We start from the raw sequence: 133,285 nt of genomic DNA on the forward strand, positions 1-133,285 counted from the left end.
CTCTCTCTCTCTCTCTCACTCACTCTATTTGGTTATACTCTACATCAGGTCTTGATATATTGGAGCCTATTTATATTGGGGTAAAACTAGATGACCAGTACCAAGCTCAATGTCTTCTTGACCTCATAGCCCATGTTATTCAGTTAAAAGCACCCATCAGTCTGCTATTAAATGCAGTAACTGATGCTATTTATAGCTTGGTCCATTCATTGAAATAAAATTAAAAGGGCAGAATTGGTGGAACCCTTGAAACGAATGGTACTACAGTGAACATGTTCAATATGTGTAACATTTTCAAAGTGCTGAAGCGAACCTTTGTTTCCTGCTTAGGACCTGTAATATTTAAGATTGGTTTTGGTGCCATTTAAAAGGTGTTTTTCCACAAGATGCACACACCTGGAATTTTTCCATTTTTCTAATCAGGATATTTGTATTTTTGGGTGGACGCCTTTTTGTGTAGGAGACACTTCTGCAGAAATATTATTCTGGAGTCTTAAAGAAGTAGAGGATGTGTTTTAATTTCTGTCCCATCCCTGGCTATGGGAGCACAAATGCAAAACAGCATTGGTAAATGGACTTCAGGAAGATCTGGTGGGAGGGGAGAACATGCTGCAGAGCTGACAAGCCACCCTTTGAGCCCCCCAGCCTGATTTCACTGGTGTTCTCTCTCCATAGTCACACAGCAGAGGTAAAAAGGGAGAGAGGTTAACGGGCAGCAATGCAATGTGGGGGGTTTGTCATGAGCTGTGCTTTCAGGAGGGATAAGAACAATGTTGGGGGTGGGGGGAAGGTACACTATGCAGATGCCCAAGGACTGAGACGGGAATTCCCCAGTATGAGTCTTCACTGAAGTCCCAAATGTCGTCAAGGAAACATGTTTGATAATTGACCTCCAAGGGCTTACTGTTGGGTGCCTCCTAGTGGCTAGATCCAGGATTTAGCTCCACTCAGGTCCGACGCCCCTCTTCCAACCATTGTTCACACCACCTCCCCCCTACCCCTTGCTCTTCAGGACTCGCAGCTCTCTCTCTTCAGGTCTCAGCCCTCTGGCCAGCTCCCTGTATAGTCTTCCCTTTCTGGGGTATCAAAGTCCCACTCAGTCAACTGCCCACATGCCATTCTAGACAGTCTTCTGCTCCAAGGACAGGTCCTACACTACTTTCTCAGTGGCTGAGATGCACACCACAAATAAAGACACTTCACTTTAAAAACAAATGCTGCACTTTGGAAGCAAGCAGCTCAATGCTCCTTTTGGATACATTTTATCCAGGAATACAACTTAATAACAGGTCTGGTCCAGTATTTCTTAAGTATCCCAAACTTGACTCCAGTTAGTCAGGAATACAGAATCAGGTCTCTAAAGCTCATTCAGATATCTTTAATCTTAACCTTTTATGGTCCAATTTGAAACTGACTTGAATCTAGATGGAATGATTCAGAAGCTCCCTGTAACAAATTCTGGTGTTTTAATGAAAATAAAGATGCAAGCTCTGTACTCAAATAAAAGTAGACTGGTTTGCCTATAGGATTTCATATATTGGTTTGACATGTGGATATAGAACAATTCATGGTAACACTTTGTGGAACTGAATTAAGTTACAATAATATTCTGTCGAATGCTGTGAAAGAAGCAAAACAAGAATTTGATCAAGTTAGATTCTTCTGTGCAAAAGAGGAGAGCAAACAGGTCTGAATTCCTTCAGTTAAGGTAAGTACTATATAACTCAATTTGAACATTTTAGGTGGCTCACAAATTTTAGAATTTTTGGCCAAGATTTTTTAAAAATAGGTGCCTAATTTTAGACATTTAAACAAGGGACTAGATTTTCAAAGATGCTCAACTCCCAACAGCTTCCCACCAACTCCCTATTTAGGTGCCTCAATATGGACTTAGGAGCTCATCTCTAGGCATCCATGTTTGAAAATCTTGTTCTATGTTTTTCTTTCACATTTATATAAGCACAACATACCACATAAAGCTGTCCAGTAGTGGGATATACCTTAAAGCAGGACTTCTCAACCTTTTCCACACCAGGATCCACTTTTCCATACTACGCCTGCTCCTCATCTAGCCGGAACCCCTGTCCCATTTGGCAATACTGAAAAGACACAGTGGTTGTGACCAGTGCTTAATCTCTAATGAAGGTCCTGGGGCTCAAGCAATTAGGTGCTGGAGCTCAAGCAATTTTTTTTTAACTTTCATAACTGATGTGCCAAGAACTGCCAAGCCTAGAGGTGCCGGGGCTATGAACTGCCAAGCCTAGAGGTGCCGGGGCTATGAACTGCCAAGCCTAGAGGTGTCAGGGCTCAGCCTGAAACAAATTGAGCACTGGGTGTGACTCCTTGACACCTCCTTGGGACCACAACCCCAGGTTAAGAACCCCCATCTTAAAAGTACCTCCTTGGAATTTGGGATCAGTAACCCAGCTTTCACTCTTACTGGATACATTCTTTTTGCCACACATTTCATCTCTTCTCTTCTCTTCTCTTCTCCAGCTTGGCTAATGATGAGCATTACCACTAATGATGAAGAGCATTACACTGCCATGTATGAAAGTGGCTTACATGTTAACACAAAATTGGGGCAGAGGAAGGAAAGTCATGGAGAGATCTTACAGCCTGAGAAGTGAGGCCACCAATTTTACCACGTATTTCCACTCTGTGGAGAAATAATGCCCTGGAATTGTAACCACTCTAGCCAATGAAAGAAGAGCATGCTATAAAAATATCAGTGTAGAAACTGCACCCAGTGGATACAGATCAAGAATGACAATGTTCCCATGGGGATTTCTTCCTTCATTTATGCACGGTTCTATTCCACATACCGAACAAAAAAAGCAACAAAGCAACAGCCTGTTAATGCCACAGCAGATGCACAAATCACAACCACGATTACACTGCCCGCAGCACTGACCAAGAACCCCAGGCCCACTCCAACAATGATCTGTGCCAGCTGCACCATGCAAGTGAGAGCCGCGCAGTCAATTCCCTTCCCTCTTCCAGTGGCCTCAGCTTCTCTTCCATTCTGCTCCTTTTGACTCTGCAAATAAGCATAAAATGAAACCCAATCAAATGAGACAACTGATTAATACATAATAATACCTAGCTCTTGTATAGAATTTTTCATCAGTAGATTTCAAAATGCTTTACAAAGGCAGTCACTGTCACTCTCCCCATTTTACAGGTGGGGAAACGGAGGCACAGAGCAGCAAAATGACTTGCCTAAGGTCACCCAGCAGCAGAATCAGGAATAGAACCTATGTCTTGAGTCTCACATCAGTGCTCTAACCACCAGACTACAGTGTTCTGAAGGGAAATTATTGTACTACATACAGCTATTGCCAGATCGTGAGATAGCTGCTGCCAGGAATGGATGCTGGCTTGCTTGCTCCCTCTTTAGTCTTCTGGTGTCTAAGATGTGCTAGTCCCATGCTCTGGATGCATGTGTAGTAGCTACAGAATGAAAACAATCATTCAGATACAGTCCTTACAAACAATGACAAACTCTCCAAATCCCCACACAACCCTCAACCGTCCCATTATGCTCTCCCAACACATCTTCCTCTATAGCCACGCTCAGCCTGAGGGGAAAATGGACATTGCAGCATGACTTGAAGGTCAGCAGATTCAGCCTCTGGCAAACCAAGCCAGGAAGAGAATTCCACCGTAGAAGACCATGCATAGGGTGACCAGATGTCCTGATTTTATAGGGACAGTCCCGATTTTTGGGTCTTTTTCTTATATAGGCTCCTATTACCCCTTACCCCCGTCCCAATTTTTCACATTTGCTGTCTGGTCACCCTAACCAAGCACCAAGACTACCCTGCTTACTGGGCTGATCACAGCAGTCACAGTAAAAATATGGGAGAGAGGGATATCTAGACTAGGCCCCAACCTATTTAAAAGTTTCAGTGTCAAAACAACAGCCTTACTTGCATCAGGTGAGGTATCCTAAGCAACAGGAATCCTACCCATACACACACACACACACCCCAGGATCTCTTGTAATGGGGTACCATGGTGAGGAGTGCACTTTGGTGGGTCTCTGAGCAGTCCATACCACAACCTCACCGTGCCACTAGTTGGTGCTTAATGCTGAACAGCAGCCATCCTACCTTCTCCTGCAGTACACCAGCATAGCACAAGGCTGGATTTAGCCCATCATATCTGAAAACTATCTATAGTCTAGAAATCTTCTGCATAACAAATACTGTTATCAACGCTGGGGGTCAAACAGCTGGTTCAAAACCATAAAATCCATTTATTTCTAAGTAGCAAAACACAAGATTTGTCTTAATTCTCATGTGTGGACTGCATCGTGACCGAATTGTTCTGCTTCTCTTTGTGAAACTAAAATTAAGTGATAATTTATAGATTCACTTTGCCCCTCTTGCAGACTCCCAAACACAAAGGATTTGTGGTAAGCACTCACTGCGAGATCAAAGAGCAAGAGATAAGGAGAGTTTCAGTGCTTTGTGGTGGGTAGGCAGCCAGCTCAGGGAACACAACGCCCTGTGCTGTTAAGTATGTTTGTTGATTTCTTTAAGTGCTGTTCATATTGTATTTCAAAATGCTACTCAGACTCAATTTAAAAAAAAAATGGTGGGAAATTGCTACATAACTCATCATCCTGGAGAGCCCTCTTGTGGGGAGGGTCAGACTCAGTTTCCCCACAACACTCTTCAGCCTATTCCCACTGTAGAGGTGACTTGGCCCTCCCACGAGGGCCGGCTCTAGGTTTTTTGCCGCCCCAAGCAAAAAAAATTTTGTCTGCCCCTCATCCCGGCCCTGGGCTTCCCCCTGCACCCCCCTGCTGCCCCACCCCTGGGCTCTCCTCCCCGCACCCACACCCCCTGCTGCCCCAGTGCTGGGCTTCCCCCTTTTCCCCCCACCAGGGTCCTCCCCACCCCTCTGCCGCCCCAGCCCTGGGCTCTCCCCTTCCCCACCAGGGCCCCCCGCACACCTCCTGCCACCCCAGCCCTGGGCTCTCCCCCCCACACTTGCACCCTCCTTCCGCCGCAGCCCTGGGTCACTGGTAACTTGCTCCCAGGGCAAGTCATTCAGCAGGAATTTTGGATGTGCACAAAACACAGACAGGATTGGTTCCCATATGGTTACAAAGCTGCAGTAAAGTGGAACAATTTTCAGCTTGTGTGATTGGAGGATATCTGGATACATATTATAAGACTGTCCTCCATAAATGAGGAAAAGTTGAGGTGCCTTTATTATTCTTTCGTTCCACTCTTTCTTTCTATGGGGAATTTGCCAATGCAATATCACTGTCTTCCTTTTAAACAAACAAACAAACAAACAAACAAACAAACAAACAAACAAACAAAAGGCAATGGCTGTTGAAAATAGCAGTTCCAGTCCTAATACCAATGGGAAGCATTTCTTGCTCAATTTTATCCTACTTTTTCAACAGCAAGTTACAGTGGATCAGTATATTTGATTTGGGAGAAATTAAGTAACAGCTGCCCAAACCGAACTTTAGCACTCCTGAATTTTGAGGTGTTCAAATCTGGAAGGCAGGTGCTGGGTGTGGGGGGGTGGGGGCTGTGGGCTCTGGCGGGGAGCACAGCAGCATGTATGCAGCAGTGTGTCTGGCGCTGCGCGGAGCCAGACTCGCTGGTCTGAGTGGCATGGTAAGGGGGCTGGGGGGTTGGAGAAGGGGTAGGGAGTTCCGGCGGGGGCAGTCAAGGGACAGGGAGGGTTGGATGGGGCGGAGGTTCAGGGGGGCAGTCAGGGGCTGGGAGAAGGGGGGGTTGGATGTCTCAGGGGTTCGGGGGGGCAGTCAGGGGACAGGCAGCAGTTGGATAGGCATGGGAGTCCCAGGGGTTTGTCAAGGGACAGGTAGGGGTGGGGTCCTGAGAGGAAGTTGGGGGTCTCAGGAGGGGCAGTGGGGGACAAGGAGAAGGGAGGCTCAGATCGGGGGGGGGGTCCTAAGGGGAAGTTAGGGGCAGGGGTCCTGGGAGGGGTGATCAGGGACGGGGGTTGGATGGGTTGGGGATTCTGTGGGGGGCAGTCAGAGGGAGTTGATGGTGGCAGGGTGGGGCTTCGTTCCCCGTGGAGTGTCCTGTTTTTGGAATGTTAAAATATGGTCTCCCTGCCATTCCCAGTGCAACTCTCCACTCACAGCACGCTGCCACATGAGGTCCCCCTCCTTCCATTCCAGTTGGTGGTGGCCAAAGGAATGCTGGGAAATGTAGTTCTTTCCTTGCTCCAGGGCTGGCTCTATAGGCAGGAAGCTAACCAAGGAACTACAGCTCCCAGAGCCCCCTCTTGGTTCTCAGCTCCCATTCTCGATCCCTGCCACCTCTGCAAATGGGCTGCCCCAAGCAGGTGCTTGCTTTGCTGGTGCCTAGAGCCGCCCCTGCCTCCCACTTGGTTGCCGCCTATCCCTGTAAGTGCCTACACTCATTTGGTGCCTAACTTTCCACTGCCAAAGTTCCCTAGATACTACATTTTGGACATGTGCGCTGCTGCCCCATGCTAAATGCCCAGATGCCTATCTCCCACCTACGCTCTAGAATAGGGGTCCCCAACGCGGTGCCTACGGGTGCCATGGCGCCCGCGGGGGCATCTTCATGCGCCCACGTCCTGGCCCCCAGGACAGCACCCGCCGAAATGCCGCAGCGGCATTTTGGCGGGGACGCCTCTCGATGATGCCGCTTGCCGTCAACAAGTGACGTCATCGATAGGCGTTGCTCCCGAATTTCAGCGGGGACGCCTCTCGATGACGCCGCTCGCCGTCGACAACTGATGTCATCGAGTAGCGTCGCTCCCGAATTTCGGCGGGGATGCCTCTCGATGACGTCGCTTGTCGACGGCAAGCAATGTCATCGAGAGACGTCGCTGCTGAAATGCCGCCGAAATTTGGCAGCATTTCGGCGGGTGCTCCACCGCCACAGTGGTCCTTCGGCTGGCGCCCGCCAGCCAAAAAGGTTGGGGGCCACTGCTCCAGAGCGATTCACAGACCAGGGGAAGAAAGGCACATTTGGCCATCTAAGTGAGGAGCAGGGCCCAATTCTGTCAGCGGCCTCTGAGCATGCCTACCAGATCAGATCCCATTCTAAATTGAGGGAGTGGGTGAAGGGGGGGCACCGTATAACTTTTAGCCCACTGGATAAAGCACTGGCCTGGAATGTGGAAGACCCAGTTCAATCCGCCACCTCTGTCAGAAGGGAAAAGGGGATTGGAGCACAGTGGGTCTCTCACCTCTCAGGAGCATGCTCAAACCAGTGAGTTCTGGGAGAGTCTAAAGTGCAACTGCCCCAGTCTCTCCTCTCCACTTTGGATTAAATAGTGATTGGAGCAGAGGGACTAGACCCAGGGTCTCCTACATAGGTGTCCTAACCACCAGGCTACAGAATCATTCCCTCAATTGCTTGCGCTCCAGCCCAATGACTGTGGATAAATACTTAAATAGTAATTGGGCCAGAGAGAATTATTCTCGAGTGCTCAAACCACTGGGTTATAGGGTGGGCATCACCACCTCTTCCTCCTCCTCATTCATTCCCATCTAAAGTTAGGGGCTGTGACTCTCAGCACTACACGTGTCTTCCATATCAGCTACAGATAACCGTACTCAAATAACAGGGAACAAGTGAGCTTTGTGCTCAATACGCAAGTGGAATTGAGAGGCCAATAGTTTACATCCTGGTGCAGTTCCGTTTTCACAGAAAGCCCATTGATTAAAAAGGTCTGAGCTTTGTTCTATGCCTTTCTTGAATAACATGATCCAACCACATTTATTTTTGACTACGTCATGCAAAAAGCAAGTCATCTGGGGGATTCTGGACTCAAATCATAGTTTTTATTGAAATGGTGAATGTTTTACTGGGCAGTGCTTATTCCCATGATGTGCCTACGGTTCCAAAGACAGGTACATCAGTTTTTGAACAAATACAGCCAACTATGAGATGCTTTTTCGTTACTCTATCTTGCATATTTTAGAAGGTTTGAGATTAAAACTAACTTTGTTAGTGTCAGAACTGGTGAAACCATACCATCCAACAGAGTTAATCAAGAAGCAGGCATCAAAGCAGAAGCAACTGGTTCTCTTCTGATTATCTCTCTGAGGACATTGGCTTATTAAATATGAACTACACATTTCCACTTACACAACTTTTAACTCAGCTACATCTAGTGACAGATGGGTCTGAATCCAGCATCCCTGAACCTGCCCAGAGCCAGATTTGCATTATGCATCTCATTCCTATCACCATAATGGACTAACCTGAAACTTTGGGTTCAGTTTCCCTTTCCTCTCCTCCCCCAAAATTTAGCTTTGTGATTCATCCCCATCCCTTATTAAGTCTTTCTAAAATACTTAGTGACAACTGATCTGCACTGCCAAGAACAGAGAAATTAACTGGCAAAATTAAAAGTCAATTCTGGGAAATGTTCCACCACATTAAAAATACCCTTCAAGGATTCATTGGAATAAGAGCTTTCTGTAAGTCATCTTTCAAGTGTCAGGTTGCAGTTTCACTTGCTCTTATAGCTCTTATAGTAGCTGTTCTCTCACTGACTCAATCTAGCTACGCACTGCTTGCAGCCATATATACTGTATAATGATTCGCTTTGCTCGCATTTCATTTATTCATCTCCCCAAAGTTTCCAGTTCCAGCCTATATTGAAAACTTTTCTAAAGATCAAGTCTTCCAAATTCTTATTCATCTTTCATGTTTCAGAGTCTCTCAATAACTTAAGACACTTGAGATAACTTTCCTTTAAAGAGCTTAAGACCTTATCTTACATGACATGAGGCACATGCTGTGCAGAGTAAGATGACATAATTGAGCATAAGAAATGAAGTCCTTTCAAGGTTTTCTTTTGGAATTGTATTTCCCACTGTGCAGGCTTGCATACAGATTCCAAACATTTGTATGGATAATGAGAAGCTTATACTATACAGAATAAAAGCAGTTTTTAAAGAGATGAGACACATGCTTCAAGGCATGAGCCTCTCACAGAGGTCAGGAAGAATTGTCACCCATGGCGGGGATGCCATAATTGTCCACTATGGGATTTCTTGTACCTTCCTCTAAATTATTTGGTGCTACCACTCTCAGAGCAGAATGCAAGGCTAAATTTGATCTGGCAGGACAATCATTATATCACTACAGGCTGGTTCATTTTCCTATAAATCTCTATTTTAGCATAACAAATACCTTATTTTTTTTATTCAGATAATTTAATGCTGAAGTGCATAAAATTCCACTTAACAAATCATTTGTATAATACTTTTAGTTAACTAAGCTACTTACATTTCCTTACATGTTTTGGTTATATACTGCAGGGACTCAGCTGCATCCTCAGCTAGTGTACACTGGCCCAGCTCCACTGAAGTAAATAGAGCTTCACTGATTTATACAAGATGAGGATCTGGCCCTCAGTCTTGCTTGCAGGAACAGAGCTGTGCACAGACCTAGCTTGTAAAACCGATTATGTATGTTGTATATGATTATTGATTGGTATGATAGCAGTTCTGGGAGCCCCAATCAGAGAGTGGAGCCCCTTTGTGCTAAACACTGTTCAAATATGTACCACACCTGGGTTTAAAAAACAACACGTGATGATAAACAAATGCCTTTCTCAGAATGCTGAATGTTTCCCCCTCCTGCTCATGAGGAAGCGTAGTCTAGTGGTTAAAGCACAAGATGGACCTACAGCTTGTAGGTTATATTTCCACTACCTATGTGGCCTCAGTTCTTTCCCTGCTCCAGGGCTGGCTCTATAGGCAGGGAGCTAACCAAGGAACTACAGCTCCCAGAGCCCCCTGTTGGTTCTCAGCTCCCATGCTGGATCCCTGCCGCCCCTGCAAATGGGCTGCCCCAAGCAGGTGCTTGCTTTGCTGGTGCCTAGAGCCGCCCCTGGCCGAGGGCAGCCTGCCTACCGCCCTCACGGCGCCGGCAGAGCACGCCCCGGGGCTTGCCGCCCCAAGCACGCGCTTGGCGTGCTGGGGCCTGGAGCCGCCCCTGCATGCTGCATTCAGCACAATAAACTGGATAGCCCCCACTCTGCTGCTGGGCTTCTGCCTGCATTGTCTCCTACAGCTACCTAGGTTAATGAGAGGGGTTTTGTTTAAATCAAGAAGTTTTGATTATAGTTTAGGTTAAAGGTTTTAAAGAATGGCAAGTGTACCACACTCCCTTCCCACTGCCTTTCCCAACTCCCTCTCGAAACTCACTGTTAGCGGCCCCTGTTTGCAAAGCTCCCTGGTTGCTTGCTCACTGCTTTATAAAGCCCCAGCCTTCCTGACAGCCCCACCCTCTGACTAAGGCTCAGCCAATGAACAGAGGCTTCTAGATTTCAAACCTTGGTTAGAAGCTCACAGCTTCCAACTGCTGGCCACAGCACAGCACTTTAGTTCATTTGTAACCCTTTCTAACTTTATTCCTTCTACTTGGTATCACTTAAAATCTTATCTCCTTTCGTTAATAAACTTGTTTTACTTGTAACCTAAGCCAACCCAGTGTTTTGTGTGAATCGAAGTGATTGTTAACTCCAGTTAAAGTGATAAGCTGGGCAGTTTGTCACTTTAGAGGAGCAAATGAACCTTAATATTTCTCGGAATGGTCCAGGAAAGGGCTGGACATTTCCCCGTGCTCTGCAAAGTCGGGACTGGGAGTGTGTTGGAGTCACTTGGCTAGTAGTGACCAAGGCTGGTGGAGACCAGAGGATAGTAGGCTACTGGAATTAGGGTTGCTGAACCGGAGCTGCTTAATACACAGACACTCAGTGCAATGCTTGTCTGCTGCCTATTGGTGACCATGCTGGGAGCCACGGCAGCAGACCATTTAAGGCACCCAGGATTACAGGGCCGGCAGTGACATAATCCCTCACTAGTCTGGATTGCACCCCACAACATGACAAACACCCTTTGCAGAAACCCACTGGCGTCAGTGGGGTTCCACGCAGACACATGGGTTTGCCTGAGTTGAGTGACTTGCAGGACTTAGCCTCTGTGCCACAGTTCCCTAAACTGATTCTGTCCTTACCTCTCTCACAAGGTTGGCACAAGCTTCATTTATGTTTCTCAAGTTCTTTGAGATCTCAGGTGAAAAGTGCTTTATAATGACAAATGATTTGCAATATTAGCATTGTTTATCACCACACTCTTGAAGCTCCGTACATTTGAAACTCCACCTCCCCCCATGGCACTGTGCTGCCACAAATACTCTGAAATGAAAATAAATCCCCTTCTCCAGTTAAAATGGACAAAACAAAACAAGGCAAATACCAATTCCTTCTTTACCTAGACATTAAACTCACCTCTTCCTCCCTGTGATATTCTGCAATGAGGTTGAACGGGACAGTGTACAGCGTGCTGGACATGACTCCAAAGAGCGAGCACAGAGCCAGAGTAGAATATACCTTGGGAAACAGTCCAATAAACCCAGTGCCTATCCCAAAAAGCAGGTATCCAATGAAATAAAGTCCCTTTAATCCGATATAAGGCAGAAGAGCTTTCTGCAAGTCTGTGAAAAGAAAGGGGGGGGGAGAAACTGTTGAGACTAAACATAACCCAACCTAGTAATTGCAATAGTATTTCTTTTGAGCATTCAATTATAAGAGAATCTCTTTGACAAGCTGGGATGAAGACAAATAGATCCACTGTTTGACATCCAGAGCATTTGACATCAGTTTTAGACATTCCTGTTGGAGTTGAAGGAGGTATTGCACAAATATCTGTGATTGAGAGCCAAAAGGAAAGGATCTACACAAGATTACAATAAGGCCTTTTTATTAGATGCATAGCTCAGCCCTCCAAAAGTCTACTCACTTTTCTGCCTACAGAGAAAGTGAAAGCTTTTTGAACGGCTTTTTATATATTATTCCCTTATCACCATGCCATGGGCTAATAAGCAGATTTTTGGCCCTGAGCTAACACATTTACACAATGATATTGCAAGGCAAGATTCATTTTTATCGCAAGGTCTTGCAATACACTGTGATGACTTTCTCTTGTGAGGAGCACAGGTGGGGAGAGGCCATGAAGAGATGGGCCACAGCTGCAGGACTGTTAGGTGAAACAGAACCTTAGAACTATCCCCAGCAAATCCATTCTACCTCCAGCATTCGCCTTTGGGGTCATTTTTAATACTTATGGGCCACCTCTCCTGTTAAATAGTACCTCACTTCCTGAGTAGTCCTGCTGCAATGGAACGAAAACTTGAGCTCAGAGCACAAAGGGTAGGCACAGCTTCAAACTTGAGAGAAAGAGGATGCCCCACATCAGAATAGCTCATAGCCCTGTAATTAGAGCGCTTCTCTTGAGAGGTCGGAGACCCCTGTTCAGATCCTTTCTCTGCCTTAGGCAGAAAAGGGGATTGAACCTGAGTCTTCCCCATCCCTAGGCTGAAAGTTATAAAGTGGGTAGCAACAGCACCACCCTCCCTCCTTCTGTGGAGTTAGGTGCATAAGCCACCTGACTTTAAGAGAGGAGGGTCCCAATCATGGACCAGGTGCCTATCTCTGAGAGAAAGGTGAGGACCCCTTCTTGTCAGCATCTCCCATTAGCTAGCTAAGGTGGCTCCCCACCTAGTGTGCTGGCTGTTTTGAACCACAATTTAAGGCACCTATCTCTCCCCATTCATTGTATAGGGAGTCTGCACATCAGGCTCAGGCTTTGTGGATCCCATTTTTGTTCCTGTGATTTGCTAGATGCCCAAAAGTTAGGCATTGCCACGCCAAGGTCCCTTTGTGGATCTGGTCCTTGTAACATCTCTGAAAGGTTTTTAATATTAAAAACCAGTAAATAGTCTCTCTCATCGACAGAAGTTGGTCCAATAAAAGATATCACCTCACCCACCTTGTCTCTCTAATGTCCTGGGAAGGGCCGGCTCCAAACCCCAGTGTGCCAAGCGCGCGCTTGGGGCGGCGTCCCGCGGGAGGGCAGCAGGCGGCTCCGGTGGACCTCCCGCAGGCGTGCCTGCGGAGGGTCCGCTGGTCCCGCGGCTCCAGTGGAGCATCCGCAGGCATGACAGCGGGAGGTCCATTGGAGCCGCGGGACCGGCGACCGCCAGAGCGCCCCCCACAGCGTGCCGCCCTGCTTGGGGCACCGCAAATCCTAGCGCCGCCCCTGGTCCTAGGACCAACACAGCTACAACAGCACTGCACACCGTAGATTTTTTTTGTTTTTTAAAACATGGGAAACGACATACAGTATCAAACCCATTCTAAAACACAGTGCCAGCGTACATTCCCGGGTACTTACAGGAATAGAGCGATGAAGAAATTGCATTGATGCACATGCCCCAACATCCAATCTCGACTCCTCTTTCATAGGTAAGGTAAGCTGTGGAGTTATGTGGCGCGTAAGGATTTCCGTGGTATACTATCTGAAACACACCACAAAGTGCAGGGGAGTGCTCTGCATTCACATAGAGTCTCACATCCACAGGAACCAGATTTCCCAGTGTAGGACCCAATATCCTTCCGGTGGGGAGAGAACTAGAGACCAATTACACAACTCTCTGTAACCCTCAAGCTGTGCACGACCATGGACTTCATTTTTCTTTTCTTCTCTCCCCTCTCACTTCCATTTTCTGTTTCCCTCCCTCTTTATTATTTTCTAACCTGTTCTTGCCTCTTCTCACCCACTGGGACTCTCCCTCCCTCCCTCCCTCCCAGATTCCCACCATCTCTCTCTCCCTCTTTTCAAGTTCCTTTCCCTTTTCCCTGTTTATCTCCCTCAGCTAGCTCCCCACAGTCCCTCTCACACTTGCCTTGCGTCCCACCCTTCTTGTTGCCCTTCTCTTCTCTCCAGATTATCCATTCTCTAGGGTTCTGTTTTCTCCTTTTTCTCACTTTGCCTTTTGCTTCCTTTCTTCCTTGTCCTCCTCCTCTCCTCTCATCCCAACCTATCCCTCCCTTTTTTCAACCACCTCTCCCCCGTCCCTTGCCTACTGTCAGTCATTCTCAGTCCCTCTCACTCTGCCGCAGTCATTCATTCTTTCTCTAAGGGCTTGGCTACACTTGAGAGTTGCAGCGCTGGTGGTGGCTTTACAGCGCTGTAACTTACTCCCCGTCCACACTGGCAAGGCACATACAGCGCTGTATCTCCCTGGCTACAGCGCTGGCTGTACTTCACCTGTGCCTGGGGAATAACGACTATAGCGCTGCTCTTGCAGCGCTGGGGTGCCAGTGTAAACAGTGATAAATCTTACTATGCTGTAACTGACCTCCGGAACCTTCCCATAATGCTTTTTAAGTAAAGATAACACTCTTTGTTTTGTTGTGATGCCTCTCTTTGTTTTGTTGTGAACTCGGGGCTCCCGGAGCTGCTTATCTAAAAAAACAAACACAGCTACTGTTTGCTCGAGCAGAGGCAGGGAGGGGGATCCCTTTGGAATGTTTGCTTGAGGAGAGAAGCAGCCCGGAGTGGGGGAGGGGAGGCCCATTTTGGAGCAGCAGCTTATCTGGTCTGAAGGCTATTTGCATTTAGTGAATAAGAGAGGGGTGGGGGAAGGGGTTGAAACTTTTAAAATGATTGAAGGTTGGTGCTGTGTATCTTCAAGTCCTTAGAAATTGCAAGGCAGGGAACTGACACTGTGTCAGCTCCAAAAATCCACTCTCTCTGTCTCCCCCACGCTCCCTGTCACACTCCACCCCACCCCCGTCTTTTGAAAAGCACATTGCAGCCACTTGTACGCTGGGATAGCTGCCCATAATGCACCACTCCCAGCACCGCTGCAAATGCTGCAAATGTGGCCACGACAGTGCGCTGGTAGCTGTCAGTGTGGCCACACACCAGCGCTTTCCCTACACAGCTGTACGAAGACAGCTTTAACTCCCAGCGCTGTACAGTGTAGCCAAACCCTCAGACTCATCCTTACACTCACGCATACACTCTTCCTTCCATTCATTCTCTGTCAGACTTATTCTCTCATGTCACCTCTCACCCATTCTCTCCCACACTGCCATATATTCCCATGCACACTCCCTGGGAAACACACACTCCCGCTCCCCTAGTGGCACCTAGCAAATGGTTGAGGGACAGAAGAAAGCAGGCTGCTGGGTGGGAGGTGTTGGGAAGGACAGCAGCTGCTGGGGATGTAGTCAGGAGCCTGACTGAAAAGAAGCAGCTGGGGCCAGAGAGGCAAGAAGACGGGAGAACCACACAGGTAGGGTAGAGCATGGGGAGCCCCTGGTTTGGAAGCTGCTTGGAGGAAGGGAGAGCTTCAGGGGCCCTGAAGGGAAGGAATCACTGATGGCAAGGAGCTGATGGCATGCTCCAGAGAAGGCACCACAGCACAGTCTAGAGGACATGGAAGGGGAAGCCTGTTCATAAAGGGGGCAAGAGGGCTGAGTTGCACAGGGTTGAATTGCCCTAGGGAAGCTTTTCTGTTATGCTTCCAGATGAAGGGTGCACATGGTGACTACTACTCCAGTGCGCCACAGCAGAGCCTATTCCAAAGCAGCAGCAGGTCTTTAATTAGTACACTTTCAATGAGCAGCCGTACAGCCAAAGCAGAGCACTGGTGTGTTTGCCGCAGATCTCTGTGCTTTGTTCTAAATAGTTAAATGGGGATAGATGTCCTTGAAAGTCCCAGGAAGCATGATTAAAATAATTATTTTATCTCTTTCAGCCAAATGTACATCAAAAGGCAGGAGGGCTTTCCCCGCCTCCGCTACCCAACAGATCTAGCTCGATAATGAGGACCTGAGGGCATTCATCTGTCCTTTACAAAACTCTCAGTCAGCTGTCCTAGCAGTTACTGACCCCAACATCATTGTCACAGCATTGGCAAGTGCTTAAAACAATCCCACGAGAAGATTACTTTTGGGGTACGTGAGGAGATGTGTGCATCTCTTACCTGTCCCATGAAGTCAGTGAAGAAGAGCATGTTGGAAAGGAAAGCTGTCCACCCGATGAGGTGGCTGATGCACAGACAGCGATAGTGGGAAGGCATACTTAAAAGTTCCTTCAGAAGGCATTTAAGTGTCATCCGTGTCTGAACCTGGAAGGAAGCAATTAACAACAAACAACAGCGTTGCTGCTTTGAAAACTAAGCAAACAGCTAACAGCGGGTCAGCAAGATTTCAGCTTTTTTTAGTTCTAGGCCTTTTCTGTTTATGTCACTAGGAAGAGTCACTGCAGTCTTGACAGTCCCTTTGTTAGGTTCAGTAACTACATATTTGTACCTTTCTTTTCTATTTGGTATCAGCAGAACTACTGCATTGGTTAGCTGGCATTTAATGAAGTCAGTGGATAGACTCACAATGACTTTGATGGGAGCTGGATCAGCTCAATACAGTGCAGATTTTCTTGATATTCATATTACTATTTATTTCCAAATTTTCTGTCAAACTGTTTTTTTCAGCAGAAGATTGGGTTTTCGACTAAATGGAATTTTTCACAAAGTGTCAGAATTCAATTGTTTCATAGAAAAAATGAATAGCAGAAAATGAAATGTTTAATCTGAAAATCAAAATATTTCTATTGTGAAATGCTATAGTGGTGCCTCATGGGAGTCGTAGTTCAGGTGCCTCATGTTCTCATTCTCCTCTGTGGGCTGGTCTCCCCACCCAGACTTCAGCTCCCATCACACATTGCTGCCACATTGCCTTTATATACCACCTCACTATGAGGTGACACCATGGTACCTCATGGGACATGCAGTATAGCCAGGGAGCTTGGCATATAGAAAACAATGAGAGCACAGGACACCTGAATTACAGTGCCCATGAGGCACCGTGGTGGCAGTTCAAAATTTAAATATTTTGGGTTTGGCCAAAATATTTTCCCCAAAACTCAAAATGTCCCATGGGGGAAAGGAACATTTTTCTGAACAGCTCTATTTATTTGTACTACAGTGGCACCTGGGGGCCTCAACTGAGATCAAGGATCTACGCACTGTACAAGTGCACAATGAGAACAAGTCCCTGCCCTGAAGAGCCTACAACACAAGGCCGGACTGTGTTATCCTTATTTGTGTTGAGTAGTGCCTTACATCAAAAATAATCCCATTGAAATCAATAGAACTACCCAAGGAGTAAGATACTACTCAGCATAGATGTCAAAATTTAGCTCCAAATAGACAAGAGGTGACAAATGGTGGGAGAAAGAAATACCATCATCCCCATTTGACAGACGGAGAATTGGGGCATAGAGAGATTAAATGACTGGCCCAAGCTCACACACAGTTTGTGGCAAAGCTTGAATTGACCCCAGACCTCCTGAGTCCCAGTCCAATGCCATAACTACAAGACCAGTTACAAAGAGGTTTTCTTACAGTCTACACACAAGAACTGTTTTATGTGAATCTGAAATAGACTTTATATTATTAGGCATTGGTACCATGGCTTATTTGTTTGTACAGTGCAGAGCACAGTATTGGTGGGCATTAAATAAAAAACCCCAGGAATTTACCAAACAGCCCGAGGTTAGGCAATTAGGTTTGGCTAAAATAAACTTTCTCTCACTTGTGCTTCTCCTGAAATCTTTGTAGCTAATTAAAAAACTTAAGTGGGCCAAAATCTGCCCTTTCATGTGAACGGGTGGGTGGGGAGGCAGGCAAGTGGGAGTTCTTGGGGAGGAGACATCTTCCCCTCTCCCCCACCTTGTGCAAAAGGGTCAGCAAAGCTGGATAACATTGTAAAATACAGTGGCCACAGTAGTATGTGAAAAGTGGTGGAGTAAAACACTAAATAAACTGCACGGGGGTATCTACAAGAGAGAAGGTCTCTGAGCAGTCTGTGCAAAGCAAAAAGGACAGGAGCCGTGGGGCCCCCATCACATGCACCTAAAAGTGACCTGTTTTCCAAGCACCCAGCAGCTCTCAATGAAATCAATTTGAAATCAATGGGATTATCATGGGGATAAGTGCTACTCAATATGGCTAAGGGGTACAGAATCAGGCCCTAAACGATCTGGCAACATGTTAGAGGACAAGCATTTAGTCCAGATATCTATTCATATTATAACAACTCAATCACAACAAAGAACCAAGAGTTTAGTCAAAAGATTTATAATACACACTGAAAATCTATGATTGCTTTTAAGGTATCTAATCTTGGAACAACACACTGGCATTAATTAGATTAGCTAATTCACTGGTAGCACTTAAAAAGCACAATCATATGTTTTTTTCAAAAATTATGTTAACAGAACCGCTTCTCTTTTAGTGAAAGGTCTTTCTAAAGCAATTTGCAAGTGCTTTTTTAGTTCATATAGTATTTCTGATTTTGTAAACGTAGGGTTTTTTTTAGTGTCGTTCAAGGGTCGGTGTTGAACTCTCTCAAATTTTCACAGAAGCTTTCAACAACGTCAATTTATACTTGATACAGGACAGAAATCAGTTTAAGAGGGAACTGCAAAAATAATTCAAGCCTGTCTCATTGAAGACAGACCAGCCTGGCTTCAGGTATACCTCTTGCCGAGACAATAAATATGCAAGAACGTAATCCTTAGACTAGAACAAATATGAGTTGAAGGGGTGCTTGTTTGGAAATAAAATATAAAAGGCAGACAGAACAATAGGAACCTAAGTGGTTTAGCAGTCGTAGTAAATGAATGTGGAAAACATTCAGTGGATATGGCATGAGACAGACAGAAGATGTGTCTCTAGGGAGGCACTGGAGTGGTACACACGTTTGTGGCAAGGCGAGGGTGTCTGGACTGATACTGCTAAGCCAGGCACATCAAAGAAACATGAGATGCATAAGAATGCTACAAGTCAGGTGGAGGAAAAAAAGATGACACTGAGAGACACAAGACCCTCAATACCAGTCTCTGGCAAGTTGCTCAACCAAAAGGTTAGAGAGGAAGCTAGTGGAACAGCAAGAAAAGACAGGCTGGGGTTTCTGAAGTATCATGTGTGATTGATTCAATGGCATTAGCTTGTTCAGTGAGAGGATAGTTGTATTATGCCACCTGCTTATCATGTTCTTATGTGACCTGCTTTCTCTGTTCTTAATAAATCTCCCTTTCTGAGAACTTCTGTGGCCAAAGGGAGTGGTGGGTGTTTGGCACCTTGAACAATCCGAGGAAGGGCACTCCTGGTGAGCAATGGTGGTGAAGGATGTTGGCTGCTGCAGCTGGGCTGAGGGGATGGCAGGGGGAAATTGTAATGTATAAGTTCCATAATTCTGACAAATTGTTGTTTGTCTCTTTCTTTTTGTCTTCCCTCTAAGCAGTGCCTATCATCCATTCTATGTTTGTACAGTTCCTAGCACAATGGGGCCTCTAGCAGAATACACACACACCCCTAAAATCAGCCACTCTTATCTAGGAACCTAAATGAGGATTTAGGTGCCTAACTTTAAGCACCCATATCTGAACATTTTGGCTACAGGGTTTAGATAGTTTCCAAAGATTTAAATCAGAGACACTTGCACATAAGGGAAACAAAACAAGCAACTCACTAGCTCATTACTCGTGGTTAGGAACCAAACACATAGATTAGCATTTCATTTTCCTAGGATACCACAACAATGCAATGAGGATTCTGAACACTTCTAGTCAACATAACAGCAAAAACAAAAGGCTGCCTATTTCACTTGGCTAGCATTATGCTAGAGATACAATGTTCCCATGTTTTTCAGAGAGAATCACCTCAGCGATTTTCCAAGTTGCCTTGGCTTGAAAAAAAATGCCTCAATGGAACGTACAAAATGCATGTGCCAATTTACAACGTTTCGCCCGCTCCCACCTGGGGAACACTGGAGAAATTATAGATATGAAGCCCTTAAATAACAAAACACAGCAGCCAGTCATTTATCACTGACTCACAGTTGGCGTATCTGATTAAGAAGCAATTAAAACAAAAACAGCATTGTCAGGATTTGCTTTTCCAAGATCTAAATACCATACTTAGAGCAGTGAACACTGATATTTTGCCTTTGGAGCTTACATGCGTATGTGCCACTGACTTCAACGAGAGCTGTTCATATGTATCGGAGGGCAGCTGGGTTTCTCATTCTTTCTACACAATATGGTGTTAAAGCTCATTACAAAGTGGTATGCTGCTAACCCCAACTGGGGAAATATTGGGAAACAGTGGCTAAGAAACTTGCCCGAGCTTATATAATGAATCTATGGAGGAGTCTAGAATAGAAAACCCAGATTTTCTGCTCCTCAGTTGCCTTCTATAAGCACTAAACAATGCTGCCTGTCCTGTAGTTTTCACCAATCTGGCCAATGACAAACTGAAGAAAAGTAACTATCCCTAGAAGAATGTTACTGCTTTCATGTTACTTTTCCAGAGAACTTGAGGGTCTAGCTGATCACATCACATCAGATGCAATTGCATCATAGGCTCCAGGACTGGAGCTATGACCTGCCCCAAATGGAATGTTACAGGCTACAAAACAATTACCTGTGTCTGTGGTGTTTCGGTGGATTTCCCCAACTCAGATAAAGTCTTTTTTTCAGCATATCCTGGTTTTAAATAACCATTGTTGACGCTCTCGATGGAACCATACTTGGAGGATCCATCCACTTTCAGCAAGAGCTTAGTTTCTGTATTGTCATCTCTGAGAGGGGCTTCGGGAATGCTGCACAAGTGTACAGTAAGACAGATTAGGAAAACCAAAGCCGCAATGATGAACATCACCTGGAATTCCGATCCCAAAAATCTTCCTAGTACAGAATTCCCCCAATCCATAGCACCTGTTAGGTAACCCAGGGCACCACCCAGACCTGGAGAGAGAAAGAAAGAAAACTCCACTGACATTTATTCAAAACAAAACAAAAACCCAACCCCCAGTAAGTTACTGAAGAATTATTAAGATGTCACAATATCTATGAGGGAATTCCCAGCGTCACAAGAAATTAGAGTTTTTAGTGAATCCCTGTGTGACTGGGTGTATAAACCCCTGATGGGACAGCAAAGGATTCAAGGGCAGTTCTGGGCTTAGGAAGCCCCACTCCTCCATCAGTGCCGAGCAGATTTAAAGGGGAGCCAGCCAACTCAGTTGGGGACAGAGAGGGCAGGGGGAAGGACCAGCTCTGGAGGATGACGCAGCCAGACCCAGACCAGAAGGAGGAGCGTCAGGGAGCAGTAGCTCTTATGGGCCGGAGATACGTGGGCAACCCAGGAGGTAGGACACGACGTTTGCCAGGACAAACTGCAGCCTGCTGCAGGGAAGGGGGAGCTAGGAAGTGACCTAGGAAGGCACCCCAGAGTGAGAGGCACAGGACAGGCCTCACAAGGCCCTGGATTGGAACCTGGTGGAGCAGGAGGATCCAGGTTCCCCTACTTCCCCCAGCATAACTGCTAGGTGGGGTGACCACCAGAGGCTACAACCATGAGGCGGGGTGACCGCCAGAGACCGCAACCACATGGCCACGGGCTCTGGACCTATTCATACCTTGGCATAGATAGTTATCAAGTCATGACATGAAACAGCTTCCTAAATTCTAATTCGTCTGGATATAAAAATCCAAGTGCTTACACACTAGCTGCTTGTTGTTTTTAATAATGAAATGATTGAATTTATTGTTCATAAGAGATGCTGGATTGACAGCCCTGGGGTACAAAGTCCTCCCATGAGCAGTGCAGCATGGACTACAGCAGTGCAGGCTCCGTCACACCCCACCCCAATGTTCTTCAAGCCTGATTTGGAGGGACCATTTCAAGAGGCTGAGGTGGGAGTTCATCCCCTATGGTCCACTCAGTGCCTGGCCTCTAGACTGAAAGTGCCATGATCTGAGTTAAATCTAATACTACCACAATGAGCATTGTATCCATCGCATTCCTAAACGGTGAGTTAGTTGCAGAAGTGCGAGGATATGTTTTTAATAATCAATTGTTGCTCCAGCAGCCGCTTCCTTCCACTGCATTTTGCTACCACACAGGCAGTCACACCACACAGCCACCAAAGGGGAAAACAAAAACCACCCATTAAAAGCTGCTACTCCATGCCCTGTGGCACGCAGGCACTTAGATCTACCTGTGCATTCAGTCTCCCTTTCAGTTTTTGATTTTTATTGAAATAAATAAGATGACGTAATTGGGACAGCAGCCGGGTTTGAAACCTAGATCTTCAGCGCTAAAATCAAGAACTGCCTCTTCTGGAGCTAATGTGGTAACACTAACAGAGATGGACACATTGAGTGAAATCCTGGCCCTGCTGAAGTCAGTGTGAGTTTTGCCATTGACTTCAGTGAGGCCAGAATTTCACCTGTAGAAGAACAACAAGAAATTAAACCAACTTCAAGCAATGGAGACTTATGTTAAGCACTGAAGGTGCTAGGTTCAAACCACAAGCAGATAAATTACATTTTCACTTCTCTAAGGACCTTCCTTCTGAGAATTTCAATGCATTCGTAAACATAAATGAATTTAGCCTTAACCCCTTAGGCTAGGGGTTAAGGTAGGTACACGTGAAGAAATTGAGGCACAGGCATGTCACCCAGGAACATGTGACAGTGCCAGGAATAGAATGCCTGCCTCCTGAGCCCCAGTTCCATTCCCTAATCTCCAACTTACCCTTCCTCCATGGTTGTAAAAAACAAGCCCTCCACTGCCTATGGAGTTCAAGTTCTTGCATTATTTGTCTTCAGTTATTTTCAGGATGGGGTCCTGAGACTCTGCTAGTCCCTTTTCACATATATAAATGTCTTTGATTGCTAAATGCACTACATGATTTAAATTTAGTTCTTTCCACTTTGGAAACCCGCCCCCCTCCCCTTCCTTTCTAATGTATCTACACTGGATTCTTCATCAGGATCCAGTCAGAGGCTCCTTTGCCCGTATGAGAGTCCTATTGAGCTTATTGGGACTCCACATAGGAGGAGTCAGATCGAAGCAGATCCCAATGCAGGCTTAGGGCTTTCATATCTATTTGTGTATCTACCCTTTTTTAAATGGATTCAGACCTGATACAGGGCATGTAACTGTGTGTCTAGAGATACAGTAACATTAGAGGAAAAAATGCTGGTCCAGAGATTATTCATACTAATCTTTGCCATATATACTGAGAGAGTAGAAGATGTTTTCATTCCATATCCACAGAAAAGTATGAAACAGCAGGGATGTTTAATGTTCTCTGATGCCTGTTCTGCTTTTCCATTCATTAATTAACACTCCTTCCTTTTTTTAGTCAGCAATTCCATGCACAGTTAAAAGGAATCAATGTTAGGCACATTGTGTTTACTTTACTAAGAACAAATGACCATTTTGAGTTAACTAATTCCCCCCCCCCACACACACTCCTGGTTGGGAGAAGGGAGACTGTATTTAGACTTGTGATCAATCTTATACTGTAATATCTCAACCTAATCATGATTGAGGAATTAGAAATCTGTCTGTCTCTAATACCAAAATTGAGTCCTGCAGATCTCATTCCTGTGAATAATTCTGACTAATATGAGTTAGTACATGTATATTAACTAATCTGAACCAGAGAGAGAAAAGACACCAATATGCACCAACTCAGGAACTGTTACAATATTCCGACATGCTAGATATTGTAATATATGGGGTTTCTCCTGCTCTACTCAAGTTAGAAAAAATAATCTAGAGATTTCACCAAAAATGAAAAAGCAGGAGTGCAAAGAAACTGTAAAATGAAAAAATAAATTTTTAAATTCGCATACTGTTACGTTAGTGTGCAATCCTTTGCGAGTAGTGTGATGGGAGTGTATTTTCTTTTGAGGCTGCTAAAATCCCAAGTAGAATTTTCTTTTCCTCTAGTTTTGTGTTAAACAATTTCAATTAAAAAAAAATAAAAAATGTTTTCCTGCGACAATACCTAGTAATGAGTGAGTCTCCATGAACCAGTTAATGTTTGTAGTGTGCTCTGAAGATGAGAAGCTTCACAGAATGTAATTATTTGATTTATATTAGTACTGTCTGCAGTTTAGATTTTTGTAAATCAAGCTTTCAGAAAAACCTAAGATCAGTAGGAATATTGCCTTGGGAAAAAATTCCTAAGGAAACTAGTTTTTAAACAGATAAACATTCTTTTGCAGGCCTCACATCCCAAACATGTTAGTGCTGATACCAAAAAGTAAAGGGACTATCAACAAAAAGTGAAAATGACTACAATGATTTTCATTGTCCCAGAAGAGAAAAAGGCTAAAGATAAATAAATAGCATAAGCAGTGTAAAGTACATTGAGAATGAAATCCTGTCTCCATTGAAGGCAACAGCAAAGCTACTGCTGACTTCAAGAGGATCAGGAGTTACCTTGAATTTTTAAAATTCTCTTATTTTTTAGTACTGTCCAGTGTTATCAGTAGCACAGGTAAATGCCTACATGGCACCCTATTAACTTCAGTGGGGCTCTGCATGGGTGCAAGGATCCACATACATGGAGCAAGTTGCAGAAGCAGGAACTATACCTGCCCTCTTGCCTAGGAGAAATGAGGAGGAGTAAGGCAATACCACTACCAACAACAAAAAGTTACAGAACCAACAGGATGTGCACATGCCTGGTACCATTGTCCTTCCTTTCCCGCCCTTGACTGATTATGACCCTTATTCATTGTATTATGTTGACTTTAGACTGCGTGCCTTTCGGCACAAGGGCTGCATCCTTGCTTGATCTGAGCCGAAAATACTTCTGGACACATGACATATCATGGACGATAATAATAATGATTACACTGAGAATGTCTTTTTGAGGAAAATGGTCCTTCCTCTTGTGCAGCATTGCATAAGATTAATATTTGGAGTCTGTTTCATCACAGATCAGTGACACTCACAAATGAGACTTGCAGCTGCTCAACTCAGCATTTGGCAATTAGGTCCTTATTGGGTCATCATATGAAAAAACAACCTCAAAGAGGGCGGGATGCATTTAGTGTACATGCTACAGAGACTCACATCTTCATTTGCACATAACTAACACTTGTGCTCTTTGTCAAACAGTTTCTATCTAGGTATGTGTAATGGATGAAATTAACTTAATTTGCAAAAAGCCTGAGTAATCAGGCTCTATGAGAATAAAATGTAGGTGGGCATGAAAGTCCCGCAAGTAGGGGCCAGGGCTCCAGGCACAGGATCTTTGCTAGTAGCCACTATTCCATCCTCAGGAATTGAACAACAATGATAGATGCCACAGACCATCTGGTCAGCTCCTATCATAGCCCTTCCATATTGGCCTAGCCAGGACTAGCTGGAGACCCTTTTAGTGCAGGCAACTTTCTGTGATCTCCTGTGTATCCTCAACATGAGACTTAAGGGAAACAGAGAGCCTTGCCCCGTCCTTCTGCAACATGAGTGAATTTCACACAGTATATAAAAATGTAACAAACTGAACCAAAACCCTGGAACCAAACACTCCCCAAATTTGTGGAAATTTGGAGTTGGCCTTAAAATGTATGGATCTACAGCATAGTGGTTTGTGCATTGGCCTGCTAAACCCAGGGTTGTGAGCTCAATCCTTGAGGGGGGTCTGGGGAATAGTCCTGCTTTGAGCAATAGTTGGACTAGATATTCTCCTGAGATCCCTTCCATGCCTGATATTCTATGATTCTAGTAACTTCATCCTGGCCTGTACATCTATATAACAAGTTGGCCCCAATCTGAATACCACTGAAATTTGGGTCCAATCTTTGCAGCTTAGGCATCTCTCCTTCTCTTTTTAATAAAGGAGTGTTATTCCTTTCAACAGTTGTTCTTTACTTCTCTCTTCTTTGGGCACTGAATCCAGATGATATTCACTAACTTTTGCCTTGGGGGGGGTGGGAGGGGCGGCAATTAAAACAGGCTGCAAAACTCAATATGTCTTTTTGAAAAGTGGGGAAGGGAGAATGTTGGGCAACTTTGTTCAACACCCTTAACCCTAGGTAGGAATTTTTGCAAATGTCATTTTCAGTCTATGCCTGGAGCTTTCGGCAGCAGAATCCCTGCAGCGGTAGTCACAAGCTGACCTTTTCCAGAATAAAAGCCCAGCAACAATCACTCGTGACTGAGGCATAGGATCAGATGATCAGTTCCTTCAAGAAGATTAGAAGTGCAGTGAGAGGAAAAAACCCTACTGCTCACTCCCTGCTCCCAGAGACAGTGAGTGAGAGAAGGGGGCCTGCTTACCTGTGAGGAGAGCATGGTAATGAAGACCCTTCTCTTTATCCTGATGAGAGCAAACATCAAATAAATATGCTTTGATGGGACCATCAATAAAGTCTGCGGCAAAATCAAAGAGCACGACGCCCAGCATGGTTATGACTATAGCCCAGGTCCGCTGCTTGCCTCGCTCAGGGATCAAAGCTGCAAAAAGAAAAATAAACTCACTCTGGCAACAGCCCTCTACTTTGCAGTAGTTTATAGACGAAATGCAACAGAGCGGTGACCCTGGTGGTGATACTTTATTTCTCCCTCAGTGCCTGCAAACAATGTCTTCATATGGGTACACACATCCCACTTAACCCAGCTCAAGGGAAAGCTAGCAGCACCGCAGACATTGGTTTAGAGAAATGTACTCTTTTCCTGAATAACCCATTATAATAGCAAAGGTAGCTTTCCACCTGGGCTGCTAAACTTCAATAACTTACAGCCTGAGCTGAAACGTAATGGTCTCTAGGATGTTATTCTTATGGGAGTTTTGCTCAAGATTTCCAAAGCAAAATAATCCCCAAGGAGTTGTTTTTATCTATTATTCACCAGCACTACATGTTCCCGAATTAAGCACATGCATGAATAATTAATTTCTTTGCTATGAACGCCATCCCTGGTTAGAGGTTTTGGAGCAGGGAGGTGGGGAAGGGCAATATTTATTCAGTTGCAGATACCAGATTTGAACCATATAAATAAAATCTACTGTCAAATTAAATGAGTCATGTGTTAAACCTGTCTGGGCCTAGACATTACTTAGATGAACTTTGAAACAACTGCACCAACATACAATAAATTGTACTCGCACATACAGAGTACAGAACAAGCTGGCAAATAACAGGCAGCATTAGGGTGGAATCTGGAAAAGATCATGTTGTTCCTCAGCTTTTTCAGTGAGACCAAGTAACGTGATGTCCCTGTTCTCACCTTTATTTACAGACAAAAAACCCTTCTTTTCTTTCTGGTTCAAGAAGCAGGATGAGCTCCCCATGTGCAGCTCACTCACCTGAGACCATCATGTCCCCATTGAGGTACAAAGCCATCCCCAGCAACATCAGAATGCCCAGAGCCAGGATGTAAGGGCGCCGCTTGCCCCAGCCAGAGGTGCAGTGGTCACTGGCTGATCCCACCACAGGCTGCAGCACAAAGCCCAGGATGGGGCTGATGAGCCAGACCAGGCTGTAGAGGCTCTCGGGCAACCCGACACTGAGCAGCACCGGTGTGACAAAGGCAGCCTCCACTGCATAGCAGAACTCCCGGCCGAGCATGGCCATGCTGTGCATAATCAGCCTTCCCGAGGGCTTTTTGACAGGCTCCACTGATCCAAAGGGGTCTCCCCCTGCCAAGGATTCCAGCACAGCCTTTTCCTTCCCTCTGCTGCTGTCCATGCCAGCAATGCCCAGCTCGGATGGTGGTGGAAGTCCCGCACTGAAATCCTGTTTCGTTAAAGTCATTGGACTAGCTAAGCCTGAAGTTCCTGGAAGTGGCTCAGAGAAGGTTTGTTCTAGCTCTGGATGACAGGGAGCCTGGCTCACATGCTGAGAGGGAAAGGTTTGGGATGGAGGAGGGGCTCACATACTTTCCTGCCTCTGAGATCACAAGTTAGGAAAGGAGGGAGGTGGGGAAATGGATATGAAGATTAGCAGAACTGAGCTCCTGGCTATCTGGAGAGCTTCCAACTATCCATGAATGAAGGATTATCTTTCCGGGGAAAGAAGAGAGAATGGGTGCCTGTGCCTCGTGGGCTGGGGCATAGGTTTGGCTTGAAAACAAAACTGCTCTTACTGCTATAAGGCAGTTATGATACTAAGCACGTAGGCCCACATCCTTCCATTCAGCAAACAGCCTGAATACTGGGTTGTGTGCTCATTCTCCAGGGTAGTGGGAAGCAAAAATGCTTCTCCCAGACTGCTGAATAGCTGTAAAGTCGTTTACGCTACTATGGGACGAACATGCCCCCTCCAGAGTTCCAGAGAAAAAGGATCCACAGAGCCATCTCCACTGATCCTTTGACAGAGAACTTCTACAGAACAGAGCTCCGTGTCAGATAGGTATTGGGCATGTCCTGCACAGCCCTCCCCAAAGCTTGCACTCCCCTGGCTTTAAATGATCCACACAGGTTCTGCTGCCTAGGGGACCTCAGCACCCACAGAGGAGGGGGAGGAGGGAGATTTGCTCCAGAAATCACCTTTTCTGGTATGATTTCAAAGCGCTTTTACAAAGATAAATGAATTAACCCTCCCAATACGCCAGTGCAGTATTATCACTGGCTCATAACTTGAAGTGCCAGAGCTGGGAAACAAAACCCAGATCCCTTGACTTCAAGTTCTGTGCTTTAACCACAAGGCCTTGCTCTCTAAAGGGAAAGAAAAGTCATTTCTAAAGTTTCCTTACCTGTTACTGATCAGAGATTATACACTGAAGGGATATTCCACCATTCATGTTTGCTTACATTTTGCATTTAAATGAACCATTTAGGGCAAAGACCATACTTTTTGGACCGAATACACAATAGGAACTCTGTCAACTGGAAAAAAAAATCACACTTCTGTCTGAATATTTTGTACTTATTATTGTTACAAGATCACTAGAAGTGAAAGAGCTACTTGAGCTACCAAATACAGGATAAATTAATCATAGAAATGTAGGACTGGAAGGGACCTCAAGAGATCATCAGGTTTAGCCCCCTGCACTGAGGCAGGACCAAATGAATCTAGACCAGTGGTTCTCAAACTTTTGTACTGGTGACCCCTTTCACATAGCAAGCCTCTGAGTGCAAACCCCCTCTATAAATTAAAAACACTTTTTAGTATATTTAACACCATTATAAACGCTGAAGGCAAAGCGGGGTTTAGGGTGGAGGCTGACAGCTCACGATCCCCCATGTAATAACCTCATGAGCCCCTGAGGGGTCCCGACCCCAAGTTTGAGAACCCCTAATCTAGACCATGCGTGACAGGGGTTTGTTCAACTTGTTCTTAAAAACCTCCAGTGATGGGGATTCCACAATCTCCCTGGAAAGCCTATTCCAGTGCTTAACTACTCCTAGTTGGAAACTTGTTGCTAGGAAAGTTTTTCTTAATCTCTAATCTAAATCTCCTTTGCTGCAAATTAAGCCCATTACTTCTTGTCCTACCGTCAGTGGACATGGAGAACAACTGATCACCATCCTCTTTGTAAAAGCCTTTAACATATTTGAAGATTTATCAGATTCCCCCCTCAGTCTTCTTTTCTCAAGTCTAAACATGCCCCTTTTAAAAAAAATTTCTCATAGGTCAGGTTTTCTAAACCTTTGATCATTTTTGTTGCTCTCCTCTGGATTCTAATTTGTTCAAATATTTCCTGAAGTGTGGCACCCAGAATTGGACACCGTATGCCAGTTGAGGCCTCAGCAGTGCCCAGTGGAGTGGGACAATTACATCCCAGGTCTTACATACAACACTCCTCTTAACACACCCCACAATCATATTAACCGTTTTTGCACCTTCATCACGTTGTTGATTCATATTCAATGTGATGCACTATAACCCGCAGACCCTTTTCAGCAGTACTTCCACCTAGCCAGTTACTCCCAATTTTTGTAGATATACATTTAATTTTACCTCCCTAAGTGCAGTACTTTGCATTTGTCTTTACTGAATTTCATCTTGCTGATTTCAGACCAAAATTCTCCAATTTGTCAAAGTTGTTTTGAATCCTGTCCTCCGAAGTGCTTGCAAGCCCTCCCATCTTGGTGGCATCCACAAATTGTATAAGCATATGCTCCACTCCATTATCTAAGTCATAATGAAACTATTCACTAATATCAGACCCAAGACTGACCACTGTGGGGCCTCCTAGATACCACCTCCCCATTTAACAGCAAACCACTGATAACTACTCTTTGAGTACAGTCTTGCAATAAGCTGTGCTCCCACTTTTAGAGTAATTAACTCTCCCACTTTTTCCCCCAATAAAAACACAGAAACCCACACCACTCAACTATAAACTAGGTCAGCACAGGTAACAAATAAATTGAACTGTGGGACAGGAAAGACCTGGAATATTTTGTCAGTGCAGCTCTTTATAGATAGTTAAGGTCTCAATGTTTTGTTTCTACTGTTTGTCTGTCTGTCTGTAATAGTATGATCATAGAATCATAGAAGATTAGAGTTGGAAGAGACCTCAGGAGGTCATCCAGTCCAAACCCCTGCTCAAAGCAGGACCAATCCCCAACTAAATCATCCCAGCCAGGGCTTTGTCAAGCTGGGCCTTAAAAACCGCTAAGGATGGAGATTCCATCACTAGGTAACCCATTCTAGTGCTTCACCACTCTCCTAGTGTAATAGTTTTTTTCTAATATCCAACCTAGACCTCCCCCACTGAAACTTGAGACCATTACTCTTTGTTGCTACAATGGTGGGAAAGTATAAGTGATACAAAGCCTAGCAAACATCTGCCAAAAGATGTCTGGGGCTTATTTTTGCATCCATTTCATGCAGAACTAAATCAAGGTAGATATTTTTGTTGGTGCTAAGAAATCAAAGGTGAAGTTGCTTCAGAATCTCTCAATTTATTGAAAGAGTCTAAAGAAAAACTTTTTACATGAAAAAGTAATAGGTCTGAAGTGAAAACTGAAAGTTTCAGTAGAAATCTGTACTTGATGTATCAAGACCACTAATCAGGTTATATACCTGAATTAGGGATCTGTTCCAAAATCCAGTGAAGCCAATGTGAGTCTTTTCATTGACTCCAGTGAGTTTGGATCAGGCCCTAAATATACACCATAGATTGTTTCCCTGACTTGATCACATTTATAATTCCCTGGCTTGACCAAAAGGATCTGAACTAGAGTAAATTATTATTTGATCACTGATGTGGCTTAGGACAATTTCAGACAAAAATATCTTCCAAAATGTGTTTAAAATTCCTTAGGATTGTTATCATCCAGGGACCCAATACATCTTTTGTCACATATTTGTCTAATTTTTTTGATCATAACTCTGTGTTTATAAAAGTTTTCCCAAGCCCATGCAGCCATTAAGTACCATAAGAAAAAAAAATTTCACAGCAGTAATGTTGACTACACAGAGGCCAGATGAGTTACAGTATACCTCAGTTTTAGTAAATACTGAATATAATCCAAAAAGAGCAAACACTCTCAGTGAGACCTTAATTGCTCTCACTAAAACATTCTGACATCTCCTATTCCAAGTATAAATAAAGAAAATGGTTACGACAATAATTACTCATAGATGCCACAGCCTTTTTTAAAGTTAAAGCAACCAGACCACATGATGTGCTGTCTGGCTTTAAAACAAACAAAGATTCAAAACCATTTGCATTCTAGGTGCAGAGGCATTAAAACAATGTATCTGCTCCTAGAATGCAAATGGTTTTGAATTGTGTTTTTTGGTTAGCTTTTTTAAAGTCAGACAATCAGTGCATCATGTGATCTAACTGCTTTTGAAAAAAATGCAGTTACCAATTTAAGAGAGGTTGTGGCATCTATGCAATATTTGCTTTATTTATACTGTACTTAGAATAAGACATGCCTGAACGTTTCAAGTGTCAGGAGGTTTCAAATGGCCACTTTAACTTTGAAAGAGACTATGGTCTATATGCAGTAACTTATTATTTATTACTCATATGGTTACACCTATTTTCCATTTTTTTCAGAATAGGGGGAAAGGGTTGCTTATTGGCAGACGCTTTAATATATCAAATTTCAACCCAGGGCAATTTTTCCAGACAAATTGAGACTCCAAATGTAATACAGTCATGGGACTAACAGTATGATAGAAAGGTAGTCAGGCTTTAAATATAGTTGCTTTGCAATATACCACTATGAGCAGATCATGCCAAAATAATGGTATTTTAATGTATATTTTGGGAGGATAATGCAAATGAATTTTATATCAATACTGTGAAAATATAGGCAAAAGAGCTCTCTCTCAAATTTATAAATGAACAACATGGCAACCTCTTTATGAAGTATAACAGTCTTTTATAAAAATCATTGCCTTCAGCTAATTATAACATACATTAAAAACACAAGGAAACATCAGAAATTACGTAAATCATTATAACAAGCAAATACTGCAGATCTTTTCAAAACAAACACCCCAAGGACAAAATTTCAAAGGTAACATTCTGTAGGCATTCTAATCCAATTAGGAATACAGTTTGTACATTTAGTCCTCAATTAATGCATTAATTTAACAGTGACACCACACCCCACCACCTCCGGGCCTGAAAAAGTGGTGCTACATTAACATTTCCTCATATAATTCCAACATTAAGGCATAAAATCTTATTGTGACAGTCTGATACTTTTCTGATTTGCATAGCTAGATATTATAAATTTGCTTTTGGCTTATTGAATTCAATCACTTTTTCAGAGTGAAGTTTAGCAATCTCTTCCTTGGTAAAGCCAAATTCTAGAAGTATCTCTTCTGTGTGTTCTCCTATAAAAGGATCCCTTCTGGGAGATGGGGTAGCTGGAGTCCTTGAAAGAAGAGGAGATGGTCTAGGACTTATCTCTTCCTGATCATTCTTGATAAAAGAACCACGCTCTTTGTTATGCTGGTGTAAGGCAACTTCATCCAAAGATAAAACAGGCGTCACACAGGCATCTGTGCCATCAAAGATCCTGCACCATTCTGCCTGTGTCTTCTTGGAAAATATAGCTGCAAACATTTTCTTCATTTCAGGCCAGTCAGAGAAACTCAGCTGACTGGGAAGCTTATCTAAATCTAGCCCCAGTCCTAAAAGGATAAAAACAAAGTTGGAATTAGATGTATTGTACTTTAGGCACGCTACTACAAATAGAATAAATGCTTTTTCTGCAGCCCATAGCTCACCCTGCTTCTCAAGCACATTTACTGCAGGCAGCCTGAGACAGCATTAGGGTCATAGCACATTAAGCTTCAGTTACAAGTGGTTTCAAAATTTATTACAGGGCACACAATTTGAAAAACAAAAGGAAAAACAACCATCCCTGGTTCCTGCCATTATATTAAAGTGCATCAGATATAGGCTCATAAAGACAGCACACACTAGGCACAGAGCTAAGAGCTATATACCTTGACTTTATAGCTCTGAAACAGAGGGGAAAATAATGTAGAAAAGATAGGGATAGAGACCTTATTGCCTAACAGACCGTCTCGATCTTTAGCTTCTATGATTCTATCATTTGTACTGTGACACCTTTAATAAAAAAGAAATAGAAACAACTTTTTTAAAAAATGAAACCTTACTGGAAAATGCAGCAAAAATGTGGAGATCCCATATCACTTTACTTTGATACTGTATCACTTTGCCCCATTTCTTTGCCTCTATTCTGCCTGCTAAAAGCTTGTCTACACTTGAAACACTACAGTGGCGCTACTGCAGCGGTCCAGCAGATGGAAGAATTCTTCCATCAACCTAGCATTGTCTATGAGGAAGGAGGTGAGGAGGAGTCAATTTGACTACACTGCTCCTGATGTGGATTTTTCACACATGTGAGTGATTTAGCTGGGTCAATCTAACTTTCCAGTGTAGACATGGCCTTAGATTGCAAGCACTAGACTCCATATCTTCTTGCATGTCTGAAAAGCACCAGATTGCACCATACAAATAAGAAAATCACACAAATCACAATTTTTTGCCCATAATGTTTTCCTGCATCTAATGTTATAGCAATGAATAGTCCCAAAGGCTGCTTATGAGTAGCAACCCCCTTCCTCTCCCCCGTTCCTGTTCGACTGAACAGGGAAAACCTCACAACAAAGGACGGGCACCACCAAGCTTTGCTAAAAGCCTATTAAGCATGCTCATAAGGGACTTTTCAATCACTTATAACTACAGCTAGTCAAAAAAAAGGGAATCCTTTTCTGCAACAAATTTTGAATTTTTTTTATTTCATCCCAAATTTGTCAAAAACTACAATTTTTTTTTCACAGAAAAGGATTCAAAGAAAAATTCTGTCTCAGAAGAAGTCACCCTCCAAGAAGGCTCGAATGTCAATTTCACATGTGCCTGGGCTCTTTGACTCTCAAACCTAGAACAAGAAGGCAGGAAGAGCACCCAGGCGCTCTGCCTCCCAGTCCCTGGAGCTAGCCTGCCAAAAAAAAAAATTATGTCAATTTCACAGGCAGAAAGTGAAATTGACAAGAGCCGTCCAGGTAGGCAGCCAGAGAGCATTCATTTCAATTTTCTCCATGGAAACTGAAAATTTCAGCCACACTGCAAAAAAAAATTTTACTTCGGGACATATTCTAGTTAAAAAAATTCAGCCAGACCTACTTATAATCCAACCACTCTACTCCCGCCACTCAAAACATGAAGATGTATGTACTTCCAGACAAGCATAATTTACTCACGAATTCTCAAATTCCTGCCATTTGTGAGATATATGAGTAAACTAGCAATTTTTTAGGAAAACCTGTTGAGTTTTCTTTTAGAATACAGAAACAAAAAAACCCATATCCTTTCAGCGGAGACCAAGCCTGGAAAACTCCAGAACAAAGAGAATTTTTTAGAAAGTTATGAGTGTGACAATACACTATAAATGAAACTATTTTTGCTACTTAACTTTAGCTACTAAGCGAATATTGTAATAATATACATACACTCACAAGAAAGGTGTAACTATGAAAATGATCAATGAAATGACATTTAAAAGAGGCACTTCTATATATAACAAGTAAGGCTTCAATTTAATTTGAGTCTGCTAAGGAATCTCTTTTCCAAATGCTTTCAAACAGGAAAAGATGCGAAATGAGAAGATATTTTTTCTTCTACCATTCCCAGTTACCAGTAGTACTTTTCCTTCCCCCTAACCTGAAATCTTTAGTTCAATCTCTCTCCTTCCATTGCTAAGGAAACTGATCATTCATTGTGTAATCATGCCTATGCTTCAGCACATTTCCACTATCTTAGCTAGATCAGGATCAACATTTAGAACATGAAATGGAGGAGGATCACTCTATACTCAAGCTACTGCTACAATTACCACTGGAAAAGTGCTTCTTGCAGGAACAAAGGCACAATTCAGTTAAATGATTATTCTATAGGATTTCCCTGCATAGGCAAATTGTAAAAAGTAGGAAGGCATGAGCTAGAGTAGGATTCTGATGCCCAATTTAACCCCTTGATGTATACTTCAAGAGATTCCCTAGGAAGTTTACTTTAAAAGATATATAATAGCAAAATACCAATGAAGTATTTGAGACAAATTAACAAAAATAAGCAGGACTTGAAAAATTTGACACCTATTTGAAATTTGACACCTAGCTGACACCTATTAGCTAGGGATGAAATCTCAGAGTGCAATGGAAAAAAACAGGGGGTGAGGAAGCCTTCTCAACCAAGCTTCAGGTGCAATGCTCTGGTGAGAAGCCCAGTCCCCATTTACCATCACCATAGGTTCCGAGTAAGGAGGGGACAATTAGGATTCTTACCAGGGTGCTGTTTCTGAAACATGGTTGGACCTCTATCTTTCACACCAGATCTAGGCTACCACATGACTGATTAAATAAGTATCCTTCCACTTTAGTTGCAGGAAGGGAGAAAGAGCTTTCTGTATCTTTGCCACAGCTTCCTGGCTGCTGCAAGGATGAAAGAGCCTTTTTTACCCTACCCCTCTTGTGGCATCTCCTGGCTGCTGCAAGGCAGAGGGGATGGGAAAAGAAAAAGTCTCCACCATCCTGTCCCTCCACATTATTTTGGGATCTTCCTCCCCTGTGACTAATTCCAGTGCCTGCCTCTGTGGTGCCCCATAGCTTCCCCAGAAATATTAATGTTTTGCTGCTGCCCATAAGGTTCTGAATAGCAGCTGTGAAAAGGAATAAAAATGAATAAAATCTTGTCAGTAGCACTCTGCTGCTGCTTGGAAAACATACTGAAGCTGTGTATCTACAGACTCAGAAATACAGAAAAAGCCCAAATGAAAGGTGCAAGTTCCATGTAACCACTGACGGAATTAATCATTGGGCTAATATCTCCTCTTTATAATACCCAAATCAATCCCAAAGAAAGATAAAACCAACTTATATTAGTTTAGCATCCTCAATCAAATTAAATTTTCTAGCTACCTGTCAGCGACACAATAGAATTAATTTTGTAGGGATTATATTATTAATCCTGACTCAAAATACATTGCTAAAATCAAAACACATTGTACCATGTGGATACTCAGTTTTATAACAGCTAACAGAGGAGTTCAATTCTATCTCAACATAAAAAATTAAGTCAAATGATAATTTGTGTATGTAATTCTGTTTCAATACTTGAAAATTATCAACTTGAAATATTGTTTTATCATTAAGGCATTTAGCCATGTGTGCTTAAATTCTATAATTTATTTTGGCTTAATGTAGTCAATCCATCCCGAACAGAACTATATTATTATCTGATTACACATCATCTTTAAGTATAACTGTGTAAAGGAAAATTAGCAGAATTTACTCTAAAGAAATACAACAGTACACATCCTAGAATTTAGTATTACGCACTCATTTTCCACTAACCATTGCAGACTTCAACTTTTAAATAAATATGAACTCATAGTCTCTAAGTACTACAGCTTTTCATTTTCCAGTCTGGACTTACTATTTGTGGTATAGACAGACAGGATCATAACAAGAGGAATGTAATCAACAGGGAAACAATTTATACAATACAGCACTCTTCAGGATACCACAGCATGTCCAACTCCATCAGAACATAATCAAAATGCAAAATGTTTTATATATAGCATATCTGGTATAGCAATTAGGAATTGTTTTCAGTTTATTGGGTTATGATTTTAATCTAGTTGTATTTGCTTAGAAAAGGTCAGTAATTTACAGTAGTACAGCTTTAAACACAGTGGTTTTCTTCCACTCCCAGGGAAAGAAAAATAGTTTCCCCGTATACTTTTGCTGTGTGTTGTAATTAAATGAATTATTGCAATATATTATAAAAACTATATTTCTACAGATTCTTAGAAAAGCAACACTGAAAGTGGAGTCCTACTTAAATTCAGATGAAAATATAAAATATTGAGCAAAGATAAAATTAATGAAAACCCACTGGCCTGTCAGATCTCAATTACTGCTCTGTTACACTAGTATTTCAGTGAGGTTATTTAAAGGGACATTTAAGGAACTTTAACAGTTTCTTTTTTAAATTGCTAATTTTGTTTTCAAATCATTGTGCTGCTACATACAGCTGATTTGAAGCTACGCTGCCATCACACGACTGAATGAAACAATAGGCCAGAGCTTTCTTAATTTTGCCCATGATTGTAGCCACAGATAAAATGTGTGGCACTACAATTAATATAGAACTATATAACCAATTCTCACAAATAATTAAACCTGTCAAAAACTCAAAGGCAGTAGCACATTTTACAGTGTTCACTACAATAAGCATTCATTGTTTTTTCTCCTCCTCCACCCCAAAGTCTAAGATAATAAGTCTCTCAAATTACAGTATTTTATAACTGGAGAATAGACTTTGTGAGCAAGAATGTCAGAAGGTGAGTGCTGTAATGTCCACATTTGCATGCTTAGTTTGTATATGCAATTATCATGATTACACATGAATGTAAGCAGCTATACATCCAACTTCTTATCTGCATTAAATAATTGCAGTCTGCATACAACAACAATTACAGGTGCAGTGAAAGCAGGACTCCTTGGGGATCTAAGAGGGAGGTAGAGGACTGTTTTTATTATACAATGATAAAAAAAATTCAAACTTTACACATTCACAATAATTCTTCCTTCCTTCAAAGAACTCCCCACAATTTCATAGCTTATTGTTGAGACTTTCAGTGTAAACGAAGTGACACAGTGAAGCGCCACAGTGAAGCTCGTTTAATTAGCAAGAGACAAATTAATTTGTCATCAAAATCTTACATTTGACTTCAAATAAAAGCTGAAACTCTACATAATTCAGGCTGTATAACATGTAATCAGAAAACCATTTACTCAACTTGTAGATTTTTTAAAATAGCAAACCTGCAATTAATGCAGTATGATCAAAAAATTTAAATAGCACGTGTAAATCTACTGTAACTTTCATTATCCCAAATAGGGCATAATTATAGAAATCCTCTATACATATAAAGACTATAACCCCAAGTTTTTAAGGTGCCTTCTAAGATGTTTTTATAAAATTCATGCACAGTGTGGGCTGACTACCTCAAACAGTGAGACTGAGAGGGGCATGCAGCGCGCTATATGTTTAAAACTTTAGAGCCCGTTTCTGCTCTCTCTAGTGACAATCTAGATTCATAGACTCCAAGGCCAGAAGAGACCAATGTGATCATCTAGTCTGACCTCCTGTATAATTCAGGCCACGGAACTTTCCCATCTAGAGTAATTCCAATTTAGTCATTGGAGTCAGACTAGCATAAAACTGATGAGAAAGCAGAATCAGGCACTTAATTCCCTCCCTCCCTCCCTCCCACTTAAATTTGAAATGTATAGTGTTCTGCATGCCCATGTTAGTCTGGCTACCGGACAGCTAAGTACATATTGCCAAAAGCCAACAGAAAGCCGTCAAAACAAAAACAGTTTGCAGATCACCTGCAAGATGTTCTGCCTTCTTTTTAAGAGTGCAATCACCACTCACTTCTCCACTGTCAATGCAGGTCTCATTCTGGTATCCCTGCGCTGGAGGGCTGGGATGAGCTTGGCACAGAGATCAGGCATGTGGCCTTTTGCATCTAAAAGTTCTGCAGCCAGTACTTGTCATCCCAAATCTGTATTACAATGCAATCCCACCAGTCAGCGCTCATTCCTTTGGTCCAGAAGCCGCACTCCCTTATCTGCAGCTGCTCCGTGAACACCACCAACAACCTTGAATTGTTTTCCACTATGTCCCTCAGCAAACTGTCCTTGAAGAAATCATCATATCCCCTGTTGTTGTTGTACTTCCTAAAGGTCTGCAAATACAGGAGAATTGTGTGTCCTGTATTTACAGTGTTCACGACAATAGCGCAGTATTCTGTGTGCTCCAGGCAGCTGTCAGAGATGGCAGACACTGAAAAGCGCCACACAGGCTTGTGGGATTTTTTAAAAAGACACAAAAATTATGGGTTGAACGACATTATGGGATGCTGGGAGCTTGACCCCTAGACCCCAGAGATTCCTCCAAGAGTCATTTTTACCCCACCAACATTGCAAAAACTTTCCCAAAAGGCACTGTGCCAGACAGAGGAACATGGCATGTTGGGAATACCTACCCCTAGCGCTCCGCACTTTGCACTGACACAAGCATTCCTGGTAAGTATGCATAGCGCCAATACAAGTAGTCAAGTACACCAGTGCCTGAGAAATGTACAAACTTTGGCAGCTGTACACCAACATAACTTGTTTCAATCAAAAACTGTAGTGTAAACACAGCCTATGCAATTCTTGGAAACAACAGAAAAAATAGGAGGTTTGTTCTAACTTCAGAGTTAAATTTTGTTAAAAATAAAACTAAAAATGGTTAATTAGGAAGTTGGAATAGTGGAATAAAATTTCGGTGCCTAAAATTAAGCAGCCAAATCAATATTTAACGACCTAAGAGGTCTAATTTTCAGAGATGCTCAGCAGCCCCTGCCAACAATGCAAAATCCAAAAAAAAAAATTACAAAAACTAGTGCCATTGTTTGGAAAGTCAGAGAAAGTTATAATTTCAGCACCCCACCTTAAAGCACATTGCCAGTACCATTTACAAGGGAAACATTCTTTTAAAAGAAAGATAAAATAGAAACATCTGGAAATGTTTTGCTTTCATTGCTAAGGGGAGAAGTCATGGTCTAGCAATTAAAGCATCAGCTGTGAGTCAGAAATCTGAATTCTAATCCCAAATGTCTCTCTTCTCTCTGTGCTGCAGATTCCCCATCTGCAAAATGGATATAATATGTACCTCTTATGGTAGAGGTGAGCATTAATTCACATGACTGTCAAGTGCTTTGAGATCCTCAGAACAGAAGCAGTAATTCAAAGCAGCGGTACTATTCACAGGCCTTTAACTTACCAAAAAAGAGTTTCTTGGAGCTTGCAAGCCCTGAAAGGTCACATATGCCAGCTACCGAGTGAGCTAATCTATTCATGCCCACGCTCCTGTAGTAGGAAGTTGCACAGCTAGAAGAGACTGGAGGATTCTCTTATAAATAGGCTTGGCAAGATCTGGTTTAAATCCACAGACATTGGTAAACAATTTCAGCTGCCACATTGAAATCAATGAAAAAAATTAATCAGTAACAGATGGAGCGAGCGTAGCCTCTCCTGCACTTTGTGCAGAGCTCTAGTGTCAGCAACCCCACAGCTGCACAAGGAGCCCTCGACAGCCCTGTAGCCAAGGATCCACTCTCTCACTAACTAGGAGTGAGGGGGCCCTCCCCAGGCTGGAGCCATTCAACAGTGGTGTAGCCTCCCCTGTGGACAGGGGCTCCTCCTCCTTCTCACAGTCTTGGCTGGGAGTCTCTGCTCTGCCCCACTAGGATGGCAGCTTTCCCGGCACCTGGTGCCTGCAGGGATCAGGTGTCATCAGACCTGCAGCAATGCAGTGAGCCCGCTGCAGCCCCTGCTCACTCACTCTCTGCACAGGAGTGTGGAAAGGCAGCCCCCAGGCTGGAGCTGTTCAGCAGTGGGGTGATCTCCCTCACAGCAACAGGGCTCGTCCTCCTCATTGTGGTCCCAACAGGATCAGGACACCTGCCCAATGAGGCTGGCCATGAGGCCAGGCACGGATCATTCAGAGGAAATAAACAATCAAGTGGCAAAGGCCTACAGTAGCCAAGGAGATCTTATTAATTAACACAACAGTGCAAATTTCAAGAAGAGCATGAATGCAATTACATTTGTTGTTGGGGCTCAAATATGTGTGTACAATAAGGAGGAGCAAGTTTGTTGTTTTATGTCTGTAATGAGTCACAAAAGAAAAGCTCTAGAAGAACACTGCAGTGAATATCCTAACACCAAACTCAAACTGGTGAAAATGTCTGGAAAGGGATATGAGGACATTTTACTCTGTCAAGTTCGTAAAACAGAAATCTCTGTTAAATCGTATTGCTGAACGTATGAACTGTATGTCTCATTTGAAATTAAAAGAAAGTCAAGCAATGATAGGCCAGACTTCAATAGTAGCATGTTTGGGAAGATTGAGACAAAATATGGAAGAAGTTACAGATTTTCTACATGATCTCGTATGTGCGTTGTGCTCGGAGGCAATTCCAATTCCAAGGAATGCTGTCCATGGTTCCTGCTTTATATTATGCTAAGTATGCACAAGTATGCACCAGTGTGCACTCACCCAGTACGTCATCAGCTGGAAGAGAAACACCTGCCCAAAGTTTTCACTCACCAACAAGCTGTAAATAAGGATCTTTTGAGTGGTGAGAAACTGTCTTTAGACACTGATGAAACCACAGAGCTTTTGGGATGGCCAGCAATGAACATCCTTGCAGTATACTTCAGTGACAAAAACATGCAATGTGGAGGTAATTTCAATTAGGATTCAAGATGTGTTGCAAGACAACAGGCAAACGTGGGAAATCTGTATGTCACTCAACAGTGACTCCCCAATGTACATCCAGCTCTCAGTAAAGGACTGAAAGAAATGTATCCTTATCTGCTGCACATTCCATGTATTGCTCATCTTTTGCATACAGCCATTAAGCGTGCAATCTAAACTGATTTGTTCCAAAATGTCAACAAATCTGTAGTACATTTTCCAGCGATAAAGTCTGTACAAGCAACAGCATGAGCCCATCAGGTTTGCCTGTTTCCCCTCATGTTGTACCATCATGCTGGTTTGCCTGGCTTGAGGGAGCAAAATTTATTTATGTGCATTGGGACTGTGTGACAAACTCATTAAAGAAGAAGATGCAATCATCACAAAGAAGGCAATGAAACTATGCTGGATGGTTGAGGATGATGGAAACCAGCAAGAACTGTATTGCAAATTCTTTTTTCTTTATGTATTTTTGGGGAAAATCCACAGGGTTCATTTGCAAATGGAAACAAATGTACCCTGGTTACATCACATTGATACGCTGCTTTACTTCAATTTACAAGTTGCTACTGTTGTATGTAATGCCTTAAAAGATGTGAACTTTGAGTCAATGAGACCCAAAAGGAGATTCTTTTCATCTGCAGTGCAGACTTCTGCATCAGAATTTCAAAATAAACTGCAGGCAACCATATCCTGCCACCTGCCAGATGGACTCTCTGGATTAAGATCTCTTCTTGCCATCTGTAAAGTGTTTGTATGCCATCTCAGCCTTGACAAATGGATCAATTTTAGCAACTACAAAAATATTACGTATATTTTCCATTGCAAGGCAGAAGAGTTCAACCACAATTTTGACTTGTACATGGCATGTGAAGTGCCCTGGGATGACAGCATAACAGCAATTGAATACCGAAAAAGTGAAACCCAGTCCCTGCCTGTCATGCCCAGTGTGGCATTGCATGCACTAGCAGCGTCAGTAACTTAAGTGTCCATGGAAAGATCATCCAGTCTGTTCAGAAAAGTTCAAAATAACACTTCCATGAACCTCTCTGAAGACCAACTTGGACAGCTCAATTTTTTTTTACCACAATGATGACATGAGTTGAAATTTGTAAAGCTTTCAAAATCTGGTATCATCTGACTCTAGCAAAAGACATAATAGGCAGTCTAGTGCCTTTAACAAATGGCTCATACTTATTTATATTTTGTTCAAACCACCTAACTGTGGGAACAGAAGACTATGGGCAAAGTTCTGTGAATTAGTCTTCTGAATTAGTCTTGTTACAAAAATAAAGCTTTAACTCTTTGAATCTCAACATCTACTGTCACTAAATAATATCTGACTCTCCCTTAATTTCCCACAGCTGTGAAAATTCAAATAGATAATAGAAAAAATGCTTTAAAATTGGTATTATCTATCAAAATTCAGAAAAAAAATACAAAAATTTCATTCTGTCAAGCCTACTCATGAATGAGTTTACAATCTCTGTCCTGCCTCCCTGTCCTAGATCCAGTTTCTTTTCTCTACTGAAACTACAGAGCCCGTGGAAGTTACTGGAGTACTACAAGTGAAGTACCTTTTGTACACACCCCCATTTATTTCTGGTTGCTGGACAGGGGCAATATGTCCCTGTGATCCATCATCACTGTTTGTTTATGGGGAGAGTGCACATGCACAAAAGGAGAAGGAAAATCTTCATCCCAATAGGACCAACCTCTTAGTTCTGCCTGAATGTGGAGATGTTACTGTCTGGCTGTATGACCCTTTGTAACGTTTCTTCAGGTCAGCCAGCTAGGGAATAACCATCTGCTTGAGTTAGGACCTAAAGAGTATGCCTCGGCCATCCCCCACCACCATTCCCTGGCTATCAGGCTAAGCAGAGTCTGAGTGCCTTGTTCTCCTCTTACTTACACCAGTGTAACTCCTTTGCTTTTGATGGGGTTATTCCTTATTTACACTGGCGTGAAAGGAATCAGGCCCTGAGGCTCCACCCCTGAGAAGAGGGCTAGGTGTGAGAGGGAATTTCATAAGGCTGCACTCAGCATTACATAGCTATTTCCCAAGAGAAGTGCCTCTTCTGAACATGGAAGAGATGCTGCAATTACAAAGGCTGGGAAACTTATGACAGGTCAGCAGCATTGGAGGCAAATGTTGGGGTTGTTATACCAAATGAATAAAATGTTACACACTCCAACTGGGATCCCGGCTGCACTCAAATTAATTATACTTAACACTCTATTCAAAAACAGGCTTACAGCAGTCAAAACAATGAATAAAAACTAGTATTTCAAAATAAAAAGGGTGCAGTGTTGTTTATCACTGTGCATAACATAGCAGAGCTTTATTATACTCAGATATTTAGACATTTGCCTTATGCACCTCCTATCTTGGTGTTTCTTCTACTTGCAAAACAAAACTGAAATTAGATAAAACTGAAAGCAGATTCTTGCACAGTTCATAACCTGAATATTGGAAATGGAACACAAACCCCAACTCTTCCTGTGTAAAGTGTACATACGTTCTATTCTAAAGGAGTCCCAGTCTTCTGACTGGAGAGAATGGAAAGGTCTGTCACTAGGGATGGGGGCAAGATGTGGGAAACAAGGAGCACATCAGGTTTTAAGTACAAGAGAAAAGTCTAGTGAAGTCTACTGTTAAACATCTTTTATTAGTTTGTTACTTTACCTATCATGGATTTTTAGAAAAACTTGCGTATAGTATTTGCAAGACAGATTAATAACGTGACAATATGATGTCAGACACTACAAAGCTTTATGAAATCTGGCAGTAAAAATTACTTTACAATAGCCAACTTGTTTTAAAAAATTCAATTTAACCTAAAAAGTCAAATGCTATTACGAACTATCTCCACTGCAAGTACATTTTAAAATAGTTTAATTAATTTCTTTGAAAAATTGAAAGATATTTTTTAATTTGCAGTCTAGCCTAAAATCTTGCATTCCATCCACTATGAGTTTTTAAAACAGATTTATAATCCTTTGAGAATAGTGGTTTACAAAGAAATTGTTCAGTAGTTCAGTCACAAAACAACACAGTAGCACATCTCCAGAAGAAAATCTGTAATTAAAAATATATATTTTAAAAAGACTTACCCCTTCAAATGTTACAAAAAATAGTTTATTCAAAACTGGTTTCAGAAGGTGTCTTGCCAAATATAATGGATTTCATGGAACAAATCTCAAATGATAATGACTTCATTTCATTCAACCACACTTGGCTAAGGAAAGGCACATGTATGAACCAACTGCTGAAAGTTACTTACCCTTTACTAGCTGCTCATAGAATTGGGGCTCAATGGCACCAACTGCCATGAATTTCCCATCTAGGGTCTTGTAGGTCTCATAAAAAGGTGCTCCGCTGTCCAGCAAGTTCTCCCCCCGAAGTCTATTCCAAAGGCCTAAATTTTGTGATTTCCACAGGAAAGAACTTAGATATGCTGCTCCTTCTACCTTAAAGATTTATTTAAAAACAAAAACAACAACAACAAAACTTTAGAGTTACTAGTGAAATCGCTGGCAATTCCACACAAACAAGTATTCATAAACTTACAATTAAGGTTAGGATTTTGAATTGTAATATTCTCATAAGAGCAATCTTGCCTTTAAAATAATGTGTGATTCAGGAGCCCTGAAAGATAATATCAGATTGGCATAAGACATATTAATATACTGAACAGATGAAGTTTCTTATTTTATCAAGCTCCTAGTGGTTCAAATAGCAAAGAAATGAGTTGTAAGGTAACAGGCCAAGCTCAGTGGCTCTACAGGACAGTAAGGGCTTCAGCACTTAACTGGCTGAGATAGGACTGCTTGCAGAAAACGTGAAGGAGGTCAAAAGATAAAAACCTCTCTCTAGTTCTCAGTACCCAGAAAACTGAGATGCACATAGAGATCACTGTGTTAACCTGACTATTCTCCCACAGCTCTCTCTAATCTGTGGAGCTCCCTGTTCTCACCGGTGAGCGCACTTTAGGAACCCTACAGGGTAGCAGAGATGGTGAGGGTGTTGACATATGGGTGGAGAGCTCCAAGCACTGATTACAGGAAACCAAAAGGTATGTTTGGCTTTGAGCATATTAAACTTATGTAAGAGGTACCCTAAAAGAAATGGAAAGGTATCAAGGGAATTGTTAGGAGTATGCACTGTACCTTTAAGAGCAGAACACATGATAGAGAAAACCCAAGCAGTCTGAAGTCAGGTTCACCAGGTATGTAACTAGGAGCACATGGCTCTCCTTTGTCTTATGTAATTCTGTTTTAGTTCTAGTAAAATCTTACTTCTAAGAGTCTAGACTATCCCTTCTTCTTACGAATCCACAAACACCACATGGTATAAGAGTAGAAGGAAGGACAAAAAAGAGAGGACTGCGGTGAAGGAGTCACCTCGGAGATAAACAAACAAAAAGTCCCCAAAGAATTGAAAGTCTCAGGTAATACAGCAGACTCCTGGTTGAGATTCAAACAGATTATATATATATATATATGCATGCAAGCAAGCAGCTAGCTTTGGTGGGAAAGAAAACCAGCAGAAAACAGCAATCTTCTTAAACACTGCAGGACCTGAGCCACAGGAGTTGAAGGCATGCATTAGATCAGGCCAAGAGAGTGAGTTATGGCACAACTGTGCAGAAATTTGAAGAATATTGCATACCTAAAAAGAGTAACATTTGAAAGGTACATGTTTTATGTTAGAAGACAAAAGGAAAGAGAATTTGAAGAATTTCTAACAGAATGGAAGCTAATGAGCCAAACCTGCAACTGTGGATTAACAGATTCAGTTATAAGTAAGGCTGCGAGTTTGTCATGGAGGTCACAAATTCCGTGACCTCTGTTACTTCTGCGCAGCCGGTGAGCCTGGCCCAGGGCAGCCTGCCAGCCCCGACCTCTCCGAGCACCAGTGGGGGTCCCGGTCTGACCCCCCCAAGCACCCATGGTGCCCTCAGGCTGCCCCCCCCAACCTACCACCAGATTTAGTTAGGGGTGTATAGTAGAAGTCATGGACAGGTCACGGGATGTGAATTTTTGTTTACTGCCTATGACCTGTCCATGACTTTTACTAAAAATACCCGTGACTAAAACAAAGCCTTAGTTATAAGGGATCAAACTGTAATTAGAATCATAGATCCAAAGCTGCAAAAAAGGCTATGGGAAGATCTGACTCTCACTTTGGATAAAGCAGTAAGACTGTGTCAGGCAGATGATATCACTCTGAACAGAATAAAAAAAAATTGAAGGAAAACAGGCCACTGCCACTCTGAATATAGTAACAAGAGAGAGAAAAAACTGGCAAGTAGTCACTCGGTACAGAGCAAAAAACCAGAAGCATGAAAAAAGTAAAGCACAAGAATTTGCAAGGGGCAGCTTCAAGGACTGCACAAGATATGGACACAAACACAGGCCTCAACGATGCCCAGCTTTTGGTAAGTGCTGTAATATTTGTAAGAAATATAATCATTTTACCTACGTCTGCAGTCAGGATCAATAACTGCAGAAGAGGAAGCAAAGCATGCATGCTGATGCCATAGTCCAGGATGAGAGCAAAAACAGCAGAACAGAAGAGTTCTAGCTAGAAACTGTATCTGAAGAGGAAGGAACACATGAATGGACAATTTTTTTAGAGACTAAGGGGACTCTAAATAACCTACAAATTGGACACTGGAACTCAGGTAATTGTTTTTTCAGATATTAGCGTTAAAAGGTTAAAGAAAAAAACAGGGAACATGGCAACGAACAGGTTAAACTGAAAGCTTATAATGGAGAACTCTTTCCAACTAAATGTACGTGAGTACTAGAAGTGAAGGTAAAAGATCAAAAAGAATATATATCCTTTGTAACTGTTAAAAGAAATAAAGTATCTTTAGTGGGTTTAAAGACATGCCAACCCCTTGGGCTGATCCAGAGTGCACATGGTGGAGGAGATAAAGGACAGAGGAACAGTATCAGGATGTTTTTGAGGGCATAGGAAAATTTGCAACTGAATATAGAATTGAACTGCCAGAACCAAATTGTCCTATCATACAAACCCCTAGAAATATTCCTCTAAGTTTGAGGGAAAAAATCTCAAGACCGTGATCATTTAGTAACAAACAATGTAATTGGAAGAGCCTACAGAATAGGTGCACTTGCTAGCAAATAGCGGGGTGGGGGTGGGGGAAGAATGGAACACTGAGGTTATGCTTGAATCCTAAGGAAGCATAACATCTATATCAAAAGAGAACACTTTCAGTTATATATCAGGGAAGACATTAGGGGGGATATGGCTGGTACAAAGTATTTTATTATATTACATGCATAATCCTGGCAGATTCCCTTAGATGAGAAGAGCTCCAAATTATGTACTTTTATTACACCATAAGGAAGATATTGCTTTCGCAGATTCCTGTTTTGTCTAAAATCTGCTCCAGACATCTTTCATAGAACTGTGCAGCAAATATTTGAAGAAACTGAAGGCACAAAAGGCAAATAGGTGACATTTTCCTCTGGGGCGACGCAACAGAGGAACATAATTACAGGTTAGAGAAAACAGTGGACGGAGTAGAGCAATAGGTCTGAAGCTAAGCAAATAAAAATGTAAATTCAGGCTCAGAGAAATAACCTATTTAGGAGAAAAGTTAACTTTATTGATCCTAGCAGAACACAAGCTATAACAAATATTCCACACCCAGAAAAGAAGAAGAAAGTACAGGGATTCATAGGAATTGTTAATTTTGTTGGTAAATTTACACCTAATTTGGCTGCACAAACCAGCAACCTCCATGCACTCACGCAAAAGAATAGTCAATGGACAAGGGACGCTAAACTGGACAAAATGTTTGGCAACCTGAAACAATGGATTCAGAAATCGCCTGTGCTAAGGTACAGGGGAGTCACATCTTATGCGGGGGGTTAGATTCTGAAGTCAGTGCATAAGGCGAAAATCGCATATAGTCAAACACTCACTGAGTGGAATGGCAGGCGGAATCATCCGCACTACAGGTACAGTATTTAAATTGTTATTTTTCTCTTTTTTTGTTTTCTTTTGCCGAGCGCGTATAGTTAAAATTGCGTAAGTTAAATGCACCTATGATGTGACTCCACTGTATTGTGACCACAGGAGACTGACCAGCTTGTCCACTGATGCCTCCAAAGAAGGCATAGGGGCAACATGACTACAAAAATATGACTAGCTTTGAAGACCAGTGGTAAATGCATCCAGGGCTCTTACAGAAGAAGAATGCCACTATGCCCAAACAGAAAAGAAACTTTAGCCCTAATGCACGGTTGTAAAATATTCCATGTGTTCATTTATGGAAGACCAACTGCTGCAGAAACAGACAATAAGCCTACGATATCAATTGCAAAGAAGGGGTTAGTTGACATTTCTCCAACAGTATGATGACTGTTTTTCCAGCTCCAATTGTATGATTTAACAATTGTATATACACCAGGAAAAAAAGTTGGTGGTAGTGGACACGTTGTCCAGAACATTTGATAAAACTATAGTAGAAAGAGAGGTGGAGTCAGGCATAGTGCATGTCAACCTGATTAAAAAAAAGAATTTTCTTGTCTCAGAAAGTGGAATGAATTTGCTGAGGCTACAGCTAATGATGAGTCTTTACAGAGGTAATTAAAGCTATTTCCACAGGGTGGCCAGGACATTACATACCAAGTCCATACTTCCAGTTCAAAGCAGAACTGTCTGTTACTCATAGCATATTGTTTACAGGAAACAGAATAGTAGTGCCCAAGATATAAAAAGCTAACAAGCTCACAAGAATACATGAAGGACAGATGGGCACGGAGAAATGTAAATGCAGAGCCAGAGAGATACTTTATTGGCTATAATGAGATATTCATTTGTAAATGAATAAAAAAAATAAAAATGTATTAAACATGTCTAAAATACCAACCTAAACAGAGAAAAGAACCTATATTGATAAACAAGGAACAGTTATGGGCATGGTCTAAAGTTAGTGTGGATTTATTTACATATGTAGCTAAAGACTATGTTTTGATTTTGGATTATTATTCTCATTAACTAGAGATTGTTATATTAGAAACTAGTACATCAGAATATATTTTAATGTGCGTAAAATCCATATTGTCCAGGCATGGAATCCCTGATAATGGTCAGCACTTTGATGGACATGAATTTAAAACATTTGCTTGAGGGTATGGGTTTAAGTACATAACTTCAAATCCCAGGTATTCTCAATCCAACGGTTTTGTAGAGAACAGTGTGAAAATTGTTAAATGACTTTTGAAAAAGGCCGCTTGGCAGGAAGCTGAGAACAAGGCTTCCTTTTGGCATAGACATGACAAAGGCAAACTAATCTATGAAAGACTGAAACGCTATGAAAAGTCATTGTGAGGACATGGGAGGAGGTTAAAAAACTATTTCCTCTTTTCCTCCTTAAGAAAATCCCACCACTTGAAAGAGTTCTGAATGTGATGCAAATGTCTGTATAACAACATAAGTAATGTGCCCATTAAACAAAAGTAGGTTAAAATGAAGTGACAGTTCAAATATTGATAGGTCGTGGTATTAGATAGGTTTAAAAAAAGAAAAATCTCTTTCCATGAGTCAGAGTTGGAAGTGGAATCAGACTCATCTGTCTCAGCTTATTATTTAACTGTCTTTGCTGCTGCTGCTGATGATGATGTATGTGTTCCATCAGCACTTTCCTATGTAATGTCTGTTCAAGTGAATGGAACATAATGAAATGTGCAAATGACACTACCCATTGTTTTACAATATTTTTAAGAAAGGTCAAGTATTAAACCTAAATTGTACTGTGTTCCTTTTTAAAAAAGGAAAAAATTAATTTGAAAACACTATTATGGAGGGACCAATTGTGGCTCCATGGCTAAGGTTATCTTCTGTAAGGGGTTTAAAGTGGGACATACATTTTTGATTTTTTCTCTCCTTTCAGTGAGAAATTTCAGTGTTCATTTTTAAGTCCTCTGAATTTTCTATGTAGATTTTGTTTGATTTCTTCTCATAATTTTTTTTTAAAATAGTGTTTGAAACTGATCTGTTGTTGAAATTCATCCATGGCAGTCTGACTTATTTTTTGTTTTTGTTAACTGATATATTTTCAAAAGAAATTGTCTATCTAAACAAAAATTGGCAGACAGATAAAACTTTGATAGATTTGGTGCAACAAGCAGACTTTTTAAAAAGTAATTTTAAAGATTAAGGGTCATTTTTTGCCATTATGCATCATTTTGGGTGCATGTGAGGCATAAAATCTTCTCATTGTATATCACCTTCCAACACATCGAACTACCACATCATACATCTTCAAATAATCGCATTGAGAGGAGGTAGTTTGTTAAAGAGTGTGTCAGACACTGGCATTCACAGGGGGCAGAGGTAAGGTTGTGGTCTATTTTTTGTGGTGTAAAGGAGTTAGGGCAGTGGCTAGGTGTGATAAGATATTTGCCTGTGGGTGAAGGAGTAAAGCTGTCCCATAAGGTGGCTTAACTTTTCCTTTCCCTAGCTCCCAGTGCTATGCCTTACCAACAACTTCATCCTTTTTCCCTTTTGCAGCCTTAGAGTTTAAAAACAAAAAAACTAAAAATAAACAAATTTCAAAAACTTACCATACTTGCATCAATAACCTGCCCTTTGCCAGATTTTGTACGTTCATAGAGGGCCATAATTATACCCATTGCACACATGACACCTCCACCAGCAAAATCAGCCAGAAGATTTACTGGTGCATAAGGATTTTCATCTTTTCTACCAAGTTTCGACAGCACACCTGAAAAACAGTGCAAAAAACCACAGAAATTTAATCATAAAGTGTATGAACATTAATGTTAGAAAAATGAAAACTTAAGTTTCTTCAATTTATATACCTTAACCAAGGTAACTATAGAATCCCCTACACGCCAAGAGAATCCTCAACTAGCGGTTTAAGACAACATTATGGCCCCTTTACACTGCAGGAGTGACAAAAAAGGGCTGAAGGATCTGGCCATTGTTTTTATTTGGGTGGGGGCTTCTAGATTGCTAGCCCTCTTTGCTCCGCTAAATAGCCCCCTTACCTTCATTTTGCTCTCTAGTTTCCCCCATAACCACTCTCTTTCCCCTCCTCCTGCCAATGGGGCAACATAGAGTTTATCAGCCCTGCAGCAGAGCCACATTCCTCCTAAGCAGCATACAAATTCAATGCATCCTAAAACACTGCCTGGCACTGATGTACTGTTTAGTTAACTCACACACCAATGTATGTTTTCTAAAGTGCACACAAGCTGACACATGGTGTTAAGAACTCCACCAAGCTTAGGATGCACACAGAAAGCTTTTCAATAACTAAAATCTGCCATTCAACAGTCGAATTGGTGTCATAAGCACCAGTAGGTGAACATATTAAATCTAATTTGGACTTTCCAGGACAAGTCATTTTGGGGCTACAGCAAACCAAAAACCATAAGGAAAATTTCCAAAACATGAGATCACCTCATTTTCTGAGCAGTCACATTCCCAAACACCTTGTCTAATTTGCCTTAAACTTGGCAGAAATAATCTATCTGGCATGCCTCTGAGATTTCAGGTAGATTGGTTTTATTTTAGAAAATAAACAGTTTGCCAAAAACTAGGATTATCATTTACTTTGGGATGTTCTGGCAAAAGCAGTTTGAGAAATACTAACTCAGGGTCACATAAGAAGCGTACTGCTAGATCTGTAAACATTCCATATACTTGTCTGATATTTTTGCCAACAAACTCTGATAAAACTTGATTTGTTGAAAAAAGAGTTAATTGATGCAAAAGCATAGTTTACATTTCCCCCCCCCCCCCAAAAAAAAGAAGTGTGTAAAAATACAGGTGTTCCTAGCTGAGGTTTTCTTCTTGCAATAGGCTGTCCAAGTTACAGTAACAGCTGCCAAGAACCACACAAAATGGTACTTATTAAACTGGATTTAGGAAGAAGAAAATTATTTTAGCAGGCAGCATGGACTTTGTTCCACGGTCCAGCAATACTGAAGTCAATAACATCACTTTGTTAGCTACTTTCCTCTGGGCTGGCATTCAACATAAGGATATGTACAGCACTCCGGCAAGAGAGAGCTCACAAAGGGCCTGGATCCTGCAGCTTTCACTTACTTCACTAATCCAGTCTCTCACATGTAAACCTATTGATTTGTAGTTTCATGGGACTAACCGTGCAAGGCTTGCCCAGGTCTGTAAAGGTTGGGGGATCAGGCCCAAAATGAAAAGATAAAACTAAAGACTATCATGGAAATTATATTTATCTTTAAAAAAAAGAAAATACTTTATCTAGTTTTTTCTTCTTTTATACTCTTTTACCTGAAGAAAACAATACTTGGGTAATTTAAGCCATGTACACAAAATACCTGCTAATACAATTCTTAATTAAAGCAAAAATAAAGTTAATCTAATAGGAATTTTTACAGCTTACCTGACAAAGCCAAATAATTGATGTCATGACCTGCAGACTTTGCATATCTTCCTGACTGGCCAAATCCAGTAAGTCTAGCATAGATAAGTTTTGGATTTTCCTGTAGAAGGACCTTTGGACCAAGACCAAGTTTTTCCATGACACCTTTAACAGTAAAATAAAATGTTTAATCCCAGGCCAAACTTTTGCTTTTGATCTAGATTCAAAACAAACTTGATTTGAAATAAAAAACTGTAAAATGTATTAGTCATTATGAACTTGAATTACAGCTAACATGATGATTAAGTTAAAAGAAGCCTCAAGTACAATAGCCATATTATAACATGAACTGCCAATATTTTACAAATTGTACTAAATTTATTTTATATGTTGAATGCGCCAAATATAAACGTAGTGTGAAAGTAGTTTAAATGCACTTTGTTTCTCCCCAATTTCAGACCCCTCAGGACCATTCTGACCAATTTCCTCAGCTGTGGACCACTGAACATACTGTGGCATTTAATTTCATTAAGGGGAACTATGCAAAAATGAGGGGGTTAGTTAAACAGAAATTAAAAGGTACAGTGACTAGAGTGAAATCCCTGCAAGCTGCATGGACACTTTTCAAAGACACCACAATAGAGGCTCAACTTAAATGTATACCCCAAATTAAAAAACACAGTAAAAGAACTAAAAAAGAGCCAACATGGCTTAACAACCATGTAAAAGAAGCAGTGAGAGATAAAAAGGCATATTTTAAAAAGTGAAAGTCAAATCCTAGTGAGGTAAATAGAAAGGAGCATAAACACTGCCAAATTAAGTGTAAAAATGTAATAAGAAATGCCAAAAAGGAGTTTGAAGAACGGCTGGCCAAAAACTCAAAAGGTAATAACAAAATGTTTAAGTACATCAGAAGCAGGCAGCCTGCTAAACAACCAGTAGGGCCCCTGGACGATTGAGATACAAAAGGAGCACATGAAGACAATAAAGTCATTGCGGAGAAACTAAACGAATTCTTTGCTTCAGTCTTCATGGCTGAGGATGTTAGGGAGATTCCCAAACCTGAGCGGTCATTTATAGGTGACAAATCTGAGGAATTGTCACAGATTGAAGTATCACTAGAGGAGGTTTTGGAATTAAATGATAAACTTAACAGTAACAAGTCACGGGGACCAGATGGCATTCACCCAAGAGTCCTGAAAGAATTCAAATATGAAATTGTGGCACTATTAACTATGGTTTGTAACCTGTCCTTTAAATCGACTTCTGTACCCAATGACTGGAAGATAGCTAATGTAATGCCAATATTTAAAAAGGGCTCTAGAGGTGATCCCGGCAATTTCAGACCAGTAAGTCTAACATCAGTACCAAGAAAATTAGTTGAAACAATAGTAAAGAATAAAATTGTCAGACACATAGAAGAACATAACTTGTTGGGCAAAAGTCAACATGGTTTCTGTAAAGGGAAATCATGTCTTACTAATCTATTAGAGTTCTTTGAAGGGGTCAACAAACATGTGGACAAGGGGGATCCAGTGGACATAGTGTACTTACCGTAAATACTTGTTCATAAGCTGAATTTTTTTTAGTAAAAAAGGGAAGCACCAGAGAAGGGGGTCGGCTTATGAACGGGTATAGAGAGGGAGAGGTGGGACACAGCCCCTCCCCCCAACAGAGGGAGCAAGGAGAGGCAGCACATGCAGCAGAGCCAGAAGGGAAGAGGCGGGGCCAGAGTCTCTCCACTTCTGGCCACGCTGCTCTCCCCCCAGCCTCCGAAGCAGCTGCAGCCGTGCCGCTCGGCCCCGCCCCCCAGAGCAGGCTGTGGCCGAGCCACCCGGCCCGCCGGAGCAGGCTGCAGCCATGCCACCAGGCCCAGCCCACTGGAACATGCTGTGGCCGCGCCGCCCAGTCTGGCCTGCCAGAGCAGGCTGCAGCGACGCTGCTCAGCCTGACAGAGAAGCTCCAACCATGCCAGAGACATCCTGCTCTGGCCCTCCCCCGATAAGGTGGGAAGGGATGGGATGGGGAGAGTGTGGGGGGCCCTGGGCAAAGGCTGGGGTCAAGTGGGGGGTGGTCACAGGGGTTACTCCCCTGACCCCCAGCTTCTCCCCCCAAAAAACTTTCCCCACCAGTTGCTGTCCCGGCCCATCAGGGTAAGCAGCTGGCGCACCGGGACGCTTTGTTTACTTAGGTTTACCTCCATTCCTGCGGATGCGAGGTAAATAAACCATCTCGGCTCGCCAGCGGCTTATCCTGATGGCCTGGGAGCCAAAGTTTGCTGACCCCTGAATTACAGGTTGGCTTATCCATCTTGTGGGGGTTGGCTTATAAACGAACCAGCTTATGATCGAGTATATACAGTAGATTTCCAGAAAGCCTTTGACAAGGTCTCTCACCAAAGGCTCGTATGTAAAATAAGTTGTCATGGGATAAGAGGGAAGATCCTTTCATGGATTGAGAACTGGTTAAAAGACAGGGAACAAAGGGTAGGAATAAAAGGTAAATTTTCAGAATGGAGAGGGGTAACTAGTGTGTTCCCCAAGGGTCAGTCCTAGGACCAATCCTCTTCAACTTATTCATAAATGATCTGGAGAAGGGGTAAACAGTGAGGTGACAAAGTTTGCAGATGATACTAAACTACTCAAGATCGTTAAGAACAAAGCAGACTATGAAGAACTTCAAAAAGATCTCACAAAACTAAGTGATTGGGCAACAAAATGGCAAATGAAATTTAATGTGGATAAATGTAAAGTAATGCACATTGTAAAAAATAACTCCAACTATACAAACAATATGATGGGGGCTAATTTAGCTACAACTAATGAGGAAAGAGACCTTGGAGTCATCGTGGATAGTTCTCTGAAGCATAGCAGTGTGCAGCGGCAGTCAAAAAAGCAAACAGGATGTTAGGAATCATTAAAAAAGGGATAGAGAATATCTTTTTGCCCTTATATAAATCCATGGTACGCCCACATCTTGAATACTGCATACAGATGCGGTCTCCTCATCTCAAAAAAGATATATTGGCATTAGAAAAAGTTCAGAAAAGGGCAACTAAAGATAGAGGTATATAAAATCATGAGTGGTGTGGAGAAAGTGAATAAGGAAAAGTTATTTACTTGTTCTCATAATATAAGAACTAGAGGCCACCAAATGAAATTAATGGGAAGCAGGTTTAAAATAAATAAAAGGAAGTTCTTCTTCACACAGCACACAGTCAACCTGTGGAACTCCTTGCCTGAGGAGGTTGTGAAGGCTAGGACTATAACAGGGTTTAAAAGAGAACTAGATAAATGCATGGAGGTTAAGTCCATTAATGGCTATTAGCCAAGATAGATAAGGAATGGTGTCCCTAGCCTCTGTTTGTCAGAGGGTGGAGATGGATGGCAGGAGAGAGATCACTTGATCATTACCTGTTAGGTTCACTCCCTCTGGGGCACCTGGCATTGGCCACTGTCGGTAGACAGGATACTGGGCTGGATGGACCTTTGGTCTGACCCAGTATGGCCGTTCTTATGTTCTTAACATAGCTGAATCAAAGAAACAGCTTCCAGGAGGTCACACACCACAGTAAAAAGAAAGAGGCAAACTTCTTGCTAATATACTCCCCAATCTTTACAAGGCTGAACCTTTGGACTTTCTCAGGACTGCTTCAGTCTCTTATCAGAATATAGCTCAATGACATTTTCCTTGGTTACCTGCCCAATTCCCCTCTTTCCTTCAGTTCTGGCATAAGACACTCCATTTTATCCTTACGCTAGCCTAGCCATCTACTACTATTACATTTTATCTATCATAAATCAAGAGCAAACTGGGGCAATTATACACTTAGCAAATGATTTGCAGAACCTGTACAAAAAAAAGTTTCTTCTGTAGGTTCAAGCTCAAAAAACTTTTGCAAAATTAAATAAATGTTGGTTTGGTCAGTTTTAACGTACAGGGATGAAAAACTGTGTAAATTCACATTTTGAAAATTTTCCCTCCTTTTAGCGCCCCCCTCTCCCCCAAAAAAGTGTCTTGTTTTTGTGTGTTTGTTTTTTCCAGGTGAAATGTTCAAGCTGTGTATAATTTGTAAAATGGACTTTTATCTGTGTTTAGCAAATTACAGCTAAACTTTGGTCAGAACTATGTCTGATAAAAAGTGCTGACACTGCAGAGCAACATGATCTGATATGGAGGGGAAAGGAGAAATACTGGGTTCTTAATTCTTAAAATTGCTTTCATACCTTCTTCCACATCACATTTTATGAATGGCAATTTCCCAAATTACTTGTAATCTATAAAATCACAACCCTATCATCCTTCATCTCCTTGAAGACCCAATTCTAGCATGACACTGACTGGAAAGTGTCAATTGATAATGGCTAGGCAGAGAAGCAGAGAGATTTGCTGGTATGTATATATGTATTTAATAATACACCTCTACCTCGATATAACACTGTCCTCGGGAGCCAAAAAATCTTACCACATTATAGGTGAAACCGCGTTATATCGAACTTGCTTTGATCCACTGGAGTGTGCAGCCCCGCCCCCCCCGGAGCACTGCTTTACCGTGTTATATCCGAATTCGTGTTATATCGGGTCGCGTAGAGCTGTATATATAATTATACAGATCTGGATCTTCAAATTTCCACCTGACCTGAAAGGTGAACTCCATTGAATAAGCGCAAATTCCTAAACAGACAAAATGAAATCCACCCCCTTCCTGCAAAAATGAAATGTTAAGGTTCCATGACTGTATATTATAACTAGAAATTGGATCCACCCACATGAAACCATACTGAGGAAGCTTTGCATCTGCATAAATGCTGTCGAAGGATCAAAGTTTCCAAATCTTAATCTGGAAATTACAATCCTGAGTTAACACTGACAGAACTAAGATTGGTGAAGTACTTTCAACATGGAGACCTATTATGAAGTCAAAAACACCCTATTTATAGACCCCTTTACTACCACCAAAGTTATAATACAGCCTCACAAAATTGTTGTGAAAATTTGCTAGACAAGGCACAACATTTATTTGCTTGCCCTTACCATGACAGACAGATTTTCAAAAGCCCAACTCCAGCAGATTTCACAAAGAAACTAACTGCAAGCCAATGGGATTTGGATGCCTAACTGCTCTTTGTGCTATTTGAAATCTCCCCGTATCACTTGGGCCCAAATCCTATGACTGGCTTCTATGCCTGAAAATCCAAACCAGCGCTGAGCTAATTTCAGGATCAGCTCCATGGGATGCATTATCTAGCTACAGAATTACAAGGAAGATGGAATTTTACCCTTAATGAGACACTAGTCTCAACTCATACTTGCACCCATATTTAAATTTTGTAACAACGTTTTTACAAAACCAAAGAGCAATAGAAATTTCCATTATATTAACTGTAAGATTCCAATAGAATGTGTCACTTTTAACCAAACAATCCCACGGAAACCCAAATATTTCAACACAGAAAATGTGAAACTGCAAATTAAAATGAAATTGGATTTATTGATTTCCATTGTACAGTCTATGAGGGGGGGAAAACACACACAACACATCAAAACCCAGGAATACATAGAGAAAAAGCACACCAGAATTATGAAGTTCCCAGTTTTAATGCTCACAAGTGTTATCACTAACACAGATAAATGTGCTTATTTGCAATAATTGATGTTTAAAATGATATAGTGATCCTTTAGTCCTAAATCTGATATGGCCAGAACACAACACATGAATACTTCAGTGAATCCTTAATCTTTAATACAGAGTTGCAGCCCTAAGGGAACAAATCAGCATGTGATCTGCAACTTGAAGCTGAGACTCCTGCTAAAACTTGCCATATTTGTGGATCAAGGGCTTAGGAAAGAACAGAGCATGCTGGACCAGTTGTCTCCACAGGAATAGCACCTCCATATTAAAAACGAATGCCCCAGACATATAAAGCCTTACACGCTTGATAAACTGTACACACTGGGAGTACAAGTGTTTAAGCCATTGAAAAATGTAAGCATGTCTTTGCAGGGTCAAGGCCGAAGCATGCCACAATACATCCATTGGGGTCATCCATGGGCTCCTGGACAATTGTTGTTTGAGGCTTAATGGGCCATTGTTTGGATAGGATACTTTAACCTTAAGCTCTCTTCTGTAGGTTGCTGTGTCCCATAAATCTGGGTTTGCCCCATGGCATTTGCACCAACCACACTATTTTGCATCCAGCCAGGTGAGAGCTGTCATTCCCTGACAGCAGATCTGATCTCCCAAGTGGGGCAACACTATCTGACTACTGCCCTCTATTCACCTGTCTTTCCCCCTCTATAGCAGCACATTCCTCAACTTTACCCCGGCACCAAGCCCCCATTCTGCCTCTTCTCCCCAGCAGAGCACCCCCAGAATCTCTTCCCTGGCACAGCACCCCCATCTCTGATCCACCAGACACACCCAAGCTTTGCATCCTACTACAATCCAGTCAGCAGTACCCCTCCCACCAGCGGCACCCGTACTCCTCCCCCCAAACCCTGCCCCCAGGGATCCTCCCATTAGTGGCACTCATACCCCCTCCCTCCCCCTAGCCCTGCACCCAGTGATCCTCCCACCCATGGCACCCACAGCCTTCCCCCCCTCAAGCCCTGCACCCAGGTGCCCTCCCCCAGCAGCACCCGAACCCCTCCCCCCAAACCCTGCACCCAGGGAGCCTCCCACCAGTGACACCCCCCCAAGCCCTGCACCCAGGTGCCCTCCCCCAGCAGCACCTGAACCCCTCCCCCCAAACCCTGCACCCAGGAATCCTCCCACCAGTGACACCCCCCCAAGCTCTGCACCCAGGTGCCCTCCCCCAGCAGCACCTGAACCCCTCCCCCCAAACCCTGCACCCAGGGAGCCTCCCACCAGTGACACCCCCCCAAGCCCTGCACCCAGGTGCCCTCCCCTCAGACCCTGCGGCGCCCGGGCCCAGGTCCGGGCCGGCCCCTCACCGTGGCGGAAGGGCTCCACCAGCACGTCCGCCCGCAGGCAGAGCCTCCTCAGCGCCGCCGCCCCGGGGCCCCGCTTCAGGTCGAGCGCCAGGGAGCGCTTGCCCCGGCCCTGCACGTCGGTGTTCATGGCCGAGCGCGGGCAGCGATCCACCCGCACCACCTGCGCCCCGAAGTCGGCCAGGATCATGCCGCAGAGCGGGGAGGGCGCCAGGCCCGCCAGCTCCAGCACGCGCACCCCGCTCAGGGCCATGGCGGCGCCTCGCCCCGCGGCCTCCTGGCGAGCGCCGAAACATCGAGCGGCCCGGCCAGAAACCCGGCGGGCAACGGCCTCCTCCCGCGCCCGCGTGGGCCCCTCCCCCAGCCAGGGAGCCCTCAGCGGGGGGACACTCAGCACAGGGAATGGGGACACTCGGCACCGGGTTGGGGGGTGGGGTGGGACGGGGGACACCCGGCACAGGGATGGGGGGAGGGGTGGGAAGGGGGACACCCGGCACAGGGAGCGGGGGGAGGGGTGGGAATGGGGACACTCGGCACCGGGTGCGGGGGGAGGGGTGGGAATGGGGACACTCGGCACAGGGATGGGGAGGGGGTGGGAATGGGGACACGGCACAGGGAGCGGGGAGGGGTGGGAAGGGGACACTCGGCACAGGGATGGGAGGGGTGGGAATGGGGACACCCGGCACAGGGATGGGGAGGGGTGGGAAGGGGACACCCGGCACAGGGATGGGGAGGGGTGGGAATGGGGACACCCGGCACAGGGATGGGGAGGGGTGGGAATGGGGCAATCGGCACAGGGAATGGGGACACTCGGCACAGGGATGGGGAGGGGTGGTAAGGGGGACACTCAGCACAGGGATGGGGCAGGGGTGGGAATGGGGACACAGCACAGGGATGGGGGAGGGGTGGGAATGGGGACACTCAGCACAGGGATTGGGGAGGGGTGGGAATGGGGACACTCGGCACAGGGATATGGGGAGGGGTGGGAATGGGGACACTCGGCACAGGGATTGGGGGAATGGGGCCCCTCAGCTCGGGGATGGGGGAAATGGGGACACTCAGCAGAAAGGGGAGCGACAGCACACAATGAGAGATACGGGGCTCCGGGGATCAGGGCCCCTTTCTATTGAAGCTGCTTCCGTGGTTCCCCCCATGATGTAGTATTTTATGTATTTTATGACCTTTAAACCAGATTTTGTACTTTTGGATAATCTAAGCACTACACCCAGATGTACACAGACTCTTTTCTTAACCCGTTTATTATATAATTTAACATTAGGTTTAATACCATTTTTAAATCTGAGCCACTCTCATTCTTTTGTGTCTGTAGCGACTGTGCGGTCGGTCCTATGACCCAAGATAGGCCCATTACAGGATTGAGAACATGGAGCTCCCTCACCCATGGGAGTTTTTAGAAAGATAAGTGTTGAGTTCTTTCGGTTCTGAGCTTTTGGGGTAAGTGGTGAGCCAGGATTTTTTTTTTCTATAGTAATGAGGACTAAAACTTTTTTTTAAAAAGGCCAAGATTCTCATGTAATCATAGATAGGTTTACATGACCTAGATCAGTGGTTTTCAAACTGTGGGTCGCAACCCAGTACTAGGTCACAGAATCTAAGGCACTGGGTCATGGTGCCTGTGGTCAGCACCGCTGACTGGGCCGTTAAAAGTCCCATTGGCGGTGCTATCCAGCTAAGGCAGGCTAGTCCCTACCTGTTCTGACACCGCGCTGAGCCCCGGAAGCGGCCAGCAGCAGGTCCAGCTCCTAGGCGAGGCAGCCACAAGGCTCCGTGTGCTACCCCCACCCCGAGCATGAGCTCCACGCTCCCATTGGCCGGAAACCAGCCAATGGAAGCTGTGTGGGGGTGCCTGCGGGCGAGAGCCACGCATAGCTGCTTGCGCACCTCCGTCTAGGAGCCGGACCTGCTGCTGGCCACTTCTGGGGCGTAGCATGGTCCACAGTGCCAGGACAGGCAGGAAGCCTGCCTTAGCACCACCGCTGACTGGGAGCCGCCCGAGGTAAACCCGTGCCCTAATCCCCTACCCCAGCCCTGAGCCACCCCCCCGAAACCCAGAGCCCCTTCCTGCACCCCAAAACCCTCATCCCTGTCCCGCAGCCCTCACCCCTGCACCCCAATCCCCAGCCCTGAGCCCCTCCCACACCCCAAACCTGAGCTCCGTTTCGATCATGGGCATCACCAATTTTCTTCAACTGGGTCACCAGAAAAAAAGTTTGAAAACCACTGACCTAGCTAATCACAAGCTTTGGAAATACTGTATCATCCCCATTTTATAGATGGCCTAGAGACAGAGGGCTTGCTACGTGGCGAGTTAGTGCAGAGCATCCAGGGTTTGACTTACTCTTCACAGGGTGCTGGCATGCACACTGACTTCCTGCATGGCCCATACTACAATGCACTAAAAGTTACAGAGAGCAGGAGTATGTCAAAGTGCACAACAGAACTCTTCATGCACTCTAGCCCTGGCAGGGCCAGCACAGGGTGCTTGCAACAGAAATTCATACATATGCAGCCCACAGTTAGCGCTCAGGCAGGAATCATTACCGGGGTTATTCAAGGTGGCAAGTAAACAATGCTTGGCTCAATTCATTACAAAAAGACACATTCTTGGGACTTATTGTCAAAACACTGCTTCAAAATGAATGGGTCCCTGTCGAGCCCCTATAATAGCCCTGGAGTCTGGCTGCTCAAAATCAGATGCCAGGTTAGCCACCTCTATGCTCCACCCCTGGAGAAACTTTTCCTCCTTGGAGTATTTTCCCTTATGGAAAAGGTGTAACAAATCATACCACAAACACACACTGCGTATTTATGAGTATTGTATTAATTAGTACCTGAGGAGCAAAATGTGGAGCAGAGCACAGATCCCAGAACAGATGTTTTTTAAAAGGTGAAATAACTTTTGAAAAAAAACTTCATCAAGGGGTGATTTTGGAAATCTGGTTCTCTGTATCAACTTAATTTCCATCAAACTATCATGAAAAATTCAAATAGTGCTCGGTGCTGGCCCTTTACATTCTCTGATTCTTTTTTTTTCCCTTCTCATTTCAACGAGGTTCTTACAAAATAAAGATTTAAGCCTCCTGTTTAATTGGGGAACGTGTGCCTCAAACTTAGCTATATGGTGTCATGACCTGTGCCTCCATAACAACCTAGTGAGCAGTTACATGTAAACAGAAGTGTAAGTCAGTTGACATACACGATAAGAATATATTTTGACAGGAATCTCCAGTATTAGACTTTGTTTGGTTGATTGGTTTTTAATGCCAGGTAGACTAATCCTGAATTCAGGCCATCATCAAAATAGACAAAAAAAACCCACAATCTCTGTAAAGTTTGTCTAGATCAGGTGCAGTGATTAAGTAACTCATGTCGCGCAGTATAAAACTCTTCCCTTTATGGTTAGTAAGCCTCTATTTCTTTTCACTTTTAAACAGTCTTTTGAAGCTCATTTACAAATCTTTCTGAAGCCATTGTTTGATATTTGTAGGTAAACTGGTTAATTCAGAGTTTGTTTCAGAAAGCCCATTTAGGGTACTAGTATAATTAAATGATCTTTGTTCATCCAACTCCTGGACACTGGGGAAAAGTTTTGTTTTAATTGAAACATCAACAAAAGATTCAAGCAAAGATGATCAGTCATCTATTTGTACAGTAACAGAAATCTCAAAGAAAGTCCATCAATTTTAAATATTTAAAAACCTTTGTATCCGTGTGATTTTTTTATATTCTGTTTTCATGGTACTGTATTTATTTTTTGTAGTCCATGCATCCCATATTAATCCTGATTTCAGTTTATATATTATTGAAAACATATCGGAAGAACTATGCGTGCCACGTAAGACAATTATATTTTTAAAGTAGATTCCTTATTTATTATGTCAAAGAAATTTTCCTGTATCAACACCTAACTCTGTAAATATATGCAGAAACCTTTGTTCTGCTCTATATTATTCTGATCTGCAGAATATTTTCCATAAATGAGTTTGTCCCACTTTCTATTTTTCAAGTTGGTTTTAAATGAGTTTCGCTTGAGACCATATGTTCTCTGTAGCCACATTATTAGAAGGTGAGAATAGAAGGGAGATAGGAAAAGAGTCAGTGTTCTGAGAAATCCTTATTTTGCCCATTGCATCTCTGTATTTTGCAACGGCTAACCAGAACTGTTTCATTTGACTGTACAGGTCCTCCTTGGACCTTTACTCTGAAGCATTTTACGTAGATGCAGCTTGCCAGGATCTCTGCTGTACAGAGAGGAAAGTTGCTAGCTGATGGAGATTAATCAAGGACAGAGACCACTAAGGGTTTGTCTACATTGGCACTTTACAGCGCTTTAACTTTCTCACTCCGGGGTGTGAAAAAACACTCCCCCAAGCGCAGCAAGTTTCAGTGCTGTAAAGCCCCAGTGTAGACAGTGCACCAGCGTTGGGAGCTGCACTCCCAGCGCTTGTTGCTATGCCCCTCATGGAGGTTGGTTTTTTAGAGTGCTGGGAGAAAGCTCCGGGAGAGTGCTTTCTCCCAGTGCTCTGCTGCAATTACACAAGCCACGTCAAAGCGCTGCAGCGGCAGTGCTTTAACGTTGCCGTATAGACTAGCTCTAAGATTAAAAAACTCTTGCATATTCAGAGGTAATTGTGCTTCATTTATTTTGTTAGTTCAGTACATAATCCCTGCATTTTACAGGTATTTTGGCATATGTGGAAGAAAACTAGCAGTTGATTTAAAAAAAATTCACTTGACTTTATAGTCAAAGGTTCTCCCTTCCCCAGCTATAAGCCACAAAGGAAGATCATGTTTGAAATACAACTGGTTTCATTATCTTTTTAAAACAAGCTCTTACAAAGCATTGGTTTAACACGAAGCTTAGTTGAACTGACAGTTTCCATCTGAAACAACTTGTTAAACTGTTGACATCCTGGAGAACAGGCTGCAGAGAACCATGACATGATCAGTTTAACAGACTTGGGTACAGAAGAATTTTTCACTTGTCTTTGAAAAATAGAATTGTATCACTATGATGACTGTTTTAATAGTTGGGCCTACAAATTTACCCTACCTGTGAACTAACCGTGGGAAAGTGTAACAGTTAATAAACTTTTATGCAATAACCCCCAACAATAAATACTGATGGGAAAAGCTGCAGAAGGGAGACAAAAACTGAATTAGTCCAGACAAAAGAAGGCCAACTTGGAACTCCAGGACTGTGATAAGAGATGTGTGGAACCAGAAATCAATGAACCAATTACTGACACAACAGTTTTAAGTCTATTGGTGGACAAAGTAATGACTTCCTTTGCGGTCCTTAAAAGAAAAAAAATTTTTTTTGGAAAGACGATAGTAGGGGGAGGTAAATGCTAGCTGACTGTGAGATGAGAGAAAGGGAAGGGGCGAGCTTCATCATCATGACTGCCAGCTCAGACCAGCTTCTGCAATCTAACGTGAGGCCATTGTACCTTCGTCATCCTAAGCCTGAGAAGTGTCCTGAAAAGATCAGGGCAGAGAGATGGAGCCAGATGATACCACCACCAACACCGGCTAAATACCACCTGGGATAAAATCATAGGATTAGAAGGGACCACAAGGGTCATCTAGTCTAAGAGGCAGGATTTGTTGTGTCAGAACCATTCAAGACAGGTGATTATCCAGCCTCCTTTTGGAAATTTCCAGTGATGGAACTTCCACAACCTCCCTAGGCAGTCTGTTCCTACTGTTCGGAAATTTTTCCTGAAATTTAATCTAAATCTGCTATGCTGTAGTTTGAACCCATTGCCTCTTGCCTACCCTTTTTGGCAAGAGAACAACTTTTATCCATCTTTTTTATGTCCACCTTTCAAGTATTTGAAGGCCACTATCATGTTCCCACTTAATCTCCTCTTTTCCAAACTAAACACACAGTTCCTTCAGCCTTTTCTCATATGGCTTGTATTTCATCCCCTTGATCATCTTTGTCACTCACTTTTGGATTCTTTCTAGGTTCTCTACATCCTTTCTATACACTGGTGACCAAAATTGGCCATAGTACTCTAGCTGAGGCCTAACCAGTGCCAAGTAGAACAGTACTATCACCGCCCGTGATTTGCATGCTATGCCTCTGTTATGCAACCTAAAATTGCATTTGGGTTTTTTTACAACAGCATCTCATGGTAATGGCATCTCATGGCGAGTTTGTGATCCGCCACAACTCCCAGATCATTCTCATCAGCGCTGCTGCCAAGCCAGTTATCCCCCATATTTGGTTTTTCTTCCCTAAGCGTAGCACCTTACATTTGTCTTTGTTGAATTTCATTTTGTTATCTACAGCCCAGTTCTCCAATTTATCAAGATCCCTTTGAACTTTTGCTGTATCCTCCAGAGTGTTGGCAACTCCCCTAGCTTTGTGTCATGCTAATTTGATCAGTATGCTCTCTATTCCTACATCCAGGTCTTTATTAAAGATGTTAAACACTGGATCCAGAACAAATCCTTGTGGAACCTCACTTGAGACCTCTCTCCAACGTGTCATCATTCCATTAATAGTTACTCTTTGTTTGCAGTTGTTTAACCAATTATATATTCACTTAATGGTAGTTCCGCCAAGCCCACATTTCTCCAGCTTACTTACCAGCATGTCACATGGGACTGTGCCAAAAGCCTTGCTGAAGTCCAGGTATATTATGTCCACCGCATTCCTCCAATCCAGTTACCCGGTCATAGAAAGAAATCAAGCTGGTCTGGCATGATTTGTTCTTAGTAAATTCATGCTGGCTGCTAGTGATTAACCCTTCCTCCTCCATGTATTCACAAATTGCATGTTTATACATTGTTCTAGTAGCTTCCCAGATACTGAAGTCAGGCTGACCACTCTATAGTTTCCCGGCTCCTCCTTTTTAGAGATGGGCACTATGTTAGCCCTTCTCCAGTCTTCTGGGGCCTCTGTCATCCATGAGTTTGCAAAGGTTATTGCCAGTGGCTCTGAGATTTCTTTGGCTAATTCCTTTAGTACCTTGGAGTGAAAAGCATCAGGCCCTGCTGATTTGAATTCATTCAAATTGTTCAGAAGATATGATATACTATTTACTTATCCTGATCTGCATCCCTTCTCTTTCATTGTCTATTGTGACTGGACGACTAGCAAAGTTCCATGTTATTGTTAGTGAGAAGACTGAAACAAAGTAGGCATTGGGCAGCTCTGCCTTCCTATCATCTTCTGTTATCAGCTCACCTTCTCCATTGAGCAGCGGACCCACATCATCTCTGATCTTTCTTTTGTCTGACATTTGTAGAACCCCTTCTTGTTGTCTCTAGCATTCCTTGCCAGCTGTGACTCCTTTGCCTTGGCTTTCCTGACATTGCCCCTACACGCTCGTGCTAGTCCCATGTACACTTCCTTGGTGACATGCCCCTCCTTCCATTTCCTGGATGTATTCCTTTTGGTTTACAGATAGCTAAAAAGATGTGAGATTGTCACTCACTCAATACGTCATTTTCCTTCCCCACTTTATTTATTCTTTTCCCTGTTTAATAAGTTTGGCTTAGCCAGCCAAGACTATACATTTTGCAACATTGAGCCCATGACCAGAATTGCAACTGGAAGCAATGCCCTAAACAGCCCCATACCGGTACAAGTGTGCTCGGTTGTGGAGCGGCTGATAAAACTGTGTACCAGGCCTGTGTTTTTTCCAGCAGTGAGGTTGCAAGCGAAAGTCAACACCAGAGATAGAAGCTGCATTTTCTATCTTTGCTGCTCTCTTCTTTTCCCTTTTTTGTGCATTTGTCTTTTATCCTCTAGGGAATGGGACTGACTAAACAGCAAAGCCAACAACAACAGCTTCAGCGTCTCTTTCTCAACTAACATCTTCCTCTTTCCTCCCAAAAAAGAACAGTTATTATAAAGACTGTTAAACAAAAGGGGGGGGGTTCACTTGTAAAAGTATCTCTCCAGCTAGACAGAAAGGGAACAAGGATGTTAAAATGAAAGCTGTACTTAATACTTTACATTTCAAATGCTTTAAGTGTTTTTCCTCTTTTCTGTATCTTTAATAAAAGGTTTTAAAGGATTTTTGATGGTATGTTTGCCATAATACTAAGCTGGTTACAGTCTCTGGATATCAAACCCCAAACCTTGTTGAACACTGTTTAATGTTGAACAGTGAGAGGGTCACGTTAACACCATTAGCTCTTTGGGTGCATGTATTGTATCTAAATTAATACAGAACTAAGAGAAACCCAGAGAGATGGGAAAATGGGGAATTGCATGCTCGGGGCGGCTCTAGGTATTTTGCCACCCCAAGCACGGCAGGCAGGCTGCCTTCGGCGGCTTGCCTGCGGGATGTCCCCAGTCCCGCGGATTCAGCGGCAGCCTGTGGGAGGTCCGCTGAAGCCGCGGGACCAGGGGACCCTCCGCAGGCATGCCGCTGAAGGCAACCTGCCTGCCGCCCTCGCAGTGACCGGCAGAGCGCCCACCGTGGCTTGCCGCCCCAGGCACGCGCTTGGCGTGCTGGTGCCTGGAGCCACCCCTGTGCAGGCTTGTCATCTTTGCCTTGGGTACAACACTGTAGACAATGTAGTAGGAGTAACAGGTTTTATTAGTGCGTCTGCTAAAGGAATTACCTTTGAAGACAGTGCCAAATGTTGATAGTATCCATATTGCAATTGAACTTCTAGATGCCAATTTTGACAATCTGAGGGTGAAATCCTGGCCCTACTGAAAACAACAAAACTCATATTAATTTTGATGGGGCAAGGATTTCACCCCAGTCTCACGGGTGATTGACCTGGACAGCCTTCTTGATACTGATGAGACCAAAAGAGCAGAAGTAGAAAGTGCCAATAAAGCACATCACCATGCAGCTTTTCTTAAGGAAAACACTGTAAACAACAAAGTGGAGATTCTAGAGAATCAGATAAGAAGTACAAGTATTAGAATAATTGGCTTCCCTGAAGCTACCAGAACAAATGACCTTTGGGGGTTTATAGATTAGATTATAGATTCAATATATAGTAATATGTGAGTATGAAAATGTAAGGGGAAAAGTGTACTACTCCTTTAAAGGACAGACTGTAGACTCCAGCCTACCGCTGAGCTATTTAAACACAGGAACAGGAAGCTAAGGAGAGAGATAGGTGTAGAAGGTTGTAGTGTGTGTGCGGTGGCTTTTCTTTCAGGTAGCAGGAAATAAGCCTTATCTGACTCAGACTCAGGTTTGGGAGGTGTTATTTGGGAGCTCTGAAGCAGCATCCTGATGAAGTCATTGTTGTAAGGACTGCTGTCCTGAAACCTTACTAAAAGGTGACATGGCATTTGGTTAATGTTTTTTGGCTTCTCCTTTCTGTGGGCTATTAAAATGAATCTATTGCTGCTCCATTTGGGGAAATTAAGGAGGAACACACCTGCTGTGCCACACAGAGCCACAAGGGAGCGTGCAGGGTCTGCCCACACCTTTACAAAGAGAATAAAAGAGACTGAATCTAAGATCTCTTGAAGTTACATGTAAAAATTTTATGTGTTATATTATATATAACACACACACACACACTAAAACAAAGAATTCTGGGCAAATCTAAGACTAAAGGATATTTGATGATTCTGGAAGTGAACTGCTGGCTAGGTAAGTGGTGTAGAGAGGATAGTTTTGGTTTTGTGGAACATTTGGTCCAATTTCTATGGGGAAGGTATAGCTTGGATGGCCTCCAGCTCAAAAGAAGAGGGACCAAATTCCTTACGGCAGGCTGGCTAGAGTAGTCAGGATGGGGGTAACCTAATAGCAAGAAGGGAGGGTAAAAAGAGGGAAGATATGAGCATTCAGAACAAGAAAATTTGAGACAAAATTAATCAAGGAACCAAAAGGACAAGAAAAGAAATTACTGAATTGCCTATACCCCAATGCTAGGAGCCTCGGTAGCAAACAAGAGGAAATGGAATTGTTCATTTATGAGTATAAATTTCAGTCTAGCTGGTGTTACTGAAACCTGGTGGGATGATTTGCACAATAGGAATGTCCAAAATCAATGGTTAAAAACCTATTTAGGAAGGATCAAGTGGGCAAAAGGGGAAGGGAGAGGCATTTTGTCAAAAATGACATTCCCTGTTTCTGAATCACTGATCACTCAGAAGGAAGTCATCTTGAATGACTATGGATCAGTGTCCTAACACTGAAAGCACAAGATGGAGATATTAGTTGGTGTCTGCTATAGACCACCAAATCACAATAGGGAAAAGGATAACCGCCTCCTCGTGCACCTATCTAGAATGTGTAGGGGGAAAAGCTGCGTGATCATGGGGACTTCAATATGAATGACATATGCTGGGGTCTCATGCTGCCAGTACTAAAACATCACTGGAATGTCTAAACATTAGAAGTGTTACAGCCAACACAAGGGAATTTTTTAATAGACTGATAAACAACTGATCACTGAACTAAAAATTAAAGATAGCTTAGGTACAAGTGATCATGACTTGATTACATTTATAATGCGCAAACAGAATGATGTCCAGAACAGTAATATGTACTTAGTGCTATAAGAGGGCCAGTTTCTCAAAGCTGAAAACAATTATGAGCTGGGAGGAAGATTTTAATCAGAAAATGGTGAATGATAACTGGAATAATTTAAGAACATCTTATTAGATGCCCAAAAAACCACAATCAAGAAAGAGACCATATTAATTAAAAAAACAGCCTGGTTTAGAGGGGAAGTGAAGGCAGTATACAAATTAATATACAACAAATGGAAGAAAGGAGTAGCTGATAGTGACAAATAGAAGTCAGAAGTTAGGGATTGTAGAAAATTGATACGGACACTAGGAGGAGTCTATAACCAGCAGACTTAAGGACAATATGGAGGGTTTTTTAAAAATATATTGCAAATGAAAAGACTCCCAACAATAGTATTAGATGGAAGTGGTAGAATGATCAATATTAACGCAGAAAAGGCAAAAATGTTATATAGCTGTACTGTATTTGTGGGTGGGGGGCAGATAATACTCTCCATTCCACTAATCTCTGGAAGGTATTAAACGGAAGCTACTTAAAGTAAACATTTTTAAATCAGCAAGTCCAGATCACTTGCATCCAAGAGTTTTAAAAGAGCTGGCTGAGGAGCTTGCTGGACCATTAATGTTGATTTTTCACTACATCTTGGAACCCTGGGAAACTTCCAGAAGACTGGAAGAAAGCTAAAGTGATGCTAATTTTTTTAAAGGGTGAATTGGATGACCCAGGTAACTCGAGGCCTGTCATCTTGACATCAGTCCTAGGCAAGATAATTGAGTGGCTGATATTGGGACTTGATTAATAATGAACTGAAAGAGGGTAATGTAATTAATGCAAGTCAACGTGGGTTTATGGAAAATAGATCCTGTCAAACTAACTTTTGTTTCTTGATGAGATTACAAGTTTGGTTGATAAAGATAATATATTGTTGACATAACATACTCAGATTTCTGTAAGGGATTTGACCACATGACATTTTGATTAAAAAACTAGAATGATATAAAATGAACATGGCATAAGTTAAATGGATTAAAGACTTGCTAATTGATAGGTCTCAAAATATAACTGTAAACATGGAATTGTCAAACAGGTTTCCCGTGGGGTTCCATGGGGATTGGTTCTTGGCCCTACACTATTTAAGATTTTTATCGGTGACCTGGAAGAAAACATAATCACTGATAAAGTTTGCAGATGATACAAAAATTGGGGAGTGGTCAGTAATGAAGAGGACAGGTCACTTTATCAATTTTCAGAGCAATCTGAATTGTTGGTAAACTGGCTGCAAGCAAACAATATATGTTTTAGTATGGCTACATGTAAATGTATACATCTAGGAACAAAGAATGTAGGCCATACTTACGGAATGGAGGACTCTATCCTGGGAAGAAGGGACTCTGAAAGAGATTTGAGGTTTGTGGTAGATAATCAGCTGCCTTGAGTTCCCAATGTGACTCTGTGGACAGAAGAGCTAATGCAATTCCAGGATGCATGAACAAGAGAATCTCAAGTAGGAGTAGAGAGGTTATTTTATCTCTGTATTTGGCACTGGTATGACCTCTGCTGGAATGTTGTGTCCAGTTCTGGTGCCAACAATTCAAGAAGGATGTTGATAAACTGGAGAGAAGCCACGTGAAAATGATTAAAGGATTAGAAAAAAGCAATTGAGCTCTTTGAGTCTATTTAATTTAGCAAAGAAGACTAAGGGGTGGCTTGATTGCAGTCCAAGTAGTTAAAATGGGCTCTTAAATTTAGCAGAGAAAGGTATAAGACAGTCCAATGGTTGGAAGTTGGAGTTAGACAAATGCCAACGGAACCAAGGTCGGAATATGACAGTGAGGGTAATTAACAATTTTTACCAAGGGCTGTAGCGGATTCTCCATCTCTGACAACTTTAAATCAAGATTGGATGGTTTTCTAAAATATCTGCTGGTGGAATTATTTTGGGGAAGTTCTGTGGCCTGTGCTATACAGGTGGTGATCATCTAAGAACATAAGAACATAACATAAGAAAGGCCGTACCGGGTCAGACCAAAGGTCCATCTAGCCCAGTATCTGTCTACCGACAGTGGCCAATGCCAGGTGCCCCTGAGGGAGTGAACCTACAGGCAATGATCAGTGATCTCTCCTCCCCATCATCATCCATCCCCCCTGACAGACACAGAGGGGGGGGACATTCATACCCATCCTGGCTAAATAGCCATTTTGGACTTATTAAACATTGTTATAGTCCTAGCCTTCACAACCTCCTCAGGTAAGGTTCCACAAGTTGACTGTGCGCTGCGTGAAGAAGAACTTTTTATTTTTTTTTTTTTACTGCCTATTAATTTCATTTGGTGACCCCTAGTTCTTGTATTATGGGAATAAGTAAATAACTTTTCCTTATCCACTTTCTCAACATCACTCATGATTTTATATACCTCTATCATGTCCCCCCTTAGTCTCCTCTTTTCCAAACTGAAGAGTCCTAGCCTCTTTTATCTAGTCTGACAATGGTCCCTTTTGGCCTTGGAATTCTATAAACATACTAGGTGTTGTTCTTCCCATGTTTAAGCCAAAGAACACATGCAAAATGGAGAGAATTTGGAGAAGCACTAACTCCTTTCCAAGCCAAACACTAGGTGTGGGAACGCGCAGAGGGGACGGGGAGGCAGTGCCGGCAGAGCAACAAACCAACCAACCAACCCAAGAGCTGGTGGCAGAGGAAAAAAACAAAAACAAAAAGAGCTGCTGGAGCATAGGAAAAATTGGTGGGGGCTGAGCACCCACCGGCAGCTCCATGCCCCGCCCCCCCGCACCATCTCACCTTCGCTCTGCCTCCACCTGAGCTGGCTGCCATGTCCTGCTTCTCCCCCCTCCCTCCAGCCCTTGTGCCGCCATACAGCTGATTAGCGAAAGCCTGGGAGGGAGGGGTGAGGAGGAGGAGGAATGCAGCATGCTTGGGGAAGAGGGGAGGGATCCAATAGGGGACTGAGGGGGTGAGGCCAGGGCGAGGATTTGGGGAAGGATCCAATAGGAGACAGAGAGGCGGAATTGGGGCAGGGGGGTGCGAGCCCCCTCCGCCTGTGCGCCGGAGGGCAAAATATCGGGACAATTTGCACCCCGACCGATGTTCGGTTGGGATGAGGGACAAACAAGTAAATCTTGGGACGTCTGGTCACCCTAGCAGGGAGGTGGAGTGGAGGGGGTAGAGAAAACATTTTTTCAGATAGGGCTTCAGCACAAAAGACTTAGGCAAGCTACATATAGGAATCCATGAATAATGGACAATCAGAGATTTGGGGCAGATCTTGCTGCCATTGAAGCCCCTGCAGAATTATTCTTCTCACTGTATCTGTGTGGCCTTGATTCTTGTTTGTCTTCTTTCTGTACCAACCTTGGTAACATTTTTAAAAATAGCTCCTTTGTTGTCACTAGCCAGGCTGTGGACTAATGCTATGTTCATACATTTTGTTCAGTGTCTTGCTGATACTGTGCCAGAAGCCGATATGATGCAGAGGAACTTTGTACTGGCTTGAAGGAACAACCCTTTTGGGGGACTTGGGCACAGGGCTCATGTTACACAGAATATGAACTCTCTCCTCCCCCCCCCTCCGCCCCCCGTTATTGAAGAATGTCTTTCAGAGTCTGTAACTCTCCTACAGAAGCTATTGCTTTCCCTTGAAGAGATCACATCTATGTGTAAGCTATGGCTGCTTTCCTCCTCAAAACCATGGTGGCATGAAGGCCCTAAAGCAGAGAGAACTACACTGAGGATCTTGTAAACCTCTGTAAAAGTGATTTTAAAAAATGTTTATGAATGGTGGTTTCTATTCTCATGCTGTGTTAAGCCTCTCATAATGTCTAGCATGAACTGGATGCTTGCAGAAGTCTGAGCAGGGTCAGACTGAGCTGAGTGCTTGTGAAATTAGTAAGAGTGCTGTGCATTCTCTCCTAACAAACCCAATACCTGAGTGCTTATTAAACAGCACATAATTTTCTCCAGAAAATTTTCTGGACATCAGAAATGATTTTGCAGTGAAGTTCAATTCTGTGTCTGTGGAGCTATAAAATATCACTTTTTTCAGGCAAAGAATTCAATTTTAACAAACAAACAAAAACACTCAATGAAAAGAATTTGAAATATAAGTTAATTAAATAAGATACTGAAATTCCATCAGTGGGCAGTAACAGACTTGACACTTAAGTGAAACACTTTGTCCTGTTATTAGTAACAGTTATTATCTATGAGCTTTAGTTATGGATCAGGGCCCCATTGTGCTAGGTGCTGTACAAACAGAACAAAAAGATGGTCCCTTTCCCAAGGAGCTTACAATCTAAATATAAAACATGAGTCAGACTGATTCAGGCTGACAGGAGAGTACAAGACATCAGTGAGACAAGACCACAATAGTTAGCAGTCTCTGCATGCCAACAGCCTAACCATTGTCACTTTTTTGTAGGCATCACGGAAAAGGGGAGTTCTGAGGAGGAATCTACAGGTGGATAATGAGGTAGCTTTGTGCATGTTTACAGGGAATTCCTCCCAAGCATGAGGAGCAGTATGAGAGAAAGCACAAAGGAACTTGTTTGAAAATGTAGCGTGTGGGGAGTGGACGCTGGTGTCATGGACCAATCAGAGGTGAGCATCGACTGCAAGTGAAATTTGATAGGGAGGGTGAGGATTGACTGTGGAGAGCCTTGAAAGTAAATATAAGCACTTATGTTTGACGCGATAGAGAAGTGGAAGCCAATGGAGGGATTCAAAGAGTGGTGTAGTCAAAGTGGCAGGGGAGGGATGTGATCTTTGCTGCAGCATTCTGAATTCATACGAGTGGGGCAGGATTGCATTTGTCAAGGCCAGAGAGAAGGATGTTGCAGTAATCTAGCTGATAGCTGTGTGGATGGATAGGAAAGGCCATAACTTAAAGATGTTATCCAGAAAGAATCAGTAAGTTTTAGATATAGTCTGGATCTGAGGACCTAGAGAGGTGTCACCAATTCCCTTGTTCCTATACGAAGGGCAGCTGTGAAACCATGTTTGGCAACTTCTGCATCTTTTTGGTCAGTTTCAAAGGACACTCCAATTGAGCCATGAGGTGACAAAGAGGTTAGTGACTGTGGCAGTGTCACATTAAAGAAAAAAAGTCAGTCTTTCTGGAGCCCATGGAAGTAGTGATAGCCAGTGAGATTCAGTGCGGAGAGAGAGATCCAGAATGATATTTAATGACATTTAATCACCCAAGTGGTGCGTACACGTAACACTGAAACAGCAAGAGGGAATTTAGGAGGGCAGAACATAATTATATGACTTGCTATTTGGCCAGGACACCAGGCTGACGACACTACTCTTAAGAAATGTACCATTGGGGTGTTGAAGACAAGTGGTCGGGACCTTCATTTTACAGCTCATCCAAAGACAGCATCATGCTGGGGGCACTAGTTCAGTGACAACTGAAGACGACCCCATTCCCTGCCCACACCATTATTGGTGCTTTCACCTCCACTGGCACCCACCCACCCACAACTGAGCAGGTGTTATGGAGAATCTACCTCAGTTTCCCCTTTTTGTTCAGCCAATCACCATTTAACTGCATCTGATAGTTCCTTGTTATGACTCCAGCCAAAACCAATAGTGTCTCCCTTCTCGGGGGGCAGGGGAAGGAAGAGTCTAGTGAATCAGCAGGCCGGTAACCCTAGCGAAGGGTCCACAGACTCAGGTCTCTTGGAATTGAGGCCCCTTTGTTCTGCAGGGGATAACAACCCCTCTGCTAGGGTTGACAGGGGAACCCAGCCCCCACCATTCCACCAGCTTCCAACCCAGCCCCCACCACTCCTCCAGGTTTCAATCCCAGAATCCTGTCCAAAGCAGGTGAAAACAGATTCTCCCAATTCCTCACTACCTCCCTAATAGGCTGTTTCCCAGACTCACCCTCTGCGATCCTCTTCCTCTGGAGATCTGGCTACCTGGGTGGCGTCTCACCACTCCATTGCTGAAGGCCCCTGCTCTCAGTGACTATTCAGCCTCGCTGCAGCTACCCTTTCCTTCCCACCTGCAGCCTTTTCACCTCCCACCGGCTGCAGAGCCACCAATCAGCTCCAGCTGAGGACGCAGCTAGTTTCCCTGTTAACCCTTGAGGATATGTCTACACTGCAATTAGAATAATAGATTATTAGGGTTGGAAGGGACCTCAAGAGATCATGTAGTCCAACCCCCTGCTCAAAGCAGGACCAATCCCCAAATGGCCCCCTCAAGGATTGAACTCACAACCCTGGGTTTAGCAGGCCAATGCTCAAACCACAATTAAACACTCAGGGCTAGCCTATGTCACCTGCCTCAGGTACGTGGTGCCTGGGCTGTGGGGCTATAAAACTGCCGTGTAGAGGTTCGGGCTCAGGTTGGAGCCTGGGCTCTGGGAGCCTGTGAGAGGAGAAGGTCCCACACCCTGGACTCCAGCCCGAGCCTGAATGTCTACACTGCAGTTTTATAGCCCTGCAGTCCAAGCCCCACAAGCCCAAGACAGCTGATGTGAGCCAGTTGAGGGTGATTTATTGCAGTCTAGACATACCCTGTGTTAGACTGTTGGCAGACAAGGAATTGATTTTTCACATGAAGAAAAGCACAAGACTTGGCAGGTCTGGTCAACTTTTTTATTAAAATTCAGGCCACAACCCATTTCACCTACATATCCTGTTTGGCCATATTCATCCCTACCCAGAACACCCTGTACTATAGCACAGTCTTGGCAGTGTATGGAGTATCTTTGCAGCTTGTTGCATTGTGCGCACTATAGCCGCTGGCCATAACTAATAACCTTCACTATACAAAGGGACTCAGATGAATCACATCTTAACAATGACTAACATTCTCCAAAAAATTAATAAAAGAGGTTTGTCAAGAATTCACATCCGGTACAGTACAATTTTATGTTCTATATACATGTAAAGCCAATTCATTTGGCCTCTACCCTTTATGTGTCTTATTTATTTAGAGTTCCTAGCGGCAGAGACTCTCTTACTGTTTATACAGTACCCAGCACAATGGAGCCTCAGTCTTGACATACAAAATGCTGTGTAATACAAACAATAATAATTCTTTTGTAATACCGAGACTGCCCTGGTTAATGGCCTGCTTTGTGCCTCTGATCATAGCTCCATTTCTTTTATTCAGTACGGCTTTCAATGCTATCAGTCACCGGACTCCTCTCCAGTATCTTAAGCAAGAAGTGGGTTTCTCTAGCACACTGTTCTGAATTGAATTCTAGTTCAGGATTTCTCAACCCATGGGTTGCATGACCCAAAATTGGGTTGCCAGAATGTTTGAAAGGGTCATGTGGCAACTCCCGTGGCTCCTGTCCCACTGGGCTGGCAGGGATCATCTCCCTGCTCCAGGCACTGCAACCTCTGGGGTCCCAGCGCCACTCAGGCTTGGCCCAGCCTCATGATGACGGGAGTCCGGGTATGCCACATTTGAGTGAGTGGCACTGCAACCCCATGAGCCAGGTCACACAAGTTTAGTCTAGTCAGGGGCACAGGGCCAAACCTGAGTGGCTCTGCAACCCCAGGGGATGCAACGCTTGGAGCAGAGAGCCAAACCCAGCCAGACCCACAGCACAGGAGCCACCACTGTAGGGTGAGTGCTGGGCAGGACCCAGGAGCGGCTCTACAAATCACGCTGCCCCAAGCAGCGCGGAGCGCTGCGCCGCCCTTCCCCGGTCCCGCGGCGGGTCCCCTCTTCCCGCGACTCCGGTTGAGCTCCTGCCGGCATGCCTGCGGCAGGTCCACCGGAGCCTGGGACGAGCGGACCTACCGCAGTCATGCCTGCGGGAGCTCAACCGGAGCCGCGGGAAGACGGGACCCGCCGCAGTCATGCCTGCGGCAGGTCCGCTCGTCCCGGGCTCCGGTGGACCTGCCGCAGGCATGACGGCGGGAGCTCCACCGGAGCCAAATGCCGCCCCCCCCCCGGGAAACGGCCGCCCCAAGCGCCTGCTTGGCGCGCTGGGGTCTAGAGCCGCCCCTGGCAGGACCCAATCCCCTTTGGGGAGCAGTACCCAACCAAAATCACCCGAGGGTCTCTACCCCCAGGCTATTTACTGGATCACAACAGGCCATAAACATTTACAAATGAGTCCTGAGCCCAAAAAGGGTTGAGAACCACTGTCCTAGTTTATATCTTTCCAACTGTTCATTTTTTGATTTCATTAAGTTAATCAAACTACAGACATGAGACAAGGCTGCAGATGTGAACCCTGACTTCATGCTAATGATGAAGTATCTAAAATAAAAGCTTGATTTCAATAAATCCTCTTTATTTTTCAAGTAGATGCCTGATTAGCTCAATCACATGTGCACTAACCAACCAGTGCTATGTAGCCAATGACAAGGTGTGTGATAGGGAGGACAATATGTGTTTTGTTTTTAAATTCAAATAGAGCTGGCTTGTTTTCTTTATTGTCCCTTTCTCATAGAGGCGTATTCTGTTTGAATGTTTGTTTCCATAGTTACCCATCGCATTTGAAACATTTGTACTTTTACTCTGTTTCAATGTTTGATTTTCAATTTCATCTACCTCTTCTCTCGCTGCGACTCTTGAAGTTTGTACCTGATAGAAGCAGGAAAATGATACTGCAGCAATTTTTATTCTACTGCCTTCTAAAATTTCATCCAAGTAGGCCTAGTTTGTCAAATTTCAGGTACCGCCATAATAATAGACTGTTTCTAGATCTTGCTGTAGTCTAATCACAGCAGCCCCCAGCTAATGGTTTCCATCTAGCTCCTAGTGGGCAGGTGACCTCATTAGAAAGCCCATTCAGCATCTCAAGTGGCACTCTTTCTGGTCTAGTGCATAACCAGAGGATTTCAGTTTCCAGAGATGTCAGACTGACACCTTTTATGAACACTGAATCCACTTTGAAAAAAGTGCCATTTGAAAGACAAACACCACGTCTTTGGTGTTTGCCCCAAATGTCCTAAGAAAAGACATTTGGGGCAAAGGAGGAGGAAAGACAGAGGAAAGTCTAAGGGCGTGTGTGTCTACACAGCAATTAAACACCCACGGCTGGCCCATGTCAACTGACTTGGGCTCACAGGATTCGGACTGTGGGACCGTAAAACTGTGGTGTAGATATTGGGACTTGAGCTGGAGCCCTGGTTCTGGGACCCTCCCCCCTTGCCTGGTGTCAGAGACTGGGCTCCAACACGAACCTGAACGTCTACACTTCAGTTTTATAGCCTTGCAGGTCCATGAGCCCAGGTCGCTGACATGGGCCAGACTGAGGATCGTGGTGTGAATCTAGCACACTCTCTGGCAGCAGCAAAAGTGTCCAGTAGAAAACAGATGATGAAAACCAGGAAACTGTGACTCGTCTAGTGGCATATGCTTGGAATAAGAACAATGCAATGCTCATAGGTAGATAGAGACTGTTATTTAATGTGCTTTCAACCAATCCCTTCATTAAATTTTCTCTTCGTTAAATTTATGGCCTCAAAGGGCTTGCTGGTTTAAAGTTCAGTCAGTTCAATCCAATGGCCGTATGTTAACTTGTAGAACATATACACCTTATGGACTTCAATTAGTATCACTCACTGCATTCAAAGAACAGTAAGGACGCAAAGTGAAGCACTCAAAAGTCAGAAAGATTATAGGTGCAACTGAATTCTGCCCTTTTTTGCATTCACATTATTCATGGTTAGTCTTATTACATAGTCACATGCTGTTCCTTAGTACAGTAATGCAATATTATATAGTACATTTCTTTTAATAAAGCCTTAGATGTAGATTTATAGTATCTTGTAACAATGGACGCTAGTGTGGGTGTATGAGATAGATTGGGACACACTATTTTTCAAATTATCCAAGGTATTATTACACATTTTATTCCAATTAGATACATTCACATATAATACGGTACTCTTTCTTTATGCAAGGTGATTAAGATAATTGTACTAGTTCAGTGTATCTTTGTTTTGTTACATTCAGGTACAAGTGAAAAAGTGAGAGAAATAGTAAAACTGCTACTTTCTGTTGGAATATCTTAAAACTTGTACCTGGAATAGTGTTACAAGTCTATGAAAATCTGAGTGATGGTCCAGTCATAGGAGATAGCGTTCGTTAATTCAGATAGAGTTGCATCAACCACCAACAGCAATCAAGAATCTCATGTGGTTTTCAATGATTCTTTTGCATTCTGTTTCCTGTGTTTATTGCAGATTTCACACTTGGATGCTTTACCTTTGATAACAGCTTTTATGCCATGTCAGAATAGGGGGTGTTGGGTTCTGTCCTTACCCTTCTTAACACCTAGATTGACACTGTAGATTTTAGTTAGCATTTCCAACCTCATGCTGTGCCCTTTGTATAGAGTCCCACTGGCTGAAGCAGTCTGATCTCTGTAATCCCAATATGATTTTAAGATTAGAGGAAGGGCTTAATTTGTTCCAGGGCTTGCCAGAGCTGAGCCCTGGCACTTCTAGGCTTAGCAGTTCATTGCCCTGGCACCTCTGGGCTTTCCGCCTCAGGTATGAAAATAAAAAAATTGCTTGAGCCCCGGTACTTCTTTCGTTACAAATAAAGCACTGCTTGAAGATGTGTTTTCAGTGTTTCCCTCTTTCTCTCTCACACACAGACTCTCACACATGCATTCACTGTGAGTGTATTTCTTTCCCTCTCCCCCGCACCACACACACACACACACACACACACACGTAAGTGATTTTAGCCCTTGTTGTTAATCAAAATGTTTGGAGTTACAGCCCTGGGGACTGAAGTCCACTATTTATCCAGAGGTAGTAGCTATATAAGCTTCCTCACACTGACCTCTTATGCCTCAAACCTGATCAGAAGGCAATACAGGTAGGGGTAGGTGAGTTGTCCAGTCCATTCAATCCTTGGGGTGAAGTCCTGGAGCAGGGAAGTCAATAAGAGTTTTGCTATTTACTTCAATAGTGTCAGGTGTGTTGCTGGCTGACCAGGTTCCAGCTCAGGCCAATGTCCCCACGCCCCAGTTGAATGCTGACAAGTACATCGCTGGAATCAATCTGACTCATCTGTGTTAGTATTGTTAAAACAGGTATTAGAATATAAGAATGTTAAGTGTTAAGACATTATTGAATGTTTGTGAGCTGCAGCTCACCTATAATATTTGTATTCCGTAGTGTAAGGCAATATTTGAGCATTTGCACTGTAGACCTTTGTAACTGTACCTCATCTGCCAGGAGAGAGACATTAACTAGTGGGACATGCGGGTCTCCAGTAGAAGATGTTATGTGGTGACTGACAAAGAAGACCCATCAACACCAGATGGACTAGAGTGAAATATTAAAGATGACAAAAGACTTTGTTGTTTACTCTCCCCCACCCCACAGGAAGATGAGTCTCACAAATGAATTCCTCCCACTGGCTGAGTTTACACCTCAAATCAGAATGGGGGGGGAGGGAATGAAAATCCCTAACAAGAAGGAACGGTGCATTTCTGCTGCTTGGACTGTGGTTGGCTAGGATTACTAGGCATAAGCAAAAGATCCCCAGTGCTTGGCCTGTGTTAGCCCCAAATGACAGATAGAGCTTGCTTATTATAGAAGCTTCTATTACCTTTTGAAACTTAAGTTTGGAATTAATTTGTGTGTATATGTATTTGCCTGCTCTAACTTTGTAAATAACTCTCTTTTCCTTTTTCCTATAGAATAAATCTTTAATTAGTTTATAATAGGATTGGCTACAAGTGTTGTCTTTGGTGTGAGATCTAAAGTGCAATTGACTTGTGGAAAGTGACTGGTCTGTTGGGAATGGGAGTAACTAGAATATTGCAGTGTCCAGGGGAGCTGGAGCAATTTGTATAGTAGGGGGATGTTGAGAGCCATTGAACCAAACTGTAAACCCTGTATATGATGGAAACCACTTCAAGTCAAAGGGTGCTACAGCACCCCCCAGCAGCCTTAGTTCCAACACCTATGGCTGTGATTCATGGTATAAGGGACTATCTATCACAAAGGCAAGCTCACCTGGGGGGCAAAACAGACCAGAGTACCTAAGAGGACTGCCTGTGACTCCATATTAAGGATGTTATACTGCCTGAGGAGTTTACACTTGATGATTGGTTGGTGAAATTTAAGTATAGAACTCACAACTAATTATGCCTTAACAGTCTCCTCTGAGGTTAGTACACATGCTCTTGAGCCACTGCAAGACAGTTTGACACCCAAATTTTACCCCAGGTTATTCTGGTGAGAAGGAAAGAAAAAATATGCAAATTACTTCTAGTTGTGATTTTTTTTGTGGTCCCCTAGGAGCCTGAACTAAGATTAGTATTATTATTTTTGCTTTTTTTCTGGGCGCACTGTCCTGGGTAAAAGCTTTGTTCTGACTCCTTCACATAGGTAAAGAAGACTGGAGAGTTTGTCTCTGAACAGTGACCTCATGTGGCCATTCAGCAGAAGATTAATATTTTCCTGCTGTTTCCTCTATAATCACTATTGCTGGTCATGGAATGCTAGACTATCACCAGAAAGCAGTTTTCACTAGAACTAGTGCCTTTGCAATTTAGTCTTAGGTAATTGTTCCAGTACTACTAGTGCAACTGGACAATATTACTTGCTTCACAACAGATTTCTGTCACATAGCAAGTCAGCCATTCACCAGAAACTCAGATGTAGCAGTGGCATATTTAATTAATAACTAATTCATATTATTGTTGATTCTGTGGATCATTGGTGAATTTCAGCACATACACTGCCCTTTCTGAGAAGTGGTGTCTAATCTGAGCAGGAAGAAAACATTGATCTGAAATGGGACATTCACTGAAAGACTTTATTCAAAACCATGACATTTCTAGTCTTTAGTGTATGGTACAGTAGCTTGAAAAATGAGCAATAAAATCCCCCCAATTTTATTGTTCATCCAGTAGTTAAAACTGCAAATCAATGCTTTTCTCATGGAAGAATGGTACAAGCTCTGAATTTTCACCTCCTGGACTGAGGACCTAATCCTGCAAAGTGCAGATCATTCTCAGTTCTCCTGGACTTCCATGGAGATTGATCGCATCCAACACGATACAGGAGAGGGCCTGGAGTAGATTCCACTCTATAGTATAAAGTTGAAAAATGAACTCCTCAGAAGTCTAGAATGTTAAACTCAAGGCTTGCGGGGAGGGATAGCTCAGTGGTTTGAGTACTGGCTTACTAAACCCAGAATTGTAAGCTCAATCCTTGAGGGGGCCACTTAGGGATCTGGGGTAAAATCAGTACTTGGTCCTGCTAGTGAAGGCAGGGAGCAGGACTCAATGACCTTTCAGGGTCTCTTCCAGTTCTATGAGATAGGTATATCTCCATATATTAAGGTTGCTATGAGAACCTTAAATCTGCTGTTTCCTGCACAAGCATTACAATACAGTCTTTAATTCCATTGTAACATATTATTTTTTCTGTCAGACCTCTACCTCCTTCACTGTGCAAGCTGTATGGAGCACATTGAATGAGACAGCTGTTCAATGTCTCTTTTCTGTCCTCACTGTCCAACACATGGCTCCTTAGCTCATTCACTGAGAGCCATCCACCCACTGCACTGAGTGAGGCAGGTGTTCTCTGGGAAAAATAGCACGTGGCCATGTACCATAAAGATTGTATTGTAATGCATATTTTCAAGGAGACAGCGTTAAAGTAGTGTGGGCAGCTTTAACCATGGCCTTTCCAGACTTCTGAGAACTTCATTTTGTAACCTTAGCATTCTTTTGACATAGGGTGTTATATGGCATTTCTTAGTTCTTTTTAATTTATTATTTTGTAATAAAGAGGGAAATGGTAAAGCAATTCCATCTTGTGGAATTACTTGCTAGCCAACAGAAGAAAGCTCTGTCCAGCTCAGTGTGGTCTGCCTCATTCAATGTGCACTTTAACTGGTCAGCTTTCAGTATCAAAGCTTCCCTGCTTTGTTTCAAATGCAACTTCACAATACTTACCCCAGTCCATTATCACCATCACAATCTTATATACTCTGACCCAGCTACTTGGTACCACTCAAATAGTGCCAAGAAGTTACAATCTGACTGTGTCTGGCCAGTCAATTCAGGAGCCAATAGGGAGGAGCATTCAGATGGCATAAAGCCAGCTTAGTTATCTCTTGCACACACCACTTTTCCCAACTCAGCATATGGGGGATGTTGAGTGGATAGATGGTTGGGTCAGGTGTGGAGCATAGCTGTGTTCTGCTGAGTCTCAGCTGCCATGTGGCTCATTAGGGATCTAGCGTAAGGTAGCAACCCCGTTGATGCTCTAACTCACACTAGAGCCAGGTAGATTGGCCCAAAGAATCAGGAACTATAAACTGCTCAGTGCAAGGGAGAATCTGGCCCTACATTATCTAAGCAGAACCCAAGGTTGTTCCAGAGAGCAATGCTAAAGCCAAATAAATAAAAATAAAGTGAATGTGATGCATACTATGTAGAATTCCTTTTGTGATGTAGCTAGTTATTATAGGTTTGTCTGTCTTTCTTGTCTTGGTATCCCAGTATTACAGCCCAGCATGGAGCACTTTGACAGAATGCTATCAGCTGAAACTGATTTGCAGATTTCCTTCTACAACAAATTTTAAAATCTGACCTGATGCATTGTCTGTTTTTTGTTCCTCTTGGTTGCTGAAGCAGAACTAACTGCACAACCATGTATTGATTCACAACAATAAGAACACAACCTTTTCACACTCATTCAATGACCAACTGCCTCTTCTCCCATCTCGCCCACTCCCCCTCACAAAAAATCTGTCCCTGTATGAACCTCTTGATTCCAGAACAAAACATCGTTTTGAAATAAAAGCATCCTCTTTTGAGGAGATTTGGAAAATAAGTGAGTGGAATTGAAAGCTCTCATGAGAAAATTCAAGGGAAGATGAACATGGGGGAAAATTACATACATAATACTGGATCAATTTGATTTTAAATCTGTTTTACTTGAAGCTATATAATGAACTGGAGAAAATTTGTTCTTTTACGAAATCCCACAGCTTTTCAAATATTTCTGTAGATTCTATGAAGTGCTGAATTAAAAAAAATTTCCAATGCAATAACCTCACAATTCTGGTTGATGCATATTAGCTCCTTGGTCCCAGTTCAAATTGAACTGATCTTTTTAAACGACACTTTAGATTGTTTCATACTGTTTTCTCGAAAGTGTTACTACAAGGCATAGTTAAGGTTGTTTGGGTGCCTTCACTGTGCATTTCCACATCTTAACATGTTTGGATATGTTGTAAGTTTAACATTAACTCTGAACTTACTGGGTTTATAAGTGCTTGTTTTGGCAATAATTACCCTATCCTTGTACCTTTTGTGTATGTAAATCAGTGATATGTACTCTCAATCTTAACTCCATTTTCATATGTATTTTGTCTTGGAATTTCCTTGTATTTTTTTTAATTACAATTTTCATACATGAACAGTAAACAAGAAACTCAAAGAGGAAGTTACTCTATGGTATTTCTAATGATCTGAAGACATGTAGCATCCACCGATTTTTTTTTTTTTCAATTTTATTTTAACATTTAGGGCCAAATACACCTGTGTGCCATTCTGGACCACACAAAGCAGTAAGCGCATACTGGTCAGTGACACTGAATTTACAGCTGCTTTGTCTTGCCAGAGCAGCATAAGGTATGCACAACCCAGTTTTTTCCTCTCACTTGCTTCCCCCTACATTTTCCTGCACACACAATACAATTTGCCTCTCCCTCCAGTCCTCTGTATTCCTTTGCACACTCCTCTGATCCAAATTCCCACTCCTGCCATCTCTGTAGAGTAGATTTGGCACAGTGGTTAAATGTTGAAAAGATACATTTAAGATTAATAGCCATTTTTGCAAATTGAAAGTTTCTCCACAAGCAGGAGGGAGTGTGCATAATCTCCTTCAAGACTCACCAAGAAATTGCCCTTCTTCAAAATAGTCACCTTCACTCAATTGTTCTTATTGGGACTGAATCTAAAAGCTGTCCTCACTTCAAATCTCTCATTGTTCTCTGTGGGAGTGAGGCCACAGGGTGCCCTTAGCAAAGATGGCCACTTTCAATAGATGTGTATCCACCAATCCCCTCCCCTGCCCCATGCAACCTAGAAGCAAAAAAAGATCGCTGTGAGGAGTAAATTAATGGAGGTGATGCCCATTTTTGGAAAGGGCAGCCTGAGGGCTAAGTTCCATTGAGGACAATGGAAGCTGGCAGCCATTTTGAAAGAGAGGGCAGTTCTTCATGAGTTTCTCAGAAGGACCATATTATTCTTCAGCTTCTGCTGAAGAAGAATTTTAGATATGAACAATAATGGGAAGAATTACCTTTCATGCTAAATATTTAGGTAAAAATCTATCCATTGTACTAGGTTTACTCAAGATTCAACTCTGCCAATTTTTGTGTGGATAGATAATGCCTGAGCTAAGATCATGTTGGAGGAGGGTGGGAATTTTACGCCAATTGCTAAATTTTTTAAGGATCTGATTTAAAATTAATTTATAAATTAACAATTTACTTTTAAACGGTCAAAAAATCCACTCAACAGTCAAGAAATATATGCTGTAATTTTGGGGAGGATACAGCTGAGGAAATTACTCTTTCATTAATGACTTGGATAATGGAGTGGATAGTATGTTTATAAAATTTGCAGATGACACCAAGCTGAAAGGCAATGCAAGCATTGAATATCATTTGGAAAAGCTGACTAGGTGGTAGTACTGAGGAAAAGGGTCTGGGGATTATACTGGATCACACATTGTTGGCTCATATTCAATGTGATGCAGTTGTCGAAAAGATTAATATCATTCTGGGAGTATTAACTGAAGTGTCATATGTAAGACATGGGAGGTAATTGTTCTGTTCTACTTGGCACTGATGGAGAATCAGCTGGAGTATTGTATCCAGTTTTGGGCATCACACTTTAAGAAAGGTGTGGGCAAAATAGAGAGAGTCCCCAGGAGTGCAACCAAAATGATCAAAGTTTTAGAAAACTTGACCTATGAGAAATGGTTTAAAAAATGGATGTTTACTTTAGAGAAAAGAAGACTGAGAGAGGCCTGATAACAGTCTTCAAATATGTTATGAGCTGTTTATAAAGAAGACTGTGATGAATTATTCTCTATGTCCACTGAAAGTAGGGACAGATGTAAGAGGCTTCATCTGCAGCAAGGGAGATTTAGGAGAGATATTAGGAAAAACTTGTAGCTATAAGGATAGTTAAGCACTGGAATTGGTTACCAGGGACATTGTGGAATCCCCATGATTGGAGGTTTTTAAGAAGAGGTTAGACAAACACCTTTCTGGGATGGTCTAGTTATACTTAGGCCTGCCTCGGTGCAAGGGGATGAATTAAATGATCTCAGAAGGCCTCTTTCAGACCTTCATTTCTATCATGTATGATTTTCATACATAACAAAGAAGTTGAATTGTACTTGAAGTGCAAAATGCATCTCCATTTTAACTAGGAAGCTGCAAGCTGTGCCTCCATATTAGTTTGTCAGAGACTTTTGGAGACCTGATTCTCTGTTGCTCTGCACCTTGTATTAGTTATTCACTTTGTATAGTGTAAATGCAAAATCGATGTAAAATTATATCAAATCAGAATGGTAGGGCTTGATTCTCATTTACAGTAATGCCACTTTACACCCCTTTGGCAAAGTAAATGGACTTAAAATGAGTGTAAGTGTAATTTATGCCCATTTTCAGATCCTGGTACACTGCCAGTGCAGCATCAGTGGCCTTGATGTAAATGACAGGTTTCAGAGTAGCAGCCATGTTAGTGTGTATCTGCAAAAAGAACAGGAGTACTTGTGGCACCTCGGAGACTAACAAATTTATTTGAGCATAAGCTTTCGTGGGCTACAGCCCACTTCATGGGATGCATGCAGTGGAAAATACAGTAGGAAGATAGATAGATAGATAGATATACACACACACACACACACACAGAGAACATGAAACAATGGGTGTTACCATATACACTCTAACGAGAGTGATAAATTAAGGTGAGTAAAACTATTTCCCCATGTATATTCCCCCCCACACACTGTTCCTCACACCTTCCTGTCAACTGCTGCAAATGGACCATTTTGATTACCACTACAAAAAGGTTTCTCTCTCCTGCTGGTAATAGCTCACTTTAACTGATCGCTCTCGTTACAGTGTGTATGGTAACACCCATTGTTTCATGTTCTTTCTGTATATATATATATATCTTCCTACTGTATTTTCCACTGCATGCATCCCATTAAACGGGCTGTAGCCCACAAAAGCTTATGCCCAAATAAATGTGTTAGTCTCTAAGGTGCCACAAGTATTCCTGTTCTTTTTGATGTAAATGAGTATCACACCCATAATTTTAAACCTATTTTGCATTCACTTTGCACAGATGTATACAACTGTACAGAATGCAGGGTAATGGAGAATCAGGCGTTGGGTATTTAAATTTGTCGTGACCCTTAACAGTCCACAAGTTAAATGAATGCTTAGGAGAATGTACTGAGAATATATGTTATTATCTCGTAAAGGTTAATGTACTTAGGCTGTTTTCATGTAACATAGTAAATATAGATATAAATAATTCATTATAATTTTGTGACTATTAGTCTTTATTAGGTAAATGTATGTATAACAAAGTAAGCAAATGTTCTTAACACAACCAGAAACGGAATTTTCAACAAACACAAAGGATTTTCATAACATGAGAGTTAATGGATGTAGCCATATATCACATGTGCCTAATATACTTATTCCAAAAGAATAAGATTAATATGATTTTGTGGTATGATTTTTTAAAATTTTAAGGCATGCCAAAATATTACCAAAATACTATCTTAAAATAATATGGTTTTAGATTCTGAAAACTCTTCTTGGTACAACACTGCACTAAATACACAGACAAAACCTAAAGTTATTAGATGATAATTAATTAAAATCCATATTTTATCAGTGATGCACAAAAATAAAAATCATGAAGATCTTATTGTTCAAGTATCAAAATATTTTCCCATTTTAAAAAGGCAGTTTACATAGACTAGGAATGAGTACAAGGTTATTTAAATATAGAAGTCAGCTTTTAAATTCATTAATCTATTGTACTGGTATTGGTAATCACTATCCTATTTTAAGAAATATTGCTAGGATTCAGAATTTACACTCATGTTAATCCCACCTGCTTGCTATATATTAGTGGTGCCTTACATCTGTTGCAAATCACCAGTTAAGATGCTTACCCTTTCATCCATGTAGAAGAACAGCTGGAACATGCAGAAAAACCATGTATTCAGACATCATTATTACGTTAGCCCGTTTGGAACTGCTAGTAAGTTTTAAAATAAAAAGTTAAGGTAACACAGGATTTCAGGTAATGTAAACTTGAAGAATGGAGGGTAAATGTTAATGTTTATGAAGACTGTGGAATAACAAAAATGGCCAGAGCCAGGCTTAGTGTGTCCAGGTCTAGTGAACCAGCTAAAGTTTCAATTTATCAGCTAAATACTGTACTAGTGTAGCTATTTGTTTGCCATACCGCAATGTCATTCCTGAAATACTGGATCCTTGAGGCATAACTTCCAGAAAAGACTGTGAGGAAAATGGTAAGTAAACTTGAGGGTATTAAAATGTACATCCTTTTAAGTGCTCCATGAGATACCTGCTTCTCCAGCTCATGGTGCATTCCAAACATCTCTGGCAATATGCCCCTGTCCTGACATCTAGTACCCTGCTGTACCAGGTTTCACAGATTGGAAGGCCAGAAAGGACCATTATGATCATTTAGGGGTTCTCAGTCTTTTTCTCTCTGAGACACTCCCCAGCACGCTATAAAAACTCCAGAGCCCACCTGTGCCACAACAGCTATTTTTCTGCATATAAAAGCCAGGGCTGGCATTAGGGGGTATCAAGCAGGGGAACTGCCTGAGGCCCCACACCACAGGGGACCCCATGAAGCTAAGCTGCTCAGGCTTTCGCTTCAGCCCTGGGTGGCAAGTCTTAGGGCCCTGGGCTTCAGCCCTGCACAGCGCAGTTTAGCTTTCTGTCCTGGACCCCAATGAGTCTAATGTCAGCCCTGCTTGGCAGATGCCCTGAAACCTGCTCATGGCCCTGCAGGGAGCCCTGGCTGGACCCCTGGTTGAGAACTGCTGATCTAGTCTTACCTCCTGCATAACACAGGCCAAAGAACCTCTGCCTTGAGCTGCTCTTAAGCTAAGAAATCCGACCATTGCATTTTTTTCCTGAAGCAAGTAAATTCATACTAGAAAACTATACTAAAGTCACCAAGATCATCTTAAAAAGGTTCAAGAAGGTGGGGCAATCACCTGAATCCCTTTTTTTTCACATTTTTTCTATTTGTAAAAGTTTTTCTATAGCCTGTTCCTCTAAATCCCCTATCACCTGAAGCTGAGCCAACTCAGTTATTCACAGCCAGTTTCCGTGGAGGACTGAATAAATGAATGAATGAAGGGCTATGAAGTAAGGATTGTACAGTTCCTGACGTACTGAACAAAATCTATCTATACACCAAATGTGGGTCAAACTGCCCAAACTACTTTCTAAATCATTTCTTTAAAACCTTTTCTCCCTTTTTTCCACCTATTTTTTTTATTTGGGGTGTGTGTGTTTTGGCTCCTTCAATAGAAACATGTAACGGTCCATTAGGTGCAACTCAGGTGACAATGTACCATCTATGTCATTTACTCAATGTGTTCAGCACCTCTGATACATGAATACCAACATAATGCATCAGGATAAGCTTTCCTCATCCTACCATGTTGAAATGTTATGCCACAGACCAGAAAAAAAACCAAAACAGCTTGAAAAAAAAGCTGCCTAAAAGTGCACTTTTTTTTTTTTACTTTGTTTCAAAAAGAAGAAACCCAGCAAAGGTGGAGAAACGCTGATGATCTCCATGGAGTGCTCCGTTCCCCATTCGCAGCCAAACTTCATCTCCCTTGGCAAGTTTTAGCACTGCACTGTTTCCTGATGTGTCAGCTTTTCCTTTTGATTCATAGCTAAAAATGAGTATTTTACAAAGAGTTAAGCTTTTCTTTTGTCAACAATGATCAAGTAAGTCACCTAAAAGAAAATGCTAAGCCTAAAAAACACATTGTTTTGCTCAGTGTATTATGTTTTAAATTGTAAATCAAGGCAGGGTTGACAGGCAGGTGTTGAGTCAGACAGAAGACGTTTATTCAATTGTCTCGCAGTTGGTTATGTAAATTAAGCACTGTAGGCCAACACAATGAAAGCCAAATCTATACACAGAGTAAACAGAGAAAAGGGGAGATATGGCATTTGTCTTGGGGGGCAGGGGGAGAAATGAACCTTGAAGAATATAAATAGAATGTAGTGTGTCATTTTGGCACCCATTCACTAAGGAAAGCCTGGAAAGAGAAGAGGAGGTTCACGAGTGCTTGGATCCTGGTTTGACTGAAAACCGCTAGTTCTGCAAAAGACTCATCCTTGGAGGGAAATTACTTCATTACATTGGACAGGTAGCTAGTGGTAAGTGGAGACCTAGGTTTACATTTTATGTTTTTGTTTTATAGGTAACCATCTCTGTTTGTATTATCTTCGCTCACTCTCTCTTAAATCTTAGCCTTTGATAATAAACTTACGACAGTAAATAATGTATTGCTTTCACTATAGTATGTCTTGGTGCTGTTATGTTATACTGGAGCAGATCCTCAGTTGAATTAAACTGGTGGGTGCATTGTTCCTTTGTGGGCAGCTTACCTGGTAATTTCTGTGAGTGTCCTGTGGTTAAAGGGGTGGCTACAAGGGAAAGGGCTCAGGGATTGAGGTGCACTGATTGTTAACCTGCAAGACAACGTAAGGGCTGGCAGAGCCCCAAGGAGATTGTTTGGGTGGCTAACAATCTGGCAGTGTCTGGGAGCTGACATTCAGTTCAGCACAAGGAAATCTTCTTCCCACTGGAGGTAGAGGGGTAATTAAAGTGACTCACAATCCTGGGTACCCTTGGGAAGCATCACAAATGGATCCCCAGATGTCTCACATATCCAGCTATCTACAAATTCTGAACCATACGATGAACAAGTGACTGAGCTCAAAGTCTGTCCTTTTGGATTCAGCCAAGGGCTTACGATTCCTGATCGCATGAGTCAAATAAAAACTTCAAAATCTAATTAGCTGAGATAAATTCTCTGCAATGTGTGACAGGACCCGATTAATAGCACCCTGGTCACTGAGGTTGGTGCAGCATTGGGCAGAGTGCAGTCTTAATTGAAGTCAATTAATCAGTTTCTGCTGAGGATTACTGACCCTTGGGTGGCAATTGTTGGGTTAATGAGGCAACTGACTCAGTAATTGGGAGGATATAAGGAGGAGGAAGCTCAGAGGGTGAGGCTGGGCTAAGGAGAAAAGGTTGCATGGAAGTCTCCTGCTATAAGCCTGCAATATGCTCTGTTATACTTTGCAAGGGAAGAACAAATACACAGGTGCTGAAAGGGTAACAAGCTGGTGTGTGTTTGTGGTTAGGAGCCCAAGAAAGAGGCCAGGCAATGTGGCACACCAGGTAGTGACCGAGCCACCCTGTGACACAATGACATTATGTACGACACTTAGCCTTCTTACTAATCCATAGCTCTGTAGCTGAAACTTCATCTCTCTTTAGCATGACTTGCTTTATTGTAACTTTCAGTAAGGCTGTCATGTAGATGGCCTGTACTATACATGCATCAGAATCAACCGGGGATGAATATTGTTTTTTTAATCTATCACCGTATGTTACCATTAGATCCAGGGGCGGCTCTAGCAATTTCGACGCCCCAAGCACGGCGGCACGCCGCGGGGGGCGCTCTGGCAGTCGCTCGTCCCGCCGCTCGCTCGATTCTTCCTCAGGCGTGCCTGCGGGTCCGTCCCGCTGGCGCCGCGCATCCGCAGGCATCCATGCGGCGGGAGGTCCACCAGAGCCACCACCAGGGACACTCACCAGCCAGGCACGCCTGCAGGAGGTCGCCCAGCCCCCGCCTGCTGCCCCCTCGACAGGCAGAGCGCGCGCCCGCCGCAGCGCGCCCTCGCACGCCGCTGGGGCCTGGAGCTGGCCCTGGAGCCCCTGATTAGACAGATCAAAACTGTGACCATTTGGAAAATCTGTCTATGTACAATGTATAAATTCTGGCTGTGGAATTCACCATTTGCCGACAGGGACTGTAGCAGTCTCTGCCAGACCAGGGACAACAGTCAGACATTAAATCTTCGTGGTTGCCTATTCGGGTAGAAATGCCTTGAACAAAGGGCTTGTCTGAAGCAGGAAAGTACCCATCAGCAGAATAAAGAAACCAGGTGTTTGTAGGGTGACATATAAACATGAGGACTCAGAGAGACACATAGAAAGCTTTGGGGCAGGAGAGAGGAGCATGCTTTTGTACCAGGGGCGTGCTGTTTAAATAAGGGTCCAGCCAACGTGAGAGAAAACTAACTGACCCATATTGGGGAAAACAAATCTGAAGAGAATCCATGAGCTTCTGAAGAAGGATCCTGGTACAGCAAAGGACTCCGCTAAGGCCAAAGAACTCTCCACAACTGGTGAGCCCCGCCTCCACCCAAGGCACGGAGATGAGTACAGATGTGCTTGGCTTCCCCCATCCCCCATACTGCTAAGTAAAGAGTACTGGTGTTTAGAATCCAGTGTAAATTCTCTGTGTGTGTGTGTTTGCTTTTATTATTGTGTGCCCCTGAAGAGAGTTAAATTGTAAACCCTGAGCACCCACATGGCTGCCCTTCTGAAAGTGGGTGTTCTACATGAAGCCTGAGGGGTCAGCACTTGTCCCAAGTGTTAGGCGGTTGGACTTTGGGGATTCTGCTCTCAGAGGGGGTGCTAAACAGAGGAACTGCACCCCAAGAATTAGCCTAGACTCCCCCAGGAAGGGGCACTGCCTGGACTCTGTTCAGACTCAAGAGGCTTAAAGCACTAGGGGCCCAGTGTGGTGGACTCCAAACAACAGCCTGGGGAGTGTCCAGCCAAAGATGAACTCTACCAGGGCTCTGTGTATATGACAAAATCACTAGCTCCTTCCCCAGTGGTGGGGAAATTCTAACCAAGACTGAATTTTAGTCTCAGGCACATCTCTAGGAATGACACACAACTATGAATCTAGGAAGGCAAACGTTCCACGGGCTGTTTCTTTCTGATGTGTTTCATACTACCACGTTCCCTCCAAAATGTGTAGTAAGAACCGACATCCATGCATATCTGTCTAGCATGGTAAAGAGCACACATCTCTCAACTTACCTATATAAACTGAAAACTGTATTTCCATTGTGCATGAGGTACACGTACACTTCCTCCACATCCTCATGTTTCATCATGCTGAAGGTGAAGAAATACACCCCTGAAAAAGATATCATGTGCAACATGCATGTGTGTTTTACATAGGTAGGTGCTAGGGTACATTCCGCAGACGGGTTTGTTGGTTAAAAACGTGAGGAGATTTTGCTAAACCCAGGCCTAAGTGAAGTCACTGGGAGTTTTCCCTTTGACTTTAGCCAGACCTAGATTTGATTCAGTCATCTGATTCTCCACTGAGCACAGGGGATCACTGAAGTCAAGTTCCAAATAAATACATTTACTTAAAAATGGCAGAGCCTTCCCTCCCAGACTGAGAAGGAAATGACTAAAACATCCAGTCCAATGACCTCCCCCATTCCCTTCTCTTTCCTGCTTCCTTGCTCCTATCAACTCATTGCTTTCCCCTCTTAACGCAGTCTCCACAACATATGTTTTAAAAAATGCAGATACGACACATGGCACTAATCACCCTGATCACTTTGTCTGTACACTGTGTCCCTTTCGCTCACCCTTTGTCTTGTTTAGATTTTAGCTCTTTCAGGGCCAGGATTGTATCTTTTTCTGTGTTTGAAAGTATCTAGCTATCTTCTGGGTGCTATTTTGATATAAATAACAAAACATAATAATAAACGACATGGCCTGGAAAATAAAGTACTATATGTGGCACTTTAGAGACTATGGTACCAATCCTGCTGTGAGTTCTGTTTGGGCAGAGCTCTCAGCCTGGGCAGAGATTGCTGCGGAATCCTGGGCCTGAATGGAAAAGTTAGCCATGATTTGCATGTGTCAGTGTGGGTGGTAAATTCCATGTGTATACTGTCCTGCAGAGTGAATTTTGTTTTCACTCAGCAATCTGAAGGAAGTGGCAAAATGACCCAAAGTAATTTCAAATTCTTCATCATACCTTCATCAGAAATAATTCCTGACTCATTATCATCAGTTAATAATCATTCCCATATTCTTGTGATTTGGGCATGTGATCTCCTTCCACTTGCAAGGGAGGCGGGTATCTACAGGAACCCACTATGACTGACATCACTGTATGGTGGTAGATAAGAAGTTAAGGATTAAGGATCTGATCCTGCAAACACTTAAGTAGGTGCATAACTTCACTCACATGACTAGCTCCATTAACCTCTAGGGGACACTGTTATGAGTAAAGTTACACATGTGCATAAGTGTCTGTAGGATCAGAGCGAAAACAGGTCCAGAGGGCTTGATTCTCATGTACGCTACAGCCACTTTTTGCAGCTCTGGCTGTGTAAAGGAGTTTACAGTGAGTGGAAATGTGATTTGCGCCCACTTTAAAGTATAGTTAAAGCAGTACAACTTGTGTATGTAGACCAGGCCACAGTGCAAATGAGAACCATGCACAGAGAGCAAATGATGTGCTTATTCTTAAAAATCGTCCCTCTAGAGCAGGGGTGACGCACCTTGCCAGGACAGTGTGCTAGAATTTGCACTGCCACCTCCCATGCTCTACTTGTTCTGTAGATAAAAAGACATCACCAGTCTCTACGGCTATAAATTTTCCCCCGTGTATAAACTCCAAAGTCATGTTTTAAAAACTCACCTCAAAGATTTGAACCACAATGAAGACAGATAACAGTTGCTATTTGAAAAATTACTACTTAAAGTTCCCTCAACTTTGTCTTGAACTCCTAACTTCCCCAACCTGAAGCAAAGCCAAGAGTACTTGCAGTTAAATTCTAGTCCTAGTGAAGTCAATAGCTAAACTTCCTTTAATTTTAATGGGACCAGATCTTTCTTTTAATCAACATCTGACTGACACTTTTTCAGACAGAAATTTACACTACTTTGCTTTATAAATACTCACCATTCACTGGGGCACCAAATCTACCAGTCATAACATCAAAGAAGTTTCCAACATTGGTTTCAACACTACTGAAGATTATCCCACTGTTCTGATTGCTGAAATGGGTTGCCATAGAAGCCATGAATGCAATCTATAAAAATATACGTCTGATTTAACCAGTGGTTAATGAGCAGGAAAAGGATGAATATAAAAACATGATCTACAGGCTTTTTTCTGACATGTGCAGTATATTTATTTTCCTCACAGAGATGTTCTTTTAGGGTCTAATCCAACTGCCGTTAAACCCCAGTAACAAAACTCCTATTGAATCAAATTGCAGGAGGACTAGGCTCCTTAACTTCAATGGAACTATTCATGTGTGTGTATATAAAGTGAAGCACATTATATGGGTAAATGTTTGCAGGTTAGGGCCTTAGTTTTCGATTTCACTTTTACTTTAAAAGCTCAGAGTGATATGATAGAAAAGTTATAATGTAATGTATGGTATTTTAGCATAAACATGATAACATTGGCTTGCGTAGGTTCCTCAAATCCATTTAATTCAGTTACTGCTTTTAACTCAATGTTAGCTGTAAATAAGGCTCAGTAAACCCCATACATGTTATTGTGTCTTTCCAGCTACCGATCAGAAATGGCTTAAGCAATTCTGAGGCCATGTGATTAAGGCCTCTCAAGCTGCCCTGTCCAAGGTTCAACATTCTTCATCCTCTACCAGCTGCTCCAGCTTCCTTTGCCATGCTAGCTCAGGCTGCTTGGATGAACATAATGGGATGAAACTAAGAAAAGGGGAAATTTAGATTGAGAAACTTCTTGACAGTGAGATATATTAGGCTGTGGAAGAATGTTCTAAGGGAAGTGGTGGATGTCCCCTCATTTGGGACATTTCAAACTACGCTGGACAAGATACTAGAAAATGACTATTTTGCCTCGGCAGGGAAATGGGCCGTCTCTTAGTTTCTGTGATCTCAAGGCAGCTTGGGACAGTGGACAGGGCATAGGACTGAGGGTCAGGAGACCTGGGTCCTAGAAGGCCACAAACTTGCTAGGCAAAACACTTAACTTCTGTGAAGTGCTTTGAGACATATAGATAAGCGCTAAGTATTTATTATTAGCATTAAGTCTCATAGGAAAGACTGTTTTCATGAGAACATCTGAATTAGAACCAGAAAAAAGACCCCTTCAGAATCAAAGAATCAAAATCACAGGAGTAGGTTCAGATCCAGTGACTGAAATCCTAAACCCCCACCAGAAAGTCAAAGAGGTTCAGTTTGGGCTGATTTCCCTTTTCCCATATGCATTTGATAGACGGGAAAGCTGGTAAAAGTGAAATCAGTTAAGTTAATGTGTTGATGTTAAGTAGTTACAGAGTGATATTTTATGCAATGGATTAATTTTTGTCCAAATGCCATTTGAAATTCTAATCAGCTCTAATCTGTTCTTCTGGAGCTAACCAGAAAAGTAAAAAATAATGCCTTTCATCCACCTTGTCTCGTTTCAACATAGCAGATCAGAAACAGATTCATTCTCTTTTAAAGATAGTCCTGGTTTTAAAAGCTTTATACATGGGAACATTTTCCCCTTCTCTCCCTACCCCTCCAACATTCCAAAGCATAGTCTAGTTTTAGAAACTATAGGCTATATTGGGCTGATGCTTTTTAAGCAAAACAATTTGTTACAAGCAATGGGGAAATTCTACTTAAAAACTGATGGCATGATATTCAGTTATTCAGCAACATTTTCAATTACCACCAGAATATATACATTGGTAACAGTCCTGATAGCTAACTTCAAAGTTAGAAAAATACCCAGAAGGAAAATAATTGTAAGAAGGATGTTTTTCAAATCATTCTACCATAAAATTCCTCCCAGCTAATGATCTTTATAAGCATTCTCCAGCTATTGTGCTGTATTACAAATGCCAATTCGTTTTGGAAACATTTTCAAGCTGCATTTTATTCAGTATAAGAACTCTATCTTGATGCAACATTATGACTGAGAATTTAATTACAGGAAATTAAAAAGTTATTGCCACCACACTGCACATATGTAGCAATTTGTACTGGTGTATTTGCTGTTAATTTTCATTTCTTTTATGCATATGCAAAAACGTAACTGAGTTATGGTTGTTGTGGAACCATAACTTTGAATTTAAGATGGGCCCAGATTACAAAGTTTGGGTCTGTAAACTCAAACTACTTTCCCCACCCCCACTAAAAAGTTAAGGAATGTTTGCATCTAGGTTCCTTTTGTATATTCTACTTAGTCCTATCAGTGGTGCACCGGGCTTGTGCTGGCCATGATGCAGGAAACAGTGTTGGTGATACTGGATCATATAGATGATGGATGCTCTTAAGGAACTTAGGCCCAGATTTTTAAAGGAATTTTGGCATTGGTCCTCTGAGCGCTGCAAGGCTGAGGTGATTTAGACAGCTATGTCCAATTTTCAAAAATGACTTAAATACTTATGCCCCCAAGGCCCATTGACTTACAACAAGACTTAGGGCTTGTTTAGATGGTCAATTAGTGTGCAGCAAGCTGAGGTGTAAATCTTCAGTGACTAGCATGCCATCCACTATGTGTGTGGACTCTGCTACTGCACTCTAAAAGTTTCCTAATGCACTTTGATCTACTCCAGGAGTAGATCAGTGTGCATAGAGAACTTTGAGTGTGCAGCAGCAGAGTCCACACAGTTAGTGCATGGCATGGTGGTGTGTCGTTTACCCCTCAACTTGTCACACGCCACTTCTCCATATACACAAGCCCTCAAGCTCCTAAGGCCCTTTTGAAAATTAACTTAGCCCTCTAAGGGCATGGCTACACTGGAAATTTCAAAGTGCTGTCACGGGAATGCTCCCTAGGCAGCACTTTGATGTGCGAGTGTGGTCCCAGCGCTCCTGATAATCCACCTCCACGAGGGGATTAGCTCCGAGTGTTGGGAGCGTGGCTCCCAGTGCTCAGAGCCTGTTTATGCTAGCGCCTTAAAGCGCTCAGACTTGCTGCGCTCAGGGGGTTGATTTTTCACCCCCCTGAGCCAGCAAGTTACAGCGCTATAAAATGTAAGTGTAGACAAGCCCTAAGTCACGTGGGGCCAAATTTTAGGACTATTTAGGTGCCTAAAGATGCCGATAGGTGCTTAGTGGGATTTTCAGAAGTGCCTAGATGCTTTTGATAATCCCATTAGGGGCATAACTGCATCTTTAGGCCTTTAAATATCTGTCCCTTATGCCTTGAAACACTGACTGGAGTAGCCACCTAAATAACTGTAAAAGTCTGGACCCTGGTGCCTCTTGTTTTGGTTGTTTTTATTTAACATGAACCAGAAAGTGCACCAATATGTATTTGTTGCATGTTAATAAAAATGTGATTGTGTCATTTACTGTTCTTTTAGCATGTGCACATTACCTGAAAACTGGCAATAAACAGGTATTCCAGCTGGAGGGGTCTATCCTCTGTCCAAAAGGCATATCTCTGTTTGCTTTTTACAATAAAGATAGATCAAGACCTGGCAGCACTTTTTCAGGATGACTCTGGCAATACTTGCAGGACAGGTTTCTTAATCATGACAAATAGTGTGTATATCACACCATACTTCTTGTTGTTCAGTTACCAGTGGGCTTGATCTATAACTGTATTGTGGTCACTGGGTGCTGTCTTTGAGAGGGGAACGGAAGCTATCCTGTAAAACACATGCTAAAGACTTTGTACCTGAAGCTCCGGTGGAATCCCAGGGTAACCCTTCTCTCCTTTTGGTCCGTGATGGCCACGGTCTCCTCTTGGTCCCAGATCCCCTTTGTCTCCTTTGTCACCTTTGGCTCCTTCATTGCCAGGTGCTCCATTATTTCCATTGTTCCCATGATTTCCTTTAAACAGTCAAAGCTTTCTGGTCAGTTCAAATAACGTCTCTGTCTCTCAAATCATATTTGTGACAAGGTGCTTGCCTTCCCACCCTCGCTCTATAATAAAACCTCTTTTCAGCATAATAAGACCCACGTATAGATACCAAGGAATAAAAAATGGCTATGGGGCTAACCTGATGGATTTAAGAGATTTTAGGATTTTGGCGGGGGACTTGAAAAAAGGAAGTGCAAATACCTTTAAGGAATAAGGATCATGTGACCTAGTTGCTGGTGTATAAAATGCAGACTTCTCAGGCCATTGCTTGATTTTAGTGCTAGCTGTTAATAGTAGAGGACCTGGGGACTGCTAGGGAACAGAGTGTTACTGGGCTGTCAAAAGTAAAGGTGGTTTGGTAGTTGAGTCCACTGAACAGTTTGGATTTGTTTGGATTTTCCCTTTGAATAAAGGCTCGTTGTTTGAACGGCTGTGTTCTTCCTCAAAGTAACCCCGAAAAGCAGCTTAATAGCCTTCTAATGCATCTGCACAATCAAAAGTGATTTGGGCAAAGAATTAGGTGGTCTTCGGGGAGTTTTTCACAGGCCAGCTAATGCAGCCAATTCTGTCTATGTTTCAGTCTATGGTTGACTAGTTAGGTTTGAAAAAGCTGCTTACGTTACTTTAGATAAGTGTAGGAAAAGGCCAAGGATCCATGATGAAACTCCGCTGATTTAATTTCAAAATGATAACAGTCCCCCTTACATAGACAGTAACTGCTATTTGTAATAATATCCTACACTTCCCAATATTTACTTGAGAAATTGCTGGTTTACTGAGCAACCATCTATGGCAACTGACAAGAAAGCAAGACAAAAGCACCGTATCTGTGGATGAACGCTTTTCATAAAGCAATCACTCTATATCTGACCTCTCCGTCCTCATCCTAAAAGGAAACCTGCTCTCACAATTGGGACATGGGCAATCTAACCTAATGGTCAGAGCAGGAGTCAGGCCAGATCACACACCAGGAGGTCAGAGTCCAAGACAGGCCAGAGAGCAAAACTGGCAGTCAGGAGGCAGGCAGAGGCAGGTTACCTGGAAGTCAACAGCAGGCAGTGGGAGCAGGTATTGCTGGGGAAGCAGATGTAGGCAGGGGAAACCTAGGTTCATGGAGAACTTCCTGTTCCTATCATTGGCTTAAATAGAATAGCAACAAGAAGAAAGTCAAGGAAAGTGTGGGCCCCTTACTGAATGAGGGAGGCAACCTAGCTTTTTCCACATCCTCTGTCACTAATGTACTCAATGCTTTCTTTGCCTTTGTCTTCACGAATTGGTCAGCTCCCAGACTACTGCACTGGGCAACACAGCATGGGGAGGAGGTGACCAGCCCTCTGTGGAGAAAGAAGTGGTTCAGGACTATTTAGAAAAGCTGGACGAGCACAAGTCCATGGGGCCAGATGTGCTGCATCCAAGGGTGCTAAAGGAGTTGGCAGATGTGATTGCGGAGCCATTGGCCATTATCTTTGAAAACTCCTGGTGATCGAGAGAGGTCTTAGATGACTGGAAAAAGGCTAATGTAGTGCCCATCTTTAAAAAAGGGAAGGAGGAGGATCTGGAGAACTACAGGCCAGTCAGCCTCACCTCAGTCCCTGGAAAAATCATGGAGCAGGTCCTCAAGGAATCAATTCTGAAGCACTTAGAGCAGAGGAAAGTGATCAGGAACAGTCAGCATGGATTCACCAAGGGCAAGTCATGCCTGATTAACCTAATTGCCTACTATGACAAGACAACTGGCTCTGTGGATGAGGGGAAAGCAGTAGACATGTTATTCCTTGACTTTAGCAAAGCTTTTGATACAGTCTCCCACAGTATTCTTGCCAGCAAGTTAAAGCAGTATGGATTGGATGAATGGACTATAAGGTGGATAGAAAGCTGGCTAGATCTTCAGGCTCAACGGGTAGTGATCAATGGCTCCATATCTAGTTGGCAGCCGGTATCAAGCAGAGTGCCCCAAGGGTCGGTCCTGGGCCTAGTTTTGTTCAATATCTTCATTAATGATCTGGAGGATGGCGTGGACTGCACTCTCAGCAAATTTGCAGATGACACTAAACTGGAGTGGTAGATACGCTGGAGGGTAGGAATAGGATACAGAGGGGCCTAGACAAATTAGAAGATTGGGCCAAAAGAAATGTGATGAGGTTCAACAAGGACAAGTGCAGAGTCCTGCACTTAGGCCAGAAGAATCCCATGCACTGCTACAGACTAGGGACCAAATGGCTAGGCAGCAGTTCTGCAGAAAAGGACCTAGGGGTTACAGTGGACGAGAAGCTGGATATGAGTTGACAGTGTGCCCTTGTTGCCAAGAAGGCTAACAGCATTTTGGGCTGTATAAGTAGGGGCATTGCCAGCAGATCGAGGGACGTGATCACTCCCCTTCCAACCCTGATAGTCTGTGATTCTATGAACCTACATGTGTTCCACTAATCAGATCCCAGGACTGGAGTCCTCTATCAGAGTTCAGCTTCTATTTTGGCACCTGTTAGCACATTGCTGGCTGGCAGGTTGGAACTTACTAGCTTCTGAGAACTCTGTAGACCAGCATTCATGACTCCCGCACACCACCTTCAAATGATGAGCCTGGGAGCTTAAATTCATAATTGTGCTAGCTACTAAAAATCATGGGCTAAATTTATGGTTTATTACAATAATCTATAACTCATTAAACCACCACCCCTTTTCCCTCTCCTCCTCCTCCTCCCAACCCCCCACTACTTAGGTTAAACAATCCGTTCCACCTTATGTTTAGCTGTGACACTCTGAGTCCCTTTCCCAGACCTGAAGAAGAGCTCTGTGTGGCTCTAGAGCTTGTCTCTCACCAACATAAGTTGGTCCCGTAAAAGATATTGCCTCACCCACCTTGTGTCTCTTATAGTCTGGGATGAACATGGCTACAACAACACTGCATATAGCATTACCCTTTAACATCAGTAAGATACTTATATGACCCCACTGCTGTAGTACAGATGTCCCCAAACAGTGGGACGCACCCCCTTGGGGAGGAATGGAGGAATATCCGGGGTGTATGGTAGCTCCCACACCAGCTCCCACAAGGGGCAGGGAGGGAGTGCCACCCACCTGGCTCCCAGCCTTGCAACTGGCCCCGTCCCCAGCCCCCAGCCTCGGCCACTGGCTGCAGCTCTGTTTCCAGACAGGGACTGAGGCTGGGGGTGAAGCCTGGAGCGGAGCTGCACAAGGCCACCGGCAGCCCAGCTGCAGCTCCTCTCCCACCCTCAACCCCAGCCTCGGCCCCTGGCCATGGCCCCACTTCTGGCCCCAGACCCACGCCCAGCTGCAGCCCCAGCCTCAGTCCCCTTAGCCCTGTCTGTGTCTTCCCAGCCCCCCCAAGCCACAGCCCCACTCCCTGCCCTGGCTGGGAGGCGCAAGACCCTCAAAAGTTTGGAGACCACTGCTGTAGTATCTGAGTGAATCACAATCTTTAGTATAATTATCCTCACGACACCTGTGAGGCAGGGAAATATTAGTATCCCCATTCTACATCTGGAGAACTAAAACACAGAATAGCTAAGTGATGTGCCCAAGGTCACAAAGGAAGCCTGATAGAACAGAGACTGGAACCTAGCTCTCCCAAGTCCCACTACAACACCCGAACAACTGGACTGTCCTTTTCCAATAAATGTAACTAACTAATTTATGCATCTTATAATCAAATCTCTGTGCTTGTAGTTCTGTGATAACAGTGGATAAGGCTGTGTGAAACACCAGCACAGATACAGTGACTCCAGTTAGGATCACATAGGATGTGTTGTAAGTCAACACTGAGTGTGACCCCATAGGGTCTTCTTTTAGTCATATAGGTCCAACCCACACAGGAGCCAAATAGTCAGATTCTGTGCTAATATCATGCAAGGACACTGATCTAGCTGGTGTGATTGTAAATCAGCACTGAATTTGGCCAAGCTATAGTTTCACATTGGACGAGGGCATAAATAGGTCCATATTGCAAAATACAATCCTGTGTATTTGCAGTATACTGACTGGCACTGGGGGTTAGTGGGGCGGGGGAGAGGGGTATAATGCAAAACATTGTACCATCTTCTAAGCTGCCAAATATTTATGACTTTACTTTCCCTAAATACAAAGTTATGTTTCTGTGTAAAAAGCCTCACCATGACAGTTCCCCTATGTCTGTAGAGTTATACAGTGTTTATGTAGAGTAAAGGGTTGATGGATGATTCACATAATAAATCTTATTTACAACAGGCTAATGCCAACAAATTTCAAAGTAACATGTTATTTTTTACATTTTTGCCAGCCAAAGCTGCTTATTTAAACACTTTATACAACACACACCTCACCATTACTGGAAACTGCTACCACCAGAATATCAACAGTCTGTTTAAAGAAATATTGAATAGGGATACGAGAACCAGAGTTACTGTCAGCAATGTGGAGAAAGAGACAGAAAGAATGAAAGTAGTGAATGAGTAATTAAAAAGAAAAAAGCCAGGCAGTTGAGGCAAGCTACCCAGACTGTGACACAATCCTATATGTACCACAATTGTGTTATAAAACATCTTAATGAAGATAATCGCTAAAGCAAACCTAAACCCACTGTCTGAGCACCTTTTCCCCTTCCATATATCTCCCTCTCTTTTCATACCCACACACATACAAACCCTGGACCAAATTCTGCTCATTACTAGAGTGCTGTGTTTTTCTATGCCCAAGAGAATTCATACGCTGGCTGTCAAACTGGTTTTTATTTGACATTAAAAAAGACAAGAAAGAAAGAACAAAAGTGAGTTTTCCATGGGGGAATAGAGTATAAGTGTGTCTCCTCTGTAAATGTTTGCAGCACATCTGGGGAAGAAATGGCTCCTGTCTTGGAAATTTATAAATCATCATTTGCAAAACAAAAAAAACAAAAGCAATATCCACCATAGGGCACATGCCTTTAATTTCAGTGGAAGTGTCACTCAGATAACAAAGAGCAGAATTTGGCCTACGAGCGATAAGAAACACATTCCTTTCATTAATGATGGATCCACTAATTTTATTAGCAATTGGTTTTGATTAGATTGGAACCTAAAACCTGACTCCAAATCCCCACACAGCTTATGGGAAAGTTTGGATCTGGATCCAAATCCATATCCGAGCTCAGCTGCTTGCTTGGGCCAATCTCTGGTTTTCACACTCACAATCTGCAGTCAGACTGATCAGAAATCCATCGGAGTGACACTTTTACCTGGCATCCCAGCAGGCCCTGGAGGTCCCGGTGGCCCTTGATAGCCTCGAAATCCAAACTCTCCACGGCAGCAGCTACTGCAGTCTGGATGTTGAGGTCCACTTGGAGGGGGCTGAGTGAAAAAAACATAGGTTTTAAATTCATAGAGTGTATTTGCTATACATACATCTGCATCCTGGTAGCAGGGTCTCCACTGTAGCCCCCTGCTTGTACATGCTCACAAGCTTTCTGAACATTTCTCCTTTGAGACAGAAATCTTCCATGCCTGGTCTCTCCCTAAAGAGGTTGGTTTTGAAATTTTTTCAGTTGTTCTTGAATTATAACATCATTTTTCTTTCAGTTTCCCCACTCGAAAAAATATTCTTAAATAAATAAGATCAAGTAACTAAAAAGTGGTAGAACTTTTCAACTTGGTCTCCAATCGTGTATTTTGCTGTATGCAGGCAAACTACAATTCCTGCATGAATACTCAGACTTACATGGCCCTTGGTGCAGGCATGCTAGCCTGTATGCAAAGAACTGCAGAATCAGGACCTTAGTCTTCAATGTGGAGCACTGACTCTGCTAAATCTGAAGCAATATGAGGCTGGATTTTCAAAACTGTGTGCACATGTGCAAACTCAAATTCCTGCACGAAAAGTGGATGTGCCTAGGTAAATAAGGGGCTGCAAGTATATGAGTCAGGCATTTGAAAGAATACACAGGCTCATCTGAAAATCTAAACCTCAAATGGAAAAAAACATTTGGGGCATTTTGTTATAGTGTGTGTGTGTGTGTGTGTGTGTGTGTGTGTGTGTGTGTGTGTGTGTGTGTGATGATGGAAATCTTGCACTCATCATATGAATAACATATTGTGTAATGATGTCTCAGTAAAGATATACTTAGTATGAATTATATGCAGCAACATTTATTGTATAAGAAAGTTTGATAACATTGTATGTTTTTATAGTGCTTTTCATCCCAAAGGAATTCCAATTTACTTTATGCATACACAAGTGGCTTCACATTCACAGACGTAGATTTCATAACTGCAAAGGGTTCTCAATTAAATATTCATATCGATTCAGTAAAATTACAAGGATTGTGATGAGTTCATTGAAGTTGAGCTCCTCCTTTTTCTTTCTGGAAAATAAGCCCCAAACCCACAATCTGCAACTTGAAAGAATAGCAGCCCTGGAAAAAAAGAAGCCCAAATCCACTAATAATTGGTGGACTTGGCAACCCACTCATGTCAGGTTCCTCAATAAGTGACTTTGAAAATCACATAACTCCCCAACCACCTGCAGAAAAAGCTGGCAATTCCCATTGTCATTTGACACTGATGTTCCAAATAGTGCAAAACTCATTTGTAATCTCAACACACTAACATCTCTGCTAGTCCATCAGAATTTTTTTTTAAATAGCTTCAAACAGACTAATCCTATATTGGAAAAATAATGAATGTGCAATGAGGTAACGCAAAGAAATTCCATCCTGTTACTGAAGTGACAAATGACACAAATTTGGTTCAGTTGACTTATGTCACCAGAATCCTTAGTTTTTCCTATATGGCTGGTTGGTTATTAATTCTCGTCTTGTCAATATTTAGATGGGAGATTGTAAAGAATTTTTTAAAAGGTACTTTAGGAAGTGATTCTTTGGTAGGTGGAACTCTTCTCTCTGACCCAGTTCAGAACTAACCCTTAGCATTGAGCCAGGGGGCAGGCAAGATGCTGTCTGATACATGCATCTGAAGATCTTCTGACACTAGAAATCATTAAGGATTCTATGGCCTTTTTTATAAGACTAGTTGTGTTAGAGCCAGTATCTGAAATTCAAGTTGAATCACTACAGTCTGTTAACCTAAATTCTCTTCAGTTTCAGCTGGAGATGGTATTTTTCACTTCCTGTCAACAACAGTTACGTGTAAGTGTGCAGTGTTGAACTTCCGCTATGGCCATGCAAGAGGTGGTTACATTTCAGTACTGCAAAAGGTGGTTTCTCTATAGATAAATATAACTTCCTGAGCCATTTGGAATTAGGGCTGTATGTTTTCCTGGTTTTAGTCCACAAACCGCTGAGTCATTGGCTAACTCATATCATTTTAATCAATAGGATTAAAATATGCAAAATACCTGAGAAGGACAAGGCAGGGTAGAGAAGAGGATAAAGAGAGCAAGGTTAGAGAGAAAAAGGGGCTGGTGTCACTAACTTCTGTCACATTTTCAGCAATCCATGAGTGCCTCGTGTCTTAGGACAGAAGTAGAGAGAAGAAGCTGAGAGGAAAGGAATAGAGAGAAAGTTGTGGTGTACTGAAAACTGTTAAAATGGCAAGATGTTGCTTTAAATTTGAGCTGGGAGTTAGGGGGGTTCCTGATGCTGCTTGCAGGCTCGGGGCTCTGTAGGGAAGTGTGCGATCTGGGCCTAGCTTTAAGAGAGATAGTAGATTGCTGATATCCTCATGCAACATAATTATCTCTCACAGATTTCAACAGGACTTTACATTTAAAATGGGCCAAACCCAGCTAGGCTGACTTAAAAGTTGTCCTGTTGACTTCAGTGGAGTACTTGGGCAAGTTCTGACCTAAGATTTGTCCTATTAGACTTAAAAATCTGTTCGACATAGGAGTGAAAAATCTGTTCATATTCAATGCCCCCAAAACAAAGAATTTTCAGGTTAGGTTTTCTTAATCTGAGGAAACACAGAGCTCTGTGTAAATGAATATGTTTTAAAGTAAAAATCTGGGGATATGAAACTTAAATGTGAATGATGAATAAAGCTACTTTCTCTAACCCTAGAAATGGGATCTGAAGATTCATTGAGACCCATTTGTCAAAGTCCTTATAAATTCTATTGCATAGCAAACCTGTGGAATTTTTTCCTAAAATTAAATTCAGTAGCTTGTGAAAATCACCTGTCACACAGATTTCCAGGGACAGACAAGAGATTAGAATGAAGATATTTGCTAGATCTCTGAACATTATACTTCTGAGTTTTCTTAGATTGACAGCTAGGAAATTTATCAGTTTAGGAGGCAGCTAAATAGTCAATAAAATTCCTCTAATTTGAACCTGTGGACCAATTATAACTGGAGACACAGACCTTTTTCCATTTCTTGCTGGCTTTCGTTAAGGTTTTATTTTACTCTATCCAAAACAAGAAGTTAAATAAATACCTGCCACCATGGGTCCTGTTCTGAATAAGAAGGGGTCAAACTGGTGTACATGGGTGGGGCGGGGACAACTTTCACCTGGCTCCCTCTTGTAGCCAGAGGTGTTTCTGCAGCACCCTCCATCTGTCCCCTCTCTTAAGAGTGCTTTGAGAGCCCCATATAGTCTTTTTCAGGATAATCATCAGCTCTGAAAATGGGTCAGCAGCCCAAAGTAATTCAGGATAGTCGTCAGTGTCCCAAACACAACATCCATCATAGAAACCCCATAGCTTGTACCCAAATCCAATGCTCCTGCCGATTATGGAGCTTTTATTCTTTCCAGCAGAAGCTTAGCCTCCTGGGTCTGCCTTCCTTCCTCTGTCAGCACACGTCCTGTTCTGAGAGGGAAGGCGGCATATATATGCCTCTCCTTCTGAGAGCTCCTCCTGATTGGCCAGGAGGGAGGGGAGCCCTGCCCCACCCTGTGCAGCAGGGCTCCTGATGCCAAGCCCTTAAAGTAAGTGTCTTGGGATCTTTCCAATCCACTGCTAATTCCCCAGGACCACCTCCTCTCCTCCAATTTTGGCCGGTTCCTGAGCCTGTGCTCACACTCCCATCACTAGGATGGGGTCTTCTGCCCCTCGTTAGGCTTTAAAGGGCCAGCACACCCCATTATAAAAGGGCATGGAAGTCCTTCCGGCTCCTTCTAGATTCACCTCATCTGGCAAAATAAACTAAATAAATAAACCACCAAAAACACAAGCAAAAAGCCAGTATGTCGAGGTGCACTCCAATTATATCAAGTAGCAACAGAAAGAAGGTTGTATCTATATCTGTTCCATACGTATTGTCAGCTACAGGGCTTGAGGAAATCGCGCTATGCAGCTCATATGTTATCAGCAATGGGGAAAATTCAGCATAGGGAGGGGCTTGCCTATTCTCTTTGGCCCCTCTTTGTCACCTCACAAGCTCCTTAGACATCTGGGGGATGAATTCTCCTGGCATTGTCATTGAATGAAACAGCTGGACACATAGGGGGCATTCTAGGGGCAAGATATCCGCAAGGCACATGCAGCTACAGGGATTCTCAGCTGTTGCAGGTGGCAAAGCAGCTCAAAGGAAAACAGCTTCTGGCTGTTCTGCTTTCCATTGAGGGTCATACTGATCCTTGGAGCAGCCCAAAATTGGGTGAACCCAAAAGCAGCTTGTGCCTCTCCACCTGAGAATGCACAGTCTCTAGTGATGGAAAAGACATGTTAAATCAGCCATTCCATGCTGAATTTCCCCTATGGTACGTTTGCTAGTCTTTGATCTAGTTTTAAGTGAGCCAAGAATTGGGATTGCATCATTGCCCATGGGAGATTATTTTCCAGACACAGGAATGGTGGACGTGAATGACCTGCAGACAAGTCAACTGTGTGCCAATTGGCTGAGTCCCTCTTGCTTAATAATTAGTTCCATTACTGTAAATGTAAAGATCATCTAAATACATGGTGCCAAATAATATCCTTGGCTATACATGCAGCCCCCAATGACGTCAATGGTATTATATGTCACAGGGCTGAACTGGGCCTTTTTGGTTAACTATAACAAATTTGTATTAAATTATATATTACTAAAAATAAATTAAAAGTCAATTCTTAAAGCACAGGCCACTAGCTCTTGAGCTGAAGGAGAATCTTCTTTAATTATTAGCAGCATAGGGTCTATGGTATACAGTTGCATAGTATTCCATCCAATAGCAAGAAGTGGAACACACAAACACTAGCTGGCTCATTATAAGATACCCCCATTGATTATACTGTTTACGTACGGAAGTTCAATTTAATGTTCTGTAACAAAGGAAGTTTATATGCTGTTCTGTATAACCATTTAACTGTAGGAAATGTCATTGCTGTATTTTGAACTTATTGTCATGTTTTGCCATATCTCAATCTCCTTCACTTCCTTAAGCCCATCACAATTACCTAAAATCAAAACTCATTTCTACTTGTCACGAAACAATTATTATCCATTCCACATCTGCCTCCTTCTGCTTTTGGAAATTCAGGATCCAGGGTTGAGACTGAAAAAAATTATATAATACTGTCAACTGAAATGTAAAGACTCAATCATTTGCATTCAGTAGGGGAAATAAAACTCTCATTTTGTTACTGACTATAAAACATAGTAGACGACAAAACCTCCAGCCCAGAGCAGATGTAAAACTTTCCATTTTGTTTACTGCTCAATAAAACTTCACCTTGTCCCCTTCAACGTTTTTCCTTTTTTAAAAAAAAAATCTGGATTGCAGTATTTTACATATGACCAGGTGAGGTAACTTTCCCTTTGCTCGGAGCTAATGACTAGAATATATAAAATGCTATGTAAAATGCATAAGAGATTCCTAATAAAAAGCAAACTCTACAGTCCATTTAAGAAGCATTAATTCCAGTTCTTTTTTTCCCCACTAAAAAGGGCAGCAAATACACAATAGCATGTTATATCATACCTACTTATGTCTCAAATGCAGTATTACTGCCAGGATTTAAAACCAAAACAAAGTCCACCTTAGAGGCTATCCATAGCAAATATTCGCTAGTGCTTTAAATGATTTTCTCAAGCTCAAAAGGATGAATTTTTTCTATACATACATTTCAAGTAAACTGGGATTTTTTTCTCCCAGTTGAACAGTATCCTTCAGAATATCATCTGCTTACCAATTTCATAATTTTTCTTCACATGCAAACAATGTCCTAAATAGATTATAAAATCTTAGTCTCTAGAAAAAAATATTCTGCAATAATTGAGAAACTGTATCTCACCATGTCTGATTGCATAGAATCAAAGTTTCACCAGAACATCAGGCTGCTGGTTGTGTTCTCACTGCCCCCACCCCACTGCTTGCTCTACCGGTTCATTAAAAGATTCTGTGAAGCAACCCAGTAGCATACAGACCAATAAGCAGCATTACTAAACCTCTTTACTTAAATGTATCATTTCATAATCTTAGAAAAAAATCCGATTTCAAAGTTATCCTTAGAAGATTAATTCAGAGTACCTGGACTCTGTCTGAGGTAGTCTGTGCTACATCATCTACCTCTGGTCTCTGGGCTTTTTGGTCTGTAGAAGTGCTATTATCATCATCAATAGTCGACTCTATAAGTTGACTCCGCTGTCTCAAAATTTCCCTGCTGCTGGAACCTTTATGGCCAGTCTGGTGGTGACTTTGCAATACTTTGGCCACCGCTTTATTAGATCTTCTGCTCACCTCCATGTATTCATCTTGACACAGGCAAAATGGAATTAAAAACAAAGCCAGCAGATGCCAAGTGATGAAATCCTTCACTCCCATGTTACTCAAAATAACAACTTCTCAAGAGTCCGGAAAAATGTCTTTTAGAAGGAGAAGCCTGCTTACTGCATCAGTAGTTATGTGGTCCTTTCCACTATTTCCACTGTTAAGCTTGGCACTTAGACCAGTACCAAGTTTTATACGTTTGTGCGCAATAAATAAAACCATGAAAATGCCAAAGTGACAGGATCCTTCATCCAAAATCAGTCATGCCTCCTTAAACAAACCAAGCATTATTCACCACAACGAAAATTGATTTGTATGCTGGAAATGGCCACCACATGTAACGGACTCCTGTGGTTTCTATTTGGGGGCATTTAAAAATGTGACACTTTGGGGGGTGGGGATGGGCATGTTTTCATTTAAGTGTGAAGAAATGTGATGGAAAGGGAGAACATGTGGCTAATGGTTTCTATTGCTTGATTAGACATGGACAGGCTATGAATTCACACTCTGAAATATCTTTCGGACACAGTCATCTTCTTTATTTGCCAGGAAACTCACATACATGACTGCGTCAGCTCAGTCAGAAAAACCATCCAAGAGCAATTAGGAAACCAAAGTACAAGAGAGCCTTTTGCACACGATTCGACTTGATGACTATTTCTGAATATGCTTTTCATTCACTAATAAAAGAAAAGGAAAATGTCCCATGTCAGTTCACCAACAGTGGAAGGCAACTGGGTAAACAAGTCTGCAACACTAGGTTGAATTCAGGTTCACACCGAGCCCCAATTTTTCAATTTGAACTTCCAACTCAGACAATTTCCCCCCCCCCCTCGAGTTTCCAGTGTTTTTCTAAATGCAGTTGCCAAACCAAATTTTACATTTTCACTGCCAAGTAAATATAAATTACCACAAAGCTTGTTTCATATTAAGGAAAGAGAACTAAATGATTATATACACATAATAACTAATTTTCATTTTGGAAACCTTACACTGGTAACCTCTAGAACTGTAGAAGTGCAGAAGACAGTCCTGCACATGTTCACGCATTAAAAAATTTACACACAGGAGTAAAGTCCCTGAGTTCAAGTACACCTCTATCCCGATATAATGCTGTCCTCGGGAGCCAAAAAATCTTACCGCGTTAGAGGTGAAACTGCATTATATCGAACTTGCTTTGATCTGCTGGAGTGCGCAGCCCCACCCGCTCGGAGCACTGCTTTACCGCATTCTATCCAAATTTGTGTTATATCGGGCCACATTATATCGGGGTAGAGGTGTATAGTTACTAAAATGCACAAATGTTTGCAGCGTTGGGGCCACACAATCTATGCTATGCAGTAAATCAGACTAGATGATCACAGTGGTCCCTTCTGGCCTTAAAAATCTAGGAGGCTATCAACCCAATCGTGTTCCCACTGAAGTCAAAGAAAAAACATCTGTTGGCTCCTATGGAAGCAGAACAGGGCTCACAAACAGCAGGGACTATGGAACAGTGGCTGTGGCTCCATAGCTAAGGTTGTGATAAATTAAATCAGGGATTAAGCCCATCAATACTGTTCAAAAACCTTGCTGACATTGAAAAGGATGAGCAATTTTAATTTACTGAATGGTGATGATATTTGGTTCATATGTAGATGAGGAAATAAACACTGTAAACAAATTACACATTTTTTCAAATGCAAGCCCAGTTTATTATGCCTTTTTTTCAGGATCCTGGGGCATGTAGTACCTCGGAAGGAGTGGGAAGCAATCCACCATCATTGGGGGGGGGGGGAGAACAAACACAGCATCTAGATGTTTCTTCTAAAATGATCAGCAGTGAAATGGTTAACAGCGTTGACATCTACATTGTCATCTTTAGGTTTCAGATTTAACACCACATTTTGATGAATGGGCAGCAGTCGCTGGTCATTACAAGCCAATACAGCTAAGCCCCACCAGTAATGCCACAGCTGCCAGCTACCCTGGAGATACAGTGTAGTGTGGCTGATGTACTGCAAGGTGCAATGCCACCTGTTTTCACTGTGGGACCCCTATGGGGATGGCTGGAGCTGCTCCAGCCCCTGAAAACTGCAGTACATCTGCTGCCACTGGGGTCTCCCAGCCCTAAATCACATAGACTGCAATAGAGCAGAGGGAGGAGGCAAAGCTTAAGGAATACAGGCTTCTGTGGAACTATTTCACAGCAGGACCAAAGAGGGGGAGTATGGGGCTATTTCACAGCAGTATCCAACCCCTGGAGTCTTTTCAGCACATATGCTGCAAGTGGCAGAGGGAGGAAATGCACAGTAAGGAATATAGAAGCCCACAGAGGGCGCCACTTTCTTTCCACATCCCTCCTTACCTCCCACTAAAATAATTCCTTGTGAAATCCCTGACCGCACTTCTCAGGATCATTGTTCTGCAGACTCAGGAAGAGGGAACTGCATTGATTTGCACTCAGTTAATGAGATTTTTAAGTTGTCTTCAAAACCATAAGGACTGGGGAATTCATTTTATTTAAGGGAAATCTTAGATTCTGGAGCACATTTCTACGGCAAGTTGCAGGTTCATTGGTCTCTGAATTACTGAATACATGACGCCCTGATCATATCAGATGCCTAGGATATGAAACTCATTGCTATCCAACAACGCACTTGGTAAAGAGAGTGCACTAGCCTGCATTTTATAGCTATTTAAAACATTGTTTTGAAAAACTGCAAATTCAAATACAGGTATTCTGGTTATTTCATTGCAGAGGGATGGAGAAAATAGACTTTATTGGAGGGGAAAGACAAGAAGTCCCAGTCACTCTTCTGGAAATACAGCTCTAGATTTTGGAAACCATTGCCACCTAATTAGTTTCTTTTTCATGGAGACAGAATTTTCTTGTAGCAAAGGAGCTTGAAACCCTTGGATTCTATAAACATGGGAATGACTCATAGAAAAATATTAATCCATCTTGGCACTCAATAATTTGATTCAGCAAGTGCTGGAGCAGCACGGATGTTTTCAGCTGTCGTTGGTGTTTTCAGGGCTTGCAAGACTCTGTTCCAGGAGCTTCCTGTGGCATTAAAGAGAAAAATGTTTCCAACATGAGTAATGCCCATTCACAGCCTCCATGTCCCAAAGAGAGGATGAATAAAACTAAGATGATTTAGTCTTCACAGCCTCCATCTATTGCTTCACGTAAAAGCTGAAACAAGTATGTTCCTTGGGAACACTTTGAAAGAAGAAATATTCCCTTCCCTCTAATAATGTCCACCTACTTCCTGACCATCGTTATTTCAGTGGTTTGGTAGTGCAGACATTTTTTGGACCATATAAATGGTTTAGTCTTTTGCACTATGATTTGCAATTTTTAAAGAAAAAACTGGGCACATTTAGTCTTGAGAAAAGGGGGAGACCTGATAAGAGTCTTCAAAATGAGTTAAGGGCTGTTATAAACAGGCTGGTGATCAATTGTTCTCCATGTCCACCAAAGTACTTGGCTTAATTTGCAGCATTTAGGTTAGATATTCTGAAACACTTTCTAATGATCAGGATAGTTAAGTACTGGTACAGTTTACCTTGGGAGGTTGTGGAAACTGCATCATGGGAGGGGTTAAGAACAGATTAAACAAATACCTGGCAGGGATGGTTTAGGTATACTTAGTCCTGCCTCAGCATGGATGGATGAACTGGATCCGCGTTCTCAAACTGTGGGTCAGGACCCCGAAGTGGGTCACAACCCCCTTTGAATGGGGTCACCAGGGCTGGCTTAGACTTGCTGGGGCCCAGGACTGAAGCCCGAGCCCCACTGCCCAGGGCTGAAGCCAAAGCCCGAGGGATTCAGCCCTGGGCGGCAGGACTCAGGTTGCAGGCCTCCTGCCTGGGGCTGAAGCCCTTGAGCTTCAGCTTTGCCCCTCCAACCCGGGGCAGTGGGGCTTGGGCGGGCTCAGGCTTCAGTCCCCCCATCCTGGGGTCATGAAGTAATTTGTGTTTTCAGAGGGGGGTCATGGTGCAATGAAGTTTGAGAACCCCTGGACTAGATGATACCTCATGGTATCTTCCAGCCCTACATTTCCATGCTCCTTAAAATTTTCTCTAAGCAGTAAACAGCCTACACCAGGGTTGGCCAACCTGAGCCTGAGAAACTTGTTTTTCTTAGCGATTGGCTGAATAAGAAGTAGCCAGATGCAATAAGGGAACTATAGTGAAGCCTGAGAGGGGTAGAAGCAGGGGCGGCTCTAGAAAGTAGGCTGCCCCAAGCAGCGCGGAGCGCTGCGCCGCCCTTCCCCGGTCCCGCGGCGGGTCCCCTCTTCCGGGGGGGCGGCATTTGGCTCCGGTGGAGCTCCCGCCGGCATGCCTGCGGCAGGTCCACCGGAGCCCAGGACGAGCGACCTGCCACAGTCATGCCTGCGGGAGCTCAACCGGAGCCGCGGGAAGAGGGGACCCGCCGCAGTCATGCCTGCGGCAGGTCCGCTCGTCCCCGGCTCCGGTGGACCTGCCGCAGGCATGCCGGCGGGAGCTCCACCGGAGCCAAATGCCGCCCCCCCGGGAAACGGCCGCCCCAAGCGCCTGCTTGGCGCGCTGGGGTCTAGAGCCTCCCCTGAGTAGAAGGGCTATTAATTTAAAGCTTGTTTGTGCTACCTTGGAAGGGGCTTAGTCTTGATTCAGCTGGAGGATCAAACCACAGAAAACCCTGAGTGGGAGTCGTGGGAAGATGCAAATGGAGAAAGGCCATTGCAGGTTCCAGGGAGAGCCCAGCTGGGTGTACTAGAGTCCAGGACCCTATGTAATGCTGTGAGTAGGTACAAGGGGATGTCCACAAGGTGAGGATATGTTCTTACAAAATGATAGCACTCTGGTACTGGAACAAATAATTCAGTGTACCAAGCTTTTCCACATCAGTTATTTACTCTCTGATCTACATCATCTAATAGAAGAGCCAGAGCACACAGCTTTCCAAGAAGCAAGGATGGGGAAAGAACAGCCTAGTGCCAAGACATGGCATTGATCAACATACTTGTATTAGATATTTTGGTTTGGATTAAACAAGAACTAACCTGAGTGTCTGGCCACAACTTAAGCTACCTTTCCCCAGGTTCTAAAATATTCTGATTTCTTACTTTAAATTTTGCATGTCTCTGGACTTCTGTGTTCTGACAATGACCAGAAGTGTAACTGTTTGAAATACCACAAGAGAGACTGTCCATGGGTTTTGCTGCCCAACTAGAAATAGTGGCCATTTTGTGAGAAATCATGGTCGCCTGAGATTTGCAGCCCAATTTGTGACACTAAAGAGGATTGGAGAGTTCAGATAAGATATGAATGTTTTTAACTATGAGTCCAAACCAAGCTCCAGGCCAATCAATAATCACTACATTTTGCTCTTTTAGCATGTACCGTGAACAAGGTGTAAAGCTCAAATATTCATAAATGGCTTACAGAATCAGGTGCATGCAGATGATGCAGAATAAACTATATAACCTTTGTCTACAGAGACTGGTAGCAGAACTGAAAAATAGAATATGGTGACCTGATCTTCGCACAGGGTCCTCATCTACCATAGGGAGAACTAACCTCAATAGCAGCACATGTTCACCTGGCACTGACATGGTTCTTCAGCTCCAGCAAAAGAATCAAGGCATGATGACTAAAAGGAAGTGACATCAAGTCCAAAATCAAGGCCTAGATGATCAAACTCCTCCAAGCATACTCTCCAACATACCTGGGCATCCATATGTGAAGAGCGTGGGGTTGATAAGTCATAATGTATGAATAGTGAACATGCCCTGGTTTTGGGGATAGTTACGTGGGACTATACTGGGTTACTGGAATGTTTATTGTATGCACAGGCTGGTTTAGTTTAATAGCAGGGCTGTTAAGAAACTAGCTGGGACGCAACAAAATAGCTTCAGATAAGCAACTTCTTGATAAACATGGTGGGGGTCATTAACAGACAGGGCTTGAGCTATCAGCTGGGAAGATGCTACCTCCAAGCTTCACCCCAAGTTATTGTTTTGTCAAGACTAGAGGCCAAAAGATCAAACGGACGCTAAACAGTTAAAAACTCTCTCTCAGGTGCGGGAGGAGCAGGGAGGCAGTTGCCAGGGAATTTTTCAAGAAGAATGGACTGACACAGAAATGAACTCTGCTGGAGGGTCTGAAGAAGCTACACCTACCTGGCCCAATACCACAGGATAAGATAGACATGCGTATAAAGCCATTGTTGTTTTTAAATCTTCTCTCTCGTATTGTGCTTTGCTCCTGCTGTTAAGATCAAACAGTACTTTGGTTTGATAAAGCTGTCTGGACACAAGTGTTCACCCTGGTCCCAACCTCCAGACAGGAAGTTTGCAGGTGCTGAGCCCAGTAGGGTTGATACACAGGGCACTCTATCCCGGGACTCAGTATAATAGTGGGAGAATTGCTGGATTCTACCCCAGGTGAGTTGAAGTCCTATATGCATAGATTAAAAAGCCAGAAGGAACTATTGTGATAATCTAGCCTGATCTCCTGTATAGCAGAGGCCATAGGACTAATTCAAGGAAGCCCTAACATCTGAAAGGGTGCACTCAATGAGACCAGAAGAGGGGACTGAAAGGCAGCTAGCTCTGTAACTGTGATAGTTTCTATCAGAATAATCCTAAAACTCAGCCCTGTTGTGAATATAAGGCCAAGTGCGCAAAGCCCTATACCCTACACAAGGGTCAAATTAAGACTGCGCATTCAGGACTGGATTTAAAGCAGATACCCACTCTACTCCTCTACAGATCAGCCTTGAAATACTGAAAAGCCTGAAGGGATTAGGTCAACATAGGACAGACATGGGCAAACTATGGCGGCCCCTGAGCCCCTGGCAGCTAGCCCCCGGTCCTTCCCCTGCTGTTCCCCCTCTCCCGGAGCCTCAGCTCACTGCGCCGCAATCAGAATGCTCTGGGCGGTGGGGCTGCGAGCTCTTGCTGGGTGGCGCAGCTGCAGAGCCGCGGCCTGACCCGGTGCTCTGTGCTGCGCGGTGGCATGGCTGGTTCCAGCCGGGCGGCGCGGCTGCCTGTCCTGGTGCTCTGGGCAGCGCAGGTGTAGTGGCGCCTGCCACTGGTGCTCCAGGCAGTGTGGTAAGAGGGCAGGGGAGTTCGGGGTGGTGGTCAGGGGGTGGGGGTGGGGATGTGGCTAGGGGTCGGGACAGTCAGAACAGGGGAGATCAGGGGGGTTGAATGGGGGCAGGGATTCTAGGGGGCAGTCAGGAATGAGAGGAGGGGTTGGACGGGGTGGTGGGGGGCTGTCAGGGGCAGGGGATCCAGGAGCGGTCAGGGGACAGGGAGCGGTGGATAGGGCAGAGGTCCCGGGGAGGCTACCAGGGGGCAAGAAGCGGGGGGGGGGGTCAGATAGGGGTCCGGGCCGAGCCACACCTAGCTGTTTGGGGTGGCACAGTCTCCCCTAACCAGCCCTCCATACAATTTCGGAAACCCGATGTGGCCCTCAGGCCAAAAAGTTTGCCCGCCCCTGACATAGGACATGAATTAACCTGAAGCCAAACCTCCATCTCATTTTCAGTGCTCCAGTAAAGGACAAGAGATGATTTGTTTACACTGATGATACAACAATACTCTAATCCACATTCACCCCCAGTGAAACAAGGCACCAAGATCCCTGCTTTGGATCTGCGAGCTTTGGAAAGTTCATTCCTGTTATACACACCTCTTAACCTTCTATCAAATTTCCCTAGATCTGAATCTCCTAGCAATGCTCTACACGGTAACCACACTAGCCCCCAGGAGCTCAGAGCCCAGTCCTGGAAAGAGGCAAAAGATTTATCAGAACAATGGGAATCATGCCAGATTCCCACACAGGACATAAACCCACCAATCCTTTAATCTCTTCTGGGTGTAATTATTTCTTCCCGTTCCTCCCCCACAGTAAAAAAGTTACCTACTGTTTCCCCACAGACAGCTGCTTAGCCAACTGAGACAGAAATGGCATGGGATAGAATTAAGAATGACAGCTGGTGCTGCATGAAATACATTTGCAAGGTACACGTTGGTTTTCATTCACTCTTATTGCTTGCCTTTTCTGAGCTAAAAATGTTTAACATATATCCTGTAATAATAACTGGTAGCAAACTGTCTGTCTGGAGAGGCAGAGTAATGTCTCCTGCTATACTGGCAGCCTTTCCTGGGTAACAGTCCTGCAAGCTTGAGCGGATTATAAAAGACAAGGATTAGCTTCCTGCATGGGAAAAATGTGCACGTCTCTTTCTAATTTGGTCTCTGGGTATTCATTTTACAAGGAGAAAGGAAAATGGAGAAAGGAAATCATATTACTGTGGTTTTGCTTTTAATTGGCAGTGGTTGTAAGAGATTTCTGGCTTGACAGCCCTGGCGAATTATGTCCAGGGGACGGCATGGGCAGTAGCAGACAAGGCTTCTCCACAATGTCCTGCCAACTATACTTCATTTCTCACTTGAAGACCAACTGTAGGGTTAATACACTGTCTACTGCCATTCTCAGTCAGTCCTTGCCCTGTCTAGTGAGACTGCTAATAAAGACTCCAGTCATGAGGGGGGTCTACTGAGAACAGGGCTGAGAACACAGACCACTAGCTACCACACAGCCGTCCATTTCTAACAGTTCTTAGTCACTACTGACCTGTACTAATTTGGACTGGCAAAGCAAAGGCTCAATATTCAAGGCTCTGTGTACTTTGTAGCAACACAGACCTAAATTCTGTGGCAGCAATCCAAGATTATTTAGCTGTGTGGTGAAAATTCCCTAAATTCTGCTGCTGCTGTGTCAGGTAATCATTTTAATTGGGTTTTCATTGTATTAAAGATGAAAGAACAATACAAGTGAATAGCCCCCATACTATTTATTTTAAAATTAAATAGAGTTTATTTCACACTGTCTCCGCATTGAAGTTTTCCATATGTCACAGAATGTCTTCTTAACATGTTAGACAACTAACCCACCGAGAAGAATAGGGCAGTTCACACCTCTCAGATGTATTGTTTCAGGCTCCCTGCAGACTCAGGCAGACAGCAGTGCACATTCAGTTACCTTTGTGATGTTATCTTTATAACTACACAGGCTATAAACATATTTTTAATGAAAACAGATTCTAGAGCTCAATTCAGTGGCACAGCATGAATTCTGAAATTAAAACTGTGACTGGTGAAATGCAGAATACACAGTGGCCTGCCTAAACTGTATTGCCAATCCCTTGAGTCACCCATGCTCTCTTTGATATTTTAAAAATTAACTTTATAAAAATGTTTGTTTATTTTAGAGCCAGGAGAATGAGACTGTAAAAAACCCCGCTGTGAGAATGACAGAGAATGTGTTAAGTGGAGGCAGACATAACCAGCTGGTGGTGATCTGCATAGATTCAAAGTCTCAATCTACATATACAAGTGCTGCTGTTATTGTTTAACATTGACATTGTGGTAGTGGCTAGAGCAAAACCAGGTTGGGGCCTGTTATGCTAGATGCTTTAAAACACATAATAAATGACATTCTCTGCCCCAATGAGCGACCCGCGCCACTTCCCGCAGCTCCCATTGGCTGGGAACGGTGAACTGCAGTCATTGGGAGCTGCAGGCGGATGTGCCTGTGGATGGTCAATGTAAACAAACTGTCCCGTGGGCTGCAGGTTGTCCACCACTGGCTTACAGTCTAAGACAAGATATACAGGTGAATAAGACAAACAGGTGAGGGTGGCAGTTGCAGAAGAAGGGGGTAACAAAAATAGGATGTGCACAATTTTCAGCCAGTCAGGAATACTAATCACATGTATGAAGTTTTTGAATTGTACATTCAGAGCATATATCCTCAAAGTGTGTTATTCTACCAGGACCACGACTGACTCCAACAGTTGTAAGTTAATTAGTAACAACTAATACCACAGGTAGAGTCAGTCTTTAAGAGTAGCAGGGCTGGCACATCGAATCTGGGTGATGAACTCCACAGGGTTCCCAGTCAGCTGTCACCACCCTGTTCCCATCCAGCAGCTCACTACTACTAACGGAGCAGAAGAGACCATGAAACCTGAAGTTACATCCTGGGTCGAATGCTGTAGCTATCTTTAGAAATCTCACATTGGTGCCTTCTTTGCATTGTGTCAAATTTGCAGTGAAAGTGTTCTTAAAATGAACAATATGTGCTGGGTCATCATCCAAGACTGCTATAACATGATATATATGGCAGAATGTGGGTAAAACAGAGCAGGAGACATACAATTCTCCCACAGGGAATTCAGTCACAAATTTAATTAATGCTTCATTTTTTTAAAAAGAGTGCATCAGCATGGAAGCATGTCCTCTGGAAAGATGGCCAAAGCATGAAGAGGCATATGAATCTTTAACTCATCTGGCACATAAATATCTTGCGATGCTGGCTACAACAGTGTCATATGAACACTTGTTCTCACTTTCAGGTGAAACTGTAATTAAGTGGGCAGTATTACCTCCCGTAATGTAAACAAACTTGTTTCTCTTAGCGATTGGACAAACAAGAAGTAGGACTGAATGGTAGGGGCATCTCCAGGCCCCAGCATGCCAAGCGCGTGCTTGGGGCGGCATGCCGCGGGGGGCACTCTGCCGGTCACCGGGAGGGCGGCAGGCGGCTCCGGTGGACCTCCCACAGGCGTGCCTGCGGGAGGTCCACCAAAGCCGCGGAACCAGCAGACCGCGGGACCAGCGGACCCGCCGCAGGCATGCCTGCGGGAGGTCCACCGGAGCCGCCTGCCGCCCTCCCGGCGACCGGCAGAGCGCCCCCAGCAGCATGCCGCCGTGCTTGGGGCGGCGAAATGTCTAGAGCCGCCCCTGCTGAATGGACTTGTAGGCTCTAAAGTGTTACTTTTTATTGTTTTCGAAAGCACTTCTGTAACAAAAAACCCTACAGTTGTAAGTTGCACTTTCATGATAGAGATTGCACTACAGAACTTGTGTGAGGTGAATTGAAAAATACTATTTCTTTTGTTTATCATTTTTACAATGCAAATATTTGTAATAAATAATATTATAAAGTGAGCAGTATACACTTTGTATTCTGTGTTGTAATTGAAATTGATATATCTGAAAATGTAGAAAAACATCAAAAAATATTTAATAAATTTCAATTGGTATTCTAGTGTTTAACAGTGTGATTAAAAAATTATTCATGATTAATCGCGATTAATTTTTTAGTTATTTGCATGAGTTAACTGCAATTAATTGATAGCCTTGGAAAATATAGATCTAAGCAACTTGCCCATGGCAAGCTCAAAGAGTGGAAATAGAACTAAGAAGTCTTATTTGCCACTTCCTTTACTGCAGATGACAATATCTTGAAGAACAGGAGCAGAAACAGGAGTACTTGTGGAACCTTAAGAGACCAACAAATTTATCTGAGCATATTAACAATACTTAACAAATTAAGTGTTCTGGAGCAGGAACATACACTGAACTTTTCTTTCAGATGAATGCTCTAAACTACTGAATAAACCATTAAAAAAATGTTAACAATTGTGTCAGGTAGTTGGTGTCTATCTCCAGCAATTATTTCCTGCCAGTATGTTCAGATTTTTCTTGTCAATATAAAATTAACTTGTCATTCACATCCACAACACTGCTGAATGTTTTACTCATTAAAAACCTGTTACTAAAAGATACCATTTCATTTTAATATGCTGTCTAACAGCACTAGTCTTTTCTTGCTACAAGTCTTGCCAGCAAAAAAAAAATTGACTGATATAAGACTATTTCCTGAGTGAATTACTGGGGAAGTATGCTAATTAATTTGCTTTTCTGTTTTTATCAAGAACAAGAATTCGAGAGGATATGGCTTCCAATAGAATTTTAGACTTCTATGGATCCAGGCATAATTTGTTACATTTAAATGGCAGGTTAAGTGTTCTGGTTAAGTGCTCACGGTAGGCAGAGGGGCCATTCATTACAGCTGAGATCCATCTGACTAACACATGGTCTCTGAGATAAATGAACAAAGTTACACTGGTACTTTAACACATCTGAAAAAATGTCCCATAAACTTTAGACCACAGTGACTGCTAAAACAGATTTAATTAGTTGATTTTAATATTACACACTTGCAAAAGAGATTAGAAACCTAAATCTTAAACAAAGTGATCATGTAAAGTAGCACAATTTTGTTCAACAGACCCATTCCTTTTGTGTATTCAGGTTACATCTGCTTATGTTACCAATCACAATAATTATTTTGTAAAAGTTTTGTTAGTACTGTGGAATCAATATAGCTCTGAAAAGAATGCTGGCTTCTACTCAGGACCACGCATCGTCAATAGGATTATTAACTAATTGCTAATTACTGAATCGTTATCACTGCTGATGCATAAAATAGAAAGCCTTGCCTGACTTCCATATTCCAGGCTGAGTTGGTAGGGCTGGCATTTAGGAAAAATCACATTTATTACATTAGGCCTGGATCCACAAACAAAGGTACTTAGGTGCCTAACCCCCAGGTTTATGAACCTAAATGCCACTTTTGGTGCTACTGCAATCCACCAAACTCCCCCTCACCTAACCCTGTAGGCACCTAAACTCACTTGGCACCTACAGTAAAAATTCCCTAGGCACACGTGTCACTACCCCACTCTAGGCCTCCAGATGCCTATCTCCTGCCTAAGCCCCAGAGTGATCCATGAACAGGGGGAAGATGGGTGTTTGGCCACCTAATTCACGTGATCCAGTAGGTGTGCCTATCCCCACTCAAAACAGCCAAGGGGGAGGGAGACCTCCCTTACAATCTTTAGCCCACTGCTTACGGTAGTCACCCACAATGTGGGAGACCACCAGTTCATGCTCCTCCTCTGTCTAAGGGGAAGTGATTTGAACAGGGATCTGCCACCACTCAGGTGAGTGCCCTCGCCACTGGGCTAGAGAATAAGTCTCACTTTCTGGTCCAATATTTAATTAAAGTGGAACAACTTCCATCGGAGAGATTGAGGGAGACCCACATCAGAATATCCCACAGTCCAGTGGTTAGACTAGCACTGTCCAAACACAGAGTAGCAAGTAGTCCCTGCCCTGAAGATCTTGCAATCCAACTAGACCAAACAGACCCAGGATCGGGGGAAGCAGCGTAACTATGCAATGGCAGCAAACATTGTGAGTGTTCTATACTTTGGGGGCGGAATTATTTGGGAGGGGATAAGATAAATGGAAAGAAAAGCAAAGGGAACAGGGATCTTGAAGGGAAAAGCAGGTGGGGGCAGGGCAGGGGAGGAAGGAGAAGAGGGGGCAGGTATGGAATGAAGCTGAGATGAAGAGTCTGTAGAGATGGGGGATTGGCGCAAAGAGCAGTTTAGCACACACACAGAGAAAGTCCAGTCAAAACTGCAGAAAATCCTCTAACATCAGTGTCTTTAGGTTCTTGCTTAAGGCGTTTCTGCAGCTGGAGTCTCTGGTTGACTCCTCTCTGCAGTTTCTTTCCTCTAAGGCCTCATGGTGGTGGGGAGGGGAGATGCCAGGTGGTTCCTAGGGTCCCCAGAGGGGGACTCTCCCCTGTGAAGTTCTGGGTCTGGGAGGAGCTGGGAATGGCCTTGAATCGGAACTATTTAACCCCCCTCTCTACCGTGCAGCTGTCCCTGCTTGAGCTGCTTCTGCATCTGTATCTGCTCCTACCAGCTTGTTTTTACTTGCAAACTGAGCGAATTTTGTCTGAAAGTCATTGTGAACAAAGATCGAACCCCATGATGCCATTTTTAGGTAGACCCTTTTCAGAGAAGAATTGTTTCCAAATGCTTTCTCTGAAAAGTAAATGAGATCATTTTAAGTGACATCGATGTTCCTGAATGTTATTACCACACACTGCAATTGCACAGATTTTCCACTGTTGAATCCTTATTCTATTTCCTCTCCTGCCCATATAAACATAACACTACGTTAAACAGTTTACCTTTATCGGGCACAAAGGGCAAGCATACAATTTTCTCCTGAAAAACTCTATCACCATAAGCCGAAGAGTGCCCAGAAGGTACTCAAACAAGACAAAGCCAATCAGCTGAGAGGGGGAAGCAATCAATCACATATTTGATAGGCATTAGTGGAAACTAAAGAAGGGTCTCTGCAGTAGGTCCTGTGGGAGAGAGAACCAGCCATGCAGTTTCATTTAGAAATTCAAACTAATGGGCATATGTCCGCAAGATGGCCAAAAAGTGTAAGATGCCGTCTGCGGACAATGGCCCAGGTAATCTGTAGACCAGAGCTACCGTAAACATCTGCATTACAAATGAAGTCATTCCACTTTATGCCCAATATATGACATTGGCATTTTGTGTGGAAAGCCTCCAGCTTTGCCCAGTCTGAGCGGTATGTTTCCCAGCCGTACAACGGTATGGAGAGGATACAGCTCGAATAGATCCGGAACTTGGTTGTTGTGCTGAGATGATGTTGATTCCATATTCTTTGTAAACGACCCACGGCAGACATTGTGATGCCAATCCGATGGAGACCCTCCATGTGAAAGTTGGAGGAACTGGTGAGTATAAACCCAAAATACCAAAAGCTGGACACTGCTACAAACAGTTTCATTATTCAAAGAGCTTGCAGTCACGGGTGGACCTGATCCTAGATTTTGCTGCTTTGTCTTTGGCCACGAAACATGGAGGCCAACCTTAGCCGGCTCCTCTTCCATTTGCTGGAGTGCCTTGCGAAACCTGTTGGGGCTCTGTACTAGAAGAACAATGTCATCAGCATAGTCTGAGAGCAAGAGATCACCAGTCTTAATGCCAATGGACCTGATGAATGCTTCCCATGCCATTACCTGACAAAAAGGTGCAGGGACCAAGACACAGCCTGCCTGACACCACATACTGATTTAAAAGGTGCTGACATCTGACTCCCCAGACATATATGGGCAGTGGTTCCATTATAAAGTTCTCTAATCAAGTCCAGCAGAGTGGTAGGGTTTGTTACTAATGTTTTAAATCCAACTGACCATGAATGTTTGTTACTTGTGCCTTGATATACTGTTAATTTATGTCAAAAAAAAATTCACATGCCCTTCCCAGCCCCACCCCCTCCAACACGGTATGTGATAAAAGGTAAATGGGAATGGATGGATGTCCTTTCTTAGAAATGGGACTGAACCAAAGCCCTCAGTCAAAATAAAATGGACCTATAAATGAGAAACAATGAAAAATCCTTTTGCATAGTTGTGCAATAGGAATACCTACCTGGGATATACTTTGGGGAAGGGCCAGGTTCACCTCCTAGTGGGTAAAGTCCTGGCCCTCAAACTATGCCCTACCCCAACTGTAGCAGGGTGGTTACCCACTCCTGCCCTGAGGGGTTTAAAACAGCCCTGGAGGAGGGCTGTGGGAGCAGAAAAGCAGCGAGGCTGATTGGGGGAAACAGCCTCAGCTGGGGGCCATGCCCAATCAGGGCCCAGCTAGTTCTATAAAGGCTTGAGCCAGGAGTAAAGGCACACAGGCTCTCTCTGGTCTGAGAGGGAGCAGAGCCTGGCTGCCTAGCAGAAAGGGTACTAGGAGTGAAGCAGGGCTGGGGAAAGCCAGGGAGCTCCTGGCTGGCAACTCCCCAGGCTGTAAGGCCTGGTTTAAGGCCTAAAAGGGTACTGGTTGATAGAGGAAGGCAGCAGGTCTGAACCCCCTTGCCTGTGATGAGTGGCATATACTGCAGTCTGCCCCAGGGAGTGGGGCTAGATGGTGACTGGCAGTAGCCCAGACTGAGGCGAGGTGGGGTTAGTGGGTGGGGGTTCCCCTGGGTGGGGAGACCCAGAACCTGAGAGTGTGGGGGTACTTCCAGGGAGGCAGTAACTCAGAGAAAGGGGCACTGGGGTTCATGAGGGGCATAGGAGCCAGCGGTAAGGCAGATCACCAGCCTGCAGACGGCGCTCCGGAAGCTGGACGAGCTAACTCCCGACAAAGACCAGCAGGAGATGCCGTAGAGGAAATTCTGACCACGTACACCAACCATGAAGAAACAGGTCAGAAGGTTTGGGGGTTTGTGATCTACTATCACTGATCTGAACCAATTAAGACAGTAGTGCCAAGAAGGTTCACTGGTCCAAGACCTGCAAAAAGGCCTTTCAGAATTTGAAAGACCACTTGTCAAAAGCCTGTCCTGTTCAGTCCCAACTTCCCCAAAGAGTTCATTTTGCAGACCAACACTCATAAGTGGGGCTAGGAGCAGTGTTGTTTCAGGATGTAAATGGAGGGAGATGCCCTGTTTTCTATCTGAGCCACAAACTGTTCCCTCAGGAGCAGTCATATTCAGTGATAGAAAAGGAAGGACTGGCAGTGAAATGGGCTGTGGACTCTCTCCAATATTACTTCCTGGGAAACCCATTTAAGTTTGTCACCAGTCATGCTCCTGGCGGTGGTTAAACGCCACGAAAGACACAAAGCCCTGTCTTATGCACCAATGTCTGTCTCTCCAGCCCTATGTCTTCTCCATTCAGCACAGAGCTGGAAAGGCTCATCAGAATAGTGGAGTTTTTTGCGGGGGAGAACAATCTGCCTCACATCCCCACATGCCATTTCAAGGGGGAGGTTGTGTGATGGGGTATAGAAACTCCACCCTGGTCAACAAGGGGTTAAGCAGCTGCTCTAGCCTCTGGGCTCAGCCAGGCTTGCCCTGCTACACCCAAAAAGCATGTACAGGCCGCAGGAGGAGTTAGAAGAGGAGCAGAGTAGCTCACTTATAGGTAGACCAGGGAAGAGAACAGTCCTTCAGCTCCTGAGGGCTGACTGTAGGTAGAGATTCCTAGATGAACGCTGCCTGAGGGAAGGGAGGGCCAGATACTTATGCACCAGTCCTTGAAAGGGAATCATTTCCCATTTCCCTCTTTCCTATTAACTCCGTTTATTTTGATTGTTTCCCCTTGTTTTTTGTTCATAGACTTCATTGTTCATAGTTCATAGACCCAACAAGGGGAAAGACTTTAAAGTGAGCTGGCCAGAGGGCCAAGTTGCAGGCCACCGCAGAGGCAGAGTGACTTTTGGCAGGAGGTACCCAATGGGAAGAGATCTGTTATGCCACATCCAGCCACAAGGAGGCACTAGCAGCAAGTCAACCCCTTCACAATGCCCAGTCTGGGCAGCTCTGCTAGTTCTTACCATGGGAAGCAGAGGCATGGCCTGTCCTTACTCTGCGCATCCCTGATACCTATCGCAAGGGGCACTGGCCTAGCATAATGATGATGCCCCTACCAGGCACACTGTGCATGTGGGGGGAGGTTTTGTGCTAGTTTCTCCCTTGTGCACCCACACGGACAGAAAGTCTGGACTAAAATGTTTTTCTGCATAGTAAAATACAATTAATTAAAAACCATGGAAAAGGATGAACAATTCAGTCTTGATTCTTCCAAATGTTTTAATGTCTATTCTCTTCCAGGGCAGAATAAACGGCACTAGTAATCATGACCTCAATTTTAAATGGCTCCATATGACAATTTAATGAGAACACAAGCCACCAGGCATCATCAGGCATGGAATGCCTGCCAACTAACTGATGTAATTAACAACGTTAGAGAGAAAAGACCTATCAGGCCAAATTTTCAAAGTGACCTCAAACCTACTTCTAAAGTTGCATAGCTCAAACTCCTCACCCAACTTCTGTCTGTGCAGTTTTCAGCAAATAAGCTTTTGTGTGTCCAAAAGATCAGTATGTACAAATAAATGGTATTTGCTTGTGCAAAATTAGGTAGGTGGGGCATATGAAGACTTGCATGTTCCCCAAACTTGCAAATACAGAGTCTGATGCATGCTGCAGCTGGAGGAAATCATTGGTATGGGTCAACTGAGAACACTTGGAAAATAAGAACACAAAGGACATCCTGAAATCTGGGGATACTTCCAATAATTTTCTCCATTTTGGGGAATGGGAGGAAAAGGTCTGTTTTAGTTGTTAATCAAGAAGATTAATTCCATGAGCGTTTATGGAAAAGTCTATTTGCTTAAGGGGGATTAAACATGCATACATGAGGTATAAACCATAATTCCATTTTAGACCTGACTAAAATAGACTGTGGTCTAAAGTAAATACATTAATACCCTCTACTCACAAGTAGTACTGAAATTTTGGGCCTCTGGCGCCAATTCAGAAAAGCACTTAAGCTTGTGCTTTAGAACAAAAGAACATGAGAACATGAGAACTGCCATACTGGGTCAGAACATGGTCCATCTTGCCCAGTGTCCAGTCTCTGACAGTGGCCCATACCAGAGCTTCAGGAGGACTGTACAGAACAGGGTAATTATAGATTGATCCACCCCTGTCTTCCACACCCGGCTTCTGGTAGTCAGCCGTCTAGAGTCACCCCGAGCATGGGCTTATATCCCTAGCTATCTTAGCCAATAGCCATTGATAGACCTATCATTCATGAATTTATCCAGTTTTTTTTTTAACCTAGTTATACGTTTGGCCATCACAACATCCAATGGCAATGAGTTTCACAACTTAGTTCTCTGTTGTCTGAAAAAATACTGCTTGTTTGCATTAAACCTGCTGCCTATTAATTTCATCAGGTGACCTTTGGTTTTTGTAGTATGTGAAAGGGCAAATAACATTTCTCTATTCACTTTTTCCACACCATGCATGATTTTATAGACCTCTATCATATTCCCTGCTAACCCTCTTTTCTAAACTGAACAACCCTAATCTTCTTAGTCTCTCCATATATGGAAGCTGTTCATGTTTGGGTCATGTTCATGTTCAAGCAGGGTCATGTTTGTTGCTCCTCTCCGAACCTTTTCCAGTTTCACTATATCTTTTTTTTAATAGGGTGACCAGCACTGGACACCATAGGTATCAGGTCACCATGGATTTATATAGTGGCATTATGATATTTTCTGTCTTATTTACTATCCCTTTCCTAACAGTTCCTAGCATACTATTAGCCTTTTTGACCATTGCTGTGCATTGAGCAGAAGTTTTCAGAGAATTATCCATGGTGATGCCAAGATCTTTTCCTTGGGTGGCAACAGGTAATTTAGAACCTCATCATTGTATATTTGTAGTTGGGATTATTTTTTCCAGTGTGCATTACTTTGCAGTTATCAACACTGAATTTCATCTGCCATTTTCTTGCCCAGTCACCTTTTGTAGCTCTTCACAGTCTGCCTGGGACTTAACTATCTTGAGTGATTCTTTTATTGTCTGAAAACTTTGCCACTTCATTGTTCATCCCCTCTTCCAGATCATTAATGAACATGTTGAACAGCACAGGTCCCGGTACAGATCCTTGGGGATCCCACTGTTCACTTCTGTCCATTGTGAAAACTGACCATTTATTCCTACCCTTTCTTTCAAACTGCTTCATGAGAACACCTTCCCTCTTATCCCATGGCCACTTAATTTCCTTAAGAGCCTTTGGGGAGAGACCTTGTCAAAGGCTTTTGTGATTATCCAAGTACACTATATCGACTGGATCACCCTTATCCACAAGCTTGTTGACTCCCTCAAAAAATTGTAATAGATTGATGAGACAGGACTTCCCTTTACAAAAGCTGCATGACTTCCCTCAACATCTGTGTCTGATAATTCTGTTCTTTACTCTATTTTCTACCAATTTGCCAGGCACTGAAGTTAGTCTCAATGGCCTGTAATTGCCAGGATCACCTCTGGAGTCTCTCTCCCCCCACCCCAAGAGTCAGCATTACATTAGCTAACTCCCAGTCAGCAGGTAAAGAGGCTGGTTTCAGTGATAAGTCATATACCACAGTTAGTATTTCTGCAATTTCATATTTGAGTCCCTTCAGAACTCTTGGGTGAATACCATCCAGTCCTGGCGACTTATTACTATTTAGTTTATCAATTTATTCTAAAACCTCTTCTATTGGCACATCAGTTTGGGACAGTACTTCCAATTTGTCACCCACATCAGAGATATTCTTTTTAGGTATCTCCCCCACATCCTCTGCAGTGAAGACCAATGCAAAGAATTCACTTCTCTGCAATAGTCTTGTCTTCCTTGAGTGCTCTTTTAATACCTTTGTTGTCTAGGGGTCCCACTGCCTGTTTGGCAGGCTTCCCGATTCTGATGTACTAAAAACAAACAAACAAACCTTACTGTTCATTTTTGCATCTTTAGCAAGTTGCTTCTCAATTTTTTTCTTTGGCCTGCCTTTTTTACACTTTTATATGTTACTTGCCAGAGTTTATGTTCCTTCCTATTTTCCTCATAGGCTTTGACTTCCAAATTTTAAAGGATTCCTTTTTTAATTTAATGGCTGCCGTTACTTTGCTGTTTAGCCATGGTGGCATTTTTTTCAGTCCTTCTACTGTCTTTTTTTGATTTGGGGTATACATTTAGTCTGAGCCTCTATTATGGTGCTTTTAAGCCATCTCCATGCTGCTTGCAGGCATTTTATCCTTGGCTCTTTTTAATTTCTGTGTAACTAGCATCTTCATTCTTGTGGTGTTCCCCTTTTAGAAAATTAAATGTTACTGGGGTTTTGGTTTGGGTGTGTATGGTTTTTTTTTTTGTGTTTTGGGGGTATTTCCCCCCGTACAAGGATGCTAAAAATTACATTATTTAAATACATCACTATTACCAAGAAGTTCAGCTATAGTTACCTCTTGGAGCAGATCCTGTGCTCCGCTTAGGACTAAATCAAGAATTGCCTCTCCTCTTGTGGGTTCCAGCACTAGCTGCTCCAAGAAGCAGTCACTGAGGGTGTCTAGACAGTTCCTCTCTGCATCACACCCTGAGGTGACATATACCGAATCGATAGGATAGTTGAAATCAATCATTATTATTGTGTTTTCTGGGTTTGCATGCTCCCTAACCTGCCTTAGCAGTTCACAATCACTGTCACTGTCCTGGTCAGATGGTCGCTAGCATATTCCTACTGCTATACTTTTTATTCAAGCATGGAATTTCTGTCCACAGAGATTCTAGGGTACAGTTTGATTCATTTAAGATTTGGACTCTGCTTTTTTCTTTTTTAACATGTAATGCCACCTCCCCATCACCACCACCACCACCAGTATGACCTACACTGTCATTCCTACATATTTTGTATGCTGGTATTACCATGTCCCATTGACTATCCTCATTCCACCAAGTTTCCATGTTGCCTATTATGTCAATACCCTAATTTAATGCCACACACTCTAGTTCACTCATCTTAGTATTTAGACTTCTACATTTGTATATAAGCACCTCACTAGCTCCCACCTGTACTTTACCAACTTCTTTCTTATCCTCTTTACAAGGCTCTAGAATTCCCCCTTTAATAAATTCATCCCTAGGGGAAATGTCCGCCCGAAGTGTGTGCTCTCCCACCTCTGTCAGCTTTCCCCCAGCCTGTAGTTTAAAAAATCCTTCACAACATTTTAAATTGTCTGTGCCAGCAGCCTGGGTCCATTTTGGTTAAGGTGAAGCCCATCCTGCCTGTATAAGCTA

At 43.0% G+C, this 133,285-nt stretch overlaps 3 protein-coding genes across 8 annotated transcripts; all 3 read right to left on the bottom strand.

Moving 5' to 3' along the window:
- Positions 1–363: 363 nt before the first annotated feature.
- Positions 364–27,469, bottom strand: SLC45A2 (solute carrier family 45 member 2). Of its 4 annotated transcripts, none has more exons than XM_039544699.1 (8): positions 27,022–27,469; positions 25,995–26,171; positions 20,331–20,653; positions 15,828–15,971; positions 13,226–13,349; positions 11,281–11,486; positions 2,915–3,040; positions 364–2,099 (listed from the first exon to the last, which is right to left on the bottom strand). In XM_039544699.1, the coding sequence occupies exons 1-8, from the start codon at positions 27,467–27,469 to the stop codon at positions 2,052–2,054; spliced, it is 1,596 nt and encodes a 531-aa protein (XP_039400633.1). In that variant the 3' UTR covers positions 364–2,051. The 4 variants fall into 4 exon arrangements, 3 of the variants coding, with proteins under 3 accessions (XP_039400633.1, XP_039400632.1, XP_039400631.1); XR_005600429.1 differs by lacking the exon at positions 364–2,099 and adding an exon at positions 3,334–3,453 and having other exon boundaries at positions 2,936–3,040; XM_039544698.1 differs by lacking the exon at positions 364–2,099 and having other exon boundaries at positions 2,813–3,040; positions 15,828–15,965.
- A 3,185-nt stretch (positions 27,470–30,654) lies between these two features.
- Positions 30,655–60,183, bottom strand: AMACR (alpha-methylacyl-CoA racemase). Its single transcript, XM_039545786.1, has 5 exons — positions 59,840–60,183; positions 52,907–53,050; positions 51,081–51,241; positions 44,759–44,945; positions 30,655–32,761 (listed from the first exon to the last, which is right to left on the bottom strand). Exons 1-5 carry the CDS (start codon positions 60,087–60,089, stop codon positions 32,352–32,354), a joined length of 1,152 nt encoding a protein of 383 aa, XP_039401720.1. The 5' UTR covers positions 60,090–60,183; the 3' UTR covers positions 30,655–32,351.
- A 30,950-nt stretch (positions 60,184–91,133) lies between these two features.
- Positions 91,134–112,162, bottom strand: C1QTNF3 (C1q and TNF related 3). 3 transcript variants are annotated; one of them, XM_039545789.1, is made up of 6 exons: positions 111,911–112,162; positions 105,530–105,641; positions 100,135–100,289; positions 96,430–96,559; positions 94,536–94,635; positions 91,134–91,293 (listed from the first exon to the last, which is right to left on the bottom strand). In XM_039545789.1, exons 1-6 carry the CDS (start codon positions 111,992–111,994, stop codon positions 91,134–91,136), a joined length of 741 nt encoding a protein of 246 aa, XP_039401723.1. In that variant the 5' UTR covers positions 111,995–112,162. The 3 variants fall into 3 exon arrangements, with proteins under 3 accessions (XP_039401723.1, XP_039401722.1, XP_039401721.1); XM_039545788.1 differs by having other exon boundaries at positions 111,740–112,162; XM_039545787.1 differs by having other exon boundaries at positions 111,701–112,162.
- Between the last annotated feature and the right edge of the window lie 21,123 nt (positions 112,163–133,285).

The sequence above is a fragment of the Mauremys reevesii genome, linkage group 6 (genome assembly GCF_016161935.1).
Source record: "Mauremys reevesii isolate NIE-2019 linkage group 6, ASM1616193v1, whole genome shotgun sequence".
In the NCBI taxonomy this organism is placed as follows: Eukaryota; Metazoa; Chordata; order Testudines; family Geoemydidae; genus Mauremys; species Mauremys reevesii.

Bases quoted from the DNA above. Each gene is read 5' to 3' on its own strand.
- C1QTNF3 (XM_039545787.1), bottom strand. From the start codon at position 111,994: ATGGGAGTGAAGGATTTCATCACTTGGCATCTGCTGGCTTTGTTTTTA. The intron at 105,642-111,700 runs GTACTCTGAATT...TTTTTCACTCAG, and splicing joins CTACCTCAGACAGAGTCCAG to CCCCCTCCAAGTGGACCTCA. The intron at 96,560-100,134 runs GTACAAAGTCTT...ATATTTTTATAG, and splicing joins GGATTCCACCGGAGCTTCAG to ATTGCATTCATGGCTTCTAT.
- SLC45A2 (XM_039544697.1), bottom strand. From the start codon at position 27,469: ATGACTTTAACGAAACAGGATTTCAGTGCGGGACTTCCACCACCATCC. The intron at 26,172-27,021 runs GTGAGTGAGCTG...TTCTTTTTGCAG, and splicing joins TGGGGACATGATGGTCTCAG to CTTTGATCCCTGAGCGAGGC. The intron at 13,350-15,827 runs GTAAGAGATGCA...GGTGTGTTTCAG, and splicing joins TCACTGACTTCATGGGACAG to ATAGTATACCACGGAAATCC.
- AMACR (XM_039545786.1), bottom strand. From the start codon at position 60,089: ATGGCCCTGAGCGGGGTGCGCGTGCTGGAGCTGGCGGGCCTGGCGCCC. The intron at 44,946-51,080 runs GTAAGTTTTTGA...TAAATCTTTAAG, and splicing joins AGGTTATTGATGCAAGTATG to GTAGAAGGAGCAGCATATCT. The intron at 32,762-44,758 runs GTAAGTAACTTT...TTATCCTTTTAG, and splicing joins CTATGAGCAGCTAGTAAAGG to GACTGGGGCTAGATTTAGAT.